This window comes from Falco peregrinus, chromosome 12 (genome assembly GCF_023634155.1).
Source record: "Falco peregrinus isolate bFalPer1 chromosome 12, bFalPer1.pri, whole genome shotgun sequence".
In the NCBI taxonomy this organism is placed as follows: Eukaryota; Metazoa; Chordata; class Aves; order Falconiformes; family Falconidae; genus Falco; species Falco peregrinus.
The window spans coordinates 25,039,924-25,184,102 of record NC_073732.1 but is presented as its reverse complement, the minus strand read 5'-3'; the positions used below and the strand labels follow the sequence as shown (position 1 = coordinate 25,184,102).

Here is a 144,179-nt window from a genome sequence, read left to right as displayed (position 1 = left end):
GTGACCGCACATATAACATATAACAAAATTACCTTTGATTTTAATTCATTTTGCTGATTTGGATGGTATTGCTAAGATTAAATCTGCAACTATTATCTGAAAAGTATTTTCATGCTCTAAGTTTTTCAAGATTTTATGTTCAGAAAATTTAATGTAAGGAAGTATTTTAGTACAATTGCTTTTTACTTTGCCTGTATTTTGTATAGTACATGCTACAGATGGTTGCTGAAGAATTGAATGCTTAAAAGCACACCAAAGAGACAAAGATTAATACATCATATTGTCAGCAGAACTAAATGTTATCTTTTGTAATAGCATCTAACAAATCTCACATCATCTCTGAGAAAACAGAGTCCATAAATGTAATAATAAAGCTATGTACACTATATTAGCATCATACTGTACCACCCCCTTTCCATTTGAAGGAGGCACTTCCCAGCACGTAGACAAGATGCGCTCAGCACATCTAGGCGATGCCGGGAAATTCCATTTGCTCTTTGCACATCACATGAGTGCATGTTCCTGACAGGAGGATGGGCAAAGCAAAGCATGAAAAACTCGAGGAAGCACAGGAATTTACTTGAAATATAATTTCTGTTACGTTAAGAGATAAATGGTTCACATCAGAGACAACTTCAGTATTTTAACATAAAACCTTGAAGTCTTCTATCATTCTGCAAAAAAATGGGTCTGAATTGGCTTTTTATCCAATTTTGACATAATAGATCAAAGAATACCAGTGCATAAACCCCCACCTTTTATAAATTACTTACAAGCAAAATTACTGTGTACCCTCCATACCAAAACTAGGAGATTCCTCTTCAAGAAAAGGAGCTGCTTTTCTTTGCGTCTTCATCCTCATCAGCCTTTTTTCTTGTGTTTGTTTTTTGCAATATTCTTCCTGAGAAAGGCAAAAAAGTTTTCAATTTGCTGATTTTCTTCCTAAAAGTATGGAACAAAGAGTTGCTTGAAGCTTGAATAATTTCTTGCAGTCTTCAGATAAAATAGGTAGACTTTCCTATATATAAATATACCCATTGTCATCCTTTTCCCAAAAGAAAAAAAAAAGACAAAGAAAGCAAGCACACATCTCCCCTGAGACATATGTAGAGCTGTAATATCTATTTCCACCATAGCTGTTCTTGGAAGTGTTGTTTTTAAAAGTCAGAATAACTACAGTACCATAGCTACTTTTTATTTATATTTCTTATTTCTTCCCAAGGACTGCCTAAAGAGGGAAAAGTTGTTCCTAAAATATTCAAGCTTTCCACAGAAAGAGCCAGTAGAGCTGAAGAGGAGTGGGCTGGATGCCTTCTCACGGGGACCCAGGCAGCAGTCCTCGTTAAAAAAAAGAAAATACCCGGGTATCTGAACACAGACAGGAGGAGTCTGAAAGCTTCCTGAGGACCACTGCTTACTGCTTGTAATCCTGGCCCGGGAGGATTGATAGGAAAAGTCTCCTGCTAATCCCATTTTGCAGTGGGTGGGAATGGGAAATAGTTTTTCTTGAGCTGCCTGGAACACCCAGTAGAGTCAGTTAACGGACTCCCGTGGACTTCCCTCAATAGCTTAGACCTGAAGTTTGAAGCTTTGCTCCATTTTCCCCTTTGCTAAAAAGGAAAAAAACAACACTAAAGAAAAAAAAATAAAGCCACAAATAAAGCCGATTCTTTTGCACTTGTCTTATTGAATTGGAGAATAAATACAGAAAGTGGACAGACTTCCTTGTGCTCTGCCTATGTTGTCCGTACTTTCCCTTGCCTAACCTGTGAGCAGGTACCGACTCGCTTCATCAGTAGCTGTCAGGGATCCAGCCCCAGCACGGGCATCGCACCCTGCCACCAGCTGCCTCCCCCGGCTGCCGCTGCAAACGTCCGCGGGGAACAACATTTGCTCCGAGCTCCTAAAACACAAGTGCGGCCAAATGGGCAGGCAGAGAAATTTGACACTGCAGCAGCCTCTGTCCTGCACAAGCTCATTGTTCCAGTTTTAAATTTATTTTTAAATAGTGAATGGGACAAGCTTTCTGCAGCACGAGAAGCTCCATCCGAATATGGGAAAAAGCTTCCTTGCCTTGAGGGTGGCGGAGTGCTGGAGCAGGCTGCCCGGAGGGGCGGTGGGGTCTCCTTCGCTGGATCCACCTGGACTCTGTGCGACCTGCCCTAGGAGAGCCCAGGTGACCCCCGGAGGTCCCTTCCCACCCCAGCCACTCTGCCATTCTGTGAAATCTGCAAATAAATGTCATCCACAGGCAATACATAGTGCAGGCTGGTTGCTAGAAGCATTCATTTCCCTGAGCAATGCAAAATGCAACAGAGTTACAGTACAAATAATTGTTCTTTCTAAAGTTTAATCTTTATTTTCTATTCATGAATACTGTGATCCAAAGTAAATTTCTGCATTAAGTTTTCTTTCTAGTTTCATATATATAAAATATATTATATATATTTATATATAGTCAATATAGATTGAAAGTAACTGTTGAAACTGAATATAGATGAAGGGGAAATCAAGAGGAAGGGGAAAAACCGAAATCAATAGCCCTATGAACAGATTTCTTAGAACATCGTAAATAAACCCACAGCTTTTCAATTTGGTTTGTAGACATGTGATGCAGATTCAAAGAATGCCCAGTAGAAACTACAGAGAATACCTTTTACATTCTGAAGACAGAAAACAGCTGAAGGTACCAGCAGAGACTATTTAAATTCCCTATCAGTATCAGTTATGGTCAAATCATTTCACATAAACCCCGAAATGGATCCATAACAAGACTTAATGCTTTGTTGCTTGAAAAACTATTCCAACATGCAATTAAAAAGTCCAAGGTCTCTAATTGAACTGTTGGGTTTTTTAGGATGAGAAAATTAAAGATTGTTACATGCTTAATAAATCAGGGCCATTAATAACCTGCCTTTTCCCTAAATTTCACTTTATTCATTATAGAGAAATTGAGCGAAGCCAGTGTACAGAAAATACTTTGAAACACCTGTCAATGAAATATTCCTTCTACTGTCTAGAATGAAAAGCCTCACGATAGCTTGCTGAAATTGGTGTCGGTCATTAAGGTCGCCTGCAGACATTGTACGCTTTCTTGAAGTCCTTCAAGCACAACCACATTGCTGGTTTAGTCGCTGCGTATCTACAGGAGCTATTCCCAGCTTTTATCAAGGAGCTTGTGTTTGTAAATAGGCATTACAAAACCTCACAGCTAACTTTCCCAGTTTTTGCACTTAACTGCTTTATGAATCCCAATGTCTTTTGAAGAGAATTTGCACATTCATACAATTTTATTATAATGAGCTAAATTCTGCCATCCTTCATCGTGATAAAGAGAATCACATCCCGGAGATTAATCACTGAATTTCAGTAGAACCATTCATTGACTAACGATCAAACTCAACAAACAACGCGGCAGATGGTGGCCATATGAGATTTCTAGTGCCTTCTTTAATGAGCACAAAACACAGGCTCTACCTCATTTGCACATCCCAGCCACTACATCAATGAGTTGTCTACACACAAGCAGCTGTCTGAACAGAAAAAAGGTTGCCTAATTACTGGGCCAGATCCTCAGCTAACATCGATTCTCTGACTCTGCTGATCTAGAAGGAGCAAGGCCGATTTACATCACCTAAAGATTGGGTTCGTGACTCCTGGAGAGGGTCTTTGGGATTGCAGGAGCAGCAGCAGCAGCAGGCACATTTTCCAGGGAGCGCCGGGGCTCCAACAGCCAGCTCCCCAGCAGCATTGGCAATAGCTCTACACCAGGTTACTCAGGGTACTGGCAACAGCAGGAGGCTGAAGAATCGACCCCTAAAAGCTCAATAAGCTTATTGTTCCTTTGACATATCAGTGACATTCACAGCATCATAAGCCTTCCTCATCTAAAATATTTAGCTTTTCCGAAGCAGTCAAACAGATACGCATCCTAGCTGACATATACACGCAATAGATCACCAATTTATTTCTTACAGCCCTCCTGGGTACTGTCTGTGCTGAGACAACAGCATTCCCAGAAATGGGCATAAATACCTGTATTTATTTTCCCATCATACTGACTGGTGAGTTGGGGAGAGGGAGCCAGAATAAGAATCACATAGAGAAAATGGCTTGACAAACACTCTCAGCACACTTCCTTCAGCGGAGTACTTGACATTATTTCTCGTCTACTGTGCTACCGTTTAGAGTGGGCCATAATTATGGATTTCCAACTGGCATGATGATTATTATATATAAGACATTAGTCTGTAAAGACTGTCAAACCAATGAAATGTTCAGGTTTTGAGTAGCCTCCAGGGTAGGGCTCTGCAAGACTCGGTTTCGTGAGCGGTTAGTGTTATTTATAGTCTAGAACTAAACAAGGCAGAAATTAAGGGAATGCTCCTCGTTGAAGGTAACGATATGAAAATGCTGATGTAGGTCTGTGACAGTAGACAGAAGCAATAGCCTTGAGAATATATTGGAAGTGTGGAGGTGAACAGCGAGCAGCACCTTGAGGCTGCTTTTTTGTCATTCTGAGGACAAACTTGTAAATAATTCCTCCCCCCCCCTTCAATTATCAGTAATTTAGTAGCTCCCAGGTTATTATACGCACAGGAAAATACAATACGTCACCTCCAGTTCTCAACAAAATCACCTGGAGAAGTTGTTTTTTCACCTAATGTGGACTGCAGAGGCGTTGGAGGACTAGAGCGGAGTTTAAGGTAGGCATTTTCCATACTGCTTTTCCAAATAACTTTTCCAGCACCAAGTTTAAATGAATCCACCAATCTTGAGCCAAACTTACAGAAAAAAAGTAATAATTCTTACCAAACCTAATATAGACACGTGCTGTATGGAAGTTCACCTTAAAAAGTTAACAGAATTCCTTGTGTTCCTGTATGGGTGTAACACTGGTCACTAAAAACGTGCTTTTGATAAAGATCAGGCTATTAAAATACTGGTCAAGGTCTTCTAAGGAAGCAAGAAGGTCTGAAGGCCTTTGCTGTTCTGTGTATCGCTAATGCCTCCCCCACCCCCACCACTTAACAGCTGTCCCTGGAAGGGACGGGGCTTCGTGTCAGGTTCTTCTCTGAGCACCAACACAGCGCGTGTCACCTCGGGGTAATGCAGAGCTGTGGTGCCAACACGGAGCTCTGCACTACGAGCTTTACATTTGGGACCATCGCAGCAACGCTCAGCCTGCCTGCCTGTAGACTCTGAACTACTTTCCCGCCCAGATTGATTCCTTCGGTCTCTGAGACGAGAGGATGGGAGAAGCGGGCGGGAGCGAAGCGTTTCTCACTGCCCCTATTAGGCTGGTAATAAGGTACATTCTCAAGGGCTTTCAGTCCTGCTTCCTTGAAGTCGAGGCACGAGCTTTGGCTCGTGTCTTCTTTCAGTGCCTGTGTAATTGCCAATTCTATTAGCAAAAATTGGACTTGCAATCTTCACTATCAAAAAGCATCTAAATTAAAGGCTGAAATGCTTTACCTGCTATCTCTGCTACAACAAGCTCCAAAGGAACACACGCCATCTAAGCCAGTGAGTTATTTAAACAGCTAAAAGCATACCAATTCAAAGTGAAATCAATGAGGAATAAAGATTACATATAGCATTACATTTGAAATATTGTTAAATTCTTTTTGTGTGCACATTGTACTTTCATGCATGATGTGCCACACAGAAAAAGGTTGTTTTGATGCCTGTACGATGATATGCACCCAAGTGTCCTTTCAGTCCCTCCACTGTAAATCACACACATCCCTACACACCTCTGGGAGAAAAAAAGCTTGTATTTGAAAAAAAACTTGTCCAGAGTTTTTTTCCCAATATAAACATGCGTTTGTCCTTGACTCTCAAAATGATCCGGTATCGACACAGGCTGGGGGATGAAGGGATGGGGAGCAGCTCTGCCAAGGAGGACTCGGGGGTACTGGTGGATGAAAAACTGGACATGAGCCAGCTCTGTGCGCTTGCAGCCCAGAAAGCCAACCATGCTCTGGGCTGCATCCCCAGCAGTGTGGCCAGCAGGTCGAGGGAGGGGATTGTCCCCCTCTGCTCCGCTCTGGTGAGACCCCCTGCAGCCCTGCGTCCAGCTCTGTGCCCCCAGCGTAAGGACACGGAGCTGCTGGAGCAAGTCCAGAGGAGCCCAGGAAGATGCTCGAGGGCTGGAGCCCCTCTGCTGTGCGGGCAGGCTGGGAGAGCTGGGGTTGCTCAGCCTGCAGAGGGGAAGGCTCTAGGGAGACCTTACAGCACCTTCCAGTACCTACAGGGACCTGTAAGAAAGATGGAGACAAACTTTTTACAAGGGCACGTTACAACAGGACAAGGGGCAATGGTTTTAAACTAAAAGAGGGTAGATTTAGACTAGATGTAAGGATGAAATTTACAATGAGACTGGTGAGGCACTGGCCCAGGTTGCCCAGAGAGATGGTAGATGCCCTGTCCCTGGGAACATTTAAGGCTAGGTTGGACGGGGCTCTGAGCAACCCCATCGAGTTGACGATGTCCCTGCTCATGGCAGGGGGGTTGGACTAGATGGCCTTTAAAAGGTCCCTTCCAACCCAAACCATTCCCTGTTCCTATGATCTGATTTGGTCACATTGGGAAAGTAATACAGCTTGGCCACCAGCCAGCGTGGGGACAGAGCCAGCCTTGTGCAGTAACGAGGGCACGTTCCCGGCCGATCTATTAGGCAATAAACATTCTGCTATCTGTGACAGGAGTACATGGCAGTAAAATGCAGCACGGAGAGTATGATACTGATATCAACCCCCCCTTCCCTTCTCCAGCTTGAACAGAAAATTGCTTTACGTTATTCAGGTAGAAGGCTGTAATTACCCTCATAAAAGATACACAAATAAACCAGTCACAAACAAATTAATCCAGTCACACCTTACTACTATGGAGAAGTGTTTTATCAGTATTGTCTTAAACATGATTATTATTTCTAATAGTTTGAACTGAATTTTGAACTGAGCTGCCATAAAAATGCTGTCTGCTGGCAAATCAAAGGATAAAACGGCAACCGCCACAAAAACGGCAACCACCACAAATAGGATTTCTCTGCCGGCACTGAACGCTGCACCCAGCTTGTGCAGCACCAGCCTTGCAGAGTATGTGTTCTCATCAGCAGACGTATCAGTGATATCGCCAACATCGCCGCTACAGCGACTCCAATAGATACATAATTGTATGAGTATCTCATAGCATCTGTTACCAACAAAGTACAGAGACAACCTAACCTCAAATGACACTCGGCTCTACAGCACGGGTACAGACCTACCACCTGAAGAAGCGGTGTTGATGCTTTTCCAGTGATTACTCTGCTTACACAGAATTGTGTGAAAGCCAAGGAAATTTAAATAGAGCATTTCACTGATAAATTTCTTTCTGTTTCTCTTTATTGATTGGAAAGAGACAAACTAAAGCAGATAGAAAAATTTGTATCTCCCCAAGGAATTATAATAGCAAGATTATGCAGGATACGGGTGGACATGCCAAAATTACAATCGGAGAAAAACAATAGCTGCCTGTACCTATAGTAATTTGATAAGACTTTGCCAGATAGAAAGTGGTGGTGGAAATAATCAGTAACAATAATATTGTTTTTAATTTTCCCATTTGCTTTTAGGGAGAAAAAAAAGACCAGTCAGTCAAGTGATCCCAGCTGAGAAATAATAGTCTCGATAGCCTGGGAGGAAGAAAATGAGACTGTCACCAAAACAGAGGCCTCTAGTCCTGTCTAACGCACAGAGTACAAACAGGATTTACTCTGCCTGCAACATTTTGCATAGTACAGCTGTGTTTTATCGTCTACAGATTCACAGTGCCTTTCTGCTCACCATGCCAGATAAAACTCGTCTTTATTTAAAACAATCAAAGCTGTATCTACAATTGAAAGAAACAACAACTCATTGAAAAGACACCATAGAAAATAAAACAAACTCCATCGCTCTAATCAGAGCCTTAAGCGCCTGCGCAAAAGCCACTTGCCACACACCAATATGTGCTTTTCCTGGGTTGATATTCATTCATTTACAGTCTGGCTTCTACAGATTAAAATAACTTTTCAGAAGATGCAGTTTGGGAAATATTGGTGATACATGTCATTTTAAATGCAATATAATTCCTGCAGCAAGAATGTATATTGACAGTAATTTCAGGTAAGATGTATTTGCCATTAAACCTGGAATGCACTTCACCCGCGGTTATTCCAACTATGCATACATCACAGCAGGAATTTATTTCAAAGGTGTTGCATACATTTGTTTTATGTAAGTTGGATTCAGGGAGGCTTCACCTTCACGTTTTATTTACAAGACATGAAAACTGAAATAAGGAATCCCCTTGCTATAGCATCCCCGCTGGGAGCACCTGACCCCAGCTTAAGGACAGAGACTTAAATCTCTGACTCTTCTTAAAATTTGGACTTCCCCTAGCTTATTCTTTGAGAAGACCGCCATTGTACCTGCTTTTTTCTTTTTATAACTATTTCAAGTAGGGCTATGGGTTTGTAATGCTACTTTTGAAAAAGTCGAAATGGAAGACAGGTATAGTAAATTGAAGACCTAAAAGACCTAATGTTCTAAGACAGAACTTTTGTACTTAGACAAGTCCTAATGTAGCATTAAGAGAAGCCTCTTTTCCAGGAAATGCATATTATTACTACTGTTTAGTAGGGCTTCCCACTTCTCTGAAGTAACCTTCCTCGAGAGCACTTCTTATTAGACAAAGCCAAGAGTATAATTCACATTAATCTCAGCATCAGCGTTCCAGATAATGGGGAAAGGAGAAGGGTGAGAAAGATCAAGCTCGTGCAAGACTGAGATCAAGGCAGCCAGAACATAACATTTAAAAGAGTTTGCCATTATATTAAGCAGTTTCTGCCTGCGAGGTACCACCAGATGCCAGATATACTTTGAGCTGGTACATTGGATTTAGACCGCTGTATTTCCTGCCGCTACACAGCGTATGTCCAACTCTCAGCGAGTTCGTGACTGAAGTCAGTCCTTTCATCCAACCCCCAGGATAAACAAGCTACATGATGTGTTTGGAACCAAATGTAATGACTTTCTGAAGCATCACCGGGAAAGCTGAGCAACAGCACGGTGTAGCGAGCAAGCACCGTGCTGGGAACCAGGCGGCGGATTCCTCGGGCAGCTCAGTTGCTCAGTCGGTGCGTTGCTTCTATTAAGCTAGTGCTCGCTCCGCTACCACCCTTCGCTCTGCAGCACCATGAATTCTCTGCGTATGGATTTTCTGCTAACATCTCCCTGATGTATAGGATGGGGTTCAGTACAGAGCTAGCAAATGAAATGGCATGTGTCAGAGCTGGCCCCCTCTGAAGAGATCAGTTTGGTCAGGAAGTTGGGGAGGGTTTAATGTGCGTTCAGGTTAATACAGCGCTACACACTAGCCAGTTTGTTGGGAAGCTGGTTTTTTCACCTGGAACGTATATGCTAAGGTCCAAGACCGAAGCCTCCTTAGTTCATGCAGTGGTTTCCAATGTGACCAGATGTTTGAGAGCTTTACAAACCTGTTTAATCGTTATCACCTTTTAACCCACCACCATTTAAGTGCACACTGCCAGTGTAGAAACTAGCAGGTTATGATCGTAAACAACATAGCTCCCATTTCAAAATCTCAATCTGGAGATGACAAATGTATTAACCAGTTGATGACACGTCTCTCTGACTGAGGAGTACTCCAACTAAACGTCCTGCTTTGGTTTTCAAGCGTCTGATATGACACTAGGCATGGTACGTTAGAGATGCTGCTAGAAAGCTGCGCTAAAGGGCAGCAAAACCCACTGAGGTCAGATCCTCGTTATGATTCTGATACAGCCTCTCTCATTTAGCCAACTGGAAATAATCGAGTCAGAAAAGCTGGGTTTCTACCATATGTTGCACAGTCCTTGAAGCAAGGATTATACGACATGGTCCGTGTATATATCTAGGGTTTTAGGTGAGTGATGAAATCAAATTCCATTTTCCCAACAGCATTATGGCTTCAACATCTTTCTTAGCAAGGCGGCGGAAAACAATAAGCTGTTGTTTTGACATTTTATATCAGTATGGGTAAAAGTGTGAGACAAGCCAATACCTTGAAAGGCTAAAGGAGAGGAATGAGCTTTCCTACACCTTTACGGTTCCACTTGTGTTCCCGGTGAACAGCCTCATCTCCCTTGCATCCAGCGCCACAGTGCTAGAACTCAGCATCCCCATGACAACCAGTAAATGGTTTGATTTTCTGCCCACTGTCAGTCAGCAAGAAGACAACAGTAGATGCTGTGTTTGAGCTAATTACCTAGGGGAAAGCAGAAACCGTGATGAAATACAAAGTCTTGCTATATACATCTTCATTAAAATAATCTCATACATATGTGCTCTGAACTTAGAACACACTAGAATCTGAAATGCAAATCACAGAGCAGTTGACACCGATTCTTACTTTCTACCCCTCCCCCCCCCCCCCCTCCCCCCTTTTTCAATTATTTAAAAAGATTTCTGCTCCCACACTATTAAAGCTCCCAGGAAGACACAGACTCGCTCCCTGGGAGTCATCAGCCGGGGGAAGCGGGGCAGCACCGCGCATACGGCCACGTGCCACTTCCAGCTCGGGAGGCACGTCTGACAGAGGCTGTTCGGTGGTGAGGCGGATTGGCCTTATTTCTTTCGAAGAACTGACACCCTCAGTAATAAATCACCAACCCCTGGGAAGTGAAATTCAAGGAGACTGTGAAGACAGCAGCTGTACGCTAGCATTCATCAGAAAGCTCAGATTTACAAGTTAGGAGAAATTTCATTTAAAATCCACTGTGATTGTTTCTTTTCTGTTTTGGTCAGTGGGCGTGAACTCGCTCAAAGGTAACTCTGCTGTCATTTGCTGTAAACTTAGGTCAGAGTCACACCTCGCCTTACTTCAATCCAAAGTCAAGAAATCACCTTGCAGTGCCATCAGAAAGGGTCATTTTTAATTGTAGTATCACAGTTAGAATCCTATTTTTAGGACTGTCAGGCACTTGATACTTAGGAGGCATCGTAGTGAATCCTCTACACGTCACCTCATGCCTGAGCCACTGTTTGTGTGAAGATGCTTCGTACTCGCTCATTGTTATTTTCATCTCACCAGTAAAACAGCCACACTGTACTGTCCACTGCAAAAACAACTCGGGAATTTTTCCTGGAAGCAAATGCATAACACCTTCCAAATTCTTTCCTCAAAGTTTCTCACTAGTTCTGACATTTTAAAAGACAACTTTAAAAAGTGCATTGTGAAGAAACACAACCCAAACCTAAGAAAATATCCTGGGTTTTGCAGCCAGCGCATGCAACTTAACCGCAGTAACTCTACAGCATAAAATGTTTGATCTGAATACTTAGGGCATAAACATCATACTAGTCTAGCAACTGCTCAAAATTATCAAAAATACTTTCTTGTATACTTGTAAAAAAATCCCATTGAAGTGAGGCAGGGCGAAGCTGCCCTTTACGTTTATTTGAGAAGCCAATATAATTCATACCTACCAAATTACAAAGACTGCTTCTGCCCTTAAAAACTTCTCAAGCAGAGCAAAAACTAAATTCTGATTATAACCAAATTTCCTTTTAACGCAAATGTTGGCATTTTCTTGTGCATTCTAAGCTCGCTGCTGATTATTGAAGGATACTGAGAGGGTACGGTACAGATTGCTCAGAAAGGAAAGGAGGAGGAAAAAAGAGATTATAATGTATATTAAAAAATCATGCACTTTCTCAAAAACATGCTGGAAACATTAAAGAAAAAAAACAGATCATGGGAGCTATCATGACTCACAGCAGATCACTAATCTCAGGTTTTATATGTACATAGAGAGATATATACATATATGTAATGCTTTCTAAGCAACTAACAGAATCAAGATGACTGACAAGTATGATCACACAAACATGAAAGGACAAAACCAAAATAAAATATTAAAAAATAATTTAAAAAGATTCCCAAGGCACACACTACAGTGAAAAGCCACTTGCCAGAGTCATAAAGAGGAATAAGAGGAAAACCAGGGGAAAGTGTTGGTTCATTAGAGAGAGTAAGGTATCAGCAATGCCAAGAAGGCCAAGGTGCCCAATGCATTACTTAATTAGTCTTATTAAAGGTGTCAAGCAGGTAGTTAACACCAATGACAGAAGGGTAAGAGCTCTCTTCGAAATAGGTCAGATCATAATCGGACAAGACGGATGTTTTCAAAGTGTGAGCAGTGAACCTCGAAATCTTCTCATTGAGGAATCATGGAAAAAAGCACGATAGCAGGAAACCGAAAAAGGCAGTTGTTCTCCCTGTCTGCTAGAAGGGGCAGAAAAAAGATGAGAAAAGAAAAACATGACAGCATTACTTCCATCCCCCAAAAAAAAAGAAAAAAAAAAAAGTCAGGAATAATATAATCACATTAGTGGTAAGCAGCAAAGGGTACCACGAGGTGAGCAGCAGCATCACTCACTCGTCAAGGACAAAGCACATCTCATCTCCCTTCACTGCAGCATAACAGAAAGAAGCAGTTCATTTCATACATCTTAATTTTAGGCAGGCATTCTCCTAATTAGTTGTCAAGATGAAACTATTGTAAGAGAGAAGCAAAGCAGGTGGAGCGGGCGGGTGGGCTGCGTGGCTGTGCCGGCAGTGGGCAGGGATCCTGCTCCCTTCCACCACCCCACCCACCAGCTGGCTGATGGAAAGGATCCAGTGACACGGATCTGGGAGGTACAACCTGCCAGTGGGGACAGAGTCAGAAACCATGATAATTTCAGCTGTTACTCTTTTACAAAACCCAGAAGTTAAGGATATATTTACATATCTGCAGCACTTGTGAAGCGTTAGAACTGGTAAGGCTTCCCCTGCAATCAGGTCCAGTGCTGGAGAGAGGTCCACGGGGAAGATCTGGATCAAGGAGAGCAACAAGGCATAGGTATGCGATTATTTTAGCACAGAGGGAACGGAGGAAAGACATGGTAACGATCCCAGTTACCTGGAGGCTGGTGCACTGTGAGAAGGGAATCGCTGTCCGTGACCACGGGAGGAGAGGCAAGCATTGGGGACCTCGAACTGCTTTTTAAAAGCCTTTTTTTTTTTTTTTTTTTTTTTCCCCTCCCAGGACAACATAAGTCCAGAATGAATTATTTGAGGAATTAATGAAGACTCCATTACTAGAAGTTTTTAATATGTTAGAACAACTTTTAATGGCACAGGGCTGCCTCCCGAGACCCCGCTTCTCCTCCGTGGCCAGCATCCAGCAGGCAGAGGCTCATGATCAACTCATCCAGGGTAATTTAAACAAGGAGCATGAGGGAGAAGTTCCTATCGAGTGATAAAGAAAAAAATATATTATGAGAAGTGACATGAAGACGCATAAGCTCTGTTACTATGTCACGATTGTCAGACAAAAGGCACACCAGACCCAGCAACGCGCTTGTACCCCAAAATGAGAGAAATTCAGAAAGGTGGGGAAATTGGTTCAGGGTGGGACAGTTATGGTTACAGCTCCAGACAACTTCTAGAAATTGAAGTTTCATGATTGATCTTGCAAGATTTGATTACCAAAGCAGTAAAATTCAAGGGTTCCTTGACAAACAAGCATTTCACAGTGAAGCTGGCAAACCGGTTATTTCCATGTACACTTACCTATTCGAGCTTACCCCGGGCCACTGTGGGAGCAGTTCAGGGTATGATCACTCGGGATGGTGAAAGCATTAAATTTAACATCAAATTCTATGTCTTGCATCCCAGCTTTTGCAAAGACTAGTTTTCTGGATGAGAGGTTATAAGAGGGTTTTTTTCCCCCCCTTTAAGCAATTTCAGATAGCTATTTTTATTAATACATTTACTAGTAATTGCAAACAATTTTCAGTGTATAGTTGCATAGTTAAATCTCGCCTTTTAAAGCGGGCAGAGGATATCCTAACTGCATCATTCAGCTTTTGCTGTACATGCCGGTGGAAACCGAGCACATGGCCCAGCTTCGGCTGACCCTCTGCACATGGTGGCACTGTTCCAGTACGATAAAAAGTGGATTATTATATAAAACAATTCTGTATCTATCAGTGGGTGATACTGAACAAGCCAGACTCAATAGACATACTTACTGGAAGGCAGGTGCTGCTCAGCTCAAGAAAATCGGCATCTAAAATTGAATGAGCGGAAGACTTAACAGCAGAGGGGGAAAATAAAACACAGCACAGGAGATGTCAAAGGCTCATACACAAGCATAAGTGAAGATGCACATTTACAGCCCAGAAAACACGATTTTCACAGGTACCTGCCCTAGATGTACTTATCAACTTCACACCCAGGCATGGCTCCAGATACTAAAAAGCAAAACTAGCTTTAGTAATAAAAAGCACAAGCCACAGCGCAAGAAGTTAGGTTTAAATCTAGACACTAACTACTCTAAATATCTAAGGGAAATAAATCTGTGATCTAGATCACATCCATTTATAGCCGTGAGACAGATTTGTTCTATGGAAGAGGCTGATTCATCTAAACAGACTACCAGACTTGTATTTTAAGCTTTTCTGAGATTATTCTGTTCTCCTTCACATGAGTATTACTTTCATTACAAGCTTTCTTGAAGAAATGTTTAAATCAGAAAAATGCACTAAAAATGCAACGCTTCATGTTAAATCCATGACGCTCACTGCAGCCAGAATTAGCTGTAGTATTAGCATGCACTCCCAAATCACCGTGCAGCAACTTCTTATTTTGTTCCTCTGAGCCAGTAGCTCTGTGAAGTGCTGTATGCAGGAATCAGAGCGAGACTGACGGATGGTCCACAGCAAGCAAAACACTTCTAACCACCAATAACCACCATTTTCCCCCAACTTCAAACAGGGAATTTTCCAAATTTTAAATGTAGGCTTAATTATCACTCTTAACAGAAATCCCAGACTATCTGAGGAGTAGCTGTTCCCATTTGGCCAGGGCATGATTTTTTTCCATGAGTTCGGTATACAGTGATATTTTGGAATCCTGACGGAAAAAGTACCCTTTCTCCTGTCCACGGGTATCAACTTCTTCAGTACTCCTGTTTTACACATGCTAAATACGCAGTATGAAGCCCAAAGAAGCATATATTCCAAAAAGATTGAGATAAGGATCCGTCCGCTCAGCCCAGCACTGACACAGGTCTCCAAGTCAAGGGTGGCCCAGTGCTGCCGCACTGGCATCGCCTCCTCGGCAGCGCTTTGTATCCCAGATTACTGTCTGTGCTTCAGGTATTTAACTTTTCGGTGTTACATCAGCACAAATTGATCATCCAAATTCCAGCATTGATCTAACTCTTGAATACCACTACCAAAAAACTGGGTTTGTCCCTAAAATAAAAGCATCCAAGTGCTGCTGCTGTCTTATGGGGTTTAGTCATCCTCTCCTTTTGATTCCGATTCTGTGGCTCACAGAGCCTTCAATTTCAACAGCTAAACTGAAAACATATGTACCTTGAAAACAGTGTTCCTCTTGCTAAGTAACACTTTATTAATAACAAAATTAATTTTATACTTAATAGTCCAAATCTCTTTGAAGTCTTAAACAGAAAACATACAGGAGTTGGTCCATTGCCCAGGGAACATCTGCTACTGCAAAGATAAATGCATACACGTATTTTGTGGCATCAGGGCAGCAAAGGAAGGATTCTTAGTCAGTTATAAATGGAAGAGGACTTGCCCTGGCAAAATCCAACAGCCATAGTTGAAAACCAGCTAGGACACCAGTGCTGAAGACTCAGATTTTTCAGTAACTCCTTCAGCCATCGCATGGAGTTAGGGTTACCTGCCACAGCCGAAAAGGGATGAAAATCCTCCCCTTCAGTAGCCCGTTGCCCCCAATGTCAAGACCAAGTCCTGTGTCTCCTCCTGACCTGCTCAAACACTGACTTAGTGCGTACACGTGTGGCTATAAGGTCTGGCAGAAGGTTGTCGTTACCTCTTCTGGCTCCAAGCCTGCACCACTGTGTTTCTGCTACGGCGTGATGCATCTACACTGAGCTCGAGACAATTTTCTGCTTACGTGTGGGCAACTGACATTTTGATTCAGCTTCCTGAGACAGGAAAAAAACAAATCAAATACTGATCATGCCTTCGGAGCCTGATCCAAATACAAGCTACACTTGAAGATGATAGATTTCAGGTGCACCAGAAACTATTTGAGAAAGACAACTCGGCAGACAATTTACCAGCATAAGCTCCAACAATTCTAAAGCTGTTTTAACACAGAGTTACAGGTAACCAAAAAAAAAAAAAAAAAATTGTACATGGATAATTGCTAACCATGCAGGCACCTACGAAGAGATTGCATTAGTGTCCCCATTAATGAAACAGTCAAGTAACTTCTCGGAAACAGAGTTCCAAATAATCTTAACTTCTCTTAAAGCTTTAGAGGCATATGTTTGTTCCTTTAACATGAAAACACTCTGTCCATAGGGAAAGGATTCTGAATTGCGCTTTCAGATAGGTGGGCACATATAGATGGCTTTGACAGTAAACTAGATCACTGGCTGTTTTTCTTTGGGGTTTGTGGGTTTTTGTTTTTTTTTTCTTTTGTAATCAGATCGTGGTACTGCTGCCATGCTATAAACATTCATTTGCACCAAACAAAGTGAGGAAAAAAAATTCACAATACCCCGTATCAGAACACAATATGCTCTAAGGTTTGCATCTCAAGCAGTAGATAAAGGATGCTGTTTGGGCTGAGCTCAAGAAGACGTTATCAGAGGCGTTCCCCTGTATAGCAACCGTGGCTCTTCATTGAGATGCAGGTAGTGCCTCGATACCAAAGACTGCAGTGCATCATTAAAGTACTGTGAAGACAAACAACACTCATGCTGCATACCAAGTGGTATTACATTTAACTGAATCATTTTAGTATGAATACATCCAGGTCTGCCACCGCGAGCCACTTGTGTAAAACGTGCCGGCAGAAACGGATCTGCACTAATTACATTTCATGCATATTTCAGAATTAACCTCGGGGATAGGGAAAGGTGGCGATGAAGAGGAATTTTATAACCAAGTTCGTTTGCAATTGGCAGCCACACCAAGGCTAGCTATCTCAGAGATAACCCTAGAACACCTCAGATGAGGAGTTTTATTTCTATTACAGTTGTTTCACTGAAGACACATGAAGATTTTGTGTCTCTTTGAAACACCGAACCTTTACCAAACCCTAAACCCCTTTCGAATCTGAAAGGCTGGAGGACTTCAGCTAGTGTGCACTAGTTCCACTAAAATTCAGGAGAAGCAGAGTAGCCATATTTCTCTCCAGGGAGTGTCACAAAACATCACAATTGGGCTACATCAGTATGAGATAATTTCCTATCCAAAGTAAAGGGTCGTGTTTCTTTTCATCCCTCTGAACTTTCTCTTCCATTTTCCTTGGAAATCTCTTCCAAGGACACACTTAGAAGCTTATTTCCGCGCCCCCCCCAGCCCCGGAAAATGCAGAAAGGTCGGTTTGCCTTTTTCCTTTACCTGTTTCAAGACTGAATTGCACAGGACACAGCTAACAGCTTACCCACTGCCTCCGACCCTTCTGCTCATTTCCTCCTCTGTTTCCAGTAACAGCTAAATGGCCATCTACGAGCTTCACTGAAATAGAGAGAAGAATGGGATTTCAGATCTCTAGGAACAAGCCGGCAATCTTCTGGATGCACAGCTGATGCTGAATGCCCCGGATCCTCAACACCTGTGAACATAATAGAGAAATCACCAATTATCTCCCGTATTTGCTTCAGAACAGGATTCAGAAATTGATAGCTTGCACTGCAGAAGGTCTGCCTTGCTTATTGTTTTCCTCATTTGCCACTAAACACATTTTGGTTTGCTTTTATAAAGAGTTGTCAACCACCGTTTCCCATTATTTGTTTTGTATCAATAGCCAGGGCCCTGTTGTCCTATTACTCATGGCACGATGCACCACACGTTCCAGTGATCTCCTGCTCCTACCGCGGCGCCTTGCGCATCCCTTTACTGAAGACGTTACGTTGGTCATTTGGAGCTGCTGAGAGGTTTGTGACCCGCGATACACATGGCTACGTGGGGGCAGCGGGGACACCCGAAACAAAACACCTCATGCAGAGGCACCTGCGGGAGCAGGGGGATCATCCCGGTGACCCCAGCGAGCCCTTCCAGCCATTTAACCTTGGGACACGGTCTTTGTCTAGACAGGCTTAGGTGCTGCGTGATCGAAGGTGGGGGGGAAGAGCTAACAGGTGATTTATCCAAGGTCACAGAAGATAAAGGCAGGGTTTACCATCGGCCCCATTCCCGATCTCAGTGCAATGTCTCAGCTAATAAATCACGCTCATTTTCTTTTCCACAGTTTGTGCCTTTCTCATTTGATGTGTCTGCACTGAAACGTATTTGGTTTATAATCAGGCGAACAAGAGGAAGCAAAGCCATTATGTCTAAAATTTCTTGCTTTTGCACACAGAAAGAAATCCGAATTATCAGAGAAAGGCTGAACCATCAGCATTGGCAGACCTATGTTTTGCAAAGGTCTCCGAAGGCCTGGAAATATGATACATGAGCTCTGCAGCCAGGAACACTGGCTGGGAAGGGACATGGGAAAAATCTCCCATGGCATTGTACGGGGGCTGGTGCGAGACACCAGTGGCTGAGACTGAGATACCGTGGTCTGTTGTGGACAGAAAAGAAGCAGCAATTTCCTAACCAATATTCACTTGGTATATTGTAAAGGACTTTTAATAAGTCTGAGGCAGTAACTGCTGCAGATCATATAAACGGTCTGTTCTGCAGGGATGAGACGGGGTCCATGATCTGTAGCATCCCTGAACACACAACATCCAGCTGCCAGACAGGAGTAACTAAACGCAGGCACGTCATCGACATGCAGGCTCCTTCAGATGGGGTTTGCCATGCACCTTCCCCAGATCGTTTCTGCAAGATGCCATCCAGAAGAGGCAGCAAAGATTTTAATTAATGAACTATTCCATTTCTCAGAAAATGGGCAGATGACATCCTTGATATATTCACTTAAAATCTTAATATTCATTAGTGGCAAACACACACAAATATTTTTTCTTTCAATTCCATCTTCAATTACCTGAAATTTCACCAAACTTATTTTCCAAATAAAATCTTTGCTTTTTGCATGCTGATTTGTTTTTTGAAATCACAGCCACCATTTAACTGATGCAATAATTCACTCTGACAGGTAATATGCATACAGGTACAAGAAATATTGGTACAATACAAAACGAGAGCCATCAGAATAAATCACAGTAAATTAGTAGAGAGAATTAATTTAAAAAAATTTAGCATAACAATTAAGATGAGTGGAGAGTGGAAAGCAAGAGCATAAACTCCTTGGGCAAGTCTGAAACACATAACTCTAAATCACACCCTCTTCACACCCTCTCCCTCTCTCCACACCAGCACTAGTATATTAACAACTCTACTTGCACTTAAAAGAAAAGCATTTAATGAAGAACTATATGCAACTACGGAAAAAAAAAATTTCAAGAAATTGATTCATACAGAACTAGACACATAATTAAAAATATTGAACTTCACCTGGAGAAGGATACCAAGACCATTAAAGAAGCTCCCCACGTTATGATGAACTGCATTGCGTTTGGATAAGTCCCAGGCCGTTGGATCCTGCAGATGCCCAGAGCTCATGCTTCAGTTCAAGACTGCTCACGTGCTTAAGTGAGCTCCTGGGGGCCGGCCAGGGCTCTCGGCACACGTTAGGTGGCTCTGTGGAGAGCAAGGACACAGACCTGACAACATGCTGGATAACGTACATTTAATCCTGTGAGGTACTCAACGGCATGAGCCCTTAGGGGCTCCTTAATCCTGCGAGGTACTCAGCAGCATCAACCCTTAGGGGCTCAGCGCTGTAGGAGATCCTCTGTTTCAGAACGGACCAAGACAAGAATCCGCTGCGGTGGAACACACTGCACTGCTGTGTGGCGTAGATCACTTACATAGCTGGGGTCCGTATAGAAAGAGCGAACGACTGAACTGCTACTTCCAGACCGTTGCCATTCCTTTCTAAATACAGCTCTGAAGCGATTTCTCCTAAATGGTTCCAATTTTGCCCATGCAACTAGGCTATTCTTCACGCAGTGAAGCAGAACTAGTATCCGATGTTTACAATATACACTAATTATTCTTCCACAAACCCACAGTTGCGCTACAGCATGATGATGACAGGACCAAAGCGTGTAACTACCTGAGAAATTCCCATGTTGTTTTTCCTAGTTAAAACCCAAATGGGTTCTTAATTTTTGCTCTGTAGTCCATACAGAAAGACAAATGAGGAAGTTTAAAGCCCGTTTGTCGCTCGAGGACTTGAATCTGCGAGGTTGTAAGTGGCTTTTATGAGAAGTTGTGTTTCACAAGCTCGGTAATTTGCAGTTTGTTACAAAGACATAAACTCGTTTCTGACTAAATTGTATTATAAGTCATGCTCCTCAGAGAATGTCTGACTAAAAGGTGATGTTCAAGTAATTTCCATAACATCAAACTATTTGACAAATTAAAAACTTCTTAGAGGGGAAAACTGGGGAAAAGGAGCAGGCTGAGACGGAACGAATCTCTTTATGGTGTGCTCAAAAAGGGAAAGCTCAGCTATTGCTCTGAAAACTGCATTGCTAAATCTGTTTTAAAAAACACAGCATTTGATTTTCAGCTGTTTGACAGCGACTGACTTAGACATTCTGAGAAAGTGTCTTTCAGCAGCATCCAGATCCTCAGCGGACCCTTCCCAGGGAGCAGACCCCTGGCAGGCACGGACACCCCCACAGCACCGCCGCAGCCGGGGAGTTCCATCGCACAGGGATCTGGCCCCCAAAGTTATAATAAGCAAGATGAAAAACCAATTCTCACATCCTAAGGATGGAACCTGCATGTGCTCCGGCAATCAGAACTGTTCGCTGCAATAATGTCACATTCTGAGGGGAAGGATCATTTGATCATTTGAGAAAAAAAACCTAATGTTGCAGCCTCCCTCCTAAGAAGAGCTAGCTGATCATTCGTACAAGGAAAGTAAAACAGCGAAGAAAATAACTCATACCTGCCAAAAACAGAATTGAGAAGGAAAAAAAAAAAAAAGTTATGTCAATTTTGAAATTTCAAATCAGGACAAGGTAGGGGTTTTTTTTGGTTTTTTTTTTGTTTGTTTGTTTTTTTATCAAGGTAGTTGCACCACCTGCAGCACAGAGATCCCAGCTTATTAACAATCCCTGCCTGGCAGGTCATTCCGTTTCAGTATCACCACTGTGGCGATTCTCCTTAATGAGACAGAGGGGGTTTGTTATGAGAGGCTGAAAGACCTAACTGTGCACAACTTGGGTATGTGACAAATAAGGGGGTGACAAAGTGCGAGAGTCATTGAAGGCAGACAACATAAATAGAAAAAAACCTGCCTAGCGTAGTGCAATGATTATAAATGTGAGGAATGGTATGCAGCAAGGATGAGGGTAATTTATCCTGAATATTAGAAAAAGCTCTAACAGTGAGACCGAATTCACGTTCTGTGCTGTCAAGGGAATGCACTAAATGACATGAAAGGGTTTTTTCCCTCCTGTAATTTCCATCATCTTACGATTCAGTGATCTATCTCCTTCCCACCTGTGCATTTCATTCTGGTCAGGCATAGCTACAGTACTAGAACAAACCTCCAAAGCCAGTGGGTTGAAACCTCTGATGTTCTGAGCAATATAAAGTCTTTCCAGAAATTCAATAAGCTCTCACTTAAATGCACAAATGCCAGTTGGATATTTTCTTATTGTTTGATAGTTTGTATTTTCTTCTTACATCTCCCACCAGACAGCTGCGCTAAAAGGAGCTGCCCTAACGATAATTGCATACCTAAATCATTCAAGGCCAATTTATAGATGTCGTTGTGCCAGTACTGTTCTTTCACCAGGACTACATTTCTCCCACACCTTTTTTTTTTTACCCTAAAACATAAAGGAATTCCATCACAACCTCCCTCAGCCTAGAAAGACTTACCAAAAAACTTTAGGTTTGCAAAAACCCAAACACTCTCTGCAAAAGATTATGACACATAAAATGAGGAGGCTGCCTTCTCATTTACTCAGCGAGAGGCATTTCATCTAAATGGAATTAAAAGTTAGAATTTTTATCAAAATAGTTATGCAAATATGTTTAAAGCATTAGTATCTCCAAATGCTAGAATGACCGCACATGGATCATAAGCTTTATAACCAAACCTCGCACGGAGCAGTGCTCCTGTACCAGTGCTCTCGTACAGTCTGCACCAAAAACCTCCTTGCTGGAAGCTGGTTTGCAGAAGCCAATCTATTCACTTACAAAAACATCGGCTGTAGAGGAGCCACCACAAAGACAAAATATTGCATTCAGTAACTCACATTTCCTTCCAACAAAATGGATCATACAGAAACTTTAATTGGTTACTGGTTATTGTACTATCAACTGGTAGTAGCATGTCTGACTGCTACAGGCATCTGCTCTAATCTCTTCTCAGTTGACCCCTTTTCACCCTGGAGACTCCAAAACCGCACAAAAATCACTACAGTATGGCTTCTGTTGCTCACAAATATAAAACTGTATTTACCAAAGAAACACATCAGCTGTATTTGGAGCTGTATACATGCCACCAGTTCTTAGGATCCCAAATTATCTTGTATATATATTTTATATATTATATATATATATTAAATAACCCATCTGTAGTTTTTAAAGTTCAGCACAAAATAAAGCACATTCAGCTAATAATTCTCATCAGCCTTGTCTTTAAATGTAGAGAGTGAGCTCTGAAGTCGACACAGAAGCGTTCAGGGTCAGAAGACCAGTCCTGATCTCATCATAAATATGGAAAGGCTGTGCCAACAGGTAATAACGATACCATAAGATCAGTACTTGGAGGGGAAGAAAAGGCACATATATATTTTGAACTTTAGACATAACTGATGGTTCTGAAGACTTCCCCAACACTCAGGGATGAGTTTATTCCCCTGTAAGGGATGAAGCGTATATGCCACCACTTGCTATAATATACAACTGGAATGACAAGAGTGAATTTCATACATTCCATTTAGCTAGGGGGGAAAAAAAAAAAAAAAAAAAAAAGGTAATTCCTTTTCATTTCCCTGGGGAATATACAGTGGTATTGCCTTCTCTGTGGGAGAGTCACTCTGCTGAAACTCTGAAAGGTGCAGATTAATTGCAGTTCTAATTGGAGGGGGTGTGTGTGTGTGTGTGTAGTGGTGTATTTTTGAGCTTCAAACAGTTGCGACCACGGACTTATTTCAGGTGACTTACTGAATACTGGTACGATTTTTGGGTTGCTGAGCTCAACCTCATCTGGTGAAATTGGCTGGAAGCTTCTGTATCTTATTAGCAATCTCCTAAGCAATTATCTTCACCTCCATTTAATCAGTTATCCTTTACTAGCAAACAGTATTTCCTTGCTTTGGGCAGGGCTAAGGGGAGGGCCGTGGAGAACAAAGTTAGGAATACAACCCCATCTCTTCATGCCAAATTCCTGTCTATACTAGTAAATGCTCTTTCATTTTTATGTTAAATAAAAATGAGAAAAAAAGTGAAATTCAGTTTCATAATATTTGTGTAAAGAAACCACAACTAACTCTTACCAATTTTACGGATATATTCTTACTGCTGTTTCTGCTAGTCTGTATTTTACATTATCATGATAGCCTAGACTGTAAATGATACATTTGAAGAATAACTTATTTCACTCGTGAGAAGGAAGACCTCTGCTTTATGAAATGTAAATATATCCTGATTTTCTGAGGTGCTAAGCAAGGCACACTAAATGCTTTGGCCAGCAGGACAGAAAGAGCAGAGATAGAATAATGCACATTGTGTCTCGGTGGCTGAAACCTTAAGTCAAAAGGAAACAAAACAATTTTTCTCATCAGGATGTATAAAGAATCTTCAAGCTGAATCACAAGCTTTCTTCTACTAGGAATGTGTTAATTCAGACAATGCCTAAAAATTAAATTTCTAAACGTAACATTTTTTTAAAAAGGGTAACACACTTTCTTTTGCAAATGTTGAGCTAAGTAATCTTGGTTTATTTTTTTTTAAAATAATATTACCCCCATATACACACTTTCATTTTACTAGTTAAGTACAAACTTTGATCGATTTTTACAGCTAGCTTCAATCAGTCAAAAGTGGCACTTTTTACTCCAAAATAGTTTTGTGGTTGAGGAAGCTCACTTAGCTTTACACAAGAATGGAGCTTCTGTACATCCATTCAATGTATCATCTCACACTTCAGGTGACAACCCCCTTCCAAGCAATTTACAGTTGATAAGGCCTCTACAGAACGATAAAGGGATTTGCCAATGTCTTACACCTCTGTAGTACATCATATACATACATATACAGAATGAGTTTACACTGTCTGGGTGCTTCAGCATTTACACTGATAGGACCACCAGCACTATCCCTAGCCGGCTGCAGCCAAATTATTCACTCAGAAAATAAGGAAAACCCAATCATCCCCCCCGCCACACACATGCACACCAAAAATCAATAAAAAAAAAGAAACCACAGTATTCAGGGAAGGTGAGAAGCGAATTCCTGGTCCAAACCAGTGACCAGCAAAAGCACATGACTGATACAGTGCAAATATTTGCGTGGAAAGCAGTCGCTAAATAGCCTTTAACCCTCTTTCCTCACGTATAGTTAAGCCTCAGGTATTTATAGACTTTATCTAATTTCCTGTCCTCAGACTCTCCCACTCAGTTACACAATGTCTTCCAAGAACTCAAATTCCACCGTAAGGCCATTTAGGTTCTTCCTTAGCAGGTGTTCAGAAAAACGCACAACTTCTTCCTCAAATCAGGAGGAAACCCCACTTGTAGTAGCCAACACAACTGCAGTCATCATACAGTCATCATGATTCCTTCGTACAGTCACATCAGCTCCTAGCTGGTACAATTCTCTTTTTTATCTATCCTAATTTTTTAAGTAGAGATTTATAATCTCTCTTCTGACCTTGATTAGATTTTAAACAAGCCAAACCCTTAATCTCTCTTCACAAAAAGATTAATCAATTCCCTTGATCTTCTTAACCGCACTTCTCTGGTTCCGTTTCCACTCAAGGCAACCTTTCTGAACGGAGGTAGCCAGAACCACACATAAGCTTCTCTCAAGTCATCTTACTGCTGTCTATTACAATTATAAAATACCCCCCTGACTTTGAAAGCGTTGGGGATGCTTCATCTACTCTGATCCAGGACAATAATCATGGGATGCTTTCTCATGGCTCTCACACAGGTGACCACAATTGTTCTTCAATCAAGACATACCCCTGGGATATTCTACATGTAACCCATCTGCCTAGACTGAGATATCACAAAAAATCTGCCTCTTTTCCAGCATGGGACTCTCAAGATGTCATCTTCAGTTTTACCAGTGGTCAGGCTGCTTAGAAGTGTTACTCTGTAGTAAAGAGGAAAATAAATAGTAATTGTTGGTTACTACATGCATACTACATCAAGGAAGTACAGGGCAATGACTTCCCAAGATCTGCACCAGTGTCATTTTTTATTTTCAATACATACAGTACTGAAGCCTTGATTAGGCAAACCCAAACTTGGCGTATTGTAAGCACATATTTACCCACAAAGACAGTATGTGCCTAAACATCTTCAGAGCTGGGTCTGTAAGTCTAACCTACAAGGGTGCTTAATGTACAAATATTTTCTCCTACCCCTTCTGACACCACCATCCTCCTCTGACTTTCCTGTTTTTCCATTCCATACTACTTTGGCCAACTTGCCTCAATTACACAATGTAATTTTTAAATTAATTTGGACAGCAGAATTGCTGCCATCTCCTGCAAATAGCCTCTGAAGCAAAAGATTAGCTATATTGTTGTAACACAGCCGCTTTGCCCAGCTCTCCACTGCTGTCACCCTGGTATCAGCACGTAACGAGTGCTAGCCAAGGGTTAGGAAGAGGCAGAGTCTATGACCACGCTATGGCTTGAAGTCAAAGGTCAGCCTGTTTCCCACCACTGCCACCTTACATCAAGGGATTTTAAAAATTATTATTATTAAAGCTATATTACTTTTGTGTGTTTTTCCTGTGACATTCTGTTCTAACACTCTTTATCACTAAAATCAGACAATAGGATTTATTCCCCTTGCAGGGGCAGGCTGGTTTATAAAGTGCCGTAATTCAATCATCTGGACAAAAGAAACCTAGTTTCTACTTACATTATTCCAGTCATCTTTGGCAAAAACTCTTTCCTTTCCTGTCCTGTGAGTCATACCATTTTGAACTCCAAGTTCTTTCACCCCTAATTTGTCTCGCATCTCTGCGAAAGACGAAGCACAACAAGACTCCACTCTGAACTGACAGCCTTCAGCGTTGCAATACAATAAATAATGCCGTATGTCTGGAGTAAGTTTGAAATAACACCACTTAGGAATATTTTTTTCATAAAGATTAAGGGCTCCTACTGTGTTCTTAAAACAGAAAAGATGCTAAAGACAACATTTGGTTCAAGCTCTCAATCTTTAGAAAAAAGATGAAGCTCAGAAATCCCACCTATGGCAGAAATAAACCCTATTTAACCACACAGGGAGGGTGAGCAAGCCCCCCTTTTCAGTTCCTGTTCTTCTCTTGGGCAAAAGGCAGCTGGAGCACTACACAGCAGCCCCAGAAGCCTTGCACCTGGAATAAAGCAGCCACCTAGGCCAGCATGGTCTCTGAGGAGGACGCGTGTTGGGGCACCACCCGATGCCACTGCTCGCAGCCAGGAGAGGAAGGGCACGCGGGCAGCGGCCACGGGTGGCCACAAGCTGTCCACATCACGCCACGGCTCACCGAACAGCACCGAGCTGCAGGGGCCCGTGGATCGGTTCCAGCTGGCACCTCTGCAGGTCCTGCGGTGAGGAATGAGCAATTCCAGATACTTCAGCATTTTCCTGCTCCGGGAGAAAACACACAGTAGATATTTTAATGAGATAGCAAAGATGCGCACCTTCCACACAACCATTTTCTAAAAATTATGACTGTTATCCCCCAGTATTTGCTTCTCTGATATTCTTCCGGCAATATAATCCATGTAGAAAATTATCCATACTCTTTAGCTGAAAGGTACTGACTTATTTATTTTACCTCAATTTAAAATATTTAGAGGATACCACCTAGTTTTTTGAATGTTCCCGTACTGTAAGTGATGTGCCTTTGCTCACGTTAAAATGTTTCTCATTCTGAAGACTATGTAGCACTCTAAAATGTGACAGACTCATTGGCCTGCAAATCTTTCCTTTATGCTTGGGAAATTTTATTATTATTGCAGTAATGTAGTGGAAATCAGGGCCCCGTTGTGTGTACTCCTTCGATAATGAACAGGGAACCGACGCAGGGAGAAATTGAGCACATGGATCGAGGTCAGGCAAAGGTTAGGATCGCTGGAACGACGGCTACCGTCAGAGGTGAGGCCACCCTGGCTCCCTCGAGCCTTTGTCATCATGTCAAAACCGCGCAGGAACTAGAGACAAAACAACCGACTGACTGCTTTTAAGAAAAAGGGACTGCTTAGATGCCAGCCATACAGCAGAAATACGAGAAAAATGAGACAAATGGATGCACAAGTCCAGTATAGATTCAATACCCGTGGCCTCGCATCCCTGTCCTTCCAGGCTCTGTCCCAGCTAGTACTTCTTCACGCCAGAACAGGCATGAATTCAAGCTGCCCGCCAGGTCGAAGGGATGCTGGCCAGCAGCTCACAGCAGACATCTCCAGTTCTGTCATGTGTAGCATAATAAGATCTGACTTCATTCATTTAAAGTAGGAAATAAATCTTGTGGTGCCACTAATTTTCTGGCAGTGTCAAGGAAAAAAATGTTTGATTTTTGTCATGGAGAAGAGTTAAAAATGGGGACTGGTTATTCAGTGGGTGGTTAAAAGATATTAAAGGGGGTTTATATTTATTTTTCAAGTGCCACACCGATGGCAGTTCTGACTTGGGTATTGCATATTGTAGCACAAAGGAGGGATTTTTCACAGTAAGCAAACTCTTCTAACAGCGATCCATGGCAAAAGGAAACAGAATCCTCCGTGCACCTGCAGATGATACTGAATTTGATTTTCCTTTTCAATTTACATGATGCTCTACACATTGGGAAAGAGTTGATACACTTTGAATACACTTATACAGCATTTGCAAAACACTTAGCTTCATTAACTACAAGCGTACCAACACTATGTTTAAGCTAGGAAGCAATTCTCGTGAGGTCATGAAGGAGCAATAGCAGGAGTTAGTCATGCTAAAGCCAGTGCAGATTTTTCCTTCCTTTCCTTCCCAACACTTTCCTACAGAAACAGGCTTCCAACTCTGCCACATCTGGGAATCTTTTAATACTGACAAGGGCAGTTCTCAGGAATAATGTTCCAGTGTGACACTTTTTATAAAGAAAATTTCAATCCTTGTGTTAATACTTAATTATGGAATTTCAGACGTTGCCTTTCCAGTTTTCAAGTTGCATTCTTGATAGCATGAATTAGTTTGTCCAACTCTGAGTTCTTTCACAAAGATGCATTACCAGAAAAGCAGCCTTTTACTGCGGAGACTGCAAGACAGGGAATTTTAGGTGTATCATCTGGGAGAGGCGCAGTGTGTGTGTTGGCTTTGTAAATTCTAATAGCTCAGTGACAAAATGCATTAAAAAAAATCATCCCTTTGGTTTCTGTTGGTAATTCAGCTACAAAAATCTGAGATATGCAGCAGCTTTTACAACTCCTTTGCTTCACGGGAAGGAGAAAGATTTCAGCAAACAGCAACAGTCTTGTGACTGATCCAAAACAAAACCACCCAAAACATGTAAAATCCCTACACATTAAGCTATGTCACTTATGATCGCATTATGATATATGACACCGTAATCGACAATAGCGTATGTATAGATGTATACCATATACACTCTACCAACAGTACAGTTAAAGGCAATTAGAAGAGAAGCAGTGTCATCCCAACAACCCGTAAGCATACCCAGCATATATAACTAAAAATTTTATCCAGCTTCCACCGTGGGGAGCAGCCACACGTTCACGAATTCAGATGGAAACATCTTTAGATGTTATTTAAAGGTGCAACTAACTTGTAATCATCAGCCCCTGACCCCCCAAACACCTCACGAGACCAACACTCACAACTTGGAATAGTTTTCAGGGGTCAAGAAAACAAATGTCAAGGCCAAGTTTTTCATTCATTTCTACCACATCTTTCTCCAAATAGCTTTTTGGAAATATTGAAGTGACAAGAAGTTTTGCCTGCAAGGCACAGAAGTAGCAGAAGGTACAGTTTTTGAATTAGCTTTTAAGAAGTCAGAAACCCCACAAAGCTGCCAACTCCTAAAATTTAGTTCCAGGTAATTGATTCAGAGAGACAGTCAGTCTTGAGATGAACAGAAGCACCAGCAGTTTGCAGCTGGACCATTCCCCTAGTAAAATCCATCTACTTCAGGCATTTTTGATGATGAACTTTTCCACTTGTTCCTAAAGTTAGGCTCAAAGGACAGTGACTAATAGCCTGGAGAACTGAAACTGGAGCTTGCAGTCTGAATGCACAAAATGAAGCCCAGTGACTGCTGCTATGAAAATAAATGGCAGTGTGTAGGTGTACCTTGTACAAATGAACTCCATCCATTTTAAGCAGCCTCAAAGGCTACAGGAGCAGAAGAAGCTGGAAACAAATCAAAAGCCTGTGCTCAAAGTTATTCCCCTGAGTTAAGGCTGTTGCTTTGTGTAATGGCTGTGGGCAGGGCAGGGACCCAAGCGCACTCTCTAGCCCACCTGCCCTCAACCCCTAGACCCAGGGACCACAGGAGCTTGCTCTAAACACAAGAGCTGTAACGAGAGCAAAATTTACAGCCTGTAGATATAAAGAATGATTTTGTACCAAAATCATTAAATAAACAGTGAGGAAGGTTTGGCACCAGATTCTTCTTACATTTTAGGGCTGCAACATACATAATGTGGAAGAAGATGCAGTAGCTGCTCGCTGCCTGTTTCAAGAATTGAGTTAATAAAGTAACATCAGCTCAGACGGGGGGGGCTGTTGGGGGTGTGTGTGTGTGTGTCCGTGTGTCCCAGTAAAGAGCGTTAAGAACATCAAGTATGTCCTGCTGGGCTCAGCGTCCTTGCAAATGCAGCACTGGTACAAGGTTACACATCACACTTGACACCTCAGTAAATGAGAATTGGCGAAACGGCAGGTTTGATCTCCAATTATTCCAGTGCGTCAGCCTTGCTGTTTAATTTGCGTCTAACAGACATAATTACAATAGGTCTTTTTTTTGCATCTCAGCTGTATTTTTTTTATGCATTACTCTGCTAATGCAAGCTGCTTCCTTATATTGGCAGAGAATTACAGAAGCATTATTGCATGTTCATGAGAAACAGCTCCAGACATAAAGAGGTCAACAGGTTGAACTTCACTTATTTAGGCATCATCAGCAGTTGTTACTGCTTGTAGTTCGTGATAAAAATGTCTCTCCTTACGCTGGCAAGAAAAAAATATACTCAACTTTTACGTCTTGGTAATGCAGACATTTGTATTCTCTTTTAGAAAGAACAGCTCAGTTCTCATTCAAGTATTTCTCACAGAAAACACTGGCTTGCACACAGCCTTACTGTGAAATGTTTGCTTTGGTTTTTGTATTTAAAATTGTGTAAAAAATGCAGGTAGAACTCAGCTCTAGTTATGTTTTCCTTTGCCCCTTAAACTTTGTAATTCTTACTGAATAGAAATAGATAGGATTTTTTCTCCCATTACCTGCAGCAGCCAAGGCTCTTTGTGATGCTTCAGAGAAACCTCCATTAAATTTGAGTTTGACAAGACTCCCATCAGCAGCACAGCACCCTAAATACTAGTGCTGGGCTAACTGATCATCATTTGTCTACAACTGTAGCATCGCATGTGTGGACAGGAATTTTACTTAAGATACAGCTATTGCAGAGACTGTCTAGATTCCGAGGAAGCTTACAGCTAGGATTGAGTTTTGCTTCTTAACCTTCCTAGGCAATATTTATTATCCCTACTGAGTTACATCCTTGATTGGAACTCTTGATCACCCATTCCAAACCACTTAAGAAAATTCTGTTCGTCATTCATTAAGCAGATGTAGAAAACCACACAAAATTATTAATACCACATGGCTATGCAAACAGCAGTGAAAAATGGTTACCACGTTTTCCTCAACAAGCAAGGCAAAATCCTTCCAATTAATATTTTAATTAGAAAATTCACTTACCATGAAACTGTCCTGCATTTTCTTAAGGTTGTAACTCAGTCTCCTTTCAAATTCTTCCACAGCATTTTTCACTGTGGCTTTATCAGAGATTAGACACCCAGCAGCAAAAAGAGAGTTTAAGTGAATTATACTTGTCGCTTACACTTTGTTCTCTTTACTTTAAAACTTCAGGCACTCAGGCTTCTATTTCACCCATCACTTGTCCTTGGAGACTAATGCAGCTTGGGGGGGTGTGGGGGGGTGTGGAAGCTATTACCTTCTGTGAAAAGTCTAGTAGTTAACAATTATGAAATAATAAAGTGTCAAAGACACGTCTAATTTAAATACAGCGTTTAAAACTTTTTAGGTTAGTGACATACTACAAAATATTCTCTAAAATCATTATATCCATCAGGTACAACGACCCCTTTGACAGTAATACCGACTGCAAATCCACAAACATTTCTACAGCATATTCGAGTGTGCATTAGAAATCTGCAATTGAAAATCTGTTTTGCTTACCTTGTCACCAACAATAGAATTACAGCACTAAGAAACACATTTCCTTCTTGAATTCACTTAAAGTAGAACACTTTTGTCTCTAGGGCGAGAAGAGCATAACATTCACAACACTCAGTCTTTCGCTTCCTCTCAGTGCTCACAAGTGTCATAGTCCCTGACAGTCCCTACAAAAACAACGAAACTTCCCTCCACAGCCGCCTTTGGCTACAGCTTAGAAAAACCGAAGAAGCACCTATGAATCTTTAATAGCAAGAAACAAATTGCAAGGGAATAGCAATAGCAAAGTCTAACCAAGGACAAATTTTCCGACAAAACCAATCTTTACCCAACAATGCACGTTTTCTGGAATGGTGGAATCCTAAATTGCAAATTCTTACTACATATGCTGCCAGGTGAAGTCTTACTGAGCTAAAAGCTGTTTGACCTGTGGTAAGAAGCACTGCAAGATGGCAGAAAAGAGGAAGAGATTAAACCTTTTATCATATAATAGCATACTCTGATCATGTTCAGGTATCGTTATCACAATCCAAGCTTTTTAAGAGCGCAATGCAGGCACAAACAATTCTTGCACCTCAAATATTGCTGAGCTGCACTCCTCAGCCTTACAATGGGCATTAAAAAAGCCATGTACCGGACAGATCTTGCAAAAATAGTTGTGAAGATGACAGGCAATATATATTAAATTACAGGAGAATCACACCTTGTCACCTAGGAATTAATCCTGGCATAAATGCCTAGTGAAGAGCTTTTCTCCCCCATGCTACGCAAATCCTTGGCATGACAACGTGCTGCTACGGACCCCGCAGCACACGTGTTCTCTTCCTGGGCTATTACAGCAGCCATGTCAGGACAGGGGTGAAGAAGGTGCAAAATAAGAAGTTATGAAGAAGCAGCTAATGCCATCCAGCAAACAACTGCTGTGCGTTGCACCCAGTCAAAAACATTTTGCATCGTCTCTGAGCTCAAGCACTAAGTCTACAGAATCATTACCAAACTGTGGGGCAGGAGAGGGGGACAGAGGTGCTAAGGGACATCACATCCACAGAAAAGTCTAGCTGAGCCAAACCCCCCCCTCCTCTGCCAGGGAGACACCATCACGAATTAATTTTGTTGCAGAATTCAAGCTCTGCTCTTTTCAGAGAGGACCAAAATCTTGGGATTGTATCTCTAGGTGAAGCCCAAGATGGTATACAATTCATCCCAAAACTAAGTGAAAAAGAGGGAAGAAGAAGAACTGCTTGTGGACAAGGTCAGTGAATTCTTCATCATAAATTAAATTTATGCAGCATACTAAACTTCAGTGTGTGAAGGTGGTTTTTTTTTTTTCTTTCAGACTGTTTTAAAATGCCATCTAACAAGAGGAATGAGGACAAAGAAGCTGGCTTTAAAATAGAACTTGACAGATTTATGACCAACATTATATGGTACTTTCTAACTTCTGCGACAGAAAGCCAGACTTGATGACCCAGGAGCATCTTTCCAGTCCCTATTTTTTAGCACTAAGTTTGCTGCTCAGAAGTGGTTCTGCTCCTGAAGCACATCTCCTACTAGTTTCTTCTGAAAGTAAGACCTGCCCGGAAGAGTATGAGAAAATCCAGAATACTGGTGTGAAAAAAGACAAAGGGAACAAATGCACTGAATCATTATGCAAAGCTGGCCGAGTTCCCCCACCTCACAGGTAGAAACTGCCTATACTACCTTTTCCAGAAGGCACTGGTTAGTCCTGCAAGAAGATGAGCCAAGCTGAGCATGCAAAGCAACATTCCCAAGCAGAACAGCCAGTGCCTATTCCAAAGGGAAGTGATAATCGTTGCTGCACCAAATCCAGTTATTAGTATCGCACACATTGTTACATTTATTTTGTCTCCCTTTCATAATGGAATAATCTGAAACTTAGATTTGTGGCAAACTGGTCTAGATAACCTTCTTTTCATTCCCCACCCAATACATAGTCTCTCTGTAAAGAGAGCAGGTAACACCTGTAGAATAAACAGGTCATGCTTCCTTTGACATACAGTGAAAGATCTGAAAAGAACATTAAGAAGGAACACTTCACAGGTAAACCAGGTAAGATCATGTGAAAAGATAATGGTCAATCCAGACATACAATCTCATCTTACTTGCCTTGGCAAATGTAAGTTCTGACACCACAACACTGAAATTTCATACTTACCACTTTATGTCCACTCCAGACAAAGCTCAGATTCAGCTGGGCACCTGGCACATCTTACGGACTTGTCAACAGAACTTTTTACCAGTATTAAAACAAGAAGATTCTGACCAGAAATCACTCAATTAAGCTTTCCTTTGTTGCTTTATAGGCTGAGAAAGATCAAAACAACTGATTAAGACATTTCTTTGCTTCATTAACAAATATACAAAGTTTTATTTTGTTTATTAGATTGGTTTTCTCTATGTTAACATTAGCATATCAATTATAACCCACATTCACAGCAGAAATTTTCTAATAGCATTTTGCAACACTAATTGCTGTATTAGAAATCCTTAAGAGAAACTTATCTTTAGCTACTCAGGTAACTTGAATAGTAAAGTGCAAAACCACAATAACATTTAACAGACATGCCCCAGCTCATACTCAGTGGAAAATAAAGTTTGTAAGACCACTAGATATGGATTCACTGCACACAAGAGAAGAGTATGACCTGAAGACATCCGTTTTCAAGTTTTCCCATTACCAGACATTGATTACAATTAGTATTTTTCCATTTCTTTTAAGGGTAACAACATGAAATCACAACAAAGTTACAAATAAAACAAAACATATTGGCTGGACTGCCTGAATCTTAGCCCTATAATTTGTACCCTTTACCCAATACAGCTCTTAGGAGGAAGTGATGGAACAGGAACAGTTCATTTCTTGATAGCCTCTTTGATTTTAAATCCAAGGAATCAATTAGCAAGACGTAACACTGTGTCTTATTTGGGACCCGTCATACATTTTTTTTTAATCTTAATCTTTTTTTAAGTATACCTGCAGACATAAACACAGCATCATTGAACTAATGATTGCCAACACTAGCTACTGTCCCTCTCAATCCAAGAAAACAAAAAAAATCTCACAATTTTACTGTAATTAAGTCTAATTCGCAAAGTATAACCCAAGCTTTCATGTCTCTCGTTACAGCTACTGGTGCAGTCTCCCCAAGACACCAAGTACACTCTGACACAAATGAAGTATCAGAAACTCTTGGTGCCTTTCCCTTTCTTCTACCTGACTAGTTTGTATTCATTAAGCCCTTTGGTGCTTGAGCTTAATTTAACATCATCTGAAAGGTGACTGCTCAACCTTTTTACTAAGAGAATTCAAAGATGCAAATTAAATATTACTCTAATTTTGTCAGACTGCCTCCTTAGTAACTGCTAACATTGCTTCTCTTCTACCAGTTTCCAAGAAAAGACAGTTAAGCATGCCAAGCTTTAATAAATATCAAGAAGTTTTAGCTATGAATTGTATATGCATCCCTTTGTCATGTTACTAAGCTCAATTTGCTAATAAACATAAACCACCACTGTCAAAACAGAGAACTGCCTAAACAGCAAGCTTTAAGGACCATGTCTCGTTTATAGCTTCATGTAACCAAGAAATTCACAACATACATTTCCAAGAACTCACTTTTACATAATATTCTCCTTCACATTGTCATATTTCACTACAGTCAGCGCTTTCATCAAGGAAACATTTCCATGCAGATACACAGCAGAACGTCCAGCACTGTTTCGGAGGGCTGCAGATAGCATTTTCCCCTTTCAGATCACTTAAGCAGAGAGCCAGAGTTGAGGACCTGGCTCTTGTACTCTGGATAAGGCACTTGCCCCACACGAGCAATACAGCACCAGGTCAGCGTGCAAGAAAAGTCGGGATGTACCTTTTCCTCCTCATTTATACCTAAAGAAGGAATAGTTCTCTAGCAATTGTGCTTTTTCAATCTGAAGTGATCCTCCTACAACAGCTTGTGCAGCTTTATAAATCGCTTCACTTCACATCCTCCCTTAAACTTACTAGTTATGGCCACGTAAGTATTTTGAAAACATTCAGAGGTTTACTCTATTTCAAAATAAACTCAAGGTGCACTTCAAAGGGGCATGGAAGATATCCATTAGAACTTGTGAAATATTACCATGAAATCACAGCGATAAAATTTGAATCTGTCCATCAGCAGTTCTTAACCAACTACACAGACAAGCTTTGACAATCCAGGTCTCGCGTGATTCCAGTCCCTGAAAAAAAAAAAGTTGCCTTATGGCATGCATAGTAGACATCACTAGCGCTACTGGAAGAGTTGTTATCTTCTCTCTTCCTCCCTCCCAAAAGGGTACCAATATAAAAACCCTAGTTACCTTAATATTTTAAACTCACACTGTGCTGCATATATCTAAAGTGAACCTCTGCTCCAAACCTGGGAATACTCTAGCAGTAAAAACGTATTAACTCACCACAAAAAGAAGATTAAGAAAGAAGTGAGATTTAGTTTCTATCAAAAACAAAAGCACATCTCACTTCTGGGGTTCTCTATTATTTTGTCAAAGACATTTTAATAGAATTATACTGGTCTAGTATTAGATCACAGCCAAAAATCTCAGTTTTAAGGAAAACCCCTCATTTTATACTGAACTTAACTGCCAGTAGCTTTAAGCACCCAAATAATTTTAATTTTTCCATTTAAAGAATGCTCTGCAGTTCTAGAAAGATGAGTTATGCATTTTTGTTCGCATACAAGAAGACAGTCTAACAGATGTAAACTATTTATTGAATATTTGCCACCAATATTGTTAAATACATAATCTTGCAGTTTTTCCGCTTTCAAGTTAAAATGTCAGAAACAGAACACCAAATATTTACAATTCTTATAAGGAATGTTACATAATGACACATTAAGGCGTAAATTCTTTTGGCTTATAATTCTGAAAAGAATGATAATAGCAAAAAGTGATGCAAAATTCTTCATTGTGAGATTATGATTAAGCTACAATGTTTTACAAAAATATGGTGTACGATGGCAATAATCCCATTCAAAATCCTGCATTAGGCCCCTCAAGAGGGGCTGATAATTTATACAGTCAAAACTTTAAAATTTACATATAAAGGTACCCTATCCACCATTGAAAAGTACAACTCTCAACATATACAGTTTTCAGGCCACAGTTTTGAAGGTCTGGAGTATCAAGTTGGTTTGATGAATTAGTCGGTTGGCACTTATGAACACATTTATTGCCCTGTTAAAACAAAAAGATATTGCTTCAGACATTTTTAGAAACATGTCATTCAATAAATACAGCATTAAGGTCAGGCAACTAAGTATATTGGCATCTAAGCTCTGCAAATTGGAAGCATATTGATGTTTTACCATATCATAATCTACCTGAAGCTTACTGCTGGCAAACAGATAAACTCATTTGCATAGATAATCCTATAAAGACTATGTTTATTGGCAGGAACTTGAAGGCTTTGGCTCTCGATCATCATTGACATCTCAATCATTTAACCCTGAGATTTTAGCTAACTAAGAGTGGAGCAGATGATCGTTAAACACCTGTTCTTTCCAAAGCTGAACACTTCATCTCCTAGTAATTTCATATTTTGCAACTCTTTCCTCAGGAACTGCTAAGCATGCATGCATATGGAAACAACATACTATTTCAGTTATCTTTTTGCTCCGACAGACGTGTGAGGTCACAGAATTTTTCAGCTCAGTAACAAAGTCTGTGAGCATGACTATTTTGTTTAGCACTGTAACCTTCTGGTGGGAGCAGGGTGTCTTATTCAGCCTGCAGTTCAGACAGATATAAATTACTTTTGATTCCACAAGGACATGGAATAAAGGCCTTACCTGGGATTTCTTGTAATATTGATAATACCTAATACACTAAGTTTACACCCGCAATACACAGCGCAGTATTCACTTCACATAGGGCTAAACAAAGCTGCTCTCCTTCAGTATGGCTGGGGTACATGCACAACACATCCAACCTCTTCCCCATTTTTTCAGTCAAACAGTTTTCAAATGAACCAAGACTGTTTAGACCTTGTTCATACAAAAACTTACCTATACATCTGTTCAGTAATCATAAAGCTACCAAGGCCTAAATTTCTCATTTTAGTATCATAACCAAATTTAGCCCAATTTCAATGGTGGGAGTGGGGAATGCTTTCATAGAAGCCACGTAGTATTTACAGCTGGTCTCAAGACTTCCCTCTCCTCTGATAATGCACCATCCCCTGAGCGCTCTTGGCCTTTGCCAAGCTCAACAGACCAGACATGAAAGTTAGTTCTCATCTTTGAAACAGCAGCACATAGAACACTTTGGCACTGTCAAAATCTGAGGGGGATACACCCATCATCTGAATAAGTCACTACAGCGAGATACGCATGAACAGTGACATCAAAAATCCGAGGTGAAGACTTGAAAAAAGCCTCAGTCTGCAGGCTAAAAATGTTCAGATATAAAACTATTAATCAGCTGAGTAATTCCAAATACTGCAAACCACTATAAGGAACCTTAGAGAAAGGACAATAAAAATGTAAATCAAAGAAAAAGCTCCGCAGCTGTTAAGTGTTTGCAAATGATATTTCAAATAGGCAGATTACTTTTTTTTCAGTTAAGCATTCAAAAGTTTTTTTGTCCTCTTATATACACTGAGGAAAACCACACAGGGGCCATGAAATTTATCTTTACATATTCAAGCTCAAAGCTAATACTGCACACAGGTGTTGTATGGTGGTGCATTTAACCAACTTCCCTCTCCTCAAAGGTGTTAAAAAAGGCATGAATGTATTTTAAAGCAGCCACAATGGTCTGAGGACACAGGTGAGGAAAAAAACAGGCAAGTCCTGAAGAAGGGAGTTTATGCCCCAAAGTTTATCCTGTTTTCCCCTGTTAGTCAACAAGGCCTTTCATTATGTAAAACGTTAGTACAAAAGCCATACTTACTTTCCATCTTTAAAATAGGTTTTCAGAGTATCACTGAAACTTTTGGAGTATTTTACAAACTCTTTCTTTTGGTGCTCAAGTGCCTAAGAAAACAAAAACACCAGGAGCAGAGTCTTAATTCACATATTGTTAGGTACAGTGAGAATCTTGAGGTTAAACCAGTAAGAAAATTGGCTAACATTACCTTAGATATAGAAGTTGATTTTATTTTTTTTAAGACCTACCATACAACAATTCTTTTGTTAAAGATATTATGTTATTGACCATTTAAGCTCTCCTATTCAGCCTCTGATCAAAAGGATATCCTTCCTCTTAACACTATTAAAAACATTGTATAAAAATAGTTCTTGCACATACCCGCCGGTTCTGGTATTGGTATTTCTTGAAGACATTATTTACTGTGTCAAGAAGTTCCTTTATTGCACTCGCGATGTCCCTATTTGGCAATAAAAAAATAGTTGTAATATCCTTAAGCTATCCTATTTAGATGGAATTTAATACCCTTCTAGTAGTCAAATACTTCTTAAAACAGCCTCCACAGAGCTAAGTGCCAGACAAGATGTAGCAATACCAAATGCAAACAGCTACACCAGTGACACGGAAATTCTAACTAGGAATCAGCCACTTAGGTTCGGTCTAGCAACGTGGGGCTCTTGTTAAATATCCTCAATTCAGTCTGCTCATTTATGAGAGGTTCAGGCTCTCTTCCAATGGGAACAGTGCTCCTAGCATCTTCTACAGCATTTGAACATTCAGACCTAGCTAAAAAGTTTGACCCCTCAATCTGAAATAAAAAATACGTAATACAGTACTTACTTGATTGTCTGAAGAAACCTCACTCTGTCATTGATCTCATCAGGAATCTTACTAAGAATCTGTTTAAGTGCTCGTGCCTTTTCATTAAGATCTTGGAATTCTGGTTCCGGTCTTTCAATCATATACTCTTAACAAAAGAACATATTCAAATATACCATTAGTTTTTCCTCCAAGTCCCTAGTGACAGCTAAAAACACTACTTCACAAAATGCAGCAGTATTGCCATACTATATTTGTAGGCTGAACAGCCCCGAAGTAGCCATGGTTAGAAAAGTGCAATGAATATGCTCTGCATCAATAGAACCACAGTGCCAGCAATAATCTTTGTTGTTGCAAGTTGGAAAGAGAGCCCATCTTACCTTACTTGAGGGGCACTGAAGACAATAATCAAATGCTGTATTCAAATAACTAAAAGTCTGCTGTATACTCCCTTTCTCTGACAGTATAACTACTGCTTTTAATTTGAAGCAGAGAAAAGGAAGGTGAATATTATACTCCATACATGTTTTTTTCTGGTCGCTAGCATTGCAAACTGAATTATACACCCACATAAACACAGTTTTAAACATTCATTCTCTTTCTTTCTCTTACTAGTCAAGTATGGGTTTTTTTTTAGGGAGGTTTAACTTCTCAAAAAGAGATATTCAGGAAATACAAGTATTCTTCTATCATGCTGAAAAAATCTATTAAGAAACAAATAACCTCTTCTGAAAATGGGCTTAGAGAAATGCATGTTCCTAGTTAACAGTGTGATTAAAAACACATCTACTCAACATAACAGATGAGATATTACCTTCTACATCATCAGCTGCCATACGCAGAAGAGACTCTGTGAAGTTCACATCCACACTTTTTTTCTCCAGAATTTTCATAATGATGTCCTGTGTAAGACCTGGATTTTCTTTTTCAGCCTGTATGGCAAAGAAAATTTCCATTCTTAAATATGCAAGACTGCAAACACAAAGGCAGATTTTCACATGACTCAGTTCATATACTGTGGGACTTTGCTAGAAATTTTAAAAGTCTAATGGCTTTAGACTAGCACATTACACTGAAAACCATTCTTCCACTACAACATCCATTTTTCTTGGACTGCATCAGTGACTTTGTATAAGCAACTTTTCCAATAAGCCTTTCCACTCATTTCAATTTGAATAAGAAAGTTCTTCATGAAATTTTATATTCTGTTTATTTCCATAAACACTAAGCTTTGAGACAAAGATATATCCATTGGGATTTAATTCACTCAACAGGTGCTACTCCCCCATCTTCCACATGCCATTTTGTGAATGTGCCTCTTATGAATCACATCATATGCTCAATCATCATCTTGGAATTGCTTTTCCAGGAAAAAAAAAAACACCTTCTGATTCATGACATATCTAAGTAAAGCTAAGCTAGACTAACACTGAAGGTATTCACACTACCTGCACTGCTATCAAAAGATTATGCTGTGTCGAGTAAGAATGAGGCTGTGTGGTTTTTTAGCTAGCACTACCATTTCTACCAATATCTCAGGTTTTACATTATTTGCTTTCAGCTTAGCTCCTTGCCACCAGTCATAAAAACATTTAACTCGTACAAACTCTAGTTCAGACTTAAGATTATCTAGGTACACTTCAATCTATGTGTAGAAACAAGGAAGTATTGCTCAGTTGCATAGTTCACATGTTAAGATATGTCATGTCTACAATTTTTTTCATTTAAAGTATTTCAAAAGATCACCACTTCAATAAAGCAATAAAAGGAATATCTGTATCGTCATTCTTTAAGAATGTATAGAAAAGTTAGAAGAATCTTTTTTCCATTTACTTCTGGATGCAAATACAAACACTGAACTTATCCACAAAAGAAATCCCATTACCATTCACTTTGTAAACCATGCTCAAAGTCTGCGACATGCCTACTTCTCATGAACACCTTTTCTACATAATCTTGTCACACTTAGACTAAGTTTATTAACTTACTACCTTCACTGACTGATTCCAGATTTAAGCTTTTGTATGTACTACATAGGCAAGATTCTGTCTGTTTAAAATTGCTCAGTTTACTCGTATCATTCAGATTTCTACTCATAACATTTGCAGACATCTCAAACTTACAGTCCATGCAATTCTCCACCTAATTTTTAGACTCCTGGATCAAGGATGCAGTTTTCAAACACAAAGATACAAGGAAACAAGACAGCTGAATTTTTAGCTTCATCGTTTAGGGTTTATCTTACAAACAATCATTCTTCAATACAAGTTACTTCTCACCTTAATAAAAGCTGCTCTCAGTGTCTGAGCTGCAGATAGATTTACTCTTTCTAGCTGCAACAAAAGTTTATAATTATTAGCAATTCTAATGTTATCAGAACAGAACAAGTCAAGTACTCATGCCTTGCCTTATAGAGCATAATGAAAAAGGGAGTTGACAAAAGCATTCAAACTACTGGTCTGTTTGAAGGAGAGATACTATGAAGTTTAACCCCCAAGGAAACACTTCCTCCCAAAATAAAAACATAAAAATCAAACATGTCACTGGAGTTATTTTGCCTTTATCCAGCCTACAGCAGAAATCTGACAAGCTTTTGAGAACTCCTTGACAATGTCTAACACTTGCAGAAAAACACATATCCTATTGAATGATAATCATTAGCAGTAAAATTAAAATGTATGGAGCTGACAGGCACACGTTCAACTGTACATTACTTCCTGCCACAGAATGCCAGGCCTAACAGTTTTTGTTAAATTCTTCTGTAAAAGGTAAGAAAAAGAATCAGGGCCAAGACAACTAGCAACCTTTGATAAGCATGAAATTGTATTCATGGAAAGAACGGTAAAACAAAGCATAGAAACAAGATGGTGTTAGACACAAAGCTTTCTCAGTCAAGATGAGCAACCTGTTACTATGAACATATTTCCCCATGTAAAGGGGATTATTACTCCAAAGCAAAATGTAGCCTACCTCGTTAAAGACAGGGTACATAACAGCATAGAGAGGCATGGAAACCATAGAAGTGGTCTCTGCTTCATTCTTCATCTCTTCCATTGTCATCCTCATTCAAAGACCCACTTCCCTAAGAAAACACTATCGAAGCAAAAAACTCCTCATTCACTGAAATGTTTCTTCTTTTTCCTCGTTGTGCAAGAACACTTGAACTTGAAAAATATATTGTCCTTAGGTTGCGTGAGGAAAAAAAACAAAAGCACAAACACATAATTATGAATGCTCATGACTGACAGGTTCTAAAAATGAAAAGGCACAAAACACCATTAGTTTGTTACTGCCTAGAAACTAGGAATTACTTACGACATGAATTAAGTAAATATGGAATGACTACTTCACGTAACTTCAAAACCTGAACTGAAATCTATTAAGTGAACAGATACTTTAAGGAGTAAGGTTGTTCCAAAAATGTTTTACTTCAAGTTCTTACGGAATGATTTTTCCCGAAAGAAGTGATTTTATTTGCTATGTATTACAAAAATCTTGCCACTGCTCGTAAGCGGCAGTGTGATTCCTGACAACTCACATACAGAAAAAGCTTGAGAAGCATTACGTGCTGTAAACCGAAAACCCATACAGATGCATTATGGCAACTAACATTAAGACTACCTATAAATACTCCATATTTTTGCATACATATCAAGCTGTGATTCTGCTGGAGATCAGTGCCTACTTTCTACCCATCTGAATTCCAAATACCACATCTTTGGTTTTACATAAGCAAAAGTCTTAAGTCATGTTTCCACTCAGGGTGTGTCAACAGCTATGTTAACTCAATGGAAAAATTATTGTTCCAGTAACTGAATGTAGGTTTTGGAAGTTCTCCACCCAGTCCAACTCATCATATCCAACATAGAGTGATCATTACTCAGACCCAGAAATAATGTGGAAAAGAAAAAAAAGTCACCCTACAGTTCATAAGAAATCCTTGTTACAGCCTGCTATATTTTCTGTCTGTAATATCCTTTTAAAATATTTTATATAACATAATTGAGTTTTAGAGACCTAAAGTCCACGTTAGGATAAAGGCACACAAAAAGGTTAACAGTTTAAATTTTTAGATTTGCTTGGAGTATGTCATGCACTAGAGGAGTTTTTTTCCTCCTAACAAGTTTCAAACATCAGGCATTTATACGTTTACTTAATGACTTCATGGATATTTACTAAGAAGTGAAAAAAGTGAATTTTTTAAGAAACAGCAAAAGCTACTATAGTAATTAATATCACTTCCCAATAGCTTGAACAGGTTAAAAAATGCCAAGATATTTCTTCAGGCTATATTCCTCATTATGCTCTGCACTGGCTAAAAATCTTCAGGCTGTTTAAATAGAAGGTTTTTGCCCAGGGCAGGTATATAGTAGTTTTGCTATAATTATAGAAGTGAAATTTGTTATTGATTACAGTAAGCACAAAGAACTTGGATGACTACAAATATCACACACATTCATCTGAACATGCAATTAGGCAGCATGAATATACCCAAAAGTGAGAAGAACTGGCCACACTACAGAAACAGCCAACAGTTAACACCTGATTTGAAGAAAAATATGTAAGTATTCTAACATGAACTACTTATTGCAAAATCTCAGCTGTGCTTCTCTTACTGTTCCACCCCTTTAACATGACATACATGAGCAGATTCCTATAGTCACAGAACAGGATTACCTTTAGAAAGGGGCCTGTATAGATGAGATACATCCACATGGATGGAATTGTAACAATCAGGACTCTCACATTTTTATCACCTACCAGTAGATATTTTATGGCTGTCAAGAACATAGAAGAATACAAGTGAATATTCATCATTCCTCGAAAAGCTGAATATCTTTAAAGAACTTGTTTCAGAGTTACATAAATTCACACAAGGTCTACTCACATGGGGGGAAGAAACTTGTCTGAACAAGTTTTCACTCAACTGCAACTACAAGCTGTCCCATTTATTATACATGCATATTCCCTGCACTAACGACTCTGGCATGTAAGGGGCAGAGTAGATGCAGAGCTGTTTGTTTTACTGTTTAATTCTCTCTTTCTGCAAGTTCAGTAAAAATATATACTCATGCAAGATACTACAATAGCAAGCACCACTGAAGACAGGATTTAGAGTTTAATCTACTGGAAGTTTTTATCTGGAGTACTGTATTCTCGACAGAGCAAGTTTTTTAAAGTTATATCAGGTCATTGAACATTAGAATCTAGTCTGCCCAAAAGATTTTTGAACGTAGGAAGAAGGGCAAAAAAGGACAAAATAACCATTACAGACAATTACTTGGTTTTTATGGGTTAGCAGTATCCTCAAAGAAAAGGAAATACTAACTCAAGTGATGGATTTTTATTATGATGAAAACCTATTACACTATGGACTATCATGAAGAACTCATTTTTTCCTGAAGAGCCATAAGCTATCGTTATTAATCCATGGTACTGTTAAACCCCCATATAAAAACAATTTACACCATCTATTACCGCTTTACCACACACTGACACCCTTCATACAAAATACAAACCCTTGGATTTGTATTAACACAGAGGATACAAGTGTTGTGACTGAAGACAAGAGAGAGATTTAAATACAGATGAAGAAATACTTGAGAACATCAAATACTGTTGTTGCCAACATATGAAAAGAAATATATTCAATATATCACACTGGTTGTTCACTAGTCAAGAAATCTTCCCATTTTCCAGCAGATATATCAGGTAGCATAAGGCTGTCATGCAAGTATCTGGCTGCTAACATTGCCACGCTATTTGTCTTTGCAGCTAGGGATCTCCTTCACATCTTTCGGATGCAACTTAGATGCACTGCAATCTTTGCTAGTGTTAAATAGCATGGATAAAAATCTTCAAAAAACCCCCCCACATTTATTTGCATTACAGAAAGATAGTTTGTCATAGCTGCACTAAATCACATAAAACTACCTTTGAAGAAGGGTCTCCATCCTGATTATGGACCAAATCCCCATGAAAACGGAAGTTTCTGTCCTAACTATTTAAATCAATTATTAGAAAGTCCACTAGCCTTCAAAATGGCTTTACTAAAGCCAAAGTTTAATGCACATTATCCTGCAGCATCTAGGAGCTTTCACTAGTTCTTTTGGTATGTGACCAAAAGCAGACATCTGCATAGCTGCCAAGCTTTATGATAACGCCGTCTTCTAAAACCTTAACTTCAGTCCACTACAATCTCAAGAGAGTCTTGAGACAAGTTTACCCTAGTTTCATCTGCTAATTGTTTTTTTTAACTTACTCAAAAAAAAGAGGAATAAAATTCCATGGGAAGGTGACCTATCAGAACAGCCAAATGTAGTCACATTGTTCAGAAAATCCTGGCAAAATGCTGTAAGATGCAAAAAACCAAGGTGTTACTCTACTTGGCAAACTTGTTAATTGGTCTGAGGAGGAAAGACAAGAAGAAGCTAGGAGGATACTGCCAAATATTAATCTGCATGGAAGTCTGATCTTTTTTTTTGGTTACAGTGATCCCACAGATTCAAACCTGTGTATGTGCAATTAGAATCATGCTACAACAGATAAAATCAACCATCAGAGAGAGTATACAGAATGATTTAGGGAATTTGAAGAGAATCTAAATCTGAAAACTATGCTAAGATGCCAGTTAATGCAATCCTGGCTGCTCATTGTTAAGCCATGAAGTGCACCAAGCTGTATTCCAAGAGATGTACTAACACGGAGTATATGCTTTCACTGTCAGTATAAATCTTACATTCTAAGCTTTAGGCTCCAGCACTAAAATATTACCCCAGCTATTCAGCTAACACTGTGAGAACTGGTACATTTTACAGGAGAAATATATTTGGAAGGATTCTTTGATAGACCCATTCCTTCGTATCTATCCAATAACATTTTACATCATTCAGTTGAACTTTAGCAGAAGAAAACCTACGGTAAGATAAACTTCCTGTAAGCCAAAAAGGGTAAGCAGCAAAAAACACTGCACTTCCTAAAATATACAATTAGTTTTATCAGTACCTACAGTGATAATTTGCTTTCTCTAACCTGTACCATTTACTGACAGTTTTGGTCATGTGCTAAAATTAAGTGGCAGAACTGCAGAGCTACTTGGTAAGAACATAACCATTGCAGTGACTACAGAGTGCAGTTATGTGCCCCAAAACCACATCTGCTCATTGGACAGTGCAAAAACAAGCAAGGTATCCATGAAATAAAGGTTTTTAACACCATCTCTTGAAACAGTGTTTAAAGAGAACAGAGCTGTATCTAATGATTATGATTTTTTTAAAAGTTTTTAAAATAACAGTAACATTAGATATAATTGGCACAATCTCAATTATTCTTCAGCTGTGCCACCAGTAGATCTACCTATGCGCTGTTGTCTTTATTCCCTTCTCCAGGCTCCATTCACCTTAGATCTGCAAAACCTTAAGCACACAGATATTAACCCTCTTTTTTAGAAAAATACTAAAGAGAAACAAAGCCTCCAAAATGATTATTTCAGTGGTTGGCTTCCAGCAAAAATTACAGCTCTATTCCTGCTAGAAAAGACTATCCTTGCTGCCATGAAGGTCTGCTCCACTTTTTGCAGTGAGGATTCAAGACGAGGTCTTACCTTTAACCTGATCCAAGACTCCTGAGTTACCAGAAAAACTAATTTAAGTTCAGGAAAAAAAGAGTGGGGGAAGGGAAGTAGCAACATGAATTCTATTCCAAATTCAGAGGCAAAAAGCTTGGCTTCTATTTCTAAGGACAATGTGCATGGGAGGTGGGAGTTTAGGTAATTTACTAACTGCAGTTGCAAATCTTACAGAAGAAGAAAAATAAAATTGCCAAGTTCGCTTTTTAACTATACATATACCCCATGCATAGTACGTTAACTATCTACTTCTTATTAAGGGTCACTTGGAAGTAATCAAAAAACCCCACACCTCCATGTCAGACGGTAACTTACCTGCCACCGCTGTATTTCAATTACAGATTGCAATTACCTCCCATTGTGTAACTTTGACTGTATGGTACAAAGCTTAAAGGCTTTGCGCTTCAGATACAGAGCTACTTTTCATCTTTTAAAAACTGACATGACTTCATGACGGTATGGCTGAATTCATTGGAATGGGCATACAGATCAACTGTTGATAACAAGAAGCTCTAAAAAGGTACTCTACTGCACTGATCCCGTATTTTACTCTTACAGCCAGCAGTTTCACTGAAGACTCAATAAAGGAATGTCACCAGAGAACAGCATCGAAGTGTTTAAAGTATGTTTAAATGCCTCCTGCTAGGGTAGAGAGATGCAATTTTCAAACATCTCCACACACATATAATAGTCACTTACGGTTCAGCTCACTCTGACAAAGCATAACTGCTTATGTGTTTTATTATTGTAAGAGCAATTCGTATGACTAATTCCGAAATCAGATGAACTTGCAATACCCACGATGTCTATTTTTAGAAAGATAACTTAAAAAAACAAAATCCAAGTCTACTCTGAAGTCGGGCTTACAATTAGTTCATGTTCTTTTGCAATGCTGAACTCCAAAATGGATTTAGTCTGGCTTTTGTGTCTGCCTACAACATGAGAAACTACAGCCTCGCGGATGGTGCTCCAATTTCACTGGGTAGCAACATTAAAATATAACTGAAACAGGTCATGGTTCTTAGCATGTATGATCACAACAACATATCCCCGTTTCTTTTTTTTTTTTCCTCTTTGGGAATATGAAAGTAGAGCTGTTACTCTATCAAACGCTAACAGGTAAGACACAGTTTCAAACATCCAAACACATCCCAACAAGCAAACAGATACCAGAGAGCAATTAGTTCCTCTGGTAACAGGAACTGGTCCCGGGTTTCAGCCATACATCTGTGCCCCAGCAGACAACCAGCCCCACTCACCAGTTACACCAACAACCTAATGGGTGACCCAGGCACCAAACGTCCCCCAGACTGGTCAGTCACCAGGAGGAGCACAGCCCGGCGGGGCGGCTGCTCTCCCTGCCCGCCCTCCGGCTGCGGAGCGGACAGGAGCCGGCAGGAGCCGGCAGCGGGCAGGAGCCGGGACGCCTCCCGCAGACCTGAAGCGGCACTGACCGCACCGCCGGCGCCCACCGGCGCCACCTGATAGCGCTCCGCTCCGGCCTTAGGACGAGCTAAAAATAATGCACATCCGGGCCTGCACCGCCGGGCCCGGCCGTGCCCCCCCTGCCCTCCCGGGGCTCGCCGGGCACCGCGGGGCGGCCCGGGCCCAGCGGCCTCCGACCGGGCAGCCCCTCCGCCCCCGCCGCTGCCCCCGCCCCGAGGCGGGGAAGGCCCCAAGGCACCCGCGGCGCCGGAGGGCTGCGGGGAGGACGGGGAGAAGGACGGGGAGGAGCCCTCACCCCACTGCACCCCCGCCCCAGGGTGAGAGACATCAGGTCAACCACCCGGCAGCGCCGGACCCTCCCCCGGGCAGGGAGGGAAGGGGCATCCCCCGCCTGCTCCGCACGGCCAGGCCCAAGGCCGCGCTCACCTGCGGCAGCACCTACCGGCGGCCCCCGCTCGTCCTGCCCGCCCCCACCGCCGCCCCTCAGGCAGGCCCAGACACTGGGAAGAGCTCCCCGCTCCCGGCGCGGCACAGCCCCGAAGGGCGAGCCAGGCCCTGCGCCCGCACCCCGGCGGAACCCCCCGCCCTCCCGGCGCGCTCGCTTCCCCGCGGCCACACGCCACGACAGGAAGGCAGCGGGCAGGCGCGGCGTGGCATCTCACCTCCCCCCGCCCCACGGAGCCCTCGGAGCTCTCGAGTGGGCTTCACCGCCGCGCCGGAAGCGCCTGCAAGGAGGAAGCGTCCGCTGCTGTTACCACACACCAGGCGTTGTCCGGAACTGCCCGGCGGCCGCGCGGGCCCCTGGGGCTCGTAGTCCACCCGCCGCGACCACGAGCCCCACAATGCCGCGCGGCGCAGGGCCGGGGGAGGAACCGGGCGGGCAGGGGAGGGCAGAGGGAGACGGGAACACCCAATCGGAGCGCAGAGCTGGGCGGGTAAGGGGGGGGAGATTGAGACAGGAGCGCCCAATCGGAGCGCGCAGCTGGCGGGGTGTGGGCGGGGCCTCCGCGGGGCGGGGCGGTGAGACTACCCCGGCGGTGGCGGCGGGGGGAGCACAGCCGCGGCGGAGCGCGGAGCTGTGTGTTCGGCGGCGGGCGGCGGGTGGGGGTGTGGCGGCGGCGGCGGCGGCGGGCCGGTGAGTGCGCTGTCCCTTCGCTGCTGGCGGTGTGTGCGTGGGCGGTGGCTCTAGTTTATTTCTTCAACTGAGTGAAGCTTTCTGTGGCTGTGCACGCGTGTCCGGGTGTCGGTAGCGGAGCAACGCCTGGCCACTCCAGGGGCCGCCGGTGGGAGCGCCGGTACGGCCCGGGCTGGCGCCGAGCGGGAAGGTGCCGCCGCGGCGTTCCGTTAGCGCCTGAGGGGAGGGAGGCTGCGCCCGCCGCGCCGCCCGCTGCGGCGGGGAGAGGAGGCGTGTGGGCACGGAGGTGCTTCCCCGGCGGTGGGAGAACTTGGGAAGGGGGAGAAACCAGCCCGGCACCCCGCGGGTGCTGGGTCGCCCTTTGTCTCCCGCCTGCCTGCGCTGTCCGCCGGCGGCGGTGGGCGGGAAACCGCTCCCGCCCCTGAGGAGCCGCAGCCCCGCTCGCCAGCCTCGGCGCTCGGCACCAGCACTTTGTTGTCAACTTGGGCTGTGGTAAGTGTTGCGGCGGGACTTCTTCAAAACCCGTCCGTGCCGAAGCAGGCGGTGTCGTGAGGGTCTGCGTGCCCTTTGGGGTCGCTGCCCGCCCGGAGCGCGGTTCTGAGGGGCTTCCCTGGCGTGTGGCACGCTCCGTGCTGTCAGCTCCCTCCCTGCGCCGCAGACCGTACGTGTGTGCCGGGTGTTCCCTCTTTCGGCTGTTCAAACAATTAAGTAAACTTGTGTATTATGTCGAGGTAATTGTCCTGGTAAGCCTGAAGATTTAAAGTTTTAAGTTAAACTTAAAATGAGCTCAATTGTTAAAATGTTAACTCAGTTCTGGGTTTGTGTCTGCGTGCCTGATGCATCAGTATTAAAAGTCGCTTTTTTTTTTTTTAAATACTGCTCCCTATTACCTAATGTTAATGAGACACATGAATTCCGATGCGAACGTGTGAATGAACAGCTAGAGTATTAAACTTGTCAAACGCTGGCTGTAACTTCTCGCAGCACTGAGACGGCAAAGTGGGAAGACTGTGATGTCTGTGGGAGCAGGCAGATCATGTGCATGTAACCAGTCCCCCTCGCCTTCACGTAGGTGAGCAAGAGCACTACGTAGAAAAAAAAAAAAAAGAAAAAAAGTATCTGGATTATTATACTTTATTACGTGTACTGAATTTTCTCCTCCCCCTGCCACCTTGTTTTAATTGGGTCTTTGTATGATCTCTCACATATCAAATACTCCATGGATCTTGGTATTACAGGGCTACTTAAAACTAGAATAGTGTGTACGAATTGTCTAATATTAATCACCTGCAATCTCTGATTCCTCAATTCTTGTCTCATCGTTTTTAATGTGATCAGTAGTTCAGTCTAATAGAAAATGATGCTATTCTGCTTAGGTGAGAGACATTTACCAAAATCTCATAACATTAAGTCAAATGCATGTCTATTGAATTTTATCCTTTCTGTGAAATCGGTACATTTTAAAGTTAAGCTAGAAAGCCACAGTCCTACAGGTGCTAAAACTTAAAATAAAGTATATTATCTACCTCCATAAATTCTGTAATACTATTCCAAATTCTGTCTTCTTTTTTTATTACTTTTTTTTTTTCCAAATCAGTGGGGTCTTGGACCAGATTCATACTTTTTAAATTTACATCTATTGTGTTTTTCATAACAGTTGTGGGTTTGTTGAGTGTAATGAGGAACAGTTGCTGAGGTAGGATGGAGGAACAGTTAATGGCTTTTTCTTTAAGGTATGGGTTGTCTACAGAATTACACAGGGCAATTTAAGAGGTAATACAAGGTGAAGGCTTGTGGCGGTGTTAAGTTTGCTATTAAATGTAGTCATGAGTTCCAAAATATATCTTTACCAGACTTCCTATGCTCTATGTTCACATTCTCAAGTTCAGTTTGAGACTGAGTTTGGGTTTTTAAATTTGCTTTGACTTTGTCTCTCCATCTACCATTTTCAGCAAATGATTTGTTCACATGTATGTGAAAATATTCATGAAGCTGTTGCTCATCTACTTTCATATTCATTGTTGAAACCACACAATATGCTGTGTGTATGTTAGCCTACTGAACGCTTTAGCTACGGCACTGCCGGCTCAAATTGATTCCAAAAATGGCTTGGGATTAATGCACCTTTGAGTTGCTAAGTGACTTGCTTACTGTGGGAGCCTGCTGATGCGGTGTGTTTTTGTGTATGTTTTAAGACTTGGGTCTTTTGACCTTTTCTCATCCCATCCTCTCAGATGGAAGAATGTGTATATATTCATGCATAGTCTAGCAGAATTCTAGGAACACTACATTGTTGGAGTAACTCTTCTGAAATTTATTCTGTAGATGTAAATGCTGTGTTTATGTGTAATTTAATTCAACTCCTAATCTCACCAAACTAACAGTGGCGAGGGGTTAGTGCTTAGGATTAATCATATCAAGATCTAACTACTCTTGGCTCTTTAAAGTCCTTTTCAATTCATCATCCATAAAGACACATTTTTGGTGTAGCTGAATACATTTAAAAATACTTTCTGACAATCCATGTAGGCAATATATTATTCTTGTCTTTGTAAAGCCTAGGTCAAATATGAGTTATGTACGTCTGTCCTATGCTCAGTCTTTAGGTTGTCCTCATCTTAATTTTTCTGGCATGTAAACAAGTCTTCAAAAATTAATGTCTAGTTTATTTTATATACTCTTGCACTATCTCTGGTACAGTCAGTATCTCTGGTTACATGTCGGTATAATGGGCACATGGTAGGGAAAGACGTCTATATAGTCAACTATGATTAGCGATAGCTTTGTATTTTTGCGCAAATACTTGAAAGAGCAGAGTAGTGAAATTTGGAAATATCTCTTAAATTCTTGCATTTAATTCATGTCTTTCAAGCACTGCTAGTCTTGTGAACTGGATGATAAAAGGTTAGTGGAACTTGGGAGTGGGGAGAAATAATGCAATATGCGTTCCTGCAGGAGGAAAGGAAATACTTTCTGAATTTTGAATTATTGACTTGACAGAACAAGACATGTTCTTCAAACTTCTGGAGATAATGAAGCTAGCCACTTTCAGACAAATAATAATCCCACAATTCAATAACAAATGTAAAGCTTTGGACTTATTTTACATCCCTGCCGTTTTGACTGCTTTAAATTACCAAGTGCAGGTGGAAGTGAAGTGTGTCAATCACATTAGGAATATGGTGGGGGTTTTGTAGTGTAAATACCTTAGTACGGTCATTGGAAGGGGGATTTATGTTGGAGAAGGTCTCTAACAATACAGTACTGTGAGAATTTAAGTTGATTAATTCCTATATGAAATATTTTCAATTTCCTGACTTCAGTGAAAGAATACCATGTCGTCTTTTTTCACTTTGCCTCCCACAAATTCTGTTTCTAAAAAGATAACCACATATTGTACTAAATTTAAATGTAGACAAGATAATCTGCATTTTGCTATTAAGTAATGCGACACTGCGTAGCATTACTTTAAAATTAAAAGCTTCAATTTTGTTTTCCATTAGTCTCACATGCACACATTCCACTTCCAGTTGATCCCTCAGCCAAGCCAAGATCGGAGGTAGGTGCTGGAAGTGGTCTAGTGACTCTGCATTTCAAAGCATGAACCTTCCTGGTAGTGCAGCCACTGCTTAACTTGGCCTGTCTGTGTAGCAGTAGCGTTCTGTTCTGCCTGTTTGTGTTTAGAGTAGTTCCGAGTGGCATCTCGTTTGGTGGCCTTAATAATGTGTGTATGATAAAGAATTGTTCTTACGTGGTATGATTAAAATATCAACTGTAAGGTCACGTTCTGCTTTGTTTAATATACTTCAAAGCTAGTGATTATGAAAACTGCAGACTGTGGCTAATGTGATAAAAGCTGTGTGAGTTATCCGCATCCTTTTTTTGGTCTTTAGGGTCATTGCAAAGCAGCTGTAGCTATGAGAAAATTTCTTATTGATACAAGCTAATGAGTTAAATATGTGTCTGGTTTTGGGATTAATAAGGTTTGACCTTCTGGGTTGTAAAGGATTTTTGGTTTAGTTGAGTGTTTAAATATTATGATAAATCTTGAGAAATACTTTTTCAGACTTGACACTATTCCTTCAGGAAGAATCAATAATGACAAGTAATATACCGTCTAGAAGAAGAGAATTAAAATTATGTGGTTGTACTCGGTTTTAACCAAATAGCTAGCCTGTTAATCAGAAAATACCTTTCCACTTGTTTGTGTACTTCAGCCCTGCAATCTTGAACTATTACAGTTATGCCTAACCAAATAATTATTTAATAATGTAAACTATTTCCACGCTGCTGTATATGTCTACAAATCTAATGCTGTGATGATTTGATGGAGCTAATGCACAATTGGCTGCTTTTAGAAAGATCAGTTCTGTCAGAATTGTAGCTGAGACGGTACCATGTCTGCAGTGGAATTTCTTAAATACACAAAACCAAGCACTTGTTAGCTAGGAATGATCTCTTCCAAACCTCAGGGAAACTTCGGTTCCTGTGCTCTTCTGTTTTCATCTATTTTTGTCATCCATGTGTCTGTGTGTGCAGTGGGTTTGGGGATTTCCTTGTTTGAAGAGAGAACTGTTGTTTCCTTTCTAACTCTTTTGAGCAACATATTTAGCCTTTGGTTTTGTTTTGCTTTTTGAATTCTGACTGAATTCTGAGAATTTTGCTCAGACACCACAGGAAAGCGAATGCTTTAATTGCCCTTGCAATAAGATAGTAAGTCCAAATGCTTACTCTCTAGTTGCATTTTGCATCTGCTACTTTTTGAGCAGCGACGCCTTCCCAGCCCTTGATTCTCCTGCAGAAGTTTGGAGTAAGCTGGAGAACTTGGACATCTATTCTTTAATGTGACTTTTTTTTTAACTGACCTTGTCATGTCAAGGCAATGTTAGGAGCATGGGTACTTTGCCAAAGACAGCCTGTCTGAACTCCTCATGATCACTTAGCCACTGGGGATTGCCTCCTTCCTTGACAGTATAGCAAAACGTCATTTTTCAGTTAATGTTTCTGTCTGAGGTGATGTTCACTGCCCCAGTTTCCCCATACATCTCAGTTATGTAATTTGTAGTTACAAAGAGAATAGGTTTAAGGATTTAAGACATCTTTTTTAATTGGTACACTGAGACTGCTCTTTTCAAATGCTTTTCCCCCCCCCATTTAAATTACAGCAGTTCTTGGAGCATTTAATGATAGTGTACTTCCTGTAGCCATTTGAATTCACTGGAGCAACTCATGTTTTCTTTATTGTTTTTTTTTTTTTCTGGTTTTTTTTTTCAAAAGAAACTGTTTTAAGCTATTAATCGAAACCTAAGACAACACAACTTAGTGTAGACCAGGTCTTCAACTTGAGATCCTGTTGATCTAAAGGAAAGGTGTGGAGGTGCCTACCCAAATTGCTGTGAGTATATGTAAAGCCTGTAGGTGAACGATAACCTTTTCATCTGCAAAGAAAAATGAGAAGTGGGAGGAAGAAGAGAGGGAAGCCAAGTTATTTTTACTGTAAATATGTCAGTTTATTGACTTGTTAATTTCAGATTTATTCAAAAAAGCAGGAGGAGGAAACAGTAATGTCTGCCAAAACCAAAGTAATTACTGGGAGTTGAAAGATGTCTAATGATTCTTACAAGTACTAAAGAGGAATAAACTATTCTCTTATTAAACTGGATATGGACCTTTAAAACCCTGTAGTAATCCTGCTCTGTCTTAAAAAGCATGTGTGCTTACATATGGTGAATAAAAACATCTTTATTAAAGTAACATTGTTTATTCACAGTAACATTACAGGCAGCAGGTGTTTTTGTTGTTAAAAAAAACCCCACACCACCTCAAAGCTGACTCCGCACTTGCCAAATATTACCTGAACGTTTATTTTGTAAAGCTGATGTTTGAGCTGAAGAGGATAGAATAGACTTTCAGTTTGATCCTTAATGTCCCTGCTACACCTTCATGGTCCAGCATGAAAAAGAAGGTCTTGTTTCACGACTGCATGTGCTATGGACCATCCTTTTTCTTTTTTTCTTGTCCTGTAACTCTGGCTGTGATTAGTTCAGTCACAGAATTCACAAACATGTCTGTTCTTTTATCTAAGGAAGTTATCAGTGGAGGTCTGGGAAGAAGAGAGCAGCAGTGTTTGAGAATCTCTTAAGAGAAGTAAGGCAAGGTGTTGAAAAGAGCAACCATCTAGCACTTGCATTATAAACACAGATGTGGAGCTGAACCCTTTTAATTCAACACTGTTTTGGTTTTTGGTTGCTATGATCTCATTTTCATCCTGCAGCAATGTTGATCTAAGTATTGCAGACAGAGATTATGTGTTGTCCATAACTGATAGTAGTTAAGGTCTGGAAGGGATGTTTTGCCTTTGCCTTTCATCACTCCTCTGCATCAGAATTGGGCCTTTCCTCTTCATCTGCTTGTCTGTTTTTATCAGTCTCCTTCAGTGCTCAGGCTTAACCAACCGTCCAGATCTCCCTCTACATGCTGTAGCGTTTCCCCTGCTATGCCCATGGTGCTTTTGCTCCTGCAGTGTGTGCCTGTAGATCTTTGCTTCTTTTAATCTCCAAGCAGCATTGCCCAACTCCTTAATTCTGCCATCTGAACATGCTGCTGCAAGGAAGCAGAACTGTGAGATGTACTAGATGTGGCTTTCTTTTCAGAGTAAGCAGGAGTAGTTTTATTTATACTGGTTCAAACAGAAAACAGTAGTCTGTGAAATATCCCACCCCCATGTGAACCTGTCCAGAAGTGGTTTGGTTTTTTAAAGTTTTTGGTGGTTTGTTTGTTGTTTTTTTTTATTTAAGCCAGAGACAAGGGAATGGCTAATGAATAACGTCTTCCCACATCTACCCCTGCCCCTCATGTGACAAACCTGAGTGAGTCAGGTGTGTAAAGAGCATCTCTAAATAGGAAATAGGAATTCAGCAAGACATGAAGTAACATCCTTCATAGAAGGAAGAAGCCTTATAGGACTAAGCAGCCTGAAACAGTGTTTGTGGTGCTTTGTAGCTCTGAGTGTTCTCATTCTTCTTACTGGGGATAGGTTCTGAATGTCATGAGTGCCTGAATGCAACTCCTCAATTCACTGTCACCTGTGTAGTCGCTGCATGCAACAACTGTGCTTATTCTCAGTTTGTAGGAGAGAGCCTTTGATTAGTCCTCCCCAGCATCTCTGAGGCATAGAAAATGTCACAGTAGCACAGAAGCCTCTGGATTTCAGAGCTTTTGGAGTCTCCACCTGCACAGAAGCTACTTGGCGTCATCTGTAGGTGGCAGCTTCCATCTGCGCTCCCTACCATGTGTGTGCTGAAATACTAAAGAAAGCAGGGCATTAGATCTACGAGGAGATACCAAGAAAAACAAATATGAGAAAAACAAGCAAGAAGAAATCTCTAATTACGGGGGATATGGAGCAGCAGGGCATATAGAGAAGATACCCATGAAAGTGAGTAAGAAACAAATTGACTGTAAGTGGATTTGTTTTGAGGGGATGATATGCATGAAGCGAAAAAATGCCACTGGTGATTTTTCGATACAAATGTGTGGGAGGAGCATGTACATACAATATTAAAACACAGTACACTTGTGAATTGCCACAAGTGATAGTAGGTCTTCATATATGAAGTGACAGCAAAATACCTTTTAGCTTCAAGAGGACAAGCTTTTACTCAGTCACTGTGAAAATAAAACCTTGAAATGAAGGTAGCATATTTCTGTACAAGGACGCTAGGATATCTTGTATTTGGGAGGAAAGCAACGTAAGTTCAAATCTGCATTTAAAATTGTTACAAGGAGCTAGGTCTAATACCTAGCTCTATCATCTTTACTTGTAGTGAAAGTCCTATGGAAGCAGCTGTATGATAGTGTGTTCCCACTATTTGTCATTTTGGTATTGGTAGAGACTAATTGAATTTATATTCACCATTCTTTGCTAATCCTTATCTATGTAAGTATCCTGTCTTTGAGTTATTCCTTAAGAATTGTAGGGCTTTAGAAGAATCCTCAGCAATATTGCTGAAGCACTGAGAGAGCAAGGACAAAATTAAATTTTTGCTTTCAAAGGCTCTAGGATTGTTCTGGAAGCTCAGAGAAGGTAATGCTAATGGACAGGATAGTTTTAAAGGAAGAAGAAAAAAATACTGGTTTTTTAGATTATTTGGTATAGACAAGTAATTTAATCTATACTTGACCTGCATTTCTCCACCATTAAACAAAAAGAGACTCCTCCTACTCATAAAATAAAATCCAGTAATGCGTGTGAGGCATGTGGGTGTTAGTTCGTTAAAAGGTAAAGGTTTATTTGAATGTGATTAATACTTTTAACAACCTTAATGTGTTGTATAATAGAAGTCATGTAAGCAACTAGGTGGTCGTGTAATTCAGCAGACATGGTGGTCTTTGCTATCCTAGAGCAGCTTGGTATAGATTTTTAGAGATACTAAATCATTCATATTAATTACTCTAAGAATAAATGGTAACATTTATCATAGACTTCCTGTTTTTATTTTGTAAATCTTTCAATGCAATGATGGAATAATGCTTTGAAAGCCAACAATTGCAAATCTGAGATATTGTTTGAATTGTAGAGGCATTTTGCATTGTCCTGATCAAAGTAACAAGTATCATAAATAGACTTACACAACACATAAATATTATGTACGTTCAAGGAGGCCATTAGAATACATCATTTATTTGGAAAATATTTGAGATAATGTATTGCTCACTCATAGAAAAATTCAATGTTGAGTTGAATTTCAATCAAGACTGTGAAAATACTTGATATCCTTTTGAAACAAGAAATTGTGCCATCACTGAAGTCTTGCAAGGCTGTGCATAGACAGGAAATGGCGTATTAATATTAAATTTCCATCTTTTCCACGCTTGAATGGAGTAGATCTGAAGTCACTTCGTTCAACAAAACAGCAATTTGGAACTGCTTTACAGAGTTCACTTGAGGCAACCTGCTCTTGCTAGTTCCCTTTAAATATGGATTATGGAGACTACTGAAGACTTTTTCATATTTAAATTGCCACTAGTTTTATTTTCTTACATTTTACCTGGTTGACTTGGGAAATAAATTTTTTCTGTCTTTTGGCTTACACAAAATATAGTTAATTAAGATATGCTATACTTTCTCTCCAGAGTCGAAGTATAATGTTCAGCTGGCCGACTTGCATGAATAATCCATCACTGTGTATCATTAATTTAGAAGACAAGCTATGGTAATTGATGTCTTTATGCAAGCTATGGAAATGCTTAGGGAAATCGCTTATTTTCTTGTTTGTGCATTTTTTTACGTTTGTTTTAGAATATTTCTAGGCCTGAGTAGTGTTGCGTTGTAGCCTCTGAAACAGATTAGCCTAGATTAACTGTTTCTGTGGGAACAGAACCATTTCTTGTTTTTGAGTAAAAATCTGAATATTTTTATCTGAAAAACTATTAAAATTGTAAGACTTAACCTTGGGCAAATCTTGTGCACATATACTGGATGAACCACTGCATAAGTTATGGAAGTTTCTAGTATAAAGGCCTGGCACAGTGATATTAGCAGTAGCCCCTATATAGTAAAAATGTCTTTCAAAAATTATGACATTATTATATCTGGTACTGGAAAGAGGGATTGCAAGCATTAGTACATATTGTGTAAGTTGGTATTTAGACCTTCCTATACTTTGGTACATTGGAAGTGATTACCTGATGAGTTGGTAGCATGTTTCTCTATCAAACTAAGCATAACAAAAGCTGATGATATGTATATTTTCTTGGAAGACTTACACCTGAAGATAATTTAGCACACAATTCATAAAGTTTGCTTATATGTTGTTCCATTGTAACCATTGTGTCTGTATGGCTAGAAAAGTTACTGATTTTTGTTTCCTTTGTAGGTATCCCTTCACTTTCACTCATAATTGAAACATTAGAGTTTACTAGTCTATTGCGGTACATAGCAATTTACAATTATTTTGTCCATCTTCAAAACAAGAAAGAGGCAGCCAAGTTGGTATTTGAATGAGAGTCGACTGCTTAGTGGTATTTCAGTAGCAGTTTAGAAGCTGAGTATCAATAACCTATAAGAAAGGCATCAGGTTGCTGAGGTAAATACACCAAATGGCAATCATTTTTGGGTTCTAACAGATCAGAGTAATTTCAGCATTTTTTTCTTTTATTGCTGGTCCCTTATATTTGAAAATAAATGTCTGTTCTACCTCTAAATTCCTCCTGTATCAGCAACCAAAGATCTTTGTCTTCAGTTTGAGTCTTTCAACTTCATATGTGGTATTGCATTTGCAGAAAGGTTATGGGCTCCGCCTTAAATAGACTTTATGCTTTTCATTACAAAAAAAATAATTTTATGAACCTATGAAAGGTTTTGTAATGTGTGCATGCAGATTTCATATATGCAAATTGCAATAGAATTAATGTATTTCAATTGGCTGTAATGGGTCTTGGATTATATGTGATGTTTTCTATTCCATAGAGGAAACTTCTTAAATACTACTTATGTGTTCAGTAACTGAAATGCAAAAGGGACCATTTCTACATATAGTCCTTAAGATGTAATAATTCTGAAAATGAACAGGCATACTTCTTTTGTGCCTTCCCCCCCCGGGAATATTTACCTCCCATTTAAGCACCAAAATAGAGGCTTGTTTTCTCATGTGCTTGGCTACTCCTGCTTGCTCTCAACCGAGCTCTGGTGCGCTGCACTTTGAGAAATCCAACCCCTGAATTTTGGCATGATATGTAGGAACAAAAAGAGAACATGTTCACAATAAACTGGCATTTGAGCTAAATTCAAGTAGTCTTTGCCATTTTGGTTTAAATCTGTAAGATATGAGAAGTATCATAGCTTCAGTTATTGAAAAATGGTAATCGCAACTCTTTATAAAGTGAGATCAACCAGGTTTATTAATGCTTCCTGTGGACATACAGTGACTTTGCCCTGGGATGTTAAATGCCAAATTGAGTTGTGTAATTTTACTTTTTTCCCCCTTACAGACTGAGTGGCTAAACGTGCAGAATTTTCTGAGTAGCTCAAAATATTTTTGTAATACTAACTCAAGCCAAGGGGGAAAAGAAAATGTCATTTTTCAGGCCTTCTATTTAAAAGCAAAGATGCATAGTGAACAGAACCTGGTTCCTAATGGGGTTTGTATGCCAGCCACAAAACTCAGGAAATGGTGACTATTTCTGTGTTTCCATGCCTGATAAGGAACAGAGATTTGAACCTTATTTGCCTGCTTTGCAAAAAATTCCAAAATCATTGAACCAATAGAGATTTTGAGCTGCACCTTTCTTGGTGTTCCCTTAACAATTGTTTCATTTGTGCAGAACATAGACTGGGAGTGTATTTATGTAGTCTTTTTCTCTTGCTTTCCCTCTCATGCATCTTCCATGTGAGTTCACTATTCATTAGGTCACTAAAGTCCTTTTCAGCACTGTTTTTCAGTATTTAGAGGGTAGATAGCTTTATGGTTCTTAAAATGGGGGCATAGAATATATATGGGTAGAGGTGTACATGTGTATGTATACATGTATGTGTACGTATCTTTTTCAGAATATGGAGGACAGAGAAAATGTATTCTGTATATGAGAAACTCAATTCTCTAGTTCATCTGCTCTCCCAAGTCACAGTCAACTGTCTCTTGACTCCTGACATGCTTGTCTAGCCTTCTTAAAGGGATCTAGTGGATATGGGTAGATCTAGAGAGCTCCCCAGGCAACTTACTCCACAGCTTCATTGTCTTTGCTATCAAAATACTATTGTTAAAGTCCAGTCTGACGTTTTGTTACTACAGTTTGTGAGTTTTCTTGTCCCATCCACTATGTGTACAGAATCAGATTAATATTTTAATTGCTTTTTTTCTTCTTTCTCCATGGTTGATACCAAAGATAGAGCCTGAAATAAAACATGCCCAAACTGGCAGTATGTGAACTTTTAAGTCCACAATACTTTCATACTTGGCTATCTCAACTGGCATCATTTTTAGTCCAATTAAAAAATAAGTACTTGCCTTAAAAAAGTAACAGCTGGACTGCTATCACAGTCAAGCTTAGAAGAAAGTTACGTAGAAAGTACTGGTTTTTGAAAGGTACTGCTTGATAATATAAGCTTTTATTTTACAGTAAGCAGCTTGACCTCTTTGACAATTGGTTTGCAATATCATAAACCAAATACACTGAGACATCCACAGTTTGATCAGGACATTACAGGGGAGAAAATTCTAGTATGCATTCCCGAATAAAGTAATCTCAGCAGTTAGAGGGAGTGGAGAGTTGCTGATGTCAAATAGCAGGTGAATATGTTTGCAGTTCCCTTCCTGAAACAAGCCAGCAAAAAGATAGTGGTGAGACCTATGAAAATCTGAACAACCTGAGGACTTTGAGGTAGTTAGTGCTCTCATTTTGTAACATCAAGGTCTGACTCTTTCTATATAAACAGGTTAAACTAGTAGAACCTTTTAAAACATATACAAGGAAATGTTTCTTTAATAGGGCCACAGTAAAGATTTTTTCTTAATGCAGACTCACTGAAAGGGAGTGTAAGCAGTGTTTGAGCTTAGGGATCAGCTGTGGCCACTCAGGCTTGTAATTACAGTTGTGATAAGTGTGTTTTCAAGCCTTGCTGTACTGAGAGTTTTCTTAATCCATTATTTTACTAGGTCTTTGAATTGCCCCTCCTAGTACATCATAACAATTCCTGAATCCCTGTGAATCATGGGAAAACAAATGTTAGGCTATTAATTTCTGGCTATAGAGAGACATAAATTTAAATCTTACCTAGGCAAGTGCATGGTTGTGCCTGACATCATTAATTCTGTGTTTAGTAGGCACAGTAAGCATGCAAATATTACAACTCGATATCCAGTGAAGACTGGACTGTTTAAAGTCTAGCATTTTAATTTACCATTGGGGGGAAAATGTGTAGTACACTTTTAATCTATTAATAGTCTGTTACTGCAGACTTTGGGAACTAGAAGAGACATCCCCTATTTAAGGTTTGATATTTGCTGCAGTTGGCTTCCCTGTATTTTTATGAAAGCAAGCATGAAGCTGTCGTCTCAGCTGATTACTGTTTGCTCTTTAGGTCATGCAGAAATCCGTGCCATTGAATGTCAAACAGGACTGGACACTTGATACAGTTGAGCTGCTTTCACCTGTATGCAGAGAGTTTACTGCTTAAAACAACAAAACTATGAGCATTGTTCTTCACTTGAGGAGAGCCTGTACATTCTGCCTTGGAGAACTTTGAACAAAGAAGAAATAAACTTAAAAAAAACTTCAGATGAATAGTTTCATACTGGAAGTAATGTTTCCCCTTTAATTTCTACTACTATACCTGCTTCTGTCCCTCTAGCAGGTGGGCTAGCCATAATTTTAAACACCATTTCCTATATCACGGTGATAAACTTTCTGATTACGAGACAGAGGGGGCTGAGGTATACGGTCTAGTTTCCACACGGTGTACAGCTGGTCTCTGTGTGCTTCTTCAAGGATTAACAGATTCTTCGTGTGATTAGAGGTGAGCTTTTGACCATTTGCACATTGGGGTGTATTTGGATCCAATAGAACTGTTCTGTAGTGAATAAAAAAATGGGCAACACTTCTCATACAGCTGCACCAATTGCAAGCCTGTATGAGGCAAGGAGTTCTAGTTGATTGTTGGCTGAGTTTGCTGCTGAGGTATATTGATTGAAAATTAAAATATCTTTTCAGCTGTGGCTGTGTTAATGGAACAGGTTGGCACAAACTGGATCTAAACTCCTTGCTGTGAGGTACATCTGTCCATTTACCTATGTAACACCTTAATTTAGACATTAGCAGTCAATCTGTGGGAAATCTTGAAAACTGGGATCTTACAGGCAGAAGAATTCAGGTTAGCCTATTTACTTTTCAAAGCCACGCTACTTAAAAAGATTAACCTAATTTCTAATAAGAATGTGTATATTACCCATCAATGTAAAATATTAAGCGTGCATGAATCATAGCTTATACTACAAAAAATGGCAGTAAAATTATTGTCTCTCTAACAAAAGGTAGAATTAATATTAACTTGCCATGGGAAATCCTAGAGGAAACACCTAAGACTTGCTGGAAAACAGTCTGTTTCTGGGAGGGAGAGACAATGAGATTTCAAACCTTGTTTTTCATTCTGGGTGTTGGAAATGATTACTTTCTGTAAGGTATTGGAGTTTATGAATTATAAAAACCCATTTAAAAATCTTAAAAGAAACCAAAACCAACCAACCAAGCAAACAAAAAAATCCCCAAACACACTCAGTACAACATAGCACAAATATGTTCATATAGCCACAGGGAGACTGTGTAGATGTGAGCCAGTGAACAATGGAAGCGGACTGTTTCTTCAGTGCTTCATGATTGCTCTTGTTCATGTGAATTACTTCAGCATTTAGAATTGGATCTAACATGATACAAGCTTTTTTGTGTGGGAGAATAAGCAAGATTAAGACAAATTCAGCTCCCCACATGTGTTGGTTAAATGGCTCATCATCAAGTGGATACTTGGAACAGCATCAGTTCTCATAAACACAAACCAATGAGGCATGAACAGTGATCCACAGAAGTGTGCTTCAAGGCCAGATTCCATTTTCCAGGCACAGCTTGAATACTGGACTCTAAACTGAGCTGTTTTGTCCATGGTGAGCCAAGAGGGGTATATTGACAGCTACAGATCTCCAAGGCCAGGGCAAACAAAACTGTAAGAACAAAAATGTGAATATTTCACACACACACCCAAGTAAAATGAGTCTTGTTTTTTTGCCTCTAACTGAAGAAGCTATATTTCTTTGGTTGTTGCAGGTCTTCTGTTGTGTGTAAGATACCTGCACAGCACAGAATGGGTTTTTTTCCTCTCTGCCTTTTTCTTTCAGTTTCCAGCTCTCCCATTTACCCCTTGAAACTGCTACTGTTCCAGATATTCTCTCTGAACAATTTCAGTAACACATGCAGAGCACTGAGTTTGCTCCTTTTCTTCATACCCTGCCAGCTCCCCCAGTTTGAACAGTTTGAGGCTACTACTGTTTCCTTTTTTCTTAAGCTGGTAAGCTCATAGATGCTTATGAAGAAGCAGGAGGGAGGAAGGACTTGAATGATGATGTGGAGAAAAAAGTGAGGATTTTAGTGGCAATTCTGCCCACTATGCCACGCTAGCTGGTTTTTCATCCTGTCCAGATACTATGTGAGTTGGTCAGTTGCCTGTATTGGTGTCTGTAATTGGGCGATGCCCTGGCTGCTTTCTTTTTTTAGAGATTTGCAGAGCTGCTCTCAAGTGGAAGAAAACTGGAGTTCTGGTGTTGAAGAAATCAGAGATAAGAGACACATTAAAATATTTGAAAATATGTGAAAACTCTTGGTTGAGCAGATAGCAGTGATGCTGAACCCTAAGAGGAAAGAATTGGAATTGGCTGTAGGTCAGGAAGGAGGGGAAGTTTCATTTTGTTCTCCATGTGGTCTCTCCATGCTTCTCACCCCCTTTGGGAAGAGCAGTGATCAGCATGCTTCACATCAAAAAGAAATCCTTATCATATGCCTTGTTTGGAGTTTTACACTGTGTGAAAGAGTGAAAAATTCTGTTACTAGCTGAATTTTGCATCCAGATTTTCCTGTATTTTTTTAGGAAAAAAAAAGTCATTATTGTGTAACATTTTATGCTGTTATCCGAGAGAAATATTTGAAGCGGTGAAGCTTATATAGCAGCGCTATATTTTTTTGTGTTACTGACTTTGATGGAATGTACTTGTTCGCTGGTTCATAAGTAAATACCCTCTGTGTGACTCTTCTTTCTTGTCCTTTTCTCTCTGAAGTTTTTGTGTGAGACCAGCTTTACAGGCTGTTTTTATTTTGGATTTTTGTATCAATTGTGGCTCTGTTGGTCAGCCTCAGCACACTTGCCAAAACAGCTTTTTCAACTCGGTTTTTAAAAACAGCCTTTCATAGGCCCTGTCCAGCATCAGCTGCTGTGCCAGGACAGCTCTATTAACTGGATGGTAATGGCCTGGCCACCTCTGCCAACAGGGTCCCCAGGCTGGCTCCAGAGCAGCTGCCAGCACGGAAGGTGCCAGGGCTGCGGGGTGGCTGGGGAAGCAGGGCTGGCATACTGCTGTGCTCGAGAGAGAGCGTGGGCCAGTGTTTCATACTGTTCTGTTGCTGGCTGTCAGGACTGTGCCTGTTGTGACGCTCTGTCTGATACATGCAGTTGCTTCTAAGAGTAATTGCAGCTGGCTGGAAGCTCACCAACAGCTGCGGCTGCTGCTGTCTTGCATCTTCTGTATAGAAATGGACTATCAAGCTGAGAAGCAATGTCCGTGCGTTATAAATAACAGTCCTTGTAACAATGAATTGTCCATTGTAATTAATCAGGGTACAACATCTACTTTTAATGCTAGGATTAATTGGTGGTTTCTTTTTTTCCCCCCCCAAAAATAATCTGTATATCTTGTTACTGTAAAAAACTAATTCTACTCTAAGTAGTGTTAACGTAAGCGAATAACAACTCTCCTGGTGATAGTGACATTACCTAAGTGTAAATGGAGCCCAATGTTGATTGCAAGTCTGAAGCCAGTATTGTTCTATAGGAAAGCAAGCTGGTTTGTATGTCACGCTTGCATTCAGTTTATGAAGCGATAGACTCTTTTCTGAAATCCTGATACATTTTAATTTACTTTCTTCATCTTGTTGATGTAGTTTTACCATAGGCTGATCTTTTTTCTTCTGAAGTCCTGGTGAAGGAAGCTAAACAATATATCGAAGAATTAACTTCTGCTTTGAACTTTTGAAACGGTGTTTTGCAGCCAAGATATACCTTGTCTGTTACATTGAGATGATTTATAGACTATCATTCCTCATTGCATACTGTTAAAGATATTTAAATTTTTTTCAGGTGGTTGGTAGGCTTTTGAAATGCATTCAGCAAGTCCCTTCCAAAGAGATGCAGTTTTAAGGTACTTTTTATGCAGTATCTCCTATTCCTATGAATCCCTGAATACTGAGGGACTCATGTTCAGTATTTGTTTATCCCCACTGAGTGTCCTCCTTCAGTCCTCCAACATTGGAAGGTTTCAAATTGGCTGTGAGAGCTTGTATAATGCCAGGCAAAGTATATATTCTAATGTAACATATCTCAAGTGACTATGTATAAATACAGAGTTGCAAGAAAAAGTGTATGGGCACATGAAACTTTGTATTCCAAACTCACTTGCTGTAAATGCTTTCACAGAATGTATTATTAATATTTATTGGTTCTGCTGAAACTGTAATATCGTAATGCATTACAGCAATATATGTGACATAAGTGAGAGCTTTCATTGCTTATAAGACTACGCTCTAGTACACGCAGTAGCATCGCCTTTAGACTTAAACTGCAATGATTGCATCTGGCAGTTGCATATGGTGAAACTTAGCTACTGCCCTTTTAATTAAATTATAGTTGGGAGCTTGCTTCTGGGAGCTTCCTGATCAACTGAAATCCACAGTAAAATAACAGAAATGTGACTTATTGTAAGAAAGGGAATTTGCAGCACATGCAAGAGCAGGCAAGAAGTTGTTGTTATATCTAAAGTAACTGATTACAGTGTGCTATCTCTGCTGCTTCTATTAGAAAACAGCTACTAGACAATCAGTTCACACCCTACCTTTCCCAAACAGCCCTAAGGAAACCTGGGGGAGGAGAAATAATGCTGTTGTCTCATTTGGGGTATCTTCCCTAGATGCTGTGAGTGGAGTACTATGTTGGCCTTTTCATTCAAAAGAAAAAGAAGATTTCCAAAAATAGAACTTGGCAGAATTGGTTCTTGAGAGCCTCTTAAGATGCAACTTTACCTCCTATGTCTAGGTATTGTTTATCCTTCCATAGTAAAATCGGGTAAACATCTTCACCACAAGACTAACATGCATGAGAGTAATCTCATTCAGAGTGGTGTATGGGGCTAACAAACCTCACAGAAAAATATATGTAAAAAACCCCAATATTAAAGAAATCAATCTATCCCTGATTAAGCTGCTTCTGTGGAACTTGACACCCCACCCCCCTTTTGATCTGTTGAAAGTAGATCCCGTATAGTATTTCAATTTCTAGCCTTGAGGCTCTCCCCAATCAGGCCTCATTGACTTTCTCAGAAGGGCCACCTGCACACTCGCAATTCTGAGCCTTTATAGTCCCCAAATACTTCATTTTTTTTCTTTCACAGAGGTTGGTTATTTAGTGTATTCTTATTTATAGCTTTTAGTTTGTGGGGCACGTTGTAGCTGTCACAAATAAAAGCGCGTTGCCAAACAATTTCTAAAAAATCCTCTCTTCTAGACAGAAGAAACAAATAGAGAAATTGTGTATGGGTCCTCACAACTGCAGGCCTTATAGTAGTGGATTTTGAAATAAGACCACCTTTTCTCAATTGTCTAGACATGGATTTAGATGTTTGCTTTAGGCTATTCAAATTTTAAGTATTTTGGACATGGCTTCTCAACATATCTTTTTATTTTTTAATTGGAGCTGAGGGATTATGCTTGAGGAAGCTCAATTAAAACAACTTTGGCTTGCATAATTGCTTCAGCAGGTTAGTGACTCGGCGCCAAGCTCCATGAAAGTTTAAATCCCAAGTGGTTTTAGTGGTAGAAATTGTCAATATGAAAGTTTTCAGTGTACCATTTTCCTTTCAGGTTTTCTTGAAGTTTCTGGTGTTACGGGGTTATTCATAAAATAGAAATAAAGAATCCTGACAGCCATGCCTTGCTATCTGTTGGAGAGCAAGCATTTAGTATAGTCCAAACTTTTAATAGAAGGAGTCTTCTTTGTCTTAGTCACTATATGCTAGAGGTTTAAATACCCAATATTTTATATAGGGTTATTATGCTGCTTTCTAGTGAAATTAACCTCAAGTTTTTCTGCTCCAGAAGGCAATGACTCCATAACTGACAGATGGTGATAAAATCCCATAACTTTATTACTAATGTTTGTGCAGACAAATATGGATGTCATTGCACATATCTGAAACAGATTCAAACAAACTTAATGATTCTAGATGTGTCTGTGGAATCTCTGTCTGACAAGGTCATATGCTCACATAAGCTAAGGATAAACATCTTTTAGGGATAAACATGTTTTTGCAACATGGAAAATGTAAATACCAGCCCTAATATGGAGGAGTTGACTTGCTGGCTAAATTTAACTCATACAGTTAGCATTTATGTACCTGCCTGGTGGCAAGAGGCATGTATAATTTCACGATTGTCACCATTTCCAGTAACCAAAGTATGTTGTAGACACTTACATGTACTGCTTGCACTGTCCACGATAGCTGTAATTTACAACATTTTATGGACTTCTAGTTATTCTCCCTTTTCCTTGGGTATATTCTTCTGGCTGTAAGCAATAATACCTCATGAATTGCATATCTGTTGCTCTGAGAACTGGTACTTTGGTTTACCTCCTGTCAGCTTGAGGCAGGCTCTCCCATATCTCAGCTCCAGTGTAAGCATGCCCTAGTGGGTTGTGTAAGTAGACCCTTTTATAGCACTTGGTAGGATGTAGATTTACCATTTAGATGCTTGATGACAGCGGTTAGCCTTTGCACTGCTGTACCCTTTATAGCTGCCTGTTTTCACTTGTTATGTAAAAGAAATTATTTTTCAGGTGAAGGCAACTCAGGTTACAGCTTTGTTTCGCAGTACACTGTCATTCCCTGTGCTGGAGGGCAGAAGTGGCTGAATGATTGGGAGGAAAAGGACAAAGTAAGAAACTGATGGGAGGAAGTGCCACATTACTTCTGTGGGATTTTCTAGAAGTGAAACCACAGCATTCCAGATGTGAGAATACTTCTGCTCCAGTAATGCTAGCTAGAGATGTAATTTTTGCCTAATCTTGAAATAAAAATCTGAAAGGTTGGATTCCTGGGCAAAGAAAAGACTGAAAATTTATTCTTTTATTCTTCTGCAGTACAAACTGATTGAGTGGATCTGTAAGATTCTTGAGATCTGTGGTAGCAGCCATGTTCCCCTGTTGTGTCAGGGCAGCATGCCCGAGGCAAGTCTAAACCAGTCCAGGAGCTCTTCCTCAGGGCTGCAGGCCTCCTTGGCACATCCTTCAGGGTAGCCATGACAACCACCGCCTGGTCCTGGTGAACAGCTAATGATCCTGCTAACTGCTTAGTGCATCTCCTTGGTTCTGCTGGTGTTCACTGGTTTCTTTTTGGAGGGAGAGCTGTGGTGATTTTCCAAATTGTTATTAGTAGTTCTGCAGTCCCTCTGAGATTGTGTTGTTTGGTATGATTGCCAACAAGAAATCATCTAGAACAAAGGTGCCTGCGACAATTATCATATTTACTAACTGGCAAGGCAGCAATGACTGAATTTCACCAAACTTCTATCTTGTCATAATTAATCTGTCAGAAACGTGAAACAGTGTTGGCTAGATTTGAGGGGAAGGTGGAAACACCCAGCTCCTACCTAGGTAGATAGATGGTGGGGTTTTTTCCCTCTGACCAGCAGGGCTTGCTCCCTAAGTAAAGTCATTTCTTGCTTTATAAAATTGTTCTGCCAGACTTCTGTCAGTTCCTGCAGATGCTCTTCATTACAGGAGAGAATGTAATCAGTTCTGTTAACATGCTTGCTTTTCTTTTATACACTGATCAGAAGGAATCAGCAGTTTTTCTCGTCTGTGCTTCCCACACCTTCGGTGTTTAGCTTGCATGTAGCCAAGAGTAATCTTTAAGGCAACTAATCTTAGTTTAGTCTGTGTGCTGAAGAACTTAGGCAATATATCACAGCTTTATTTTGTAGGTTTTTAAAGCCATAAGTGAGTTGCTTTATAAAACCCACAGTCTGTTACAGTATAAAAGACAAGGAAATTATAACCCCTTTTCAACCTGTCTGGCATGCGTAAGGTACTAGAATTCAACCTTTAATTGAATTTTTGGCACCTTCCTACACTGAGTCCAGTTCTCCTCAAAATTAATGTATGTGAACCCAGTTTGAGTTTGTTGATGTGCTAGCTCTCAAAATATCTTGGCTTACATCGGATGCTTGTCCCTTTTGCATTTTTCTGAAAGCATATGTAATGAACTGAATAGTTCAGGGTTTGTGGGTGTGAGGAGATGATGTTGTTTTACTTCCTCTTAGTCATGCCAGCCTTATGCTTGGGGAAGGGCAAGTGCTATAGTTAATCGGTCCTGTGTTCTAGCCTATGAATGTTTTTCTTCAGACGTTACTAAAACTGGTGTTCCTTCTGCCCAGATAGAGGAGTACATCTGTGCTGGCCACAGGGCCAACAAACAGGCATGCTGCCCTTTCAGCTGGTTGTGACCTGTTGTGGAAGTGTAGTAGGCTGAATTTAAGGACTGATGAAATCCTTACAGAAGATTTCTGAAATTCTGAACTAAAAAGTTGCCAGGAATGGAAGTAGTCATGACCTTAATGCAAGTACCTACTGAACAACATATATCTGGAATATATTTTATTTTATTTTATTTTTTTTGTTACTAAGTAATGTGTGGGGGGAGTGACAGAAAATAAAAACTTAGAAAGAAGAGTGCCTTTCATTTCAGTTGTCTCCAAGAAACTCTTTAAGCCGTGTACAGAACGGTGTCCAAAAGCAAAAGAAGACCCCAGACAAAATAGGCATTTCTCTGTACCCAGAGCAGAAACACCGGAAGAATCATGTAAGAATGTCAGACTGAGTGAACTTGGTGATCCAGTGAAGAAGTGTATGTATGTTAGAGAAACCAATTTACACTGAAGTTGTGGTAGAAGTCACCAAATAACATCTGCGCAGGTAAAGCTGTGCAATAAGGTCTCATCTGGAGGTACAGGTATCTATCAGCTTTTTGAAGCAATAATCCATTGTTTAGTGTTCTGTTTCTGCTTTATCTTTTTTTTTTTTTCCCTGAGTACAGTTGCAAAACTAATACTCTGACAAACCTCTGTAGCAAGTGATGATTTGTGATACACAATAGTTTTTCAGGAAGAGGCTGTTGCAAGGAGAGTGTTTGTTTGCACTGATTCTTTGATTGCCTTGTGGGAGAGTGGTGTTCATGCATGAATTAAGATAAAATAAAACAAAACTTAGATTCTGTCTGAGACTGGCCCTCAAATGTGAAATTGGTATCTTTGATGGTATCACATCTGTGTGATTGAGGATTGAAAGTATTTTTAACAGCTTTTTCTTTCATTCGTATAGGTAGCCAATGAATGCAGTAACATTTGAAACTGGTGGTTCTTGATTTTTAAACTTTGTTCAATGTGGACTTTTCAGCTGATGCAGTATTATTTAACTAGGTTTTGTTGATGCAGACCACCAGTGACAGACTGCCCTGGGGATGACTCTGAGGAGAAATTAAAAAAACTGACTAAAAAGTTTGATGATACTCATGGGAAGTGTTCAACTTCCTGGGCATGCATTACATAATGTTCAGCTTCATTTCTGTCAGTTAAAGAATGTTTGTGAATAGGGTGCAGTCAATTTAAAATGATGTTTTCTGTACTGCTGTGGAAACAAAACACAGTGCCCTCTTACTGAAAAGAGATTCTGAGAACATGCTGCACCGTAGTAAGTGCTCAGCTGTTCATTGCACCAAGACCTGCTGCATGAAAAGGCATGGGGAAGCATAAAACCAAAATTAATATAGCCTAAAGTAAAGCAGAATCAGAGAAGCAGTAACTGTTACAACTAGAATGATAATTAAGAGCTCGATTCCCTGTTGTCAGTAGAACAGCGTATGCTTGTACCAGAAATGCAAGAGTTGAACTGAAGAATTTACCACAGACACATCAGAGTATATGGATAAGATCTGACCATTTTCACATTGGCTGGCAAGGATTCATCAGGTGTCTGTTCTGTTCTACAGCCTTCTCCCCACTGATCATCACCCACAGATCTTCAGTTTGCTCTAAAATATCTTCTCTTGCATCGTGCACTAGTTCATACATTGTGAGAGAGACATATTTTCACAAGTATCTTGAGAGCACTGCCAGCAAGAGATGGTTGCATCCTCTGCCTATACCTGGGTGCTCCTTCCCACTTCCCTGGATGTGTATATTGGGAACTTCACTGTGAATTCTTAGAAAACCTCTCTAGACTAAAAGTGATGTGGAAGGGGCATTCCTAGTGGCAACTTCAGTTCTTCACAGCTTAACCTCTTGCATTGCCATCAACAGGATTTAAACATGTGTTTTAAAACTAAGTGTGTTTGGTACTTTGTAAGAGGATTTCGGTATAAATGTTATTTCTCCCCATCTATGTACTTTATTTTCTGTCCAACTAAATAATTATTATAATTTGATAATTTTGCATGAGGAGCTTTTCCAGAGTCGTCAGGAAGAAAGATGACTTCAATTTGATTATAATTTGGGGGTTTTAGCATTGTCTGGTACCAAGTATTTTATTAGCATTCAAATAGTATAACCTACATGTTAAGCACTCTAATTAAGATGTATAAATTTTCCTCCTCCTTCCCCCTTGCAATTATTTAAGCCTGTCTCACAATAGCACATATGACAGGGATCGGTGATGGAGTGCTGAATAGCTGGCTTTGCGGCTAAAAGGCTGGGGAAATGTCTTTTTTAAAAATGGAAGATTATCTTACATCTGTTGTAACCTTCTCAGGTCTCAAAGTGAGCTCAAACAGTTCTTGATAGAGGGGTGGAGAAAGCTTAGCTATCTGTATAATTGCATCCACATTAAGTGACACTTGTTTGCTTAGATTAGGATGTGAGAGTCCCCAAATTTGCAGGCCAGTTTGAAAGCCATGATGATGCTTTGGGTTCATCCTCAACAAAAGGAAGATAAGTTTTTGCTTATCTATTTTTTGAGTACAGTTTTTGACAGTACTGTAGACCTCCTGCATGACGTAAGTTTATAAGCCTTTCTCTTGCCTTATACAGCTTCTAGGATGAGAGACTAATACCTGGGCTTAGTCTATCACAGTGATGTGCTGCATGAAGTCTTACGTAACACTGGGAGAGAGGCATACTCTGGTGGTTTGGTGGTTTTTTTTTAATAAAGAAATCTAGAATGCCCATGATCACAAAGAAAACTGAGAAGTCCGGTTATTTTCTGTAACAGAAACCACAATATCTTTAAGTCAATAATGAATAAATGGGTAGGTTAAAAAGAAAATTCAATTAACTGCTATTAAGAAAAGCAGTTATTGGGGAAGTTTGTGGTATGTTGATAATGTTTTGGGCAATAAAAAGATTGCAGTGGTCTTCATGAAATAAGTAGCAGTGGTCATGGCTCAGATTGAAGTGTGTTCCATGGGATGGTGTGAAGTGCTGGATAGTTTCATAAGGGTACTGAAATATGTAGCCATCAAGTAATAAGCACAATATGAAGCTGGTGCTTTATGCTTATATGACTGCTGTGGCTTAACCCCGGCCAGAGACTAAGCACCATGCAGCCACTTGCTCACCAACCCCACCACCTCCCCAGTGGGATGGGGAGAGGGTCACAAGAGTAAAAGTTAGAAAAGTCATGGGTTGAGATAAAGACAGTTTAATAGATAAAGCAAGACAAGGAATTCATTCACTACTTTCCACTGGCAGGCAGGTGTTCAGCCATCTCCAGGAAAGCAGGGATCCATCATGAGTAATGGTTACTTGGGAAGACAAACACCATCACTCTGAACGTCTCCCCCCCCTTTCTTCTTCTTTTTACCCCAGCTTACATACTCAGCATGACATTGTGTGGTATGGAATATTTCTTTGGCTAGTTCGGGTCAGCTGTCCTGGCTGTGTCCCCTCCCAATTTCCTGTGCCCTGCCAGCCCTCTCGCTGGCAAGGCTTGAGAAACTGCAAAGTCCTTGACTTTGTTGTTGCTAAGTAAGTTTTATACTAAGAACATCAGTGTGCTATCAACTCTGTTCTCACGCCAAACCCAAAACACAGCATTGCACTAGCTGCTAAGAACATCATTAACTCTATCCCAGCCAAAACCAGGACAATGACTTACTCTGTGCCATTCTTAAATAAACTGGAGCCTTTGACGGATATTTTTGATATCTTGGTAAGAAACAAGAGAAAGATAGATCAGGTGGCCCAGAGAGATGAAGTGGCGCCAGCAACAGAGGAAGGCTTTTTAGAAATTGAGAAAAGGGGCATATTTCTTAACATATATGGAACCAATCATCAGAAAGGAGGTGTGGAGCAGGGGAGAAGCAAGGCTTTACCTACCATGTCTCACTGAGCCTGTCCATTTCTCCTGCAGTGTGTGTTATTGCTGCACCAGTTCATCTATTTAATTTTCTCAGTGCAAAAATAAACAAAAGGCTGCTCTGTGGCTGGGGGACAGAAAGAATCTTAACTAGTCACTGCATCAGTTTCTGCCAAGGCACGTATGTGTGCCCTGTTGCTTTTCATATTTTCTCAGCTATAAAATGTGAGTAATAAGATTTAAATTATGTATCATTCAGTGCTGTGCAAGTTAATTAGATAATGCTACATAGTCCTTTGAAGAAGAAATGCATAACACTAGTATTGTATAAAGCTTACTAAGGGTCTGTGTGTCAGGTATGTAGGAACCCATAGTAACTGCAGACACAGGAGAGCTGGGAAGCAGAAGACAGAGGCACTTGGGCCAGCTGCATGCAAATTAACTTCAGTTGAGCAACAGAATAGCATATTCACACAGATTTGTCCCATGCACGCAAACCCTGCAGACTGGCACAACAATATGTAAACACTTGTGGACTAAAGCTTTTAGTCTTGTACAAACTTGCTGCTTCAGGAATCTTTGCTTTGTTCTATGTTGGAGATATCCTAAGTGGCAAAAAGAAGGCATTGAAATGCAAGCCCTGTTGGCCTGATAGTTCTGTCCTAAAACGCACTTGGCAGTAAGCGGGTTAGATGCTAAGGTAGCATGATGTTTAAAGGCAAAAATGGAAAGATGGAGACATACATACACTGCCCCAGGAGCTGGAATTGTAGTATCAGTAGTTGTGTGATGAGCTAAGTGGCGATAGAGTGAGAACTGTTGCTATCGGCTGATTTGTTTTTCTTTCAAATAATTTTTGGCTGCTTGCCATGTGTTTTGCAACTGAGCAACATCATGATACATTTCGTTTGTCACCAGTGTCAGCAAGCTCTCTTATATTGCTTGAAACAATTTTACCAGTTTGAGGCGTAGAGTGAGTTAGATGATTAAGTTGCATGTCCTGGAAGGTCAAAGGAAAGAAATGTGGATCTGTAAATCTCCTTGGTGGAAAAAGCACAGAAACACGTACCAATTCCAGACCAGCATTGCCTAACAATGACAACAGCAAAATTAAAAAGTGAAAGTAGGAAGGCTGTCGCTGTATCTCCAAGGTCATTTTCTATACAAGTTGGTTTTTTTATTAATCTATGGCTGAAAGATTTTAAATATATATAGTTACATAAAGAACTAGGTTATTTTTTTTCAAAATAGATTGTTACTTCAGTTTGAGCCGTATATGTGTTAGCGTCTCCTCCAAATAACTGAATTGTGCATTGACGTCTAACTAGGTTTTTTTTCCACACAGATTTAAGGCTAAAGTTTACTATTCTTTTTTCTCTTAAGTTGAATCTTCTGTTACTTAAACAAGGTTAACTTACTTTCTCTAAAATTTATCTTGCAGATCTTAGAATCTGAAGACATGTATTTCCTTGGACTCTTGTGTTTACTTGTTACACAAAGCAAAGCCTTCAAGACAAATTTTCCTGATGAAACCATTGCTGAGCTTTCTGTGAATGTTTACAATCAGTTGCGAGCCTCAAGAGAAGATGAGAATATTCTTTTCTCTCCTCTGAGCATTGCAATAGCCATGGGAATGGTAGAGCTTGGAGCCCATGGAACCACTTTGAAAGAAATTCGACATTCCTTGGGTTTTGACAGCTTAAAAAATGGTAAGGCCTTTTAATCATGTTTTACTATGATGCTTTTTGTCTTAAAGATGCCTGAACAGCGATGGAGGTGGCCCGGTCATGTCTATGGGTTATTAATCAGTAGGCTTCTTGGCATCCTGTTTGATGGCCTGAGCATGCTGAAGCATGCTTCAGTGGGTTCTGCATAAGCTGAGAGGTGCTAACATACAACCCTGGCTTGGGCACCTGAATCTTAAGTGATTGCAGTTAACTGTTGATCTTGATATCTGTCTGCAAAATAAGCTTGCCTTTGCCTCTAGAATTATAAGGAGATTTTTAGGAACATCCTTTTTAGGGATTATAATGAAACCTGAAGAGGAAAGCAGTAGTTTTACAAATATTGCTTATAAGAAGGTATGAATATCTTAGTAATTTAACTGGAAATGTCTCTTACTTTGACATAACTTGTTTGGTTCTTGTAGGTAGAACCTGTAGGTTCTTTGTCCTAATTCTGTCACTCATGTTCTGTCTGCATTGTGTAGTGTCTCATACAGATATAAAAACTGGTTTAGGAAATATAAGTATCTTGGCTGTTTCAGCACAATAAGCCACGTGTTCCCTTCAGCCTTTCTGAGAAACGGGATGAATTTCTTTAGCAGAGACCACTGCTACCTCGCCGTCCTGATTGCAGTATGGGATGAGCTAAGTCATGCATCTGGATGTGGTGCTGTGCTGTGGAGTGCAAGCACACTGTTAGTGCAGGCAGCTGTAATATGACTGCAAATGGAGGGGATGAGTCAATGGCAAAAAAATCACTTGAGGCAATTTCTACGAATTTTGATATCAAAGTAATTGGTTTAAAACCTGAATGAAATTGCTCATTCATACAGCGTCCTGGACTTTTAAGAAGGAACTTCTGAATATGTGTTTTAAGATGTGTTTAGCAGTACCACTGCACAGATGATGCCTCTCTGTGGAGACTACAGCACATATTTGGTTTGATAGTTTGTCCCAAAAACTTTGATAAATTATCCCTTACCTATAACTGAAGACGTTATGCAGTTGGTTTGAGCTAGGCCATTCACTATTCTTGCATGTGAGTGGTATTCAGTGAAAGTACCTAAATGATTTTCAGCTTGGAATATATGTTTGCATGCAATTTTTAAAATTTTTTTTTGGGGGGGGCGGGGTTGTGTGTGTGTGTGTTTTGTTTTGTTTTAAATCAGGAATTTCAACTTCAGGTAGACACAACAGTATAAGCTTCGTATCTTAAAGCAGACTACTTTAATCCTACTCGGGATTCCTCATTACTCAAGCAAATGATTCTGTACTACCCCATGCAGGATCCTGGGAACTTCTAGACCTGTTTTTTGCAGATAAGTCCTTAGTTCCAAAACTTGAGGTTAAACAACTGGCTTTTAGGATGTAACGAAAATTCTGTTAAGAATTTGTGGTAGCAAGACATACAAGTGTGACTTGTAGGTTTAATATGTTATTCTTTTGGTGTTGAAAGGTCTAACATTGATAGTTTTGTCTGTGATGGGATCAGAATGTCTCATTAATTATGTAATTATAGGTAGTAGATAAAATAAGCTCTACATAATACGTTCTGCCTTGTAGATTGTTCTTTCAGATCTGAAGGTATGTGTAGGTTTAGAAACAAGTTTTTTTAAATAAACAACCCTACTTTTTGTTGGTTTGTTTTTGTTTTTTTATTTTTGCCTTTTGGTGTTTGTTTTTTTTTCCACAAAATATCTCTGTGAATTTCCAGCAGAAAAAAACAAGGAATAATTTTCTTTTCTGAAACACTGAAGCTGTTTTTCTTTTCTCAGGTGAAGAGTTTACCTTCTTGAAGGACCTTTCTGATATGGCAACTTCTGAAGAAAGTCATTATGTTCTGAATATTGCTAACTCTCTCTACATACAGAATGGATTTCATATCAGTGACAAATTTCTGCAGTTGGTGAAAAAATACTTTAGAGCTGAAGTAGAGAATGTAGATTTCAGCCAAAGTGCAGCTGTAGCTACCCACATCAATAAGTGGGTGGAGAATCATACAAATAGTAAGTCCACATGATTCTTTTATGTACTTCCTGCAGTAAGTGTTTGTTTCCAAAGTTATACAGCATTGTTGAATTGTTGCCTTGGATTTTATCTGTTCCATTTGAGACTAAAGTACCTCCTCCCACAGAAAGAATTCTAATATCAGCTCTTTCTGAATCTTTTTTTTCCTGTGCAGGAATTATCTAGTTTAAGTAATGTTATCCATTGCTAATCATATACTAGTATCTGAATATCATTTCCCCCTATCATGCTATATTAAAGTACCTGTAACATTTATTGAAGGAGAATGTTTTAACAGTAGGCATTTTAATAGTATTTTAATACTGATTTTGGTATTAAATTACAAAAACAAAAGATAAGTACTCTTGCTAACTGCAGAAGAGTTGTCTGCTCAGGGGTTATCAGCCCAAGTTTTGCATGTGTGGACTATCATGAGTTCTCTGAGGAACTGAGAAGTCACTGAGGAATAGGAAAGATAATTTTGAACCACAAAATCAGACCCTGAAATAAAATCTTTTCTAATGTGAGGAAACTAAATAGTATGTTGACAGAGTAGCTTATTTTAGGAAGGCTGTCAACAGAGTTTCACAACAAAAATTTGCAGCAGGGAAGTAAGCACAAAATTACCATTGTAAATATACATAATCTGATCTGCATGATTTAGTGCTTGCTTCGCTTGTGGAATCCCAAAGATGTGACATTTTCTGAATGCATGCAGAGTCTCAAGATACGGTAGTGAAGTTAGTCCCCTGTTGTAGGGATCAAATCATAATCTCATTCTCGTTCATCTGGCACAGTGTGGAGGCTGATATTTTAACAGTAATTCATCAGGGGTCTGGCTCTAACATTGGTTGTACCATTGGAAGGTATCGGAATCCCGTGTAAAGAACTAACACATCACTATGCAGCCTGAGCATTTGAGAAGCCTTAATGCTTTATGGAAATATATGATACCAAAATGGAAAAGCACCTCATGTAATGCTTTTATTCCATTTTGGAAATGATCTGTTTTCTCAAGGGAAAATGGTAGCTATTATATTCATAATAAATTCTGGCCTTTACCTCAAGCTACAGAAACAGAGGGGGTGCAAGCGAAGCAGCAGATTGCGGAATGTTTTCAGAGAAACATGGTGTCTGTCTGAAGGAAAAGTAAAATTCTCTTTCTTTTGGAAAGAACAGCGAGTTCTCCTGCTTAACACCTGCCACATGTGCTAAGTGAGCTCATAACCATTGCCCTGGAAGGAGCTGGTGCAGTGCTAAGAAAGGCAGCTGTGGGTCTCTTAGCATTAGGTTGCGATAGTAACAGTCCCTCAGCCTAGTCTCTGACCACTAGATCTCATTCTCTCCTGCCTGCCAGCTCTGACGGAGGAGGCTCATTTTCTCATTAGGAAAGGGGTACAAGACAGGCAGGCTTCCAATTCCAGCATGTTAAGCGTGATGGGAGGCTCAGAGCAGAAAGCGTTAACTGTCAAAGGTTTCTCTGGCCAGAAAAATTCTTAACGTTACATTAGTGTATTAACAAGATGTGGCTGAAAAATATAAGGGAATATGATGTACCAAATAGAAGTAGAAAAAATGGAAGTATATTCCTTCTTAAATTTTCCATTTTTTCCAACCATGAAGAGTGAGTGTGACAGTATTGGTCACATCTCATTTCTGAGAACGTTCTAGATGAAATGAAGTACAAACAGCAACCCAGCAGAAATACTGCCCTATGACACACAAGTTTCACACCAGTTAGTCAGTGTCATATGCTTCAGAAAGCAGAATTAATTTATATTTTAAGTTGTGGATTAAGAAGTAATAATTATAGTGAGGAATATGTTTATTTTAGCACCTTGTATTGCAATGTCAGTTAAAAATAGAAGTTAGCAAGAAAGCTATCTGAAGTAGGCTGTAATTCTTCAGGAATAGTGACAAATCTGGTTAGTGCACCAAATTTAACAAACTTGAAATTGTTTTGCTGACGAGCAAGCCCTTTAAGATGAGCTAAAGCAGGTAACAGACTGTATTCTGATGTAAATGACTTATTTAGGAGTAGGAGCAAAGCAGCTGCCATGCTCAGCTGACATCTCCCATGAATAGAGCAGATGCTAGATGTTTTTTCTCTTACTTTTCAAGAGCTAATGTCAGTGGAACAAATGCTGTGAATTTATGTGGGGTTTTTAGTATTAGTCCTTATTTTGAAGTCAGTAGGGCATTACTGAAAATGAATGCTTGCTTCAGAATTGGCCCAGGTGAAGTTCCAATGGGTATACTTAGACACTTTAAGCACTCATTTAAGTGCTTCTTTGGATTGGAGCCAAGACAAAAAATTGACCTTAAGACAATAGTGCTGAACTGTTATAGTAACACCCGTATAAACATCCCTGATGTGACCCCTTTTCCACTTGATTTCATTATGGGGTATATTTAAGTGGTGATCAAGAAACAGTTGACTAACATGTACTTGATGGAAGGGTTTACGCACCTACACTGTGCTTTAGGTTTACAAAACACTAGTGGTTTAATTTGAGAATTAATGAAACATCTGAATTGGAAATTACATGTTAGCATAGCTTTTTATTTTCTTGCGTTTTTCAAGCTGTCTTAAGTTTTGATTTAATGCTCAATTTGACATGCAGACTGACAGTTGATTTTCATCTCAGATATGATCAAAGATTTCGTGTCTTCAAGAGATTTTGGTGCTCTAACTCATTTGGCTGTCATCAATGCAATCTACTTTAAAGGCAATTGGAAATCACAGTTCAGACCTGAAAATACAAGAACTTTTTCTTTCACTAAAGATGATGAAAGTGAAGTTCAGATTCCAATGATGTACCAGCAGGGAGAGTTTTACTATGGTGAGTTGGACCTTTAGCAATTTAAAGCCAGTAAGTCTTCCCTTAACAGGTTTGTTGCAGTAACACTCATTTGTACTGTTGTCTGTTCTTTCACCTAGAATTTTAGATGTGATGTTTGCTCAATTAAGGGACTCTGGTTTTGACATCTTTTCGTAATGTGTGTGCTTGTGTATTGTCACTAGGTAACAACATTCATAATGGCCTCTTTCTTGATTACTTTTTAGGTACTTTTGGTGCCATGTGGTGGATTTTGGAATGATTATCCATTTTATCTAACCTCTTTACAATTCTTGAGCTAGTCCTACTTCTCATTAAAGTAGTTTTCTTGTGCTGTGCTAGTTAAAATGAATAATGTTTGCCCGTTACTGTTGTAATAACCTTAGAAAGGTAAAATAAGGGTTCTTTGAACAGCAGAACTAATGATAGTTTTCATCTTCAGCTTGAACTCCCAAGTGGGTTCTACAGTGTCTAGCATTGGAAATATTTTACTCAGTCTCATCACTGAAAAATTCTCTCTCCTGAATCAAAAAACCTCTGTCCATTTCAATGGAAGTCTTGGTAGCTTTAACAACTTCTGAACTTCCCACTGTCTAGCCAGTGGCAGTTAGTTAATAGGTTCAGAAGTGTGATTATTTATTATAAACTGAGTGATTGCATAAACTTGTTTTCTTTAAGAAAGCAGATGTAAGCTTCAAATCTTGTGATAAAGAAACCAATATAAATTTTGTACAGAATGGAATAAAGAGGGTCACTTTTAGTTCCAGTATCTAGTAAACGCTGCCTAGTATTACCCTTTCACTTTTCCCTTATCTCCAGTGAAGATGAAATTAAATACTTCTAATAGCTTTTCGTTGTTGTTTTTCTTTTGTAGGAGAGTTCAGTGATGGCTCCAATGAAGCAGGCGGTATCTATCAAGTTCTGGAAATACCATATGAGGGAGATGAGATTAGTATGATGATTGTTCTTTCCAGACAGGAAGTTCCACTGGTCACATTGGAACCACTGGTCAAAGCCTCGCTGATTAACGAGTGGGCTAATTCTGTAAAGAAGCAAAAAGTGGAAGTGTATTTGCCAAGGTGAGAATATGCTCCCCTGTCAATAGAAGGGGAAAGACTGCATTCAAATTGATCAGAGTAGCAGAGTAGGTAAAACTTGAACATCTTGATCAAGTCTGCAGTTACATAGCACCCACACAAAGGTTGCTTTGGCAAGAAAGCCTAGGGGGCATGCAGTGCAGGATGATGGCTGAGCAACAGCTGAGCACTGCATTTGCATCCCTTTCATATGTGAGCTGCACAAAAGAGAATTTACTCATCAGGAATATATTCACTCTGAATGGTGTTCAGAGTATTGCAGAACTCATTACAGATACGTTCCGTTTATCATTGGATATGTTCCATTTAGACAGGAGCCATAGAAATATTGCAAGTCTGAATTAACAAAAGCTAAAATGTTTCATTTAGGTCCTAATTAGATTTCTGTGTGCTGCTAATTTAAAAAATTCTAATGGTATGTGTGTCTGTGTAGATACAAATGGTTGAATGTCAAGAGGTAATTCCAGTCAATTTGTGTCTTTTGTCTTTTTTTCTTAGTTGTAACAAGTACTGGTTTCTTTTTCCTTAGAGGAGCAATAGAATAACAAGACATTACTACCAGTATGGATGATACTTCTGTCAGTTCATTTATAGACATAAGTTCTATGTGCTTAGTGGCATATTTACTCACATACACCGCTTAGATATCTTTCCTAAAATTCTGTTTCATCTACCTTAACATATTTTTCATGCTTGCTGTATGCTTGACTTAGTAACAGAGTTGTTTACTACTAAATGTCGCTAATAATGTATAGTTGGATCATGATGTCCTTCGAGTGATTCATAATGTTTTCATTGAAGTGTTTATATAACAACATGGCACAAGTTTGATGTGGATCACTTCTCCTTATTCTACTTTAGTAGCACTGTGCAGTGGGTACATGGCAGCAGAAAAAAATAAACCATAGTAAATCCTTTTAATCATTAAAATAGTTCTTTGGTTTCAGGTGACTTGGAAATTTGAGTTTGTTACATTTCGCATATAAAGAGAAGGGCAAGAATCTGCAGTTTATCAGCTTCCCTTCCAAAGCAAAGGCCACTGTCAGGAAGCTAACTCCAGCTGAGCACAATAAAACAAGGCTAGCCAGGATAAATTAGGCTGAGATGGACTGGTGCTGTCAGCATGCCCTGATTCCAACTTGCGATGGAATTCCACTTCTCTTAAAAGCTGTTAGGCTTGGAGTCAGAGTGGCAAGGGAACAGCAGCATTTTGGGCTATTTTTCTCTGCCCCATAGTAAGAGTTCCTTTCCTTTTTAAGTAGTGTTTCTTCTGAAGAAGCAGGGAGAGCAGCAAAGAGCTGCATTGCAGGTTTTAAACAAACTGAACCTACTATAGGCTATTCCTGTCGTTTTTGTTTGTTTTTCTCTTGGAGCTTCAGGTCCCAGGAGCTTTAATATTAACAATGCACTAAGATGTAGGGGAGGGGCATTTCTCCCAGGCTATTTCTTCTGCAGGCTTGGGCAACACTTACCTAGATATTAATGATAAGTAAAATATGAGGATTCTTCAGTCCCCTAAGCTTTCCTTTTATAACTGAAGCATTTCACAGCCTGTGCATCAGGTGCTGAAGTTGGACGTCTTCTGTTGAATTTCTAGAGCACAAAATCTGCAACAGAAGTGTCTCTCCATTGATCATATAGGGAAGGTATGAAAACTAGCTTCCAAAATTAAGAAGTCTGGGTATCTAAAGTTAAATGCATGAATGTCATTGAAAACATATTAATTACGTTTATAACTTGAATTAAGTTTGTAGAGGTAGTTTGGGGGTTTGTTTGCTTTTAACTAAAAGCAGAAAACGCAGTATTCTCTGTAGTCAGGTTCTCGGGCATGAGTTTGAGGCCTAGGTTTTGTGTGATTGAAAAAGTATCCTTACTTATGCCATCCTTAGGCTAGTTGTCAAGCCTGTCACTCTTACCTAACAGCCTCAAATAACTTAGTGAACACTTGTGAATTCAGGCAAAACAGGTACAACCAGGTGCTGATTACCTTCAGTATTTTCAGATTATAAAAGATAACTATCACAAGCTTGAAATTCTGTATAATATTACTACAGTTTCCTTACAAAAATTCAAAGAATAATTGCATGCTCCCAAGGTGTTGAATTTCCATTAGGGATTCAGAGGTGATCTACAGGATTTTATCAATGCTCTAAATAAACACTTCATAAATATTTTATGCTCTGACTCAGAAAGGCATGTTACGAAATGTGGCCTGCAGGCTCTGTCCACTGAGAAATTGAAAGCAGCAGTGGAATAAAATTAAATTTTTATATCCCAAAAGATGCTATCCAATTATAAAGTGAACATTTTTTAAACTTATACATTTGTAATAGGGTCTGAATGAGTAGCCAAAGCAGAGTTAATCACAACTTTCCAATTTCTGTCTGCATTATCTGTGTGCAAATGAAATTGTGTATTATTCCTCTTAATAGCAAAGGAGAGATTTGTACAGAATTGTTAAATTATACTTTCTCATTTTCATTTTCAAATCGTTGTTTCCAGCTTAACCCGGACTAAAGTGATCAACGTTTTAATCCACTTTTTGCATAGGAGTGAAACAGACCACGAATCTAATTTACAAAGCTGTCTCTCTAACATAATTATTTGAAGAGCATAGGAGGAACTAGTACTTGATAACAGCAGTACAGTCTGCACATCTGCTTTAAAGGATTGGTCCATTATGCCCAGCTCTCTTTAAAGACCTACTTGCTTTTTTTGTACACTTAAAATATGTTTAAAATGCCGTAGATGGTGTTGAAATTATAAGGGTTTTTTAGTAGAAGTATACTTAGCCAACTTCTGCAGCCCATATTTAGCTTTGGATAGAAGGACTTTGACAGAGAAAGAACCATATCCTGCCTTGCTTCACTTGGTCAGAGCATCTGTATGAGGTTTTTTGTTTGTTTTTTTGCTGTTAGTGGAGTATTTTTGTTGCTTGCTTGTTTGTTTGCAGGCTATTAAATCATGCGGGCTAGTTCTAGCACCTCAGGACAACCTTGCTGAAATTCCAGCCGAAATGCTGGAATTGCTATCAGCTGGCAGCTTTGTATTGTAGGCTGCTTGCTAGGTTAAAATAGTGATTCAGATCTGGAGGACCTGTCCTCTAAGCAAGAATATTGTTGATTTTAAGGAATGGAGCCATTCCTTTGTTTGCTTTTTGTTCTGCAGAATTTAATATGTTGGAACCAATCTGAAAAACTGGAATTCCTTGCTTTTGCTCATTCAAAACTCAGAGTAATTTTTGAAATTATAGCCTTTGGGCTGAATCACACTAGGATCTAGTTCACTTCTGTTGTGTAACTGGAAAAGCGTACCCTAATGCTTCTTGATTCTGTGGATCCTGAGCATCTAAGGACTTCACAGAAAATTCAGCATTTCAGAAGGGTTGGGCAGCATCATAAAAGATGAAGCCATCCTTTTTTCTGTCTTGAAAGTCTGTAAAATAGAAGAAAGATGGCCTGATATGGTATGTTAATGCTCTATACAAACCCAAAAAGTTCAGATGCATAACTAAGGAGTCTTTTGATGTCATAAATGCATCAGTTTAATGCTGGTATAAATTTTAAATTTCACGTAAACAACATCGTTCTCAGTCAAACTCTCCAGAGAACTGTTTGTTAGTTTCTAAATCTACTTTTACTTCCTAAGCATCTCATTCTGTTCTTCATTTCATGTGGGAGAGCTCCAAAGATGGGGAAATCAAGGGAAGTATATTTGTTCAGCTATTTGGACTACATTTTACATGTAGGAGGTAGAAAGATTTTACAAAAGAACATTGTAAAAATAACTATAGGTAAATAAATATATACATCTTCACTTCTCCTTGACTTTGGCTAACAACTGGTAAACAGTCGTTATCCCTTATTAATACTTTTCTGCTCAGTGTTGGAAGCATATATCCATGAACATGTGTGTTGGTGAACCTTCTAGGACTGCTTAAGTACAGAAGCTTTCCTCTCAATTCAGCATACTGGTCTTTCTGTTCTGGTCCTATGGTGAAAATGCCTCATCTTTTCTTCAGTGGTTGTTTCTCGGGCTTCCCTTTGTGGTTTTTAGTGCTTCCAGATGCATTAATTCCATGACTCCTGATACTGAAGTATTGAAATTGATTTTCATAGTACTTTTACCATCAGAAGCACCTGAAAGGTTGTGGAAAAAAAAGTGACCATCTGGTTCATTATATGCAACAAATGCTGTAAATAACCATGTGTCAGTGCTAGTATCGTGTCACTTGGCATTTCCAAAGTCTAGAGGTACAGCAAGTACCTGGCTAGGGAAATGAGATTGACTGTCCCTTCTGTGTTCTAGGTTGTCAGCTTTGATTTTGAATTCCTGCATCAGTGTCTATAAAGAATGCAAAGAGATCCAAGTATGACTGTGGATAACTCATACCTAATGTTTATGTCTGATTGCATAGCTTGAAATTAAATTTCAAAGTGCAAAGCAGCCCTATTATTTTTCAAAAGAAGCTGATTCTGATGTCAGCTAAAACATGTGAAATATTATTAATAGCTTGTCTGTAACACTCACTGCTGTTCAGGCTATGTGAGAAAAGAGGGAAGATACTATTTTGAATAGTACTTTAGAGTGGGGTTTTTACAGTATGACAAAACTAAGAGGGGAAAAAGGGAAGTAAGTTTTATTTTTGTACAGAGGTAATTTGGTATTTATACAGCTGATGTGATGGGGTTTATTTGTCATAATAAACAGGAACTCGCTTCTGTAGATATTGTAGAGATCTTTACTCATCCACCTGCTTAGTATTTGCCTTTCCCAGGGGGTTCAGTCAGGGGATATAGCCTCTGTGTAGTAGTTGAGTGACTGCTACTGTCCTTCATGGAAGTATTTTGTAACAATATTATCAATACTCTTGTTTGCATTTTCTTTTTTTCAGATGCATATTTAGCTGAGGCTTTATTGGTTGGGCTGGTTGGTTTTTGGGATGGGTTGGGGTTTTTTTGTGTGTGTGCGCTTTTTTTTCCCCAAAAAAATCTTCCAAACCTTCTCCTTGCAAAGTATGCAAAAGCATCTTTTGTCGTGCTTTCTTTCTGGATCACAATTCATTGCTTAGCAGATAAGTATGTCTTCTGTGTAGTGGTCCAGAGACTTAAACCCACCTGATTTCCATTGATATTTTATAATGATTCTCTGAATTTGGAAATAAATGCTTTATTGCAGTTTCCTTATTTGTGACATCAAATTTTACTTTTCATGCTAACTTTTCTTGCTATCCTGTCCTATCCTGATATTCCTTACTAGTTTGACATTGCTAGTTAATAGCTGAATTGTCTTGAGAGCTTGATACATTCAATACTAACTGTGGTGAAATAAAAGCCAGAAAGGGAAAAATACACCACGCTGAAATTTTTATAAAAAGCATTTTAACATTTATGTACCTTTTTTATTTGTAAAGTAGGTACAGTTGAATGTGTTTTTCAAAATGTTATAGTTTTAATATAGAATGAAATGTTTCTGGATTTATTCTATGTGCACAGATAGGACCTCTGTACTGTGTAACTAGCATTAGGAATCAAATTTCAATTAATCTTTGTTAGGGTTTTTACTGAAGTTTCTAAAATAGATCTGTCATACTTTACAAGTGTGTAGTGAGAGTAAAATTGGTCTGTAGTTTTGGAGCCTAGAAGCCAGGGAAATTTGAATGAATGGGCAACTTGTAGGTTTTTCTCTTGGCTTAAAGCTGAAATTCTGCATAAGGTCTTGCAAGCTCACTGCCTCTTGTAGTTTTTGACCAGTGTGAGTGTTCACAGCTTTCTAAGAGGACAAGAAAGCTAACAGGACATTTCCATTTCCTAAAATCTTACTGGCTGTTTTCAGGTAATCTGTGTACCTACATCTCATTCATTAAGGTAATACTTCTTTATTTATTTTTAACAAATGCTGCTACACTGACTGATGCAGATTTTGTCAAAACACCATAAGCAGCTTCTTCCACTACATAAATCTTTGTTGATCTCTTGTGAATCTTTTGAGAGCTGCCATAACAATAAAATCACAAGTATCAGTTCATGTGCTTTTATTTCAGGCATATCCTGGAATTCATCTGGACAGGGTACACGAACACTTGCAATGTGATTTATTGATCTTAAACTATCTCTGAATCTTATTTTAACTTGCATAAAATTCTTCTCTGTGTGTGACTAATACCTATTCCATCATAGATTTTTGGATTCTGATGGCTTTTCAAATTTCATTATGAACGTAGATCATGTATGGATTTTTTTTTCATTTTGTGTAAATGTTGGAAGTGAGGAAGATTCACTTGACTCCTATCCAGTTGTCTTTTAATGGCCAGATTATTCTTTTTCAAGTTGCCAAGGTTTGTACGTATCGAGGTATCACACATCTTGGCTCTTCATCAGCTGTTCTCTGCTCAGATTCCTGGGCTATGCTTTCTCCTGAAAAAAACATGTTCTTCCATGTAGCTGAGGAAGCTTAATCCTGAAAAAGGAAACTGCACAGAAGCATATTTTATTTGGTTCTAGCACAGGGAAGACCTGTCACTAAGGACTGCAGTGTAATTGCAGAGTTGTTTCTGACTGAATGGTTTCCTGGAGAAACTGTAACACTGGCTTAGGTACTATAGATTTTGTGTTGTATAGTTAGAGCCAGTCACTGTCAGCATAACGTAAATCACTGATAACTTATTTGATCATTCTACAGAGAACCTGTAACTCGTCTATAACAGACATTTATGATCAGTGGTTTGTGTTTGTCTATAGACTTCTAGTATTTTCCGGTTGGGGCTGCTGTCATCATCTTTATTAATATTATGACATATTTTTTTGTTCTTCTAGTTGTCCAGTCTGTTTCTGGCCATACATAAAAGAACTTGAGTCTTTTTTTGTCTTGCTGACACTAGGCATAATTTCTAAAATGTTGGAAAAGCAGTCTTTGTAAATGGAACAGTCTTTTGTCCAGAATCTTGCCCTCGGGATAAATCTCAATTTGACCTTCCAGCACTGTAGCATAGCATAGGACATGGGGTTGCAAGCTACCCCTGAAATCCTGCCAGGTTATACTCACATGTGCATTTGTGCTAACAACTATTTGTTTTCCCCATTCTTTACTCATAATCAAAACCCAATTAAAATTTTGCCACCAGAGTAATTAGCAGCTGAGTCAGAAACGCTTTATAGGCACTTTCATAACTGCTGGTCTTTGCTTATACGGTCTAAATAAGAATGGAGTATCTCTCTTACTTTCCTACTCCTCCTTTGGCAGCAGCTGTCTGTAAAGTTTATGCTGCCCTTTGCCTCATTTGATATTCTATTCTAGTATGTTTACAATTAAATTTAGTTTTTATAGTAAACCTGTTGTATAAGAAAAGTAAGCATTTACATTAGCTACTGCATAATGTTGCACTGAGGTTTTATGGTTGGGGACTGTACAATACCATTAGCATATTTTTGATTGCTTCTGCATTCAAAAAAAAGATAATCAAGCTGTGAGACTAAACTAAATTGTAAGCATTTCTGTAGAGGGTGTCACTATACTATACTACTAGAACCTAATCTCCTACTTTTCATTATTTATCTTGATGTTTCTGTTGTCGTTACCTAGAAATTTTAACCTTCTAATAACAGTAAGTACTCCTTACATCTGGGTTTTTTGTAATTTTCTATTACATTCTCCAGGTTCACTGTAGAACAGGAAATTGATCTGAAAGATGTCTGGAGAGGTCTCGGAATTACAGAGCTGTTCAGCAGTAGTGCTGACCTCACTGCGATGTCTGGTAAGAAGTTCTTGTGCTGTCTCTGGAGCAATATGAGGAAGTAGTGAACTCACCTGAAGATAATCAACGAGCTCTTCAAAGTGATTTTATGGAGGGGAAAAAAACGAAACCTGCTAGCAATTTTTTGATCCTTTGTGATTTTTGCATAATGGATTTGTGTGCTCACAGCAGGAGCAGTTGAGGCAGGGAAGAAATCCATCAGGGGGTGTGTGTGGGTTGAGGACAGTCGACACGGGGAAGTTCACGGAGTATTTCAGAACTGGATCTCATTAGAAATGTAGAGGAATTGTAATACTATGCAAGAGGCAGATCCACATTAGAGCAATATATGGCTTCAGTGCCTTGATGGGAAGTGGGATTGGCCCAACAAGGGGGTTGTCATCTTTTATCTCCAGAGGCTATTTGTTCACAGCATTAAGAGCATTAAGCTGTTGTACAATTAGTCATCTCCCCAGATACCCGCTGTATAGAAGCAGCACAGGAAAGAGTTCTGAGATAAAAGCAATTTAGTCACATACACTGCTTGCTATTTCACTGTGTTGCCAACTCTTCAGCAGTTGAAATATCCAACACATTTAGAAATTCAGGTGGAAGTTAGATAAAATATCTCCTAAAAGATACAGAAGTGGCACAAAAGGTAGAGTAATCTTTGCCTGAGAAGTTGCTTCATTTTTGCATAACAAAAGTAGCCACACAAGCAGTAATTTAGCATTGTCTGTCTAGACCTGAATTTTGGCAAACCCAGTTGTTCTCTATCTAGGAGCATGGGCCAGTGTGAGACTGCTGTCATTATTCTTGTAGTTTATGCTTATATACTGCTCTCTCTTCGTTGTGGTGGTGGTTTTTTGGTTTTGGTTTTTTTTTTTTGCTTTGTGGGTTACTGCTTAGTCAGCCAGATAGGTCCTTAGCTGGTGGGAAGTACCGGTTCTTAATTGTCGGTCTCAGGAAGTGACCACACCTGTGTGTCTTATTCAGAATAGTGGTGATGAAGGCCCATCTTCCTCTTAAAATTTACAGCAGGTTTGTGATTTTCATATCTTTTCACTTTTTCTAAGTTTGAAATATTGTTTATAGTGTATCACATAGCTTTTTCCGATGTTTTGCAGCTTTCACTTCTTTAGTGAATTTGTGGGAAAAGCTAGAGTTAGCTAATGTGAAAAGAATTTAAATAAATGAAAATTCCTTCTTTAAAGAAATACTATTTTTCTGAAGAAAAACACCTTCAGTTTCTCAGCCACCTCGAAGAAGAGTAAGCTGTCCAATAAATTCTAGTCTATATACAAAAAAGTATTTACTTGAGAATGGAACTAAGGAGAATGGAAAATACACAGGGGAGATTGAATCACAAAGGCAGTGCTTGATTCTTATTTTAATTCCATGTAAAAATCACCTATATATCAGGAACTAATTCTGCAGTCAAGAGGTTAGCAGAAAGAATGGAACGTGCTTGCATTTTAATCCATTAGACTAATGATTTGTGTAAAATCTTATATTTTTGACAGTTGTACTGTACAAAATCAAAATACCATGTTTTGCATGACTGAATTAACTCCTCTGCCATTTAAAGAGGAATTTGTGTGTTCTGTAGAGCAGTGTATAGAGAGAATTCATGAGTTTTACTGTAACAGTCTTGCTTTTCACTTAAAAGGCCATGTGCCACCAGGTGATGAAAAGGTCATTCATAAATTTAGAATAAGAAAATGTTTTTGAAGTAATGCGTTTAATGAAAACCCTGCTGTTGATGCTGTGGAGATGAAATTCCAAGTAATGAAAATACAGAATGTTTCCTATTTCTAATTTTCACAATGTAAAATGGGGAGGGAGGAGGAAGGGAAAAAGAAAATAATGAAGAAAAAATTGAAAAGCATGCTGTTACAAATTCCTGAACAGTATGTCAGGTAACAGGGAAGTTGAAGCCACAAGTTTACATGCATCTCAGTGTCAGCCCTCTGGAAAATTTGGTACTTCGTGGAACCTTAAATACAGATACTTGAATACAGTGTTTGTCTGGACTCTTAATTTAGGAAGATTCAAATCATAAAAGAAATCTAAAGAGACTTTTGAGAAATTCTGTTGCGTTTAAAAATACTCTTCTCCCCCTCTCCTGTTGCTCTTGCTTTTGGATTATTGACAAGGAAAGCCGCCTGCAATTTCAACAGCAGCCCTAATCCTGTAGTCAGATCCAGGCACAGATTGTTGAGTTCAGTTAAATTCTATGTGGGTTTAGTGGATATAAATCAAATTGCAGGATTACAGACTTATTTTTCAATATTTAGAATTCTTTTGGGTTTTGCACTCAATCTGAAAAATGGAAGTAGACGAGTCAGCTTTTGCTTCTATGGATTGTGAGCAACCAAAGAGAAGACAGTAATCTAGATGTACATTTTAAATTTTACTCTCTTGCAGAAATTAAGTTCTTTGTGAATTTATACAGGTGAGTAGGACAACATTCTTATTTGGCTGCCTAGTTACATGTTGACATGTCTTACTTGCATCTCTGATTCCATCAGCTGTTCCAAATAATCTTGAAAAAACTTCTGGTATTTGGGATTTTGTAATTTACACAGTGTGTAAACTTGCTACTTGAGTATTTCAATACCACTTAGGATTTACCCTTGAACTAATCTCAACACTAAAATTCCCCTTCTCTTAAAATTATGATATATCTTACTGTTGTACAATGCCTTACATGGCAACTACTTTTAACCTCAAAGTGACCAGCATTTCAGTGAGCAGTGAAATGGTCTTAATGACTTACTTTCACAATATAAAGTAGTTAGAAGAGCATCAGTCTAATAAAAAGCTCTTCAAAGTCTTGACTGATGCAGGTACAATTTTTCTGGGACGACCTAACCTAGAAAAGCCAATAAACCTGCATGTTTTTTTGTAATGAGACTTGCAGAGCAACCATTTGGCAGCTATGAGTAGGAGTTTGCAAGCATATGGAGTGTAATGACAAATGAAGTGTGATGCTAACGGAGTCATGTACATTAGAAGTAAGCTTCAGATTGCTCCCACACATTAATGGGTTTCTAGGCTAGGGTGCTGCAGAAAACTTAAACTCTGATACCAGATCTCCATGGGACTCTTCTGAGATGCTAACAAATCATTCTGGTTCTTAAAAAACTCTGAATCAAAGAAGCTACTAGAGAAAAATGACGTGGTAGTAGATACCTAGGTAAGCCCCACCTTATCCACAGTGAAAGCCATAAAGGAAATATGTATAATAATGCCAAGATCTGTAAGATATTGAAGTACTGCAGTCAGTGACTTCACAATCACAAAACAGGGCAAAGAGGAGACTACCTGAACGTTCAGTGACAACATTATGCTTCCCTATGAAAATAGGTTAATTCACTTCAGGGAGAAATGAATGAGAGGGATGTGACAGTGGCAATAGAAAGAGAGGAGTCTAGAGAAAGTAAATTGGGATCTGGGATTGTTCTTTTCACCAACCAAGGACAAAGATATCCAGTGAAGTGAAAGGCAACAAATTGAAACCAAATAGAAAGTACTTCTTTTATGGAAGACTTAACCACAGAGATGTTTGCTGGATATTCCTTAAGGTCATGAGTTTGGTAGGATTAAAAAAAAAAGAATTGCTTCAAAGCAATCAAAACTGTCTGTACTGCATTGAATAAAGGCATTCTATATTCTGTGGATTAGAAACTTGGTTTAGGGTATAAGGCACATGCTGGGTGAGAGGATGTGTTTCTCTTGTAAGTTGTGCTGTAGTTTTCATCTGTAAGGCTTCTTGTATCTTCTGAAGCCACAACAATATTATAGTTATTATTATAGTATTATGTGAGTTATAGTCTCACAGTGTGCTAGACTAATTGGATGTGCTGGTCTCAGCTTCAGTGGCACTTCTTTTATTCCTGTCAACAAAATATTGCTGAGGTTTTTTTAATACTCAGACCCTGAATATACTTACAAGTAGGCCTAATACTATACCTGATGTACCTGAAGGTAAATGTTAGCAGTGTTCATGCTGTCTGAATTAGGGTCGTCTATAAGCTCATCAAGCGGAGACCAGTCTTCTGAGGGGCTAAGTGTTCTGACCAGAAAGGTATGTTGGAGTACCATAAACAACACCCACACTATGCAAAAGAAAGCATTCATGATGAAAATACAGACTATTGCTGTGAATATTACAGGTCACAGGAGCAGACTTAAGCGCTGTAATAAAAAAAAAATGTGATTGAAATACATGATTAGGCTAAGTGGGCATTTCTTTGTTTGTTATTAAACATTAAAAAAAAACCCACCACGACAGAATTTAAGATAAAGAGCTCCAAGCCAGCATTTTTCTGTAAATGCTGCAAAGTTACTGTTTTCTTTTGCTTTGTGCCATATAGCTCAAATGCTTAGTAGAGCTTTGAAATGGACTCAAGCAAAGATAGCAAAATACAGCTGCATGAAAGGTAAAACTTGCAGAATTGACCAATAAACTTACCAAGAATCCTGTTAACTGACATGTTTACAAAGGCAGTACGCACGTAGCCTGAGACATGCACAACAAGAATTCCAGAAGTGCATGGGTCAGTCACCCTTTTTGCCTTGGGTATCTATCCATTATCACCTGTGTAAATGTTCTTGCACATCCAGTGTTTGTTTTAAAACATTTTTGAAAACCTGAGTTTTAATGGGTCCATAATGGAATGGAAGCTTTAGGGGATGACTATTTAACACTTGATATTAATATTTAGTTAGCTTGTGGTTTATTTTCTATGGGTAATGCTTGAGGCTTAAAGGTGATGTTAGTGTTGGAATGCAAGCACGCTGTGTTTTCAGGTGGCCTTTCACTTAACAGTTAACGAGACAAAAGCTGTAAGAATTGTGCTTAGCGTTCAATATAAGTAGATGTTCATGTTCCATGTTTTGAAGTAACACAGAAACTTTATCCTAGCTTTCAAGATAGTATTACTGAAAGCTTGGAACTGAAGCCTAGAACTAGTACAATATTTAGCAATCTAGTACATTTTACTACACATGATCCCAAAGGGAGTGATTTGAGGATTTTGTTGGTGAGATTTGAGTTAAGCGGCTGAACTAGGAGGTCTACTTCAGTTCTGAGTGTACGTAGCATGAGTAGTATGAGATCTACTGGGGAGAGACATTTTAAACTGCTGTCTGTTGTGGGTTTGGCTTGCATTAGTACTACGACTAGTGGCTGTTGTTGTGAGAGCCAAAATAAATGGGCAAGAATTAGATTAATAGTCCCAAGCTTTCCCTCCTTAGTCAGCCTTCAGCTAGAGTTTTGGTGTTGAACGTTTCGTTAAGGATCAGAAATTCAAAAGGGTCTATCTGTCTTGCTGGGGTGATTAGATTAGATTTTTCACGGTTGTGTATCTCCCTGTTGAGAAAACTTGTATTCCTTTCTTAACTGCCAGTTGGGCTCTGTCATTACTGGGTATTTTATGCAGTTACAATAAATGTATATCTAATCCTTGTTATGTCTTACCAATGAAACTTAGTCAAACAGATTAAATGGTCTTACGTGCCTTGCTTCCTGCAAGGTGCTGAGTATTCCGATAGGTCTGATCATTTAGCCACTGAAGAAAAGTAATGAAACTGACTTAATCAGGGGTAGGCTTGGACCGAAATTAAAATACTGGCAAAGAAGGATGGAAAACAAGACTGAGAAAAACAATTTCCGTGGTGGTTCTTGTAATAAATATTTATGTTGAGCTTCTTTTAAATATAGTGTCAAGGAGAAAGAAAATACCTGATTTTCCTGGAGGAAGTCGATATTGCACCTAACACAGAAATAAAATTCTTTATGTAGAAATACTTGCCATATAATGTCATAATCCTTTTTCCCAATAGTTGCATTTAAAATCTGGAATACAAGACTGTCTTTTACTCGATCTGGTATACCAGTGCTCTAGGCAGTGCCGAGCTATTTTAATATCATGCATAGTGTAGGAGAACGCTATAAATTTAAGCAAGGTAAGTGTGCTATTAGAGGTATTGGCAGAAGGTATTTTAATGCAGCTGCTATGTACAAAGCCCTTTCCCTTCCCTACTTGGTACAGAAGGTGGGTGATAGTGATGGGGTTTTTGCTAGTGTTTGTTTTTTGATATTTATTTTTTTAATACTTCAGTACTGTTGAGCCACTTGAAATATGTTTCCTTTTCTTCTCCAGATAACAAGGAACTTTACCTTGCGAAGGCATTTCACAAGGCATTTCTAGAAGTTAATGAGGAGGGATCGGAAGCTGCTGCTGCCTCAGGTACCTGAGAGAAAAAGAGAAAAGCAGAATAAAATCAGATGTCTGCTTACTCTTTGTAAATTAATTTTTTAAAACTGACTTGCTGTACAGCCAGGAAAACTAAATAGCATGAACACAAAGCATACTGCTTTTCAGAAGAGAATTGTGAAAGTGAAAAATGTTAGCATTTTTTTAACATGATGTGTTTCACAAAGAATTTTCAACATCCTGTGCAAAATCTTTTTCCTTATTTTGCTTCTGATTATTAGGAAACTACAAACTACAGTTTGTATTTTCTTCATGGGAATTCAGCATTCATAACTTTTTATCTGCTCATTGAGATGGTCAGAGGCATTTGATCCAGAATAATTAGAAGGAGTTCTCAGTTGTTGCAATTGCATTTTAATAAGTTCATATATAGTAATGCAAGACGGGAAAGTGCTAAATGAGAAAACATAGCTGGCTCATATTAATGCTAGGAGGCCAGGTGGCTGGTTTATTTGGTTATCACATGCTTTTCCTAAAAAGGAGTTACATTAGTTGCCAATATGCGTCTTAGGTGATTTCCGATTGCCTCTACTTGTACCAGTCTTTGAGGAAAGGAAGAATTACTTCTCTCATGAATATCAGTAACTGAGTTGCATTGTAACATTAGTATGGACAGAGGTTGCTGTCATGCATGAGTCTTCGTTAGCAGTGCAGTGAAAATGTAAATGAAACACCAGGAAATATTATTATTTAATAATGTCCTGGAGAAATGCATACATCTTAAAATAAAAATAACAAAGAGCCAAATTCTGCCTAATTCCCAGCTAATTTTACTTTTAACCTTTGCATTATTTAAGGACTCAAGCTAAAAGCTGTAAGATCAGCCCATTTCATTGTTGCATGTTCCTTAGTTATTAAGGGTTACCTTTTACTATCAGCTGCAGGCTTGGAGCTGTTTAAAACAGGTCAGCAGTGCTGTCTAATATAACGCATTTTCTTTCTACAAGTGAGCAGGAATCATAACTCCTCATAAGGTTCTGGATCTTAAATTTTATAAGCTGCTCCCTCAGCCTGAGAAATTGTGCCACTCTCCATTGTTAATCATTCTAAAGGCATAAATAGGCATGCGATTATTCTGTAGGTCTCTTTCATTTTTGGTTAGATTTTTCATGCTATTTCTTGATGCTTAGTGCTGAGAATGTGGGACTTCACTGTCTGCTTGTGAGCTTCACATTTCTCATGAAGCGCAGGAGAATGTGCAGTGATATTTAACAAGTTGCCTATGTTTTTTTTTCCCTTTAGGAATGATTGCTATTAGCAGAATGGCAGTGCTGTATCCCCAAGTTATAGTTGACCATCCCTTTTTCTTTTTGGTCAGAAACAGAAGAACAGGTGAGAATATTGCAGACTTGTGCACATTTTTCACAGTAAATCAAGTATACAAAAGAATATAGCATATTGTGATCAATCAGCTGGCCTTGTACTCTGAATTTTCCATAATTTGTCCTAAAATACCTAATATTGAAAGACTCACCTTTTTTTCCCCGTTAATGTTGCTTCAAGTAAGACACCAAAATCTGATATAATCCTGAAAAATACTCACAATTATGTGATTAAAATCCCCAGGGAAGAAAACTTCACCATTTTTCTTCAAAGAATGCAGTGTTACTGCCCTGAATATCCATAATCATTGCATTCCGTAAGAGCTTGGCTGTAGTAAGACTAGTGAGATATATTCCTGGTACCAAATGATTTGCATAATGGACAGATATTACAGCTATGAATAATTCTATGGTGCTCTTGAAGTGTTAGGTGGCAGGCAAGGGATGAGAGCAGCACTTATTAGCAAAACAGGCAATGATTAAGTAATTCCTTAGTTTCAAAATTGTAATTTGTCATAATGATGTGAAGTGTCTAGATGACAAAATACTACCGTGAACCCAGAGAATATCATATGGGTCTCTGTGTTGTGATGCCTTACATGTTCTATAAGCAAACTCTGGTAAAGTTCTGTTTGATGGGTTTTTTCTCTGTTTGAGATCCCCGTCATAGGTATCAATGCTTATTAAACAATTTTGATTGCAGTAATGCTAGGTAGGGTCACTTGTGTGCAAGGCATGTTCACAGCTCTTAGGGTTTTGGCCAAAACTAAGTTGAGTATCCTTGCTGTTGTAGACATATAATTAGGCAAAAATGTATCTGGGAGGAGGGTACCTGCCCTTTTCCCTACTCAATATACAAAAATCTCCCCAGAAAGAAAAGTTTAAATCAGAACAGAGTAGAGCGTGGTAGCCTTGGGGCATTCTTAATGTTGCACAAGCTTTGTTATTGCATGTAGAAAGAGGAATTGCCAACAGCTATAGTTAAAGCCTAAAGTTTAGTACTAATCTAGAAATCTAAGGTTAGAAACCTTTTGGAAAAGATCTGTGACGGTTGTTCTTATCAAGCATATCCTAAGAGCTCATGATTTGTGTTTAAGCAGGTTAGATAGAAATGTATAAAATGGGAAAGATGTAAATGGTGATTAAATAGCATAGGGGAGCAGTAGTCATATAGATAATTCCTTCTGGTTTGCATGCTCTATGTGAGGTAAATCTGCAAACTCCAAGTATCTATCTATTAATAATCATTAAGTGATTGGTGCAGAGCTTCTGGGACTCATTTTTAACTCTGTGAGGAATGTTGTCCAGCAGCACAGGCATGTGAGGGTCAGAAGTGATCACGAAGATTGCTCTGATTAGGCATTCACACAATTTAAGGGTAGCTGCTACCTTTGGAGCCCCCCAGCCTAGTACTGTGTCATAACCACTTGACATCAGTGGCAGCACTTCATGGGCCTTCATCAGAACCATTGAAATGGAAGTGAACCTTTGTGTTGATTTCAGGGTGGGGGGGTTCAATCAAGCCTTTAGAATAAGTAGAGGGGCACTGAAATGCAGAAGATTCACTGTTCTTGTCTGTACTGTATCAGTGCTGAATACAAAGAGGTCCTCTTCTCTAAGGCTGTTGATCCATTGCCTTTCATAGTTACCAAGTTCTCCGAGACATGTTCCTATAAAAACTGTGCATTATATGCTCTAGAACTTACTATCAGTATTCATCGCTTTATAACCTCAACTTTTCCTTTTGGTTCTGACACTTTCCCTTCCCGCTTTTTCCATAGGTACTGTGTTATTCATGGGAAGGGTAATGCACCCTGAAGCAATGAATATAAGTGGCCATGAATTTGAAAAGCTTTAACAGCCACCAACTGCCAAAAAGAGGAGATAAGCACATAAAGTTTGAAGTTAATATATTTAAGGTTTGCTGTGTTTTTCCCCAAGATATTGTTTAAAAGGCTTTCAGATGTAACTGCGTGCAAATCGGTTTCCAGAGGAAAGCTTACAGTATTAAAGTAATGGTTCTATTTCTGTCATTGTGATTGCCGTGTCCTTAAAATAAAATTGTGTACATGTCAACAACTGTTTCTTGTTCTAGTGAATTGTAAAGCAAAAAAACTGCAAACCCATTATTCGTAATTTTTTTACAGTTGAAAGACTGACTTGATCAATGAGACAGGAGTGGAATGTGTGCAGCTCTGAATAATGCAAATGGCAAACCTTGATGATAATTTATAACGTTGAAGAACTACATCTGGAAAATGTGATCTCTTCCTGTTCCTGTAAAAGTAGTAAATAGACTCTGATATGCTGTCTCATCAAAGTTGATGAAATGAATTAAACCTGGTGGATTTTATTCTATAACTGTGTTAGGCTTTGTGTGAACTCTCCCACATGTGATTCTAAAATGTTGCTTTTATGAATGCTCCTGCATGTGACTCTGCAATTGACCTCCAATAAAATTTGATCGCATGAATATTTGAGACTAGTCAGTGTAGAATAGCTATGTATGTGACTGAAGTAAAATAATTGAATAGTAATGTCATTTGTGTGGACATATTTTTCTCCCTCAAAGTAGTTGTTCTACTTTAACCTAAGCTTTGCAGTATCTCCCTTCAGGGGGTCTGGAATGATTTTTCTCAAAGTAATAAAACCCTTAATTCTGAGTGTCTAAAAATGTTCTATTCATAAATAAATGTCTAAAGGAACAACATAATCCTTTTTATTTCCTAACTGTTTATTGAGAATAAACTGACAGAAGAGAATGGCACATACCACAAGTAAATATTAGCAGAGGAATTAGTTGCTGTTTCCATTTGCAAGAGGAGGAGAAGTACCAGTTGTCACCAGAGAGGCATGTAATTATTTCCTCCCTTGTTGTGCAAAATACAAAAAGAACAGAAGTTATTTAAAAGGTAAGAGAGAATAGGAGAAAAGAAGGGAGGAGCTCTTGAAACAGGTCATAAATACAAACTTTTGGATAATTGGGTTTCTTCTCAGCCAATAGTTTTGTCTTTTGAATTCTATGGGAACAAATGTGTGTTGGCTGAACTGTAGTTATAGGCTTCTCTGGCATACATTCATTTCAAAACAGCATAGATACTGCTCACAATTTGTGCAAGGAGAACTTCCAAAATCTGACACACTGTTCACTTTTTTTTAATATACTGCTGGTGCAAATCATGCAGGTCAAACTGCAAAGTGATGGATGTTCTCTGTGGAGACTGGTTATGCTCCCTCAGAGAAAGGGCATTTGAACATATTTCTAACCTTGCGTCCTTGAATTGTTTTGTTCTGTTGCACAGAAGATAAATGGAGCTCCTTAGTGTATTGCTGTTGCTTATTACCCTTAGTCTATTATAATCTGGACTTGGTGAGACAGTTTTTGTATTCAAATTTAGACTAAAGTTGTTATTTTCATTCTGTATAGCTAAAAATGTTATGCTTGGGGAAAAAAAGGGAGTGCTGCTAAGAAGGAGCAGGGAATAATTTTATCAAGGCATAGAACTGATCTCACTGCAGGTAAAACCAGCTCCTTTGACATGGGATTACACCAGGGCTGGTTCTTCATGTTTAAATGATTGTATGAACATCACCTACTGTGTGTAAAAGTGACCCGTATGCTAAGGATCTCTTCAGGTTTTAACCTTACGGGAGCCTGATGTTTTAGCTATTAAGCATTTTTTCAGGCTAATTTTGGAGGTGTTCACTCTGATTTGGAAAGACATGAGAAAGCAGATGACAACCTGCAATCATGTTTATTTTTGGTCCAATGAAAGTTCTTCCTGACCAATTTTGTGTTTTTGTTGCATTAGTTCCTTGCGGCATAGACGCTTCATACCAAGGAAAGGACTGAAAATAGATTTGAACAAAAGCTATGGAATTATGGAAGGACAGCTGCCAGTCAGAAGTATTTGTAGAGGATATCAGGCAAGTGCACAGACTTCCCTAGCAGTTAGACTGAGCATAGGTATGAGTGGAATGATGCAGAATAGCATATTCAAAGTCTGATTCTGAGAATTGCCTAAATGGGCATACAGAAAAAACAGTAGAAACAGGAATGCAAACACTAGTTATTTCACTTGATACTCTCCTAGACCTTACAGATGCAACCAGCCATTTTAAGTTTCTTGAAAATTGAGAATTACCTGGTTTTCAGCAACCTGAATTGATTTATTACCAAATTGTGCAAAGATGTTGGTTGTAAACCACAATAAGAACAGCTCTCAAACAATGCTTATTTTCAATAGTCGTAATATCTGAAGGATTGTTGCCAGTTTATTGAGGTATATGAATACTATCACATTGTGGGTTTTAATCTAGATTTTGTATAATCTTCCTTTCAGAGATGATGTTGGGTTTTTTGAGACAAAACTAGCAAAAGAATTTTGTCTTTTTGTTTGGAATTTTTTTCTGGCAAGGGGAATTTGTCAATAGTGGCTCATATGTGAGTTTAGGTGTGTAGTCTTAAAAAATTTTCAAAATTGTATTTTGTGTTGGAGGCTATACCAGGAAATAAATTACTGAAACTTCTATAATTGTGCTGTGTTAGTGACCCATGATATAACACGCTAGTGAAATTCTGTGGTGCGGATGGAGTTTAAGCATGAGATGCAGTTGCCTAATGCTATCATCTTCTCTCTTGCATACGTGTAGTGGAGTCCAGGTGGAAATGCTTTTCAGAGCTGCAGTTGGAATGAGTACTTCCCCTACAAATCCTTTTAGTAGTAGTGCTGCCACTGGAGAATGACTTATTTAACTATGAAGATCCCACTTGTACATGACCTTGAGCACCAGTTTTTGGAGGTTAATGCTATACTACCTTCAAACAAATACTTGCAATGTTGTATAGATTAGAATGTTTTTGTTGCTGCTCCAAACACTCATTTTCATTGTCCTTCCACAAGCCTTGATGGTAGCAAACAGTTGTGTCAGTTTCTGTGGATCAAATACATGATGTTCCTCAAACGAGTAAGTTCTTAGTGTTGTACCAGAAACAAAAAATTAGTCAAAGCTTTTGTGGCTGATTTTTATTTTTCCATGATGGACAAAAGAAGAAACCACAAGATGTCACTCTATCCTAAGAAGCTGAGAAGTACTTTTCCACTGATGGTAATCCTATGGGAGTGTTGGAAAACTAAATGTCCTGAATGGGACTTAAGTATATGTGGGTCTTGGTAAAATCAATGAGAGTTTCTTGAGTCTGAGAGCATAATTAGACCCAGGTGCCTGGTCTAAACCTCAGAAAAATACCCCTGCTTTGTTTTGCAAGCTTTTCTTGATAACAGGTGCTGGGTTAAATTCATTGCCTGTAGGGGAATTTTTATCTGGTTCCTAGCCTGCATAATTGCATTGCCTGCTTGGTGTGGGTGAAATAAAAGGAAAAGGTTGTTCCTTCAACCCATTTCCATGAACAGCAGTAGAGCTGTACTGTGGTTACTTCAGTGTCAATACTGCAACAGGAGATGTATTTTCTTGACCATGAGAGAGAAATAACTAGGGTTGAAGTCATTGATATGGTGGCCCTATTATTCAGTTATTCCCTTTTGTTTACCTCTTATTTTCCCCCCTCCCTTGCTGCCTTACATACAGTCACTGGAATTTCTGTGTGAGCAGATTCCCAGCGTGTTTTCCACCTGTACAGCAAGGTTACGCCATAGTCAGATATTCTCTCTTCCTGGGGAGGAGGCAGTGTTGTTCCTATGAGGGTTTTCTAAAAAAAGACAGCTAAAAGTGATGTTTACAAGCTAATTCTTGATGGATTAAAAAGAGGTGGATGATTTATGCCTAAAACCCAGTGCTGGGGAGGAGGAGAACAGTACTTTAGTAACCCAAATAATACCAGCAAGAAGGGAGTTGACTTCCTTTTGTGAGATACTCTGCATTTGCTGACACAGCTGATGAGAAATTGTAGATGAATTTAGCTTGTAAAACTGTTTGCAGTCTCCAAGGATTTTGAATCAAGCTGCAGTAGTTACAGAGGTCCAGACAGAATGAAGACTGCCTGCTTACTGTGGACCTTTTGTTAATTGGTTCAGTAGCTTGTCTTTGGCTTCCAGCTGGCATTGGTTAAGGTCTATAAAATAAAGTTACACATGAGAAACCATTTGCAATACACAGACACAGTTGGTACTGTAAAACTCAGGAACAATACTGCATATCTGTTACCCCCACCTACCAGGGCTGCTTTATATAGCACTGCTCTTGGAACAACATCCACATGACTGTTTTTCATTTTACAACATTAATTAGAAGCCTGAGTCATGGACCAATTGCTTTAGGCATTAAGCAAACTGAATAAAATGACAGATAAAAGTCATGTAATAAAATGCAGTTTAAAGCACGGTTTATAGACAATAGCACAGTGCCATGGCCAAAGCTGTAAGGCTAATAAAGGATATCAGACTTACTCACAGTCACTCTGGCAAGCAGGTAAATGGAGGAAGGGGGTGAGGATAAATGTGCTATACGAGCAATAGGTGAGTCTCAGCTCCGCTTGCTATTTTAGAAATTGTTCAGGCTCTTTCAAAACACCGTACAAATGCAGCCTCCAAACTGTTAATGGCTGTGCCTGGAAGTCAGGCAGTTAATCATTCGCAGATAGGTGCAACTCCAAACAAGCTCAGCAAAGCTCAAAATGTTGGCAGCTGTTCCTATAAAGCATAGTATGCAAGAGTCTTTACAGCACTCTTCACTTTCAACTGTGATCATATAGTCAAAGTTTTTTTTTTTCTTAACGATGTGTTTGTGACACTGTGTTCTGGAAACTGGTCTGGCAGATACTGGTAGTAAAATACTAGGTCTACTAGGACCTGGCTGAGGGAAAAAGATTGAAATTGTTTCTGCAGCTAGGGAGTTTAGCCTGTTGCCTGAATTTTTATTTTTGCAGCCACGTTGAATCACAATATGAATGATGTTTTAGATACGACTTCTGCTTTACTGATAAGTTTTTCTCCTATCTCTCTGCCATAAACACACATCATCTCTTCCCAATGGAAGAGTCATCTTTTGGACAAACTGAGGGAAGAATGCCTACATAATTAATTACAGAAAAATTATTCTGTATTTATGTAGAAGTGCTTTTAAGTAAGGAAGAAAAAAAAACATGTAGAGGAAATCTGGATTGTGTCTGAATCATGTATTTTGTGCTCTCATTGAGGGATTGGAATTGGCCGTGGAAAAATCCTGTTTTTTCTTTACGAACAATATGTTTAGATGGGCTTCAAGTATTGTAATGCTATCAACAGAGCTTAAACCCAATCATAGTTTAACATTTTTAGTCTATTGACATGTATTTGTTACGAGTCATATTTTAAAACCAAGCAACTGGCAGTGCTGGAAATGCTTGTAAGTGGTAATGGTGTGAAAGCATTGCCTGAACAGAATGAAATAAATATGTCAAAACATGCTAAGAAATGAGAAACATCAGGAAGTCTGTCTTGCCCTGAAACATGGTGAGGATCATGGTCTGGGCAATGCCAAATCTCTCCAGTCACCAATAGTCTGGTACAAAAAGCCTGTTTATTTGAGGCTTTTGTCATTATCAATATACTTTGTAAATGGCATCTTCCTACAGGTAACAGACAGAAAGCTGGCATAGTTTGACACAGGAATTAATAAAATTTCTTAAGTTTATTACAAAAGAAATACTGGTCTTAAGATTCATTTTCTGTTCTGGGAAATGTTCTCTTTGGGCCAGGCTGCTGCTTGGAATTACCAGTGTGTAGTGACAGTCTGTTGTTTTCCAGGAGCAGGACCACATAAAACTTTCCTGCCAGCTCCGAACCAAGGATACATCTTCATCAACTGAGTGGCTATTAAAGCCCTCGGTGAAACCCACAGAGAGGTAAAAGAGACCAATTTTAATGTTGCTGCTCCCTGTTTTCTGTATGTGTCTCCACTTATTTTTCCTCTGCAGATTTTCTTCTTGGTCTAAACAAAAAAGAATCCAATACAACGTGCTACAGTTTTTAAGCTTACTTCAGATTTTTGAACAGAAATTATTTGCAAATTGTTGCGATATTTCAGAGCTAGTCTTACTGCTACAGTTTCATAGGATGCAAGCTGAACAGACTAACCTTGAATACTTCTAATTCATTTATTTTCCAGAATTGTTCCAGTTTTAGTGTGCATACATCTATAGAACAAAGTATTCTGAGGAGGTGATCTCTTGATTACTGACCTTTTGAATCATAATGCATGTGGGACAGAGCTTGGAACCATGAGTAAAAAAGCTTGCTTTGTATTGAGTACTTGCAAAAGCCAAGGATGTTACCAGTTCTTCCTCTTCTCTATGATGATTACAACAAGGTAGGCATAAGCCATCCTAAGGCAGAAAGTGCAGTTACCTCTGAGCCGAAATTAGGGAATGTTTAGTTCTATAACCTTAAATGTTTAAATCAAGCAAACGGTCATGTCATGTCCAAAACACCCACAGCAAAGAGCATCATCAGAAAAAGCTAAATTTAATCAGTGTCATCTGGAGCCTGTTCCAAATCCCTTTGTAGTCTATCAAAAAATAGATTTTCATTAGTTTTAGTCAGTTTTGGACCATGCATAGATTTCTCTCAGACTGTGCCTTGAAGCATGAGTACAAAGAACTGGGTGGGAACTGACATACCTGTGATTTTGTGTGATTACTAGAAATTCAATTTTTGCCCAGTGTGCAAAAATTACTTCAGGCCACTTACCTGAAAATATGAAATGCACTTCTAACCACAGTGTTTCAAAAAAAAAAAAAAAAAAAAAGTCAAGACTATAAGCATGCAAGATTTTAAAAGTTTTCTTTTGCGTGTGTACACCTGTGCATGCACTCCTTTAAATGTGGACATACTATGAGAATCACAAATACTGTTACTGTTTCACCATTATGTTATAATAAGTAAGCAAAACCTAACCTAAGCATCTTTGCATGAAACCATAAGCTAATGCAGTAGAAAATAATTAAGCCACTCTGTGCCTCTTGGTTTAGAGGCTGGAGGCCTTTGCCTTGGTGCAGAATGCCTGTAATGAAATAAAAAGGTTGTGTGCCCCTCTCCCTTTCTCAGTAACTAGCTTTGCTAGGTTCCTGTCTTCAGGTCCCTGAAGTTAAATGAGATTAATTCAGGCCTCTTAAAACTGTTGGCAGCATATTCCTCTGCTTACAACCATCGCACAGAGAATTCATGAGGTAAATGTAATAGACAGGTGAAGGCAGAGAATCCTGGGGGAATATAGGGACATCAGTGTTTAACACGATGCGCAGTGGCAAACTCGCCAGCCGCTGTCAACACAGAGGGCTTTGAGGAGGAGCCATTACCCCCATTTGAGGAGCTGGCAGAACCCATTCCCTTATACACTGCCTCTGTATTACTTTGCATGCGTTTTCTAGATACAGCAACTTGTTAGTAGATTTATTGGCAGCACGCTAAGTGTCTTCAAGACAAGTGAATTCAGGCACTCTTAGCCTTGATAACACCTGCCTAAAATATGCTTCCTTCTATGAACAACAAGAGGACAGAGATCATATGATGATAGTTCCATGACAAGTGATTTCCAAAAAGCAACATAGAAGGCTATTTTTTAGAAGGGCCATTAACCATCTGGCAGCCCATTTTCCACCCTTCATTGTAAGCATGATAATCTGAACAACATTCAAGACTGAAGTCTTTGCTCTTTCCCCAGGAAATGCATCCTGACGACTCCATAGACAAAGGTTTTCAAGTGGAAAACATGTTTTACATTTATATCTCCCTCAGTACTGTAAAGCCCTGCTTACTTTTTAGAGTTTCTGTACAAAGCCTTTTTTTAAGTGGAGCTTGGAGATTATTAATTTTGTGGGTGTGTTCACATTCAGCAGAGACGTGTGGAATACACACACTAAGGAGTATCTATGACAGTGTTGTGCTTTTATGTGTCATGCCATTGTAAGTATGCCAATAATGCTGCTGGTGACTTAACCCTACCTAAACCTAAGCCTAGGTAACCTTACCTAAACCTGCACAGATACAGCAGTTAATGCTTTTCTCCAGTTGGCAGAGCAGCATAAAATCACAGTCTTTACTCCTGTCCTCGATCTCAGAATTTACTTAGAACTCTGCAGGCTAAAATTTTGCTTCACATGGGGCAAGGCTATTGTGCAGGAAAATGCTATTTTACCAGTTTGTCAGCTAAGATCTGAGACCTGAAGAGGGATGGTGGCTCTGCCTCTGCTGTGAGGCTGCTACTCCTTTTGGCTTCCCATCTGCTGCCGTGCCCGTAATCACTGACAGCATGCGATATGGCCCAGTGGCTTGCATGTGTGCATTTCCTTCCCAAGGAAGGGGAAGGTGCAGAGGGATGGTGGTTCGAACAGTATGGTTTTGCCCCGGTGCACAGCTGGAGCACTGCCAGGGCACACCTGGACTCGGACCTTGCCTCTGGCCCACCCATTTGCCTGCAGCCCAAGTGACTCCAGCCACAGAAAATAACATTGCTGGAACTGAGAAAGTAACCCTCATGCTGAGTGACCAACAAGTACAGTTGGTCTAACGCCCTTGTGGCAGGGAAGGAAGAATCCTGCTAGTTTGGCACTGGGTTAAGGTTTCTGCCCTTTAAACTCTTGTGATGTCTTTCTAAAGGCTGAAAATTGGAACAATATGATGCTGTAAATTGCTGATCATAAAACAAGATGGAGATTGATGTGCAGCTACACGCTGTGTCCAAAGCTGCGGTCCAAATCACTGATTCGCCTTGTTGGGCCAAAGTGTCAATGGATTTATGTGGTAGGAAAATCCAGTGAACAACCAAAGCATTTAAAAACAAGCCAACAAATTTGAAGCATTTGGGAGCAGCAGCTGATGCTCAGAGATATAGCACGCGATTTCTATAATGATAAAAATATATTTAATTTTGTTTATTTAAACCAGCCTATGTTTTGCTATGAGGATTAATCATCTGGGTCACACAATAGCATACTAAATGTCACACATTGAATCACATCTTCTGTGATACTGTTATGAATATTCTGGATGAGCTCCACAGCTGTAGAAAGAAGTACTTCATGCCTTGCTAGCTGTAGAGCAAACACACTCTTGCAGCTTCATTTTGTATTCAGTAGCTCTACAAAACAGCAAAGGCAGCATGCAAAATGAGAAGGAATACTAGTGAAGCTCAGCTGCTGATCTTTCAACAATTCAACTGCAAAAACTAGGAGGCCTGAAAGAAGGCGTTAAAGTACAAGTATCAGCAGAAATATTAACCTACCTTAAGAGAATTACACCTGATCACATAGGTTTTTAGTAAGTTTTGCTTGCCTGAAGCAGCAACAACAGCGCATAATGTTTCCTGCTGAAGATAGGTCCCCATTTCTCCTGCAATATGAGTCAAGGAGAAAATAAAATTTGTTTCCCAACCGCTGGAATACAGCACTGAGCTGGCAGAGCAAGGCAAAGTGGAGAAGCTGAAAGATGGGTATAGTTTATGTCTGAGGCTACTTGAGTGGCCTGGCAGGTCTGTGACCGGGGAGTAGGGCGGCACAAAGTAGTTCAACAGCACCTTCATAACCTCCCTTTAGGCCAGCAGTGGACTCGGCCTCTTTGAAGTCCAAAGGTCAAGATGGATCTGAATAGTATGGGGTGGAATTTTTTATGGTGGGTTTTTTCCCCTTAAAGAAAAGCTGCTGTTTCTATCATCTTACCTCTGTTAAAGCAAATACGTAAGGGGGAGGCGATGGATGGACAGGACAGAAACCTATGAAAAAATACAGATTTGTCTTCAGAGAGGATTTTGGATGAAAACAGTTAAAGCAGAGAGAGGCACTAGATGAAGTCATTCTGTTTCAAGCCAGTGGACTGCCTTTACTGGACCCTGATTGAAACTAGTCAGTTGGCAGGAAAGACTAATGCATATTGATGGCGTACTCCCCTTAGTGTGTATAACCACATGCCCTGGGAAGTCCTGCACACAGCTTTGGTGTGCTACAGCACCTGAACTTGGGTGGAAAGACAGTGTTGTGAGGAGTAAGGGCTTCAGGTGCATCATCCAGCTGGAGATACTTTAAGGTCTTCTTGTGTTTTGAATATATATGATTCAAGAATCCCTTCTCTAATGAAGTCAGTAGACGTGATTTAAAACAGATATTTATCTCTGTGCCCTGTGAATTCAAAGTGCTTGTTACTCAGAAATCCCCATTTGGTGAGGCTAGCACTCTCACCTGCTTAGCAGCAGGTACAAATACTTAGCAGAGGGACAAAGCAATAGAAAATCAATCCCAAAAATGCTTAAATACCCACAGTACTGCTGAAGGGAGAACATTGTGTAGCCCTTAGGACACATATACTGTGATACAGCAAATGCAGTCTCTGACTTTGACCAGAAACACACTTTCATTACATTTAATTTCTTCTGGCAGGACATGCCAGTTTCTAACTTTAAATGCAGGAATTGTGGACAGCTACAGTGTGTCTGTCTCCTTCCTGTAAAAGAAGCACTGGAGAGAAACAAGGCTGTTTCTCCTTTCTTGTAACACAAGGCTGCCATTTTTTCAAACTGAAAGCAAGTGATATCAAATTATTTGGATTTCCTGACAAAAGCTGCATGAACACAACACCTTTAATAAAAATAGATAGTTCTCCTCAATGCTAGTCTGTTCTTTTCCCCATGATCATAGGAGTCCCTGCTTTCTCTTTTCAGCTAGAGAACATCTTTATTATTCCTGCAGACAGTGAATAACAAAACGTTCATTTGAACTACATATTTTTGGCAATAAGACTTGAGGAAAGAATAGGGATTAAAAAAATCAGAGATGTCAGGAACAAGTTCTGCCTATGAATACACATAGTTCATAGTTCTCAGTTCCTTCTTTGGTTGCAATGGGGACAGGTGTCTCTGAATTTTAAACAACCAAATTATGTTTGTCATTCAACTGTATTGCTTTTGCATGCTTTCCTGTTCTTTCCCTCCTTTCTTAGCATATGTAGATCTGGGCTGTTTCTGCCATATTGGCCCAGCAATGGAGTAACATTGAGCAGATACATAGTTCAGTAAAATATGTTGTGTCATTGAAACAAAATTAAGAATGGCTAGATTATTGAAAGTAGATACATTTTAAAGAACATTTGTATTGAAATTCAATAGTCTTCCATTAAATGCTCATCTGAATAACAATACTTACACTCTATTCCCCTGCCTGTCTTTGCACATTAGTTACATATGTGTGTGCAAACATGCACACACACATACACACGCAACTATATATACATGTACAAACACACATATCTATAAATATGTGTGTAAAACAGGTTTGCTATGCAGGTGGAATTTGGTATATTGTGTGTGCATGCACACAGCTGATCATTTGTGAGTGTATGAATGACGTGGGGCAGGAAGGTGCTGGGGAGAAAGGGAGGGAAAGGTACAAAGTATTTCAGGCAAAGGAAAGGCTGCCCAGTATAAAAATTTTGTGAACTGCTGGTACTGATAATGAAGACTGAATGACTTAAGTGTATTATGAGTTTTTTCATTTCATACTTAGACATATTATACCTGTTTATCTTAAATATCTAACATACGACAACTTCGTAAAGCCAGTTTAATAAAGGAGTGCTCTAGTGACTCCTAAGTGTTCCCATATTTGCAAGATCTGAGTTTCAGGAAGGCAGGGTTTTGACAGATGAAGTGAAACAATTTTTTCAATATAATTCAGATAATCGGTTCTCCACAAAAAAGGAAATATAACTCTTTAGCAGTTGGCAGCAGTTACATAAATAAATACAACAATTTATGGAAATATGGTGGCATCTGCAATAATGAAAGTTAGGCATGAGAATAACCAGAGATGCTGCCTCAAATGACAGTGTAAAAGGAAACTTACAAGACTGCAACAGGAAATTGTTTATCAAAACGAATTTAGATTGATTTTCATGATTAAAATTACCTGCTGAAACTTATGTTCAGTAAATTAGGAAGTACTTAATGAATGTTGTATTCCATTGGGAATTATTGGCAATTAACACATGAAAAGATGAAACATGAGATTCATATTAAGATGTGGAGGGAGGCAAATGAGACTGCCCTCATATAGGAGTTTTCATCTCTGGGTGGCTTCATCAAGTGTCTGATCTTGTTTGTTTTGGCAGCTTTGGATAAAATGTTTCAAATTTTGAGAATTAGACAGAAAATGGCATTTGGACAAGTGAAGACTGACAGAAAGCTCATTAAAATGGATGGCAGTTTGCCTATCAATTTCAGTGAGCTCTAAACCATGACCTCTGTGGAAGAATGCTTGGTTCAATCTCTTGTGAAAAATTTGGCAGATATCTGGCAGATAACTGTTGAGTTTTTTCTATATGCACATACAAGTTTGATTCTGCTCAGTTGAATTCAATGGCATTACTCTTAAGGGCTGAAAGGTTAAGCATAAGCTTATGTGCATCTGTGGATTACGGATGCTATAATTCCGTTCACTGTAAAGAGCAGTGTTTAAAGTGAAAGGGGAAATAGTTCTCATCTTGGTGAGACATATAATGGGAGAAATCATTATTGCACGTCAATCAACAGGAGTGCTGCATGCCACCGACTTCACTTGGGATATGATTTTGTTTTCCCTTTCATACATGCACAGATAAGTTGCCAAATGCAAGAGAAGGCAAGTTACATCCATTGTTCTCTTGAAAAAAAACTTCTGAGAAAAAGATATCAAAACATTACTTATACGTGGTCTTTCTTTAGTGTCAGAAAAAGTCTACTTCATCCAGAAACTGTTGACCTACATTTTATTAGAAAATGCAGATTTGATACTGAAATAAGTCTCTTCTAAACCAAATAAAAAGTGCCATTCGTCATTCCATAAATGTCTCTTTTTCTGGCTTGATCAAAAGACCATAAAATCAATGGAAAGACTCAACCTTTAGTGCCAGGTATTGCCATATGACTTGCAAGCCCATTGTTTTTCCAGAAGAGAGAACCAAGTTTTAGTACTTGTTGCTTGGTTACAGCCCCTCCAAACCTCTTGGAATTCATGGGTTTATAACATCTTAGAAAACCAGACATATAGTTTTCACTTAAATTATTTATGCAGCTGGTTGTTGATTCCTTTTTTGTGTGGTAACCCTGATGAAATGTTTCACTAACTCTGGTCTTGCACTATCCAAGGCTTTATTCTGCTGTACTTACCTTTTCCCTGTGAATGTTCTCCAAGTCTTACCAGTGGGAATCAACTAGTTTACTGGAATCCTAAATGGGCAGGACAAAAAGAAATTTGTTGCCTAGGTAACTCAGCAAACTTTATGCAAGTGTGGCTGCTTATCTGCTGAAGCACAGATGAGCCTATATGCGATTAACATTGTGTTCCTTTTCTAGTGCTTCCTATGAGTATCCATGCAGATTATAGTAATGAAATATTCATCCAACATGAATGCCATAGATTCCTGGATGTAGTTAAACCAGGTAAGATCTATATAGAGATTAACTTTCTGCTGTTGCTGTAATGTCATTAAGTTTTTAGATCTGATTTTACTGGTGGTATTAACCTAATGGTTCGATATCACCAATAAGTATCAAGCTAACACTAAGTAAGACTTTTACGTAAAGAACATGAAATTACATCAGTAAACTGATTTTTACAAGCCGCTGTATCCCTGAATCAGAAAAGTGTTATAATAGAAAAGTGTTATTTAAGTATTTGTTATCAGTGATTAACATAATGTCAGTAATAAACTCAGCCATTTAAATGCATAGACCTTGAAGCCAGATTGTTCATCTGGTCTGATCTTAACGAAGTCAGTTTCTGTGAATCCTGTATGAATACTGACCCTGTTCACAATTTTTGCTGTTGACTACCACAGCACCAGGATTTCATGGTTTGAGCATTTCATTTTTTTCTGTATAAAAGTGGGAGGGATAGTATTATCTCCTTTCTCCTGTTCTTTGCTGTCTGCTCTGTTCAATTAGACTACAAACTCTCTGGAGCAAACTATTTTACTGGCTTTCTGTGGTGGTCTCTTACGGCCTACAGCAGTCATAATCATTTGAATTGTTTCCATCATTAATCAGATCTCAGGATGAGGCATTTTCTGCCCAATTCATACATCACGTACCTGTAGGACATGCAGGGAAGCATCTGATCGGTCAAATGTGGATGGGAGAAGCACATGGTTGAGACTGCTGCCCACCCTGTATTTGCCCTGCTCAGCCATTTCAAAGACAAAATTACTGGTCAAAATTGGGTAAAGTGGGAAAAACTATTTCTTTCTTGCAGGAGTGAGGCATGCTGCTGAATTTCTTGGCAGAAGCACATTTTTGTGGGCAGGTTGTAAAGATCTGAAAAAAAGTGTTTATAATGGAAAGGGCGACACCATCTTAAATATGTCATTTTGCTGAAATAGCACATAGACAATTTTTAATATGTTTTCTGGGGAATGCATTTGCCATAGAAGATCTGAAGCCCATTAGGTTGTGATGTGAACAAGTACATTTAATTTTATATACAGAGGAAAAAGGGTAGGTAGGAAGGCCCCAAGTTACAGTCTCATTTAATTTAGAAACATATTAATAATTTTTTAGAATTTATCTCTATATTTTCTCAAAGATATGCTCAAGTGACCTGATGAAACTCTTAATAACCTGTCCTCTGCCCACCCTGTAATAAACTCAGTTCGTACCACCTAAGGTTTTAGTGATACCTCTGTGGAATGACTACTTTGTTAAATTTCAGGCAACGGTCTGACTACTCATCATTGGGAACCACAAAAAACCTTTACGTGGGAGCTGAAAATTTCTGACAAACATTATGCTCCTGTACTGTAGTGACACACTGAAGTTTGCCAGCAGAATTTCTAAGAGAATGTTTTTGAGACTTCAGTCACTGTTGGGGAAGGCACATGCCTTTCTATACAGAAAGATTTTATAATGATCAGCCTTTTTAAAGACCAAGAAGAAGAGAAAGAAGAAGTCTGAAGAAAAGGGAGGATAGGGAATAACTTTTCTGTGAGGAAACTGAAAGGTAGGAATTCTGAACCACAGAGATTTGTGGCTATATGGTATCCCTGGGCAGAGGGGTTTATTGTGTACTTTTTGCCACGTTGGTCTTAATGTTTTTATCCTGTCTTTCAGTATGGAGCCTAGGAACTCGAGTGAAGAAAGATCTGTGCCTGTAATGTGGGAGATGCAGATCAATAGGGCATGATTGACTGCTCTGTTATAAACTTACACAGCACAGCACTGAAATTTGGTTCCCATAACTACTGTTAAGAGTTTAAAAGCTATCTGTAAACTTGAGCTGGGACTAGCCAATGCCCATATCAACACTGGGCTGCTGCAATTCCATCAGTGGCACACTGCCAATGTCTACACTTTGTCTGAGTGAACCAAGCAAACATTCTGTCAAACACATTTTGAAGTGAATAGCTTCACTAGACTTATTTTCAGAACGTATAGCTTTAATGTTTTAAGAAAAATATGATATAGAAGTAGACGCAAAACTGACCTGTCAGTTCCCACCAAGAGAAGAGTCTCTTGTTTTCATTCTCAGATGCAAACTCAAAGAAGAAAGCCTGGAAGATTGTTTATAAAGTGACTGAGCACATTCCAATGAGGCAAGGGCATTGAACAGAGTGAAGAGATGCTCATGAAGAACATTCAAGAACGTTACATAAAAGATGAGACTCTTTAAGTATCTAGTTTCCTGTCATCCAAAGTTCTTGGATAAATTAATAAGGCATTTAACAGCTATTAATGAAGCAGAGAATCTCTTATGCAAAGAAAAAATAAACTTCAAGTGGGCAAAACTGTGAAAGCAATTCCGAAAAGTGAAGTCGCTGGAGTGAGCACACCAGGATTCATCTGGATGATCATGTATCTTGCTACAGGTATCACCAGCCTATCTTTAGCCACCTTCTGGAAAGACAGTTCATTGATACGAGCTAGATCAGCACAGGAATTTGTTTGATGTGCTTAAGAGATTGGTAACAATAGCTCCTAACGTGACTGGACTGCGTTGCGAGGTGACAGTGTTTCCTTGGAGACAGTGAATCCATACAGCCCCAGCCAGGATCCTTGCGGGTTACCTCTCTTCAGAGGATGTAGAACTACCTCTCTATGCAGGGGCAAAGATGGGAAGATAAGCTTTGACTGTAGACAAATAGCCTTATGCAAGATGTGAGGATTTTATGCAACAGCAAGACATGTCTGAAAGGTAGGAGGGTGAAAGAAGAGAAGTAACTGTAGTCATTGCACAGCTGGCTTGACATGCTTTGACAACAAAGATAGTGTTACAGGATTGAGTATCTTTTTAAAATGTGCCAACCTGTATTGCTGATGGAGATTGTTGTGTAGTGAAAACAAAAAGAAAAATGTTTTTTCTCTTGGTGTCATTGGCTGATTACTGAAAGACAGAAGGTGTCTCAACAAAACTGTATGATTTGTTGTAAAAATGCATGAAAGGCACGTTGATTGAGATGTGGAATTTGTATCCTTTCAAGTTAGATCCATGAAGAGCTGCATGGGATGTTAGTTAATGTGCTAGGAATGTATAATTATGGTGATAAGACCTAATTATGTTAATTATGTCTTTTTGGGGAGCAATTTTATGATGCATAAAGCAAGATAATTGATGATACAGCTAACAGCAAGGATGAATTGTAACCATAACTTACAGGTGTGTTTGTCAGCAAATTATGCTCAAAAGAACTGCTTCAAAATGTTGCATAATGTCTCATAATACTCCTATAAAAAAATAATTGAAAGGTAATAGAGCATGGAAACACTATGTCCAAGTCCTCTACTATTCTAAGTTCAGAGAGTTCTCATAACAAATGTTTGCATACAACCAACAGCTGCTACATAGCAGTAAATTATGTGCATTTTGAACAAAGCGCAGCCTGAATTCTGAGTATGCTATCTTTTAAATACCTATACAAATTGCGTTTGTAAGTTAACCCTGCAGTTCATTGTTGTTGATCAGCTTTGGCATGTGCAATTGACTGAGACAACATAAATAACTGGGGGTTTGTAATGTGCAAGCAAACAGCTATTTGTGCAAGTGATTTGGACAGATCCGTAAGCAGCTCTCTTAGAGCCTGTGCAAACTCAGCAGCTCTGACCTAGATCTAAGAACTCTTTGCTTTGGGAGGATTTATCACCCTTTTCTTTGTTTTTTGGTTTTGTTGGATTTTTGTTTTTTCTTAAAGATGATCTTAAAATACGCTAGATTTGGTTCTTTTCCTTTAGACTGGTCCATGTTTTTCACTTCATAGTAGCAGGACTGAAGGAGCTTGGAGCACCTTGCTGTTCAATAGCAATCTGACCAGACTTTCCTGGGGATCAGCTACAGAGGAGCACAGGCCTTTCCATCGTACATGTTCTGGGATTTGGTGGGATGTGAAGCTGTAGTAAGCACCACAGGAGTTCTGACTTTGAATATGTGAAGAGGTGGTATAAATAGCCCTACTACTTGTTCCCAAATCTTTTATCAAGGGCGTTTCAGATCTACGGGGAAAGCAGCCATGGTTCATTGAAAGCTAAGCATGCTCAAGGCTGCTGATTCATGAAAAGCAGCTCGGAATAAGAGTACTGGAGGCTAGACCAGACCCCAAAACTGCTCAAAATACTGGGACAAACGCCTTTCAAATCCTGCTTGCAAGGGTTTGCTTATAACCTGCTTTAACTTTAATCCTCTTCCACCAAGCTTTCCATTTGCCATTTGCTGTGAGGCAAAGCTGAACCTGTGCTGGAGAGTCGAAGATGTTTGTTTTTCAAGGCTGCTGGTTATAGTAGGAGAGAGGAGTCTTTTGACTGACAGTCTTTGTTTAACAGTCAAATATCTAAAACAATACACAGGAGGAATGTTTTTCACTCAGAATATCTTTCACTGGTGTAGTTTCAGAAGTAGCTCAACTATAGCTCTTCAAAGTATTTCATGGGCTTTTAATATATTCTACACCGAAAGTCAGCTGGACTCAAATGTACTTGCACTGCAGTTAGGAAATTTACAGCATTTTGTTGCCTATGAAAATTTTGCCAAGATGTTGGTGGGAGGAGAAGGAGACCCATTTCATGGACACACAACTGACTGACATCTTGATAAAGTGTGACTTTTATCAGTGAACTCTGTAGGAGTGTATGATTTTCCAAGATACGGCCTAATATCTCATAAATCATGTTTTGAAAAATGCAGTAGCTGTTCTGTACTCGTTCCTTCCAGTTTATAAAATATGTCAGCTGCTTAATTCCCCACTGGGGCTTCCACTGAGGAAAATGCATGAAATACACTGGGTTAGTCAGGAGCCTTTCGCTTACCCCCGCAGTCTGTGCTACCTCTATTCAGCTCATATGCAGCAGCTCTAGATTTCAAGGCGCTAGCCAAGAATTGCTTTGTACAATTTCTTCTTAAGTTCATTTAATTATTTAGATGAAATGGCTATTTTCTATATTTCAATGATGCTACATGGAATAGAATGATTTCCCTGAGCTTTTTTGATGTGATCAGAAATCGTCCTATTTCGAAGCACACTTTAGGCAGTGGAATCCTAAGTGGAATCCTCCTCGTAAAACTTCAGATGCCCTTAAGTTGAGTCCACCCTCAGGAAAGCCTGTGGGCTCCCCATGTAGGCAGTGTGGACTGCAGTTAACTCCAGCTGAAAATAATAGGCATCGAGGCTGGGTTGAGTCTCTACTGGCTGTAGAGAATGCCAAGAAAATTTGCTAGGTCTGGCTTCCCAGCTAGGTGGGAGAAATCCTACTTTAGGTGGGGGGGTTAGATGTTTAATGTTCATTTGAGTATTCTGAAATTTTGTACATGCATTTGATATCAGTGGCAAAGCTGTGGCTATGATACAAACAACTAGACTTGAGGGCCAGCCTCAGAAATCAGAAGTTGGTCACACACAAGATTTTTGCCCCTTACCATTTTACGTTTTCTTTCCAAACCTCTTTCTTAAAATATAGTCAAGTATCTCCACTGAACAGACATCATAGGTATGCTCCCCCACCCCAAAAAGAGAGAATGGAGGAATGGTATTGCCACAGAGGGTTTCCATTAGTGAAATTAATTCCTCTCTCATAAGAATTTAAGTCTATGATTTATGATAACCACCGATTTCTCACTGCAGGCAAAGTGAGAGGAAATGACTCAGCCTGGACAGACGTCATGAATCTAATTTTTTTCCCCTTAATGCCTGATATAATCTAGTGTGCTGCTCCCAGAGGTGTCATTGGAGATTCATATCCAGCCAAAGGGCCTCACAATCAAGGCAGAAAATTTTGTTACTTTCACGTATTGTGTGATCTGTAATTGTTTGGAATTGCATCCTGCCTCGTTCATTGCCATAGCTTTTGCATCAATTTTGCAGCGAAATAGTAAGGAAAACAAAGCAAGGGAGAGAAAAGTGGTGTTGAGCTTGCTTCTTCAGAAAAATCTTCTGTGACATAATGTTAGGGTCCAGCTGGTGCTTATTAAACTCGGGCAGTTTAGAGATGAAAAATGCTTCCTTCTGTCACTCTTTCCAACAGAAATCTCACTACCCACCTGATTGGAGAAGTCTTATCTATCACATATTGATTCTGGAACTGTATGTTTTATTTTCTATCACCAATACAGAATTTTTTGAGTGGGTTTCTGTCAAAAGAGGAGAATAGATATCATGTTAAATGGTTCAGCTAAAATGTTTGATCCCATATTTCAAGGGACTAGGAGTGTATGTATGCATGTCTTAGCAGAGGAGGTAGTATCTAGCTGAGAGGAAGGTAGGCTTTGAAAAGTCTTGCAGTTGTAAGCAGTCATTTGAATACATCCTAATGAGTTGTTTCCAAAACTGAGAAGAATAACGGATTTTTTTTTAATATAAAAGAATTTTTACATATTTCTCTGATATGACCTCATTTAACATACAAAGAAGCAGAAGCAAAACAAATACCAAGATAGGGCTAAGCAAGAGTTCTCCGAGGTGGGTTTTTTTCCATTTTTTCTTTGTATTGGCCAAATGTAAATCCTCTTTTCACAGAGATGCTGTGTGTGTGAATGTCTACTGATCTGTAGCAGCACACACATGAAAAAATGGTCTGTTTGCCTCAAGATAACCTCTAAAAATGCCTAAGTAAATGTTATTTTCAAAAATGCTGAGCTTTCTCAGCTTCCCTTAAATTACCTATGGTTTGTTGTGGCTGGTTTGATCCCATTAAAAAAAAAAACCCAAACATAAAGCATGAAGGGAGGAGTAGTTCCCTATGTTAATACTGCTCTGTGTAGTCTGTGTGCACTTTCAGACAAAAGCTAGGAAAGATGTAATAATGGGGTTTGCTGGTGCTTAAAAGAGGCAAGGCAATCTTTGTAAGGTCAACAGTATATGTCTCTTCATGATTATTTGCCAATAATCTGTAATTGTACGTTTTAACTGATGTTCTATTTAGCTTGTCAGTTACACTCAATATGAAACTTTCATTACCATCCTCACTAGACCATTTTAAAAATGCATTTTTATTCTCCGTTTCTGCTCCTGACTATAATTGTTTTAATGATGCTTACTGACAGCTGATATTTTCTGGCAAGCTCTCACCAAGCTTATACAGTGAAAGTTAAATTATAGTTCTGTGTGCACATACTTACTAAATTAAAAAAAAAAAAAAAAAGTATTCCTTGGTAAATTTCTAAATTGCAGCTGTCAATCTGCAAATTATTCAATCTCTCTGATGCACAATTGAAGAAATAGCATCATTTGGGGTATATAAAATATACTTTTGAAGGTGTTCTTAGGCAATGCAGTAGCAAAGCACACATGCACGTGAATTCAAGGCTCTATTGAACAAAGTTTAGCTTTTCTCTGGAGCCTTGATATTCTACTAAAACATACTCAAGGGATTAAAATAGATATGCAATTGAAGTATCTTTTCATACGACCTGGACCCATAAAAGCAGGGCTATACAGGATAGAAAGGGACATATGCTATTGAACAAGTTCAGTTCTTCATTTTCTCCAAAACTGTTTTTCTAACAAACTGCCAGTAAGTTCCCCTTTCTAACATGTGGACATATCTGTGAAAGGCTTGCAAGTGTAAGCAAATGGTGCTGAGGTGAGACGTCCCACTAAGGGACTAGAGGGGATTACCTATGATTTGACTGCAGGATCATGTGGCTTGTTGTCTGGTGTTAAGTCCTACCCCTTGCTACCCTGTATTTTCTGTTGTTATAGTTTGCATTTCTCTGAACAGAATTGATTACTGGTTTAACATCTCCTCTCTAGTTCCTCAGGTCTGACTACAAGCAATCAAAATTTCTGTAAATCCTATTCATCCTGCTGCTCCTTCCTAAGTGATGCACACACTGTTCCACTGGTTTTATCACAAAACAGCGGAATCATCAGGCAGAACTGTGGTTCTGGGCTACCTTCCCCAGTAAGTGTTTGGCTTACCAGTCTGATTACAGGTTTATAAAAGAGAGACACTGACAAAGAGTAACTAAGGCAGAAATCTCCTCCTCAGCTTTGAAGCTGATTGTTTTCCCTCCTTTTATCTTCCAAAGCTAGGTCAGATTATAAATAAGATTATATGATACGGTGTCAGCAGTGGCAAGGGATTTGACTCAGCCTTTGAGCACCATGCACTGAACTGGGTGCAACGGGTAAGTATATAGTAAGTTCTGAAAAGGCTGTGTGTAAGGTATGAAAGGTGACAATACAGATATCCTGCAAGAAGATCCCTCTCCAATATTTGAGCCAATTCATAGAAGTAAACCAGAATGGGCTTTGGTAAACTACACCTACACTGCGAATTCCCCCAGCATTTACCAGCTCCTGGATGTGGCTCTCACTGGAAGGTGCAGAGTCAGAGGTGCATGCTCTAACTCTCCTCACCTCTTAACTCCATCATCATGGTTTCCAGTGCAAGAAATACTGGAAGTTCAAGCAAATGTCAAGCTGCATTGCACCGAGGTGTTCCCCCACCGTAGGCAATCACGGTGCCGTGTCTGTTGGGCATGACTCCAACCACACCTGCTCTACACACTACAGGCAGCGTTAGAGACTTTGTTCCTTGCGCACTCCTGGGAAACTGATGCCCAGGAGGTTATAGAACATGTTTTAGTGGAAAAGCAAAATGGACAGAAACCTCATATTCTCAAATGCAGTGGCAGCTTTTCTGTATTTAGGTTTAGTGCCTCACTTCTGCTCAGGATAAATTGTATGTAAGCTTGTCCAGGAATGTGTTTACATGCATATGCATACACAAATGCATGCTGTTTTATCCTTGCTTCCATACATAATTTTGCTATTCAGCAGATGGTATTAAGGCAGAAGACATTGTAAACATGTATGAATATTATTTTTACCACAGTAAGGCAAGAAATATGAGAAAATACAATGCCAGAAACTGAAAAACTCAAATGTTTCCTTTATGACTTTACTGTGCCTTTTTTAAGCTTCCTTCTGATTCCTTCAAGTATCTCGGCTGGTGTGACATAGAAGAACATGAGGTTCAAGGAAATCAGCTCCGTTGTCCCCGAGTGAGAGAAGGTAAAGATCATAAAGACATATTCACATTTAAGCCTTAACTCTATCTACTCAAACATTATATCCTTAAATATTACGAGCTTAAATCATGGGGTTTGGTATTGTTTTGAAAAGGGGCAGGATTCTATCCCATATTGTACATGCTTACTTTTTTTAACCACCAGGAAAATACCCTTCATAATTTTGAAAATGGAGGAAAAAGCCAAAAGTATAATTTGTGAATTTTTAGGAGTAACATGGTGTTGATTACTTTTCTCAAAAGTTCATTAATACTTAATTACTGTTCAGAATACAATAGCCATATGCCAAACAAGAAACTGAGTGTGAAATCCAGTCCTGCAAACAGTGGCACATGTGTTTTATTTTAAGACCGAGTTGGTCCAATTACAATCTGTAGACACACTCAAAAATACAGAATGAAAGGTGGATTTCAAAATCCAGTGTTTGCATCTTTGGGACTAAGCAGTGGAAAAAATCCACACTGTCCTTGCTTTAGTTAGAAATTTTAAAGATGTCCATAGTTCTGAGAATTTCAGTAGGCTTTAAACTTTGTCTTCAGCGTGTGTCATTTTTACTTCAAATGAGGGTTTGAGTATGGCCATTGATCCCAGTTGCATTTGTTGTCAGTGATCTGAAAGTTACAAACATATCCCTTTCTCAGGATAATTAAAGGATAAGTACATAACTGTTACATAAACTTATAGCATGTGAAAGAATATATAGATATGGTATTTTAGAATTCATATGCTTATGCTCGACTGTTTAGAAAAACCTTTTATTCTGAGCTGTAGAAGAAATGTCTTTTACTAACCACATCATCACGACCTTAGGTTGCTTGCTGAATTATGAACCCAGAAATGATAGAAAAATCTTCACATTAGTTTACATCTTAGAAGCCTGGAAACCTACACATCTATAATATTATATATACTTCTTCATTTCAGGTATCTTCCCAGACATATAGATAATATTTCAGCAAGCAACTAAATGCCAGTTCCATATCACATCCATTATTGTAAATCTTTTTTTCTACCTAGGGCCCTCAGAAGAAGAGCTATTTTTCAGAGGAGAAGAACATACTTTGAAAAAAAGAAAACAAGTAACTGACACAGAGAAGTGGCAGAAGAAACTGCAAGAGAACTGGGAAAACTGTGCTGTAAAACTTTCTCATTAATATTTTGTACTGCAGTAGTAAATAAGCCAAATAATAATGTGTTGGCTGCTTGTCGCATTTAGCAGGTTTAAAGCTCCAGTTGGCCCCGTGACGTTGTAAAACAGAAGGTTTTTTCAAGCTGGAAGAAACACTGGAATATACTATTATTTAGGTTATGACCCAAAAGAATGAAAAAAAAAAGAATGTTTTTACAGGGCTTCATTTGCGCTGGGGCATATGCGAACTAGTGACATTCTTTGCCTGCTTAGTGCCTTCCTCAAAAATTGATGATAAATGAACGCTTAGAGAATGGACCAGTCTCATTTCAGCTCTTTCACTCTCTCCTCATACCAGCCTGTGCAGCTCTTTTGGCTGGAGGTACTACATTATTGATGGTTTCGATCAGCAGTAAGTTACGACCTCCCTAAGATCACGGAGGAAGCCAGGTAGTAACTTCATCTAACACTGAGATCCTGTTCTCTGGATCACGCCCCTCCCTATGCATAAACATATGATACGGACTGGGGAATATTGATAGCTGGCTGCTGCCCAGCACTTTTTTTCCAGAGAAGTTTAGAAACCAAACCAATAAGCCACAATCACTTAGTGCTGTTTTCTCCACCCGGAGCACACACACTGGCATCCCCACTCAAAGAGGGAAGAGGGTCTGGACAGTAAGATTCATATGCTTAAGTGGTGGTTTCTTTCTTCTTTACTTTCAAAGAATTATGCAGTGCATCACTAAGATTCTAGTGTGAATTTGGCAAATGGCACTACCATATTGTTATAAAAGCAGCATGATAAAATAGATTAATCTTTTAACCAATTCTGACACTGAAGATATTTAATGATAAAGTTATTAGAAAGCAACAAAAAAAAAAAGTGATTGATCTTATTTTTTTCCTTTCCCAGGAGTTGAACCTTTCATTTCAGGACCTCGGTGACCATTATCAGGTGGAAAAATTCAAAAGGATTCTTCAAAGATTAATTCGGGTAGAAAAACTTTGGTTGGTGGACAATTCTTTGACAGACCTAAGTGCCATAAGGTTGCCAAGGTAGGCAAAATGTCTTGTTTCTATTTTTATGCAATATAATATCATAGAAATCGAAATTATTATTTACTTAAGTAATAGCTGGAGCAGACTCTTAAGAACTGCAAAAATATAATATTTTGGGGGGTTATTATGTTGAGAATCCATCACTATATTGCTATTCTGAGTTTATGTCATCCCCAAGTTGAAAATATTCCTCAAGGCCACGTGACGTCCCCTCTATTCCTGGTGCATAATTAATGAGCCTCATCAAGTTAAGTGAATTTGTGCTGAAATGGAAAGTTATTGAACACTGAAGGAATCTGTGTGAAGAGGTGGTAGAACATAAACCAAGTGTGACCGTAACAACTATATTTTTATAATCCATCTATTGCTACTATGTTGTCATTTGTCTAGGTATATAGAAAGTTGTAATCTTGAGAACAGGAATAATGATGTATCCGTTGTACAATATAATCCAAGCTGACAGTATAAAATGTAGAGATCTGATCTTGCAGTCCATGGGTAGGCAAAAACAGCACAAATGTAAAACTAGTGTGAAAGCAGGTCTTGAGGAATCAAATTCTTGTATCTCATTGGAAGCCCTAAGTTGCCATGACTTTGATTACGTGAAGAGCCATCCCTGTGTTGGTTTACAAGGTGTATACTATTACAGATGTGATCAGTGATGTCATATGCTTTGTACTTTACAGATGCAGAGAACTAAATGTCAATAAAAACCACTTTACATCCTTCAAACAGCTGCCAAAGATACCTCAGATTCAGCACTTATCACTTGCTGAAAATAACATCATGACACTAAGTGGACTAACAGACTTCAGACACACTCCACTGGAATCCCTTATACTCAAGAGGAATCCTTGTGAATTTCAAGAAGGATACAGACAATGGTAGGTCTTACCATCTCATAGCCAACAAAATTTGATCAACATGAAGAAATGTTTGTGAGAGAGTTCAAAAGGAATAGGTTCTCAAATACAGCAAGCTCTCCCAAGCAATCTTTTTATATTCACATAGTCTCAACTATGGTAAATACTCCAGCAACATGGGGTAGTGAGCCAGTATCTGACAATAGCCACAAAATATTCACAAACTGTTTAGGAGGTTTTCTGATCCCATGACTGGCAGTTCTTGAACTGAACTAAGTCCGTGGATCCAGTTTAGAGACAGAGCAGATAAATTAGATTCTCTTTTATTAATAGAAACTACCTATTACTCAAGCTCTCTGCAGACTCCTTGCATCCCTCATCTCTTCCAAAGGAAGTCTAAATTGCATTACATGTCAGAGATGGAATCAGAAGGATGTGTTGAAAGATGGGAGCTAAAGCAAGAGAAAATGAAGTTACCTTCATTTGATGTTTTCTGGACTCTGCTCTCTGTGGCAGCGCTGTGAAAGCTGCACTGGTTGAGTCCCCACTCGGGGTAGGTATATGTTGCAGGCAATGCAGTGTAGTGTAGACTTGACAGAGCTGCCTTGGACACTGGAAAAAAAAATCAAATCCGAGAGAGAGTAGAAAATTCAGGGGAAGATAATTCATTCTAAGTCTCACGCATGTTTTGACACTCACACCCCTATTCCATTCTTCCCCCGTTGCTTTGACTCCAAAACCCTGTTGCCAGGAAAAAAAAAATTATGCACACAGGTCAGAAAGGAGGATGAAGTGTGTTCCTTCTGAACTCCAGAAATCTGCGTGCTTGCATGTTTTCCCTGGCTACAGAGAGTCATGTCAGCCATCTACAGAAGGCATTGTTGATATTTTTGAGATAAACTTTACAGCATGTGTCTCAGGAGTCATCTCTTCCTGGAAGGAGAAATAAAAAGAAGTTTAAAAGAAAATGTTAAATGAAAACCTCTCTGGGTTTCCAGTATGGTTTTTCCTTCAGTCTAATAGGCATCCCTATGACAGTGTGATGGCGATGCTTGTGCTTTCCAAAGGTAGATGGGCAGGTATCAAGTTGAAAGTTAAAAAGAAAATTAAAAATGATGGATCTCACATTTTATTTTCACATTAAAAGGTCCAGGAGAACAATAGATGAAAGGCAATTTTAAATAATTACTAATTATGTTTCTGCTCCCAATCTTACCAGTTCTTAAGGCAATTGAATATTGGTATTACACTGGTATTACTTTCACTGCCCAGGTTGGAAGACAGAATGAATCATTTGCAAGCACAGATAAACCCGAGTTAGATGCTGAGATTGAGCACTGGAGTCCACACTCACCTCAGAAGGCACAGAAGCAAACACCGTAGCATGTGGTTTAACACCCTGTGCGATGCTTGTGGAGGGGCTGGGGCTCTACCAAACTCTTCTGAGGAACAAAACAGCAGTCTTCATGGCTGAGGTTAGAGGTAGTGAGTAGTGATGTGCTTTTTAAAAGGGACAGCGGATTAGGAGGTAGAGCCATTCATCTTGGTTTGGCATCATGCTCACAAAACAGGGACTTCTTTGGGAGAAACAGAAGTGCAAAAAGGTTTGCAGAGAGCCCAGTTTCCCTGTCACAGAAGGGTAAAACTTGAGTTGCGCTTCTTGCAATCTGCATCTTTTCAGCAGTCTAGGAAATTCAGTCTAGGCTAACAGTGTGTCCTCTCTTTTGCATTAGACTGGTTTGGTTCTAATCCAAACCAAATGTGTGGTGCTTTACTGAGTCTGAGGATATAAAACTTGTGCAACGGAGTGAAACCTGATTTTTTTTTTAATTAGCTCTTTATTAGATAAATTCTGCAAGAAATGTCAAATATGTTTGAATCTACTGTTTGGTTTTTATCAGTGTCTATTTTGTTCTCAACATTTCCCAAGATTATGTATCTCAATTTCTATTTTTCTTTTGTCTCTTTTTAAGTGTATTCTCCAGTTTGCCAAATCTGAAAATGCTGGATGGTATCCCAAAACTGCCAGAGGACTGTTCACCCCGAGTTACCAGGTTTTTTTTCAAAATCTGTACTATACTCTAGCACTGTATTTTTGTAGGATCACAACCATGCTAGAACCACCTCACAAAAGAACAAGAAATCCTGTGTACGGAAGTTACTATTTCTTTGTGATCAAAGAGATAATGAGGCAGAAATATGATTTTTTGAATGTGTTTGTGGTACCACAGACTTGAATTAAGTATGGATAAATTATATGTAAATAAGACATAACATGTATACTGAGTGTCATGAGTTTAGTGTATTAAAAATATTGGGTGAATTTCTTGTCCAGGAACTCTGTGTAGACAAAACTTTGCAGTTATTGACTCCAATTGCATTTACTTAAAGTATGTCCAAGTTCAGACCACATGCTCACGGTGGGAAATGGTACAGGGATTAACATCCAGGCTGAGGTGAAAAGGGAAAAAAACATCAGCAATTGAATAAAAGAACATGCTGTGCAGTTTCTCTCTTTATGTCCTACCAATGTCATAGTGCTCTTTAATGTGCTTTCTAGATGGGAAGGGCAGAGCCACCCCAATCATTTTATCCTTAAAAATTAAAAATAAATGCAAAAAAGTCCTTGCTTGGGAGTTTGGTGTGGCTAGAGAGCACTGGGGAGGTAAATCATGAAAAAGGAAAGAAGTCTTTTGACTCATTGCTGGCATTGCTTAGGAATGTCTTGTTGCTTAACCGAGGTTCCTCAAACCAAAGCCACAATGAGGGAAAAGAACTGTGGAAGCTGAAAAGGAACTTGTAAGGGCTCCCCAGGATATCTGAATGCAATTATCTTTGAGAGGTAGCTGTCCTTGTCTTTGATTCATTTGCTGTTCAATTTTAGTTGGGTTTTTTTTTTTTTTTCTAGGCAGCTCATGCTGGCACACAAATAGCTGTGCCACTAATGGTTCAGGAAAAGAATGACAGAGTCCTGGAAAATGAAGACAATTAACAGAATTGCCTAATTCCAGAGACAGTCAATAAATTCTCTGCTGTGTATTGGCTGCAGGCACGGTTTGGTTCAGTTACACGGGAAGGAGTAATGACTGCTCAGCCCTGTGGAGCTCTGCAGTGACTTATCAGCAGAAAGGTTGCAGCAGCTCTATATAATGTGTGTTGGATCTGGGCAAGAGGAATGACCAGCAGCTTGAAGAGTTTTCAGGCTCTCCCTTAAGACTGTCCTACCTCTCCCACAGCCTAGCAGTCAAAACAGTTGATCAAGATGTTGTGTGAAGCATATCGCAAGAGTTTGAATGTACAACAGTATCTAGTTCGAAGTATTTTCTGCAGCAGTGAAAGGAAAGAGGCAGTGGACCACTGCAAAGAGGTGTCAGGAGGGCTCAGACTCAGGAAATATTCTTGCAATTCACAGAAGCGGGCCAGTTCCTTCCCAGTATTTACATGCTGACAGGATCTGATAACTCAACCCAGTCAGTGTAGCCCACCCCAGCAGTAAGAACATACTGCAGAATCAAGAAGCTACAGTTCCACAATACACGGCATCAAGCTTTTACAGTTTCAGGGAGAGATGATACAGTTTACACAGAAACAGCAAGGCAACCAGAGCTTTGAAACAGGAAAAGCAGAACATTGTGTGCTGCACAGTGTGGCAAACTGGTCCAGAAGAACAGGAATTTTTCACAGGGGGAGGATAAGAACAGAAAACAGGAAAGCTTTCTGAGGAGTGAAGCTAGCAGTCTACATCAGATTTAGAAATTAATCCAGATATAGTATAATAGAGTAATTGGCATTAAAACCCCACTGTTGTGTTTGGGTTTGGGAAAGGGTAAAAACAAAGGATGAAATATATTCTTCTCAACCGAGGATGTATGTGAAAAAATACCATCTCCTCAGAAGCAAGGCAGGGAGCTAAAGCAGCGAGAAAAGAGAGCCTGAAGGACCACCGTTAGTGACCCAGCCAGAGACAGACAGCAGAGAGCAGCTGAACCCTGACTGCGGTGAGGCCGTGCGTCTGGAGGGGAAAGGGGAAGTTTTTTTCCCAAGGTGTAAGACACTAAGGAGCATTCAATTCGGCGATGTTCCAACCACAGCAAATAGCACTTGAGGACTAGGCTGTCTTCCCAGAATTCGGCATTAGAAAGTGAGACTGAGATGGGAAATTGCTCCAGTCCCGTGGGTAGACATCTCACTTACAAGCTCCTAGTGAAGTTACCACCCGCTTCTTGCACATGCAATTAAGAGTGGGTCAAGTCTCTCCTGGGAACACGCTCAGAGGCTTTGCTCTTTAGACCCGAGTCCTGGGTCAGTCACAAGAAATTGGCACAGACAGTGATTTATTCTTTCCAGACAGGAAGTTGGTTCTACTCCCATTATTTTTCCTTTCATTATTTTAATGCTCTGGCTTTGGAATTCCAGAGAAATACAAGGTAATCTCTGGGGAGCCATACTGATTTTATTTAAAGTGTATCCAGGAACAAGAATGTAATGGTGGTACTTGAGTCACTTTGCTGCAAAGAGATTTAAATGAGATCACAGAACCATAGACTGATTTGGGTTGGAAGGGACCTTAAAGTTCATCCAATTGCAGCCCCTTGCCCCGGGCAGGGCCACCTCCCCCCAGCCCAGGTTGCCCAGAGCCCCGTCCAGCCTGGCCTTGAGCCCTGCCAGGGACGGGGCACCCACAGCTGCTCTGGGCAGCCTGGGCCAGCGCCTCCCACCCTCACAGCAAAGAATTTCTTCCCAATATCTAATTTAAATCTACCCCCTTTCAGTTTAAAACCATTCTCCCTTGTCCTACCAAAAAGAATTTATGTTCCAGCTGGTTGAGTGGACAACAGCTGTAAGACTGAGGAAGCACATTGCAACATTACCAGTCAACTAGAAACCCCAGCAGCAAGAACCTTTTGAAAATGACCTCAAGTTCATGCCAAGCCAGGGGTAAATTAATATACATTTTGGGTTCTAAATTAGATTATTACTATCTGATTTTCTTTCCTACCAAACTTACACTCAGCTTCGCTCAAGAAAAAACGGGCCTGCAGCAAATTACTCTTGAGTTTTACTCCTTCTTTTCCACATTTACATTATGGAGCGGACTAATCTAAACCTAATCCATGATTTCAAGAAAATCTGAAATGAATGGAACAAAAGTAGAGCCTTTATTTTGCTAGAACTTTTGAGATTTCATCTGTTGTGATTGCACTCTGAAATCTAAAATAATAGCTACCACCTGTGAACTCAGTATCAAGGTATCATGAAATCAATTTCCAGTTATTCACAAAGATTCCTTGAAACCTGAAATTTCATGAAAATTTAGCAAAGTGTTCCCAAAGTCTTGCCTGACATCATGGGACAGGCCCAGGGCTGATAGACCTCAGAACTCTGTTCCCAAGTCTTGTTTTAACTGTCTCTTCCTTTCTCATTGTGTCTAAATCTCTCAGTATAAAATAAAACGTGAGCAATATCCAATCAAGAGACAGATTCCATAAATGAACAGAGAGAAAACAAGATTTTTCATTTGATCTATTTATTATGATCCTAGGAATTCCAGAGCAGGGTTTAAAAAATCTGTATTATAGTACCTGGATGATGGAAGCAAAGAAAGTTGTAACAGAAGAGAAAACTACTGATGAGCATTTCAAAGACCATTTGCTCATATACACACTAACCTTGTAGAACATGAAGCACAAACACCCTATGTTCATAGTGGTCCAAATTATTTAAAGCACTCTGGAAATAAGGTTTTTGAGCCAATATCCTTCTCTAGGACCATACATTGCAGCAGCACCAGTATTAGCTGTGAATACAGTGAAGAAGCAAGCAGTGGCTTTCATTGCAAAAACGTCTTCTTTCAGTTCCTTACGCTGAGCTTGAGAGGCTGAGAGAGCACGTCAGAGGCAAACACAGAGTTAAGCCTGTAAATGCAAATGCTCACATCCCAAGTTATACACCTATAGGGAGTAAATAAGTTGTCAGTGATTCCCTAGAGTTTAGCCTGGCAGTGCTGGAGCACAGAACGGTTACAAGGACATCACAAGTGACGTCCTGAGGTCCTTGTCAAGTCCCATGTCACTGTGTCTGTAAAAAATGTGCCTGGCATGTACTTTGAAATATGCTGTGGGAAAGGATGTGGGTGCCGTGGTAGGTCATGGTGCTCGCTGTGTCATCGTAAAGCAGGAAAGAGCTGGCACAGAGCGCTGTGCTCTGGCAGGTTGCTGATGTCTCACTGCACGGCCAGGCTGCTTTGGCTGCTGCTGAAGGCGGTCTGGCTCTTCCTCCATGGACCAGCGTGCATGTGTGTGTGGCTGGGAAGGGGGTTAGTTTTCTTTCGTCTGCCCTGGCTTCTGTTCATGGTATTTGTGTATTAGTGATGCCAGGACCACGGTGCTTTCAGTGCTTGCTTATTCCCACACCGAACACAAGTGACTGTTGAAGTCCATCCCACGTTAAGTTCAACAGCAAAACTTCCAGTGACTTCAAAGCTGCAGAAGCACAACTTTATTCTTCTGTGTGGAAGGAGGGAAGGAAACTACTCACAAATCGGGGATCAGGTTACCAAAAAGGGCACGATGAGGCTGTTAACCTTTAAGAGGCAGAACACTCTCCCCTTTCCCTGGAGAACCTCTTTTTGAAGATCAGAGTTTACCATTTCCTTCCTGACTGATTAAAATCAAATACCTTCTGGTCTATGCGAGGCAGCTTTCAATCACTGCCGCTTAAGTTTTGCCATTCAATAAAGAAGCTTCAGCATCTTTGATGATTTCCCTGCTATCAGCACTGAAAGAAAAAATTAATTTAGTGAATATACTGACTGATGTTGTGATCTATTTGGATACATGTATGAGACATGCAGAGGCACATTGGTGGGAAACATGCGTGGAAATAAGCTATTAAGATGTCCCAGAGCATTCAGTTTTCATTTGTAATCTATCAGCCAAGATACATGTACTTTGGAACTGTCAGGTACCGTGTTACGTTAGGTAACTGAAAGCACTGAAGATAAGGAAAGAAGGCCATTGACAACATATGCTTTGGATAAAAGCAGCTAGAAAAATCAACGGAATGACCATAACAGGGACGAGAGAAGCATGGGCAGTAACAAATTGGGAATGACCAGAAAGTTCATGAATAGTCAAGGTACAGGAAACAGCGCAGTCAGCCCTCGGGAGTGAAATCCAAGCCAATTTTTTTTTTCCCCCTGTTTCATACTGATCATTTTATTTTTACTATGTGTTAACATATTTCCCATTCCTACTCTACATACAGTCTGTTTTCTTTCTAATAGATTGTTATAATTACTCTTTATGACCTGAGCACTGAACCGGTTTAAGGATGCTCCTATTAAGAGGCATGGATGATGAAGTCAGCTGTTTCTTTGATGCAGTTTTAATTTTCTGTGTAAAATGTACAAAGTTCCATTTTTCTGAACTCAAGGAATATCAAACGAGAGACAGCATGTGTGCTCAGGGCTCCAAGCCCTTTTTCAGCAGTACTTAGCTTTCACCTTTTCTTAGCATTGCATATCTTTGAGCTTTACTCTCCTAGGTTTTATCTTGCTTCTGGTTTTTTTGTTAGCTCCATCACACTCTCGTGACTGCAAAGACCTTCACCACGTTGGGCTAATGCTTCCTGTGAGCCTGAGATGCTCACCCAGGGTGTCTCCATTTGCTTGGGCTGCTGCAAGCCTTTCATTGCTTCCCAGACCTAGCTGTTCTCTCCTTGCTCGTGCCTCTGGTCCTGCCCTGCAGCTTCACCCAGTTCCACCTTCAGGTCCACCACTGCAGTTGGTATGTTTCATATCGTGTAGGCAAAACAAAATTGTTGGTGGAGCAAGAAGTGCTGTGGGTGTAAATAAGTCAGTCAAACGACATCCATTCTGTACAAGATATCCCTATTTATCTTTAAAAGGCAGAATCCTTCATGAGGACAGATGTCTAAACCAGGGTACACTATAGAGAAATGTGTTCAGCTTGGGGGACATTTGAAATCAGCAGTGTCAAAAAGACAAAGAATAAGGAGTTTAGACCTGCTGCATTTCTTCACTTAGCTTAATGTTTTACCACTGGATCTAACTTGAAGTATTGGCCATCTGTTTTCTTCTGCCTTTTTTTTTTTTTTTTTTTTTATTGTCTTCCTTTAAACATTACAACAAATACAACTATAAAATCACAGCTTAAGCTCAAAAGGGTAGATGTCTGCCTGGAGAGAAAATGGAACATAGTGTTAATTCTATAGAGGGAAGTGCTTAAAGTGCTTATCATGGCCCATGCCACGAAGATTAGGTAAAAACGTCCCAAGTTTTTTACTGTGACACCATGACAGTCAAGTACTCTGAGCCAAAAACCTCACAGTAACAGAGTGCCTATTATTGTATTCAGCCCCTAATATTTGCCAGCTTGAAGTGCTAGAATAAGTTCAGGACAAATTTCTCGGCAGATATAATCCCATTTATTCTAGTTGAGTTTATTTACATCACAGATGTCTGCCAGTTATTGAAAAGGCCATAATTAAATGTACCCTGAATGTGCCTTTAAGTTCTGGACCTTCACATCCCGTTCAGTGCGGTATCTGGGTGCCTGCAGTCATTTGGGTGCTGGATGCAGAATACTGTTAGCACTGCACACCCGAGCACGGGCAGGGCTGCAAGGCAGCAGTTTATATGATGAAAGGTGTCCAAGTTTGAGCATAATTGTGTGGCACTGCAAGGTCCTGCACAGCGTTCTCTGGGGGCTATAACGGCATGTACAGGTCTCTATATCCTTGCCGTAATGAGTATTTCAAGAGAAGAAAAAGGAGCTTTTTAAGCCAACTCTGCTGGTGACTTGATATAAATTACTACAGCTCCAAACCTGCGCTGCTGTGAAGCAGTGCTAGTCCTCCAAGAGCAGATATTTGGGAACTGCAGTCTCAAGAGGGGAGACAGGCCAGTGCCGTGGCAGGTTTTGTGCCTGGGGAGCCTGGTCGGGAAAGGGCTGGCGGGGAGATTTGTGCTGGAGAGAAACCAGCTGGGCTGTGGGGATGCACTGGGGGGCAGATGGCCGAGGACTGCATAGGTTGGGAAGGGAGGACCGAGCCTGGGCAAGGGCTGGAAATGCAATGTTGAACCAAAGCTAAAGAGGCACATTTCAGCAGGGGCTTGACAGAATAATGCCTCGGTGGTCTAGAAGATGTATTGTGGTGCATTCGTTGTGACTGATGCACTCACTGCAGTTATCTTCACGTTTAGAACTATAAACATGGCTGGAAAGGCAATGTCTTCTGGTGTATTTACCAGAGGAAAAAGTCCAGATGAGTAATAAAAGCCCCAGATATCTAAAACATCTACATTCACAGCAAAATATAACGCGACATAATAAATGTATGTGTGCATTTAATGCCAAGAGCCTTCAAAGCAGGTGCAAGCTAGACGGGGCAGTTCATAGTGCACAAGAAGGACCAGGGTTTGGGGATGGTGGGGTTGTTTGCTTTGTAAATGTATGTGAATAGTCACCTCTGGAAGAAGCTAGGTATTTTTAAAATAACTAAAGCGAAAGGTATTACATACGGTATTAGAAGAAAACCAAAATATCTATTTCTGTTTCTAATTACAAACATCTGTGTATAAATGAAAGCCAGTTCTCCCTCTATAGGCATATCTCCTCCATGTGCCTGATTCCTGTGAAGGGCGTGAATCCAGTATGGATGCTGTAAGGCCCATCGTTAACTGAGCTGGACTCCTGATGTGCTCATATTCCAGTTGCTACTGGTCTTCCTGTTCCTCCCTCTCCTCCTTCCCCTGCCTGTAAATTAAAAAATACGCTGCCTTCCAGGCCTGGGGCCCATGCAGCTATCTCCAGATATAAGGCAGCCCTCCTACCATGGGACGGGTGTCTGCCAGGCTCTCTGGGAAGCTGAAGACAGAGATCCACAGTCTCATACAAGCAGAATGGATGAAACATGTATAAATTAAGCCCTGATAAGAAGCATCACCAGCTACAGCCAGAGGACCCAGACATCTGCGGGCTCTGCCTAACAAGGTAAAACTTGGTGAACTGAACTTTGGAGTCTCCAAAGAAAGAAAAGATGAAGGGCTACGGTGTGCGTGGGGTGGCTGGGAAGGGGGATCACTGAGGCTGAATTTGCTTTGTGTAAGTGCTTGCCCCACAGGACTTGCTGTGATTTGCTCCTCCAGCCTCAGCAGATTTGCTGCAGCCTCAGTTCCAACAGCCTGAGGACAACTAACAGCCTGTGAGTGGAAACAAATAAGGAGGCAACATGGGGCTAAACAAGGTAAGCTAATTATTGCACACTTTTTCGTAGGCCGTAAAGCTTGGGTTATTAATTACTGAATGTGACTTTGCTGGAGAAAAGCAGCTGGTAAACAAGTTTCTTGAAAGATGTATATATTGCTGAAGTTAATACTCTCCTTGCATTTATCTACTTGCTAAGAGTACTGTTGGCTTTACAACATGGGACAGCATGCTGGAACACCCTCTGACTGCTGCGCCGTAACTTACAGCTGCATTTCATGCTATGCAGGTGGCACGTCTTTTGTTCTGTCTGCTGTGACTTTAAATCTTTCAGAAGCAGACTGCTGCTGTGTTCCCATTCAATCTCCATGCTTTTTTGTTTCCAAATAGGAAATTACTTTGGAGTGAGTGATTTCTGTGCTTGGGAGGTATGCTGTGGTAAAGAGGTGTGTTTGTGAAGCCATCTACCTGAGGAGACTTGTGCCTCCTGGGAATAACTAATGGAAATCCTTAATGTATGGTACCCGAATGTCTTCTTTCAAAGTGCTGTGAGGACTGGAGTTCCCTTAGGACTGGTCTGAATTCATCCTTCCTTTGCCAGCCTCCTTACGTCATTTTAATTAAGTTGTAATTCATCTCTTCCTTTAAAACAAACTGTTTTGCTAATTCACTTGGAGACGTATCCTTTAATTTGAGATAAGGCAATATGGATGGCGTGCTAATTTCTGTAGAGCCAACGTGAAGGCTTTCAAAGAAAACGAATAGGGTTTCTCAGATACTTTTAGCTCTTGTCCTTTTCTAGACATAGGTGAAGGGCAAATCTGGCTGTCGCCAGCCGGCATGTGGTTCATTCCTGAAGCATGGGGCTTTGTGACTCCCTTAGTACTAATTTTAGCTACTCGCTATAGAATCTCTTTTTATTCATTTCAGTGTATAATCTTGTTTCAACAGAGCCCATTGACTGGGAGAGAAGGTATTCACAGAATTAGGGGCTTATCTGTTAGATAGAAATCTGTATGAGCACTGAGAATTGTCACAGCAATTAATATTGTCTTGGGTGAAATAATATGACCTGAACTATCCAACAATAAGTACTGTAGAGAGCAGAGCAGCCACCAAACCCTGGCTAATAAACTGCAGTGCAACTGCCAAGAAGTAAAATGAATTAGAAATTTATTTTTTTTCCAGTGGCATGAACTACAGCCAAAAGAGACACAGATTTCACAGGGAAACACTGAACTTTTTGACAATAATAATCAGCTGCGTTCTGCTGCTCTCTCTTCTTTAAGCCATTCTGGGTCTCTTGGTTGCTGAGCTTTTGCTAAAAGTGTAGTCTCTTGTGTCCAGCATGCCTGAAAGAGCCTACCTGAGGTAGCTGGCTTTAGGCCTTAGGCTTAAAGTGCTTTCTTTCCCTCTTTGTGCTAATTTTTGGGGTTGTGCAAATTATTCTTCAAGGCTTCCTGCAGGCCTCAAAGAATCCTGTTTCATAGGATTCTCAAAAGAATAAAATCCCTTTATGACAGCGATAGTGCTTCTTAAAATTAACTAAATGTTAATTTTAAAGGGCTCTCTTTAGACTCACTAGATGCCGTTTCTGTGCAGAAATATTCAGCTCCCAACAAATACTGTAGAGCTGAGCACATTCAGCTCCTCAAAACACCCCGTGTATCTATTACAAACTGTTTCTGTTGTGCATTGTTTAACCATTTCTTCCTACAAAATTTAAGTTTTCTACCCTAATTTCCACTTCAAATGAAGTCATATCAATATTTCCATTCCTCAGATTGGGTGTGTGTTAGCAAACAACCCCTGTTGCTGCATGTTTGCACTCATCCTGTAACCAAGCATCTATTTCCCTTGCCAAAGGCAGCTGGATTTGATTGTCTGCTCACAGGTGTATCTTGTTGCTGAAACACATTGTAGTGGTCAGAACAAGGCAACTCGGCGTTCATGCTTGGGATAGAAAGTCTGGGAGGAACATCACATCCCAGGAGAGTTCAGGTTGGAATGGAATCTTCTGGAGGTTGTCTGGTCCAGCCTCACCCAGGTAAGGGAAGATCCTGTACCCAAAAGGCTTCTTGGCCCATATTGGTAGCACAGGCTGCTGGGTCTTACAAATAAATGTTAGAGATTCGGTGCCGGTTACATCAGGGATTTCTGTTTTCATATAATCTCGGTTTTGATGAGTGCATCGGAAATAAACTGTACAGAGTGCAGCAGTAAGCTGTGATTGGAGAGCAGTATTTAAGTGGTAATGTCAAAGTAATGATATACTCTATTTTGCTTGGCTGTCAGTTGGCAAGCTGAAGGGGACTGTAGACAACAGGCATTTACCTAGTGTTTTTCCTAGATGTAATAATGTCCAGTATAGCTTTTTCATCTACTCGGCTACCAGTGGGGATCACAATGTGATATGCAGGGAAAAATAGCGCTTGTAATCTGTTTTTGAGGGCTTTTGTCATTAAGTTTTTATTGTATAATGGAGAGTCCAGGCTGCTTTGATATTATGCAATGTCTTAGCTAATTCAGCTATCCATATTTCCTAATCCTTTCACAATGAAGCAAATATTTTTACCTTTCTTTAAAGTAGGATTTCTGATATCTTTCAACACAAAGCAAAGCTAAACCAAAAATATTTCTTGTAAAATTAAATTGAATGAGGTAATACTGAGAAGGCATTTCAAAGACAGTGAAGCCTATACAGAAAGGTAACTCTAGCCAGCAACTGCTGCCTGCAAGAATGGTTTTAAAGTATTTCCACGTTTTTCATGCTCTTCTCTTTGACCTTTAGTTCAAGGCCATCTGTACTGAGCAGCTGACTTTTCTCAGTCCCATGAGTAGCTATTGAAGATAGGCTTCAGGATACATAATGAGGAATAAAACCTATTGGAAGGTGGTTTTTTGTTTTTTAAACTTTCCTCCTTCCAAGTAAAGTTTGATAAAGCTAATTTAGCCCTTGAAGGAATGAGTCTATTAGCCCTTTGATAGCTAATTTAATTCCTGATAATTTATTGTGCTGTATGATTTGGGGAAAACAGATTCAGAATGCCTTTTGGAGGGTAACAAGAAATCATTATCAGGAGAAAAAAAACAACTGTGGAAAAGGAAAATAGTTGAACGATTAGGCAGAGAGAGATGGAAGTGCTAGCCTGACAGGGGTTGTGTAAGGCGGTTAGCAGCTTGGAGGGGGGAGCTGAAGGCAAGTGCAGTATCTGGGGAGAGAATAAGGTGAAGAACTTGGCTTGAGGGGAAAACACATTCTGGTTTTAGGCTGGTTTCTCATCTCAAGGTTTCAGGAATTCATGCTTTTCACTTTCAGATAAAAAAACCCCAAATGTTATAATGACCTTATGTGAATAAGTAAGGGGCAATGGTTAAATCTGTTTGTTGTTTTGGTTTTGTTTTTTTTCAGAACCTCAGGGATTTCTGTAATATTTTTGATTTTGTCTATTGTTTCCATAGACCTTTACCTCTAGAAATGGCCGCAAAGTGCTGATTTGTGTAGATCCCCTGTTGGCTTTTATTGTTGAATCTGGAGCGTGGCACTGTGCTCCCTAAGTGAACAGCCAGCAACAAAACAAGTTATTTCTATGGTAATCCAAAAGGAGATAATTTATTGGCACATGTTAGGTTTCTGGCATACAAGGCTAGGTAAACATTCTGCCAGCAAGCTAAGGGAGCAGCAAAGCCACTCGTGTTTGCAGGACATCTTGCGTATTAACGTGCATTTTCCCCAAATTCATCCATCCTACCAGTTCAGTGAGCACAGCGCAGTCACCAAGGTCCGTGTCTCTGAAATATGCATCTTTCCCTCTTGTAATGTATTTTGTTGCACCACAGTTGCTGCCAATCCTGTTGTTTGACTGCCATGTGTTAACAATTTTCCTAACACAAAACCAGCTAGCTAACACTGCATCTTTCTGCTTTGGTTAGGCCCTGGACTAGGACACAAATTTTGAGGCACAGGGGAGCCCTGCTCCCATTTCAGTTTGTAGCCTTGTTGTAGATTTTTCTGTTTGTTTTCAGGCAGGCTGCTATCTCTCTCAGTGCCTCCTTCTTTAAACTGGAGCGATAACATTATTAGCGACTAACTTGTTTGTTTGAAGCATAAGGTCTCTTTGGCAGAGAGCAGAACACGTAAAAATAGACCCCACAGTTTGAAGAGGTGTTTGCACAGCTCGACTGGCTGGTGCTGCATTCACTGCAGTGTCTTCCTCGCTGCAGCATTCGGTGGGCTCAGCCCTGGGAGGCTTGGGAGGCTCTCTGCCATCTCACGGTATTTAGGGGACCCGGCACCATATGGGCAGACGCTGCCTCTGGAACGCTCCAGCCCGTGGTTCCCTGTGGAGGGACGGGGCTGGCCCTGCACGGGGCAGCTGTGCCGGGAGACAAGCCGCTGCCTGCAGGCGCTGGGCCAGGGGCTGGAGGCGGCAGCACCCGAGAAGCCAGTTCTTTCCAGAGGCAGAGCTGTCAGGACTGACAGGTTGTTAAAGATTCACTTTCGCTTATGAGCCATGAAATAAAGCTCATCTCCCAGCAATTTACTACTATGCAGCCCCATTTTTATAGGACTTGCCCAGTGTTTCATAGCAGAATGTAATTCTGTTTTGTTCTTGGACACTTCTGATTTGCCTATCATTCACTTAATGGTTCAGTCAAGAGCCCACTGAGCTTTTTATAGTATTTAAATGGGACACATTAGCATAGCATGGATGCTTTAATGCACTTACGTGTGAATCTTTAATACACTCTTATTGATCAGCTCCTTGTGTGATAACAAAGTCCTGTCCTCCCCATTTACGCAGAGGAGAAACTACTTGCAAACATCACATGCAGGCTTTAGCGGCAAAGACTCAATCCCACCAAAGTCCAAAATCTAGTGTCCTAACTCCTTAATCATCCAAATTCCTTTGAGGAAGGCTTTTTGCTGCTGTTTGTAGGTGCTGGAGCTGGTCACGCACAGGAGTCCTGTCTCTGTCTCTCAGCTGTTTGTTATGCACTGCTGTGTTTGGTTTGGTGAGGCTTAATCCTGCTCTGCGCCGAGTCTTGATTTATGATTGAGAGAATTGTTGCAAAGGAGCTAAAGCAGGTTCTAGGGTTTAAAAGGCCCTAAAGACAATTATTAATTGATGAGGGTAAATTGTTGGTAAGATTACGTGAGCCTGTGGGAACAACTCTTGGGGTCATTAAAAAACAAGAACAGATACATTGACTGATCAGATGTCAATAAGCTTCCCTTACAAGCGTGGACATTGTATCCTGTGAGGGAGTTAGAATACGCAGGCAAGGTATCTGCTATTGCTAATACAATATTAAATAGAAATCCTCTCTACTTAATCCTCTTATTAGGTTTTGTATTCCTTTGGCTGTTAGTGTGCTTGCTACCTGTTGGGAAGAGCAAGCAATGAAGTGAGCGTTTTTTTTGAGAATACTGTAAATGATTTGTGGGGGGAAAAAAAAAAAAAAAAAAAAAAAAGGATGATGCATCGGTGCTGTGCAAGAGATGGTACCCACGTGGCCCCAAATCTTGTGAGGGATGGGGAATGTTTACTAAAAGCTTACCGCTTTCTGTCTCTGACAGTTAGATGTACAACCTGTCTTGCAGAGGATGAAAGCCGTTTGCTCGCTGGTGGCTGAGTTCCTGAATGCGGGCCCGGTAATACAAAATGTGGAGGGTGTTTATCTCCCTAAGAAATCAGAAGGAACTGAACCAACGAAGCCCCTCCGGAGAGGGTTGAAGCCTTTTCTTTGTCCCTCTGTTTTCTTTGTGTGTGTGTGTTCATTGCGGTGAGGTCTGGGTTGCGGAGGCAGAGAGGCGGGGCTGGACTCTGTCGTGTCCAGGTCCCAGGGCTCGTGCCCGGCTTGCGGTGGTGAGGCACTGTGGCGTTGGGGGGCTGGTAACTGGTGGCTGAGTCATCAGTAAACAGGGGCAGAGAGTGAGCAGGGTCCCCTGAAAATCGAACCTGGCAGCTACTCTGGCTTCAGGGCACAACCGTCCCAGGAAAGCAGCATCAGAAGGAAAAATACCATTTCATGCAGGCAAGGAAACAAAACCTTCTGAAAACTGGAACCTGACTCTCTGCTTTTACTCCAGACCGATAATGCTTTCTACAGGAGCGATGTAGAGGCAATGTGAACGGAGCAAGAGATGGTGCAGGATGAGAAAATTGCGCAGACCAGGTTCTGTGTAAATGTGTATTTGGCTATAGAAAATGTTAATCACAAAAAGAATTAGAAATTTGTGTAATTGCAATTGATCTGTGTTCACATGAACCAACTGCACAAAGCATGGGATTGCTCTGTAGAAAGAACAACACTGATTGTATTTTTTAAATTTTTTTCCCCCTTTCCCCTGATGCTCAAAGATACAGTCAGCCCACACGGGATCTTAATCCGTGCATCTGTGATGCTGTGCCTGGTCTGAAAAAAATCCACATCTGTAATACACCAAAGAGAACCAAGGAACTTTGCTAGAAAGGCAGGGCTTTTTGAAATACTCATGAAACTTTAGCAGTTTCCTAAGATAGAGAGAAATTTCAAATAATTTCCTCTTCTTTTTTTGTACTCTAACATTTAATAGTTTGCGAGATGTGAAACTTTTGCTAGCCACCAAGATGAAAACACCCACTTCTTTCCTTCACTCCTTACAACATGGATTGTCATGTCTATAATGCAGATGGTCCACTTACAGCATGGATTAGACGTAGAGTTTGGGTTAATTTCATGGTGACATTATCTGCAAAGGGCTTAAATCCCTGAGGCTCTATAAATCAGTTTAGTGCGTAAGGGGGAGCCCTGGGGTAGCAGTGTCATTCACGCGGACTTATGTGAAGAAATGGAAGCCCAGTCCCCTGAAGAACAAGCATTAAAAGCAGGAAACCTAAACAGTATAAAGGAAAACTGGGTAAGAAAGGGTAGGAAAGTGGTGCTGTGTCACAGCCAGGTAGCGGCAGCCCAGCAGTCTCTCACGTTAACTGAAGCAATATGGCACGAAGGCTTGTCTGGGTGGGGAGTGTAGCAGGTTAAGGTAAATTGTGAATGTAATGATGTTCGCTGCGAGGATGGCCCCTAAGGGGAATGGCTGACTGTGGAACCACTGTACAGAATAACCTGGCGAACTACTAATTATATTACAGTCAAAATCAATATGGAAAATTGAAGCAGAACTAGAAGCTTTGACATTGTCTTTCTTCGTACTTGTGCTGAGTCACCTTGCTTTGTAACAGAGCCACCAAATAACCCACCTGATCTTTCAGGTTTTTGGGTTTTGGGCTAGCAGAGCTGGGTATGTTTCCTGGTAGGGATTACGTACCTATGTACACAAACACCAATGTGAAATTCCTTTCTAAATAATTTTTCTACCATTTTTAAACCGCAGAAGGGTACCAGGTTGTCCAATATTCTAATTATTAAAGAAACTTTCTCCAGGATAAATCTCAATGCCTTTTCAGGAATAACGTGGTTTGTGGCTTTGCACGTTTATCGCTGTGAATTATAACACTTCTACAAAGACTTTCTTCAATTACAGCATTACTTTCAATAAATTTAAAACCTATCAAAATATTGATCTTGAGATTGTAAACATCTCGGCATTTTTCATTATTGCACCGCATCCCCTAATTTTACAAGCAAATCGATCTGATAACATGGCCATCTGGCATAACTAAAACAAGAAGTGGAACCATTTCCATGTCTCCCACAGCATTTGGAAGCCCGGGGAGTGTAAAGGAGTGCCAGTTGTCTCTTCTGTGCCACATGATGTTGCTACTCCTCAGTGGAGGAGGCTGCTAGGATGTAGCTATTTGGAAAGGTCTGACTCTGATTGCAGGAGAAAGTAGCTGGAAACTCAGAACTGAGCTCATCTATAAAAGTCTTCTACCCCAGGTTCAGGTAGATACAATTTAGGACAAACTATTTCTTAATGTAATATATATTTCTGTACATTCTTTATACATGCCTATATAATTTCAAGGTAACACGAATTGCTCCATGGACACTAGAGCCAATGGAATCTGGTGTCATGTGGTTTGATGTCCCTCATCCCTACGCCTTTTTCCGGCACAGTAACCCCAGCTATTCCCCCTCTGCCCACCTCCTCTGGTCCCTTCCCTGCCCCCTGTTCCCAGCCGTGCTCCAGCACCACAGCTGCTGCTGAATTAAGCTTGTCCTTTGTGGCTGATAAAACAACTGCGGTGCCCGATACTTGCCAGGAGGTCACACGAAAGCTTTCAAAGGTGTAGCTGCCGCGACAGGCATTTGCATAAGTCCATTTCTAAAACCTGTTGATTATTCCTGTGGTGAAATAGAGAACTCCTTTAATCTTCCTTTCATATCAGTCTGCTGGCACAGGCCCTGGTTAGCTGTGACTTAATTACAGCAGTTTTCATTGGCACCGCTGTTGCTTTTAATAGATCACTCTGAGGTGCGCCGAGGTGCCTGGCAGCGCTCCACCTCCCATTTGTGCCTTGCCCCAGCTCTTCGGCGAGGACTCTGTGTCTTCCCAGGTACTGATTTTATTCTTTGGCATTACAGTCTAGAACTA

The 144,179-nt window shown here is 39.8% G+C and overlaps 3 protein-coding genes and 1 long non-coding RNA gene across 8 annotated transcripts; 2 read left to right on the top strand and 2 right to left on the bottom strand.

The window, feature by feature from the left end:
• Window positions 1-575: 575 nt before the first annotated feature.
• On the bottom strand, window positions 576-13,096 carry LOC114011787 (uncharacterized). Its single transcript, XR_003553875.2, has 3 exons — window positions 12,992-13,096; window positions 10,090-10,293; window positions 576-901 (listed from the first exon to the last, which is right to left on the bottom strand). It is a non-coding gene; the product is annotated as an uncharacterized LOC114011787 (long non-coding RNA).
• A 23,421-nt stretch (window positions 13,097-36,517) lies between these two features.
• PDCD10 (programmed cell death 10) lies at window positions 36,518-49,427 on the bottom strand. Of its 2 annotated transcripts, XM_055816938.1 has the most exons (9): window positions 49,251-49,427; window positions 44,193-44,293; window positions 42,486-42,697; window positions 41,795-41,848; window positions 40,330-40,447; window positions 39,537-39,663; window positions 39,078-39,156; window positions 38,721-38,803; window positions 36,518-37,004 (listed from the first exon to the last, which is right to left on the bottom strand). In XM_055816938.1, the coding sequence occupies exons 3-9, from the start codon at window positions 42,579-42,581 to the stop codon at window positions 36,923-36,925; spliced, it is 639 nt and encodes a 212-aa protein (XP_055672913.1). In that variant the 5' UTR covers window positions 42,582-42,697; window positions 44,193-44,293; window positions 49,251-49,427; the 3' UTR covers window positions 36,518-36,922. The 2 variants fall into 2 exon arrangements, with proteins under 2 accessions (XP_055672913.1, XP_055672912.1); XM_055816937.1 differs by lacking the exon at window positions 44,193-44,293.
• Window positions 49,428-49,651: 224 nt separating this feature from the next.
• Window positions 49,652-100,419, top strand: SERPINI1 (serpin family I member 1). Of its 4 annotated transcripts, none has more exons than XM_055816935.1 (9): window positions 49,652-49,723; window positions 76,318-76,585; window positions 78,376-78,606; window positions 81,256-81,450; window positions 82,322-82,526; window positions 90,200-90,297; window positions 96,447-96,533; window positions 97,803-97,892; window positions 99,664-100,419. In XM_055816935.1, exons 2-9 carry the CDS (start codon window positions 76,336-76,338, stop codon window positions 99,738-99,740), a joined length of 1,233 nt encoding a protein of 410 aa, XP_055672910.1. In that variant the 5' UTR covers window positions 49,652-49,723; window positions 76,318-76,335; the 3' UTR covers window positions 99,741-100,419. The 4 variants fall into 4 exon arrangements, with proteins under 4 accessions (XP_055672910.1, XP_055672911.1, XP_013153599.1 ...); XM_055816936.1 differs by lacking the exon at window positions 49,652-49,723 and adding an exon at window positions 49,829-50,215; XM_013298145.3 differs by lacking the exon at window positions 49,652-49,723 and adding an exon at window positions 50,667-50,795.
• Window positions 100,420-118,838: 18,419 nt separating this feature from the next.
• Window positions 118,839-127,593, top strand: LOC101919245 (protein tilB homolog). The gene is made up of 7 exons (XM_013298141.2): window positions 118,839-118,849; window positions 121,141-121,222; window positions 122,244-122,337; window positions 123,372-123,490; window positions 124,400-124,542; window positions 125,232-125,429; window positions 127,382-127,593. Exons 1-7 carry the CDS (start codon window positions 118,839-118,841, stop codon window positions 127,491-127,493), a joined length of 759 nt encoding a protein of 252 aa, XP_013153595.1. The 3' UTR covers window positions 127,494-127,593.
• The last annotated feature ends 16,586 nt before the right edge of the window (window positions 127,594-144,179 follow it).

Coding starts and splice junctions, on each gene's coding strand:
- PDCD10 (XM_055816938.1), bottom strand. CDS start 42,581: ATGAGGATGACAATGGAAGAGATGAAGAATGAAGCAGAGACCACTTCT. Junction 41,849..42,485: donor TGTACCCTGTCTTTAACGAG/GTAGGCTACATT, acceptor CTTTTGTTGCAG/CTAGAAAGAGTAAATCTATC. Junction 37,005..38,720: donor ACCTATTTTAAAGATGGAAA/GTAAGTATGGCT, acceptor TTGTTTTAACAG/GGCAATAAATGTGTTCATAA.
- SERPINI1 (XM_055816935.1), top strand. CDS start 76,336: ATGTATTTCCTTGGACTCTTGTGTTTACTTGTTACACAAAGCAAAGCC. Junction 81,451..82,321: donor GCAGGGAGAGTTTTACTATG/GTGAGTTGGACC, acceptor TTTCTTTTGTAG/GAGAGTTCAGTGATGGCTCC. Junction 82,527..90,199: donor GTGGAAGTGTATTTGCCAAG/GTGAGAATATGC, acceptor TACATTCTCCAG/GTTCACTGTAGAACAGGAAA.
- LOC101919245 (XM_013298141.2), top strand. Junction 124,543..125,231: donor AGTGCCATAAGGTTGCCAAG/GTAGGCAAAATG, acceptor TGTACTTTACAG/ATGCAGAGAACTAAATGTCA. Junction 125,430..127,381: donor CAAGAAGGATACAGACAATG/GTAGGTCTTACC, acceptor TCTCTTTTTAAG/TGTATTCTCCAGTTTGCCAA.